We start from the raw sequence: 121,048 nt of genomic DNA, 5'->3' as shown, positions 1-121,048 counted from the left end.
AAGATTTAATGATTCAGGTTTTTTATTTTTTTGGGGGGAAGGTATAATTTTTGACAATATCTTTTTTGTCTTATTATTCATAGGTATTCTAACTACCTATTCGTGGACTAAATGGCCTCGTAGGGTAGTTAGGTCCCGTGTATGCAAGAGCTAAGTGGTTCGTGTTGTGTGATATTTATCTTTGTGTCTTACGTGGTGAAGTTTTTTGTCCTGAGAGAGAGAGAGAGAGAGAGAGAGAGAGAGAGAGTAACCCCTCGACCAACTACAATACCTAAACCAAAATGACCTTTAAATCCTCAACAAATTCTACCTAATCCACTACACACTCTTGTCTCAACTCTCCACTACCGTCACCTTTGGGCAGAAAATCCTTAGAAACTTTAATAACATTTTCAACATCTTGCTTCATACAACGACTACGAAAAAACGACATGAATGAGTCACTAAACAGTTCCCATACTGTCGTCTTGCGTTACTTTCTCATCAATGTTAATGCGCAACATATTTAACAAAAAAGATGTTAATATTAGAAGGAAATAATCAACAAAGGGATAATAACTCTCTATTTATGTTAATCGGTGCACTTTAGCTACCTGTAAACACCTTCGTCATTAGTGGCTGAGTTACCTGCCGCGCCGCTTCAGACACCTCCACTTTGTTCTCCCCGCTAGGGTGAATGTTAGTATTGCCTCGTGCTTGTTATATCTTATCTGAAATTACCTCCTGCTTATCAAACTACCTTGAAATAAAGTAGGTCGTTGTCCCATATTGGAGAGAAATTTGGACATGATTTTACTCCTTGTGCAATCAGGAGCCATTTGTGTCAGCAGTAAACACCTCATAACTAATAATTCCCTTAAAATACGTCCTCAGGGTTTACACTGACACAGCGAGACCTTTATTTAACGAACTATGGAGAAAAAAGGGTTGTAATCCATTATATCGAGATCCACTAGATACGAAACCTCGATATAACAGACTATATTAAAAAATAAAGTCCATTATATCAAGGTTTATTAGATAGAAACCCTGTACATAACGAACTCTACCCATTAGATTGATATCCGTTAAATGAAGGTTTTTAACTATAACTTAACCTTCAGTTCTCTTAAGTTAACACACTGGGTCTCACAACTCTCCAGTTATAATCACAACAAGGTGATCTTTACAACCCTACAACACCGAGACGTTCTGCACTACACATTAATATTTCACTTCACTCGACACAATAAACAACTGACAGACAGGAGGTAACAACAACACATCGTAAGGGAATAATATAATGAAACATCGATATAAACACTGTCTACCGCAACTTGTATCAATGAAACTTTTATCGTTAGTAGAAATATAAACGAAGACATTGAGAAACGACTGAGAAATGCATTTACGAACATCAATGGATAATCAATAGTCAGTACAGGAGAGAGAGAGAGAGAGAGAGAGAGAGAGAGAGAGAGAGAGAATGTACTCCTCTGATAGTACTCACAAAAAACTTCAGTACTGTGCGGTAATTTACTCGACCAGCGGCTGAATGACGACCCTCCCACTCTCTCTACCTCTCCCCCTCTCCTCCCCACCCTCACTTAGACATACTGTACAGGTAGGTTGAGAGATTATCGCCCCTCACGCACGATATACTACCATGAATAATGTATAAAGTAAAGTAATGCTAATTAGTGGTAATGTATAAGAACAGTAGTCAATAACAATTGAGCTTAAAACGCTATTTTGTCCATGTCGTCCACCAGGTAAACTGTGGATGTTTTTGCGTAATCTAACCTAACCTAACATAACCTAACCTAACCAAATCTAACCTAACCTAACCAAACCAAACTTCTCTTATTTCTGGCTAACGGAAGTGGTGTATGCAGTAACGAATATAGGATACATAATTCAGACGGACCATGGAGAACACGGCAAGCCACGGGAGGCCATAGGAGGCCACGGGAAGTCACAGGAGGCCACATGAAGACCACGAGAGGCCACAGGAGGACACGAGAAGCCACGGGAGGTCTCAGGAGGCCACACACACACAAACACTACATCAGCTTTATCAAATACTACAGGGGATACAACTTTATATTCTGTGTGTAACAAAAGGTACACCCATCACAAATTATTCACGTCTAAATGATGAGACAGCCAGACACAACAATGGTCACGATTGATAATTAATTCTATTACACCATTTCTCTCTACACCTGAACAGTACATAAAGAACTATGAAGGATTGGCAATGGTTCTAAGGCGAAATAGATCCCAGGGTGTTGTATGTAAGGAGGCGTGACGTGAAGGATGAAGGAGGCGTGACGTGAAGGATGAAGGAGGCGCTGTAGTAGGTGATAAGATAGTGGGTGTGTTTACAGTGGCGGGGTAGGGAGATGAGAGAGAGAGAGAGAGAGAGAGAGAGAGAGAGAGAGACCGGTATAGACCTATCATTAACTATATCGGGAACTAAATCAGTTAATAAAAAGCCCTATACAAATATTTACTCACCTGCTAATGAGGTTAACAGCGTCACCTGGGAGCTGTGGTCGGTAAGGTGTATGGGGGACTGGTAGGTGTGTCATTAACATGTTAGGTTAGGTTAGGTTAGGTTAGGTTAGGTTAGGTCAGGTTAGGTTAGGTTATTATTATTATACAAGTTCTATTTACACTGAACACGCATACTGAATCACTTGAGGTACGTGTACGAAACAAACTAAACCATATATATACGAATTATGTTACAGTGTACGAAACTATATAGAACAAGAATATATGTCTCATCTATTGTGCTTTACTGAGGGTTAATAAAGGTTTATACTCAATAGAAAACCAATCATAAGCCATTCATAAACCACAATAAACCACAATAAACCACGATAAACAACGATAAACCACGATAAACCACAAACAGTCTTAAGATATGTGTAATAATATGTACAGTAGCTAAAACAACTATGTGTGCAGGAGGGGATCGATATGCTCCCAAGTTTGACGTGTGACTAGTGACAGCCTTCATATACCAAAAATTCATCGTCCATGGTCTCATATTATTTCCCACAGAGTATGCAGATAGTTGTTTGAGCTACTACGTACAATACCTTCATTAGTCACGTGTTATCAAAGTCTTCTTTAAAAAATTAATATTGAAAACGATTGAAAAATGAAAATAATCTGAAATAATTGAAAACAAAAAGATTATCAAATGGATCGATGAATGAATGGATAACTTATCGGATGAGTGGATAGTTGAACGTAGTGACAGACGAACAAACGGACAGGTAAACGGAGGTGTTACTGAGGCTTGTATAATAACAGACAGGTACACAACACACCTTTACACCCCCCTCCCCCCCTTGGACTCACCTTCCTCACGGGCGTAGACGAAGGTGACGGTAGACCAGGCTTTTGTTATGATGACGTCATAGATCATCTGGGAGAGGCAGGTGCAGTCTTTTCCGACGATGGTGGAGGCTGAGGTAGAAGAGGAAGAGGTGGAGGAGAGGAAGACGAAGAGGAGAAGGAGGTAGAGGAAGAACCGATGGAAAGTCAGTGGCCTTCTCATCTTGGGTTCTGTAGTTAATTTTAGTGATTTTGTTTTATTTAGTTTTTTATGATTGTCCGTTGATTATTTTTTTTTCTCCGTGTGTCTTGTCGTTGAGGCAAATCAAAAGTTGTTAGAGTTACAGAAGTCGTGTTTATGACCACTACCACCCAACTGACTCTCCTCTATCACCTAACCTACTCTTCTCTCTCTGAATATTTCAATATTAGTGTCGCCAGGAAGATAAAAAAACGTTGGTTAGAAACTACTCTGTATTACATAGTCATACTAGAAAAGCCTTTACCACAGTATGTCTTAAGGTAAATAATTGATTGTTGACTCTTTCATTATAGGGACTCAACTTACGATACTTTCGGTAATAACAGATGATTTTATAAAGTGGAAAAGAGGGGAACCCGTATATATGGGTTAGGTGATTATCCCCATTGATGTAGATGCGTTGGTTCCTCAGGCAGTTAATGTGTTAGAGTGGAAACTTTTTACTTCTTCTGGATTAAGTTCAGAGTGGATACAATTTTATATTTATGGGACACAGACAGAAGACCATGACTTATTGTCTTCCTATTTGGTGATATGTTCGTGTTCAGTAACCACTTGTACCTCACTACAATCCTCTCTCGTATTCACTGACATTAAATATTACTCTCAGAATATCTGTGCTTAATGTGACAATTGCGTTGAGTTTTCTTACAGTCTTTCAGCAAATTATTTAAACGGTGAATATGATAATTTTTTTCTTAAATAACCTTAGATAATGACCCGGTCCTTATTGTTGTTGTTTATCTTTCAATAACCATCAAAGATCAGAGGCTAGATTAGAGTCCTTCAACCCTCAGTCCATCACATGACCCACCTTAGTACACAACGACCTCTATCCTGCCCATCACTAACCACACACAGGGATAATATAGACAGTCCTCCATCTGGTCATGAAGACTATTGTGGCGTGGCGTAGTTGTGGTAGTGGTGGTGGCGGGTCAGCGGAACACACGTGTAGCGGGATAAAGAAGAGAGAGAGCAGGTGGTAGTTGCCTCTGTGTTGGCCAGTGCCGGACTGATCGACTGCCTACCTCTTCACCCATACCGAAGCATTCAGAGATAACCATTGGACCACGCATCAGGTCTATTGTGGTGATATAAGTGTTAATCTTCCCCACTGATATTTGTTTTGATCTCTTCCTGACACCTGACATCCCGTGGCAGATATTGTCCCATCATCACCTAGTATCAGTGACCCCCCCCCCATAACTTCCAGGTAATTACGACACTTTTGTAATGACCTAGATCAGTTATCATCACCACCTGGTAATTGTAACGACCACCTGTGATTTCAATCAGCAGTCAGTGCCATCTGTTACCTGTGTGGCCTCCCTCAGCACTACATGTTACCTGTGTGGCCTCCCTCAGCACTACATGTTACCTGTGTGGCCTCCCTCAGCACTACATGTTACCTGTGTGGCCTCCCTCAGCACCACCTGAGCACCACAGATCATCAGTCTCTCTTATTAACTACATCTTTCAAAGGAGTGAAGGAAAACCACTGGTATTCATAGTTGTTTATTCTATATCAACTGAGATTAACCGCTGAAGGGGGGCGTCTTCACCCAGGCCCCAGAGCGTGACCAGAGGCGATATACAGTACTTAGAAATCCATAGATGAAGTAAATCATAAGTGAAAGAAGTATGGATATACATTTATAAGTGAAATAAGTATTGAAATTCATATATAAGTGTAAAAAAGTTTAGAAACACGTAATAAATGATAACAGTTTAGAAAAAAATCTATTAAATGATAAAAGTGTAGTGATACATTAATAAATTCTAAAAAAATATGAAGCAGCAGAAGTATAGAAACACCTCGAAAAAGCGTGGGAAGCGCAGGACGCACACGGAGTTCATAACAAACATTTGAGCATCGCAAAACAAATGTAAGAACGAAAATACAAGCAACTGATGATAATAAAAAAAGCCTCAAGCAAATGAGCATTGCACTTATAAAATACAGGAAATGTAGAGAAGAGGAATTAAAAACCTACGTAAAATAAATATAGACGTTTAAAACTGATGATAACTATAGTATAAGGAAAGTAAATGGCAACTACAGAACATAAAAATACAAAAGGAGATCTACGTATAGCCAGGCGGGCCAAGTCGTATCATTTTGTAAACACACTGGCGGGCTATATTCACTACAGGAGGAACAAACACCTGCACGAAAGTAACTGAAAATACATAAAAACACAGGATGAATGCAATAAAGATGAAAAAACTACAGAGAGTTGTCATAAACGTCTCAAATAACCAAAAAGAGTCTTATGTGTCGTCTTAAGACCTTCATGTATAGGTGAAGATGACTTGGTGAAGGTTTCAGGTACAAACTAAAGAAAGTCTTAAAATTCTGTTCTTCTCGATCTTTAGCAACTTTAAAAAGGTTGTAGGAGAGGAAGAAAGGCGAAGAGGGAGGAGGAAGAAGAGAGAGAAGGAAGAAGAGGGAGGGGGAAGAAGAGAGATGAGGAAGTAGAGGAAGGAGGAAGAGTCTTAGATGTAAAATAAAAACAAAACAATAGTGACAAGCTATAACAACTGCCTCAAACAACAGCAACTTTTGTAATACTGTCCTGTAAAAAAAAATAGTTTCAGGTACATTAAAAAAAGCAGAAATAATTTTGCGACTTTCCTTCAGCAGCAGAAAATGAAGTTCTAAACAATTTCTTAGGGATAAGCAGATTAAAAAAAGCCTCAATGATTGTCTAAAAGTCTCAAGATGTAAACATAGTCTCAGCGAACTGTCTCAGGAATAAGCAGAAATATCAGTGTCTCAGCATCTTGCTCTATGGGATAAGCACATAAAAAAATAACAAACAACTGTGGAAAATTTAACAAAAGCCACAGAACGAAAACATAAACAAAATAAACAAAAGCAACTGAGAAAAAAACCCGCTTCATTAATTAACAAGAACGATTAACAATAACAAAATACTATAGATGAATGAGAAACGTAAAAAAATAAGTTAAGAAAACAAGTGAATGAGAGAATAGGAATGATAAAAAAACAAATGAATAACGCGGCGGCCTCAGTCAGCGAGAAGGAAGAATAATCTCAACCGTTCATCATATCCATGAACTCTGAAATGAGAAGTTGATACAATGATTACTCTAGTCGAGGAGGAGGTGAGATGCATGATCAGACCTCTACCTCCACCTCCATAACCTCCACCATCAGTCGAGGAGGAGGTGAGATGCATGATCAGACCCCTACCTCCACCTCCACTACCTCCACCATCAGTCAAGGAGGAGGTGAGTCACGTGATTAGACCTCTACCTCCACCTCCACAACCTCCACCATCAATCGAGGAGGAGGTGAGATGCATGATCAGACCTCTACCTCCACCTCCACTACCTCCACCATCAGTCGAGGAGGAGGTGAGTCACGTGATTAGACCTCTACCTCCACCTCCACTACCTCCACCATCAGTCGAGGAGGAGGTGGGTCACGTGATTAGACCTCCACCTCCACCACCTTAACCTCCACAACCTTCAATACCTCCACTTCTCATAGATCCTTTCCATACCACGAACATATAATTCAAATATATTTCATTATCAACTACTATCCATATACTTCAATATATATCACATAAAACTAATGGAAAATAAAGATTACAGTTCATTTATATTTCATCACTCAAAATAAATCCATAGTCATTAATTCTTTTTATCATGTACAGAATTGAAATAAATTCTTTAAACTTACACCAATTTAGTTTACTGTTTTAGTTCTAGAAGTCAGATATTTTTTTGCGTGTAGTTTTTGTACAGCTGATGGTGTTTTGCCTGTTAGTTGTGTATCTTGGTGAGTGAGTGAGTGAGTGAGTGAGTGAGCGAGTGAGTGAGTGAGTGAGTGAGTGAGTGAGTGAGCGAGCGAGTGAGTGAGTGAGTGAGTGAGTTATTCCAATATATTTTTTGTCTCTGTTCATCTTCATTGTCTTTGGTCTTATTGGTCGTTATCCTCTTCCATATTTCTCCTTTCCCTTCTCTGTCCCACCCTTGTCCTCTTTCTGTCGCACCTGTCATAACGCTCTCCCCTCTATGTCGCACCTCTGTCCATTTCTTTACCACACGGACGGTACACAACACAGCCTTGGATAACACCTCCCTCCCGCACCTCTACCCCCTCTATATCGTACCTGTGCCTTCTCTGTCACCTTTCTGTCCGTCACACACCTGTCCCCTGTCCATCACACTACTGTCTCCTGTCCGTCATACTCCTGTCTCCTCTTCGTCACACTACTGTCCCCTGTTCGTCACACTACTGTCCCCTGTCCGTCACACTCCTGTCTCCTGTTCGTCACACTACTGTCCCCTGTCCGTCACACTACTGTCTCCTGTCCGTCACACTCCTGTCCTCTCACCATCAAAGTCGAGGGTGCCGGAGCCGTCTTCGTCCACCTCCTCAATGATGCTGTCAAGATCCTCCTCAGTCAACCTGTTGTCCAGCTCTCTCAGGATCTCCTTCAGGACATCGGTGGTGATGTAGCCGTTACCTGAAGGAGGAATAGGACACAGGCTCAGGTAAAGTGTAACGTAACCTTTATCAGAATGAAATGACTTGTTGATGAAATTTTGGTGAAGGTCTGTTGTGAATGATTTACTAGAGAGGACAAGACATTTCTTTTCAAGCCTTTAGTAAACTCACCGCCTTTGTCGTACACACGGAAGGCCTCTCTTAGCTCGGCCTTCAGCGCCTCCTCGTCCTCCTCAATCAGGAACTTAGCGGCCAACTCCACGAACTCCTCGAACTCCAACTCACCGGAACCTGGAGGAGGAGGAATGGCAGGTCGAGGATGAGGGCACAGTGGATGAGTTCAGGTATCGAGGGTAAGGTTTAGTGTCAGGGATCAGGTCACGAGGAGAAAGTACAAGGTTAATGTATATCGAGTAAAGGAAGCAATTGTTGAAGGTTGAGAATCGCCAGAGGGAGTCGAGGAGCAACACGGACGGTACACATCACAGCCATGGATGACATCGTACATGATGGAGACGACGATGAGGTGGGTCAGTGTTCCAGGGATGACGATGACCCAGTGACGTGTGTTTGAGGGAGGACACAAGCCAGGCGTGGATGTGGAGAGATGGGACAGGCAGGCAGATAGGTAGGCAGGCAGGCAGCACCAACAGGCAACAGGAGAGAAGGAGAGATATTTTCTGTTAGTGAGATACAGCGCCACCTCGCGGAGATGACTGGTCTTAGTGCATGTTGATCCTCTCGACCATCCCAGTTTTGCATCATTATGAAAATATGTTGTTAAGTCTGACGTTGCTAAGAATTCATGAGGGTCGACCGCGGAACTTCATATTATTATTTAAATAGGGAGACAAAGAAAAAAAACACCAAAATAGTTTATTCTACTGCGTTTCTGTCGCAAATTTATATTTTTTCGAGTATTTTGGACCTTTTGTTATCACACAAGAAATTAAACTTTGGCGGGAGACACTGATTCCATGTATGTTCTGCCAATCACCGTGAGTCTTGGTGTCATGCGACTATGCCCAGCTAATCAGCGTTACTCTCTCGTGTCACGTGATATTTCTGCTCCTCCTCCTCCTCCTGAGCTTGGCAAACCATTCATTGTGTATTTGAAAACGATCCGGCTGCCATTAACATTTTTATGGCTCTTGTTATTTTGCCAACCTGTGTGAAGTGCGGAAAGTGCGGTTGGAACTGTCGTTATCTTTGGTTTTGTGCGAAAAGACGAAAGGTTGCCAAGACAAAGAAATCACCTCACTGTGGCTTGTGTGTTTTTGTGTTTTAAGGGCACATATCTGGATAAAACACATCTATCAGTGCGAAAGAACTTGTGATTTTGTAGTGCAGTTATCAGGATATATCATTTGAAACTGTCGTAAATTGGAAAAACTTCTGTGTTGAGGTCTGTGAACACTGGTTGCATATCAAAGAACCCATAGGGGGCCTGGTGTTGTAGTTGAAATAGGCGAAAGTAAATTTGGAAAATCAAAATACAATCGTGGCCGTGAAGAGAGAAGAGTGTGGGTGTTAGAGGGCGTTGAAACTGTCTCCAAACAGAAAATTCATACTACCATTGCCTGGCCGTAGTGCTGATACTCCCACACCGCCAATTCAGCAGTTTGTAAAAGCGAGTACCATCATTCATGCTGACCTTTGGAGGGCGTACAGTACCCTTGGTGACATTGGTTACACCCACAGAACTGTCAACCATAGTGAAAGTTTAGTGGATCCTTCTACACGCACTCATACGCAAAATATAGAATTATTGTGGCAGTATATCAAGAGTTGGGTGCTTCGTGCCTGCAATAAGAAGGAACGTTTCCGACAATATTTCACTCGGTACATGGTCCAAGCCTGACACGACGTTCATGAGACAATACTCCACCACTTCCTCCTACCTTGACATCTGCTAAGGCAAATTTTTACGCACCGGGGTTCCAGGTTAGGCAGATCCTTCTGGTTTCTCGGGTTAGGTTTCATTACGGTTCGTTTCGTCAGTTTTTTTTTTTGTGTTTTTACCCCAGAATTTCCCTCTTTTTCGAGGCCTTGCCCACTTTATGCAACCAGTGTTGTTAGAAATGTGGGTTCATATATCAATGACAGCGCATTTGTGACGGAAATGAGGGTAAGATTCGCTTGAAGCACAACAAAATACTCTATAAAACCCTATTTTTGTTAGTAGTTTCCGTGGTCGACTTTTTCCGAATCTTTACCGTTATTTTAAAAACAAAGTCAAAGGCTAGATATTGTCTTTTCAGACAATAACTTATCCATCACAAACGTTACAGTCTCAGACTTCGAGATAAAGGAATCATCATTTTAAAGAAACAAGTGAACAAACATAGAAGTATTATACAGGAGGCGGAAGTGACTAGCTCCTAGAGATAGTGAGGCGTCTTGCCAACAGGGTGGTGAAGGGACATGCACCAGACAGCCCACCACGCATGTGAGGTGGTTGACATATTTGTATCAGATTATGTTTCTCAAATTCATTATCATTATCAGTATAACTGTGGTTTGATATAACATCATGATATAGACACAAATTTTGCAACTATTTTGACTAGTCGCCACTTACTGTCCTCGTCAGTCGCCACTTACCGTCCTCGTCAGTCTCGGCGATAACCTCCTGAAGGTTCTTCTCAGAGATCTTGACGCCCATCATCCTGAGGATAACGCCAACGGTCTCCGGGGTGATGAAGCCCTTGCTATCAGTGTCGAAGGAGTCGAAGGCCTTCTGGAGGGCTGTAAGACGAGTGTATAGCGTTAGTGTGTTGCAGTGTGTTGCTGTAATACATATATACATACCTGTAAGTGTTGCCACGAACAAGACAAACAGTGATGGGTGAAGTAAAACAATGTGAGGATGTAGATGAGACGCACAGATGAGAAGTGAGGAAAGTAGATGGTGAATAGGACAGAGAATAACATATGAGATGAGGTCATGAGGTGCATCACATTTTCTTCATCAGTTTAAGACGCTTCGAGGTGATGATCTTAGTGATGAATGAATCAAAATCTGGGAGGAGGAGGAGGAGGATGTAGCCCACCATGCTTAGTGCAAGAAGGAGGTTCACTGGTTCATTTACAAGAAGGAGGTTCACAACACCTCCAAATGGTTCATCCACAGCAAAAAAGGTTCACGAAACATATTTCTTTAGAAACTTTATATCTTGGAGGTTCATAATCTTCAGGTCAAACTCTAGGGGAAAAAATAACGAATGAGTTTGTTTATATATCCTACTCGGACAACAAACGTACGAATAGAAAACGATAACTGGTGTAAGGGGGAACTACTGTAGATGGGGGTGATGGCTAAGGTGTACACAGAGCAAGACAAGGATATTCAACTGTGATAGTGTGGGCTAATATGGCCTGGAGGACATAGTAGACCTTAGGGGATAAGGAACATAATATCTCAGTTGGTCACTCATGGCGATTTTGGGAAGGTTCAACAGAGAGAACCAATACTGTGAAAACTTGGTAGGGGGGACTCACGTAAGATACTGACCCACTTATATCATCATCTACAGTAAATGATGTCTTAGTTGGATCGCATTGTTGTGTGTGTGTGTGTGTGTGTGTGTGAGGACCTAGGCGGGGGAGGGACGTCGGGTACCAGGGCCAGGGCCACAACATGCACTACATAGCCGCCTTCAGGTGATACATACCCCCAATCTGTTCTTCATCCAGCATATCCTGTAAAGGTAGTTGTGGTGTGAATGGTGATACTCTGTATTACACACTACAACAGGGAGTAAGGAAGACGATACTACTACTACTACTACTACTACTACTACTACTACTACTTTTCTTTTTTTTTTTAAATTGGCCTCCAGCCTCCCCCAATAGCCACACCTTCGCCACCATTTAATTACCTTAATATTAAATATCCTAATGCATAAGTAGCTATCCTACCTGTGTTAAATTAGTTGAGCCGCAGATCTATGCGGCATTCAGTGACTGTAGCCTCATGGTCTACTACTACTACTACTACTACTACTACTACTACTACTACTACTGCTACTACTACTACTACTACTGCTACTACTACAAATAATAATAATAATAATAATAATAATGATAATAATAATAATAATAATAGGTTAATGTCAGACAAAATATAATACACAAGTATCATTAAACAGTTAAATAAAAATAAATATTAATAACAATCCAGAGTTATAAAATATATTAAGTTTGAAGTTAAAGATACAAAATATTATACCCTGAAATATACTGCATAATGACTGAGAGCAAATCGTATATACGTGTGAAAATATAATAAAATAATAAAATAAAGAAAAAATAAAACATAAATTAAATAAAGATAATAATAAGTCAACAATGTCCTCTAGTTGATTAATAAAGACCAGGTAAGTAATAAGAATGTGTTTGGGATCACCTGAAGATTAGACACCCTAACTTATTTTAACTGATGATTAAATACTCTAACACTACGTGAGCATTAGGTTAGGTTAGGTTAGGTGAGGTTAGGTGAGGTTAGGTTAGGTGAGGTTAGGTTAGGTGAGGTTAGGTGAGGTTAGGTTAGGTTAGGTGAGGTGAGGTGAGGTCAGGTGAGGTTAGGTTAGGTGAGGTTAGGTTAGGTGAGGTTAGGTTAGGTTAGGTTAGGTGAGGTTAATCTTCAGGTGATATAAGCTAGAGGGTAATTTTCATGTGATCCCAAATTAGTTAAGTGTGAAAATCGACGGCATTTTTATCTATATTAGTAATTAACTTTAACGTCAACACTCTGATAACCTTCCCTAGTGTGTCCTAATAAACACAAACATCACTACAGCCAATACCTTCATCACCACCACTGCAATCACCAGCAACACTACCACCAGTCCACCACCATCACCACCACTACACCCACCACAACACCATTACACAGGCTAGGGTTCTAAGATTCACGTGTTAAGTTCAGTGTGTCTCACTCTCTCTCTCTCTCTCTCTCTTTCTCTCTCTCTCTCTCTCTCTCTCTCTCTCTCTCTCACTTGTTGCTACATTGAGGAGGAAACTGTTACTACATGACAACTTCTTTCAACAACAACAATGAATGTAAGTTATGAATTATTTAAGTGAAAGAAGAAAGAGATGAATTATACCGATTATATTAGGGTATAGTTTAATTAACCCTTAAAAAAAATCTGTTATATACACAGTAATTAAGTTTTCGTGGTATATCTTTGTTATCTCGACGGTAAACTAACTACCTTTTGCCTTCATGTTATGTTGATCACTTAGTTTAGCAAGGAGCAGGAGGTGATGCTGTCAGGTGTTGTACTTACCATGTTGATGTGTGTTGAAGGGGTGGACGGCGGCAGGTCAGCTACAGACGAAGGTACAGAGGCGACTGGTGTTCGTTGAGCCAGTGGGACCTCCTATGCCCTCACAACCGCCTTTTATTTTTGCCTGACAGAGATCCCCAACATGACATACTCCCCCTCCTTACCTGCCCAGCCTTCCTCTCACACCCTCCCCCCCCTCCACATCTGTGCTAGTTACATTATTCTTATTCTTACCCCTCACCTCCTCCACCTCCATTCCCACATTCTCATTTTTTCCTCTTCTAACCCCCACGCATCCCTTCCTTACATTCTTCCACTACTCCCCCTCACCCCTAAGGACAATACTCTCACCTCCACCCTCCCCCATCTTCTCCATCACCCCTTCCTCCTCCCCCTCACCATCATCACTACCTCCCACCCCTGTACCTCCACTATACCCCTGTTGCTTTGTACTTACACACTCCCTCCTTCCCCCACTTACCCCCTTCCACCCTTTCCCATCCCCTCCCTTCACTCACCCCCCATCCCTCCATACCCCTCCCTTCCCTCACCCACCCAACCCTCCTCCCTTCCCTCCCCCTGCCCTCCCACGGTGTAACATAGTACTATATAGCCGCTTTCCACTGGGTGTCTATATTGGTCTGAGCAGAAGCACGTGGGGGTGAGGCCATCTGCCCAGAGCCTCTTGTGTCGCGGCTGACGCTCTTTCTCTGTCCAACCTGGTGATTCCAACATGACTTTTCTGCCATTGAAATACTTTTTGAATGATTTTTTTCCTTCAGTGCTTGTGAGAGAGAGAGAGAGAGAGAGAGAGAGAGAGAGAGAGAGAGAGAGGGAGTCATTTACTCACACCATCCGTAACACATAAACACAAGGTTCAGTGACGGTGGCTCCCTTAGTCAACCACACTGACAGCTGAGCAGGTGAGGCCTCCCGACCACTCCTTTATCTCTTAGGTTGAGACAGAGATATATACTGACAGAGAGAGATAGAGACGCCCTGTGAGACTGTTGTTGAGATTTACAGTCGCCAGTCTATGGAAAATGTATACTTGATGTTTTTAATATGTTGGGAGATAAGGGAAGATCACCTGAAGATTAGCCACCCCCCACCTCCACTGTTTATTTAACCTTGAGATTAACAAACCATAATGCTAATCTAAGGGAACCGAATATAACCTAACCTATCCTAACGTAACCTTGAATTGCCTAACGCGAACCTAACCTAACCAAACCTATCCTAACCTAACCTATCCTATCCTATCCTAGCCAAGCCTGACGGAACCAACTGTAATATAACCTAACCTAACCTAACCTAACCTAACCTAACCTAACCTAACCTAACCTAACCTAACCCAACCCCAACCTTCAACAAACTTGCCACCATTACATCGTGTCGCGGCAAGAAACAATAGCACAACACATTATAATTATTTCCTCCCTGACTCTCTTACTTACACTTTGTACATTAAGGTGTTTACATTACCACCTCTAGCTCACCCAGGTGTTCCACGTCTCATTAACCTGTCCATAAGGCACCATATAATACAAATTAATCTCTAGTATATAACCCGTATGTAGAAAGTATAGTATATACATTTGCAGAATACCTTTTTCTCTATGATGTAACCCGTACGTAACATACACTACAACGTATTCTCTACTACATGACCCGTACGTTAGAAGCATAATATATAACACGGGTAACTGTTTCACAAAGGACTATATGTAACTGATATCACTTAAAAGAAACTAGTAAGGTAATATGATAACCAAAGGGAGGTTACTTTATGATAGCAGCGGCACGATATCTTGAGAGGGTAGAATTAAGATGGTATTTAAACGCTAGAAATTTGTATTATTATTAATCATATTATTATTATTATTATTATTATTATTATTATTATTATTATTATTATTATTATTATTATTATTATTATTATTATTATTATTATTATTATTATTATTATTATTGTTGTTATTATTATTATTATTATTATTATTATTATTATCATTATTATTATTATTATTATTATTATTATTATTATTATTATTATTATTATTATTATTTTTATTATTATGCTTTAAGTTTATATATTTTTAAAAGACTTTGTGAAGAGGTCTTAGAAAGTAGTCTTGGAGGAGGTAGTAAGATCAAGCAGCCTCTTAGATAGATAGATAGATAGATAGATAGATAGATAGATAGATAGATAGATAGATATTCAGTCAATTAAATCGTCATACAGGTCAACATTATTTCATCACACACACACACACACACACACACACACACACACACACACACACACACACACACCACACACCACACACACCACACACACACACACACACACACACACACACACACACACACACACACACACACACACACACACACACACACACACACATACACACACACACACACACACACACACACACACACACACACACACACACACACACACACACACACACACACACACACCACACATACACACACACACACACACACACACACCACACACACACACACACACCACACACACACACACACGATGAGTAAGTAATTAGACCAGGTGAACGACGTAATAAACATGCTAATTATCTGTTTATGCTTAGATTCAGGTGTTCACTCGCCCACACAACCAAGCCAAACCAGACTAAGCCAAACGAAGCCATGAAGCCAGAACATCTCAGAATAAACTCGTCGACAGTTCTTGGTGTATCAGCGGAAATGCACTTAAAATTTTATTGACTTGGAAGCTGACAACACTCGCCTACCTGTATACAGTTAGTTGCGTCCACACTTTTTAGGTTTCTCATTTGACTAGAAAGAAAAAAAAAAGAAATAGTACGAATTGTTTGTTTAATACTTGGAGTTGTGTTCTGGAAGGTGTATCAAGTTTCTGGGGTGATGGTAAAGTTTATATATATATATATTTTTTTTTTCAATGTAATGTACTTTACACCACAAGATTCTCACAGGAGTAGTGTTAACGAAAGATCCTTCTGTCTGTCTGCATTCCTTCCTTCTTTACTTCCTTCTTTCTCTCCTTCCTTCCTTCCTTCCTTCCTCACATCAACAAAAATTTCAGTTCGTTTAAAGAAGTAACTTTATCCTTGCAATTAAATGGAAGAAAATGATAAATATACATTCAAAATCGTGAAATGTCTATGAATTTATATTCTATGTGATGTAGAGGTAATGTAGATGGTGTGTTGGGTAGAGAGAGGTGGCCTACATCGAGGGAGGGAAGCTATTTTAAGGTGAGAATAGGTAAGGCGAGTAGGTAAGAAGGGGGGGGATAGTGAAGGTAGAGAGGAGGGAGGAAAGAGGAAGGAAAGGTACAGGAGGGAGAGTAGGGAGGTAGAGGAGAGAGGGAGGATAGGGAGGGACGAAGGGAGGATAGAGGAGGGATGGAGGGAGGAAGGGAAGTAGGAGAGGAGGGCAGAGAAGGGAGCCCCGGTAGAGGAGGGGTATGATGGTAGGATGGCCCCCAGTCTAGTCGTATACCGGTACCCCCCCCCCCTCACTACCGGGGTTAACCTTAGTCTCTGCGGGGGCCTAGGGGCTAATTCAGGTACCGGAGGCCCCCTTGTCTCTCTCACAGGTAAAGAAACTCCCTCGCAACAAAGAAAAACTAACGAGGGTGGAGGGTGATGGGGAGGGGGGGTGGTGAGGGGGGGTCAGGGTGGGGGGGGGAGTTTTAGTAATGTTGATTCTGAGTAAAATTTAGTAAATATTTCTCGCTTGTTTTTATTTATTTATTTTATTTCTATTTTTTTTAAGGGGGTCTGTTTTTTCCTACCGGTCTCCTGGGGTCTAGCCATATTAGTCCCCTGCCTGAAATAGCCCCACGTGTACTGTATGCTAAAGGAAAAACCTAACCTAACTTAACTCAACTCCCCCAGCTAGCATCATTTTGTTGTTTAATCCTCAGGTAAAATAAACTGGGGGGTTAATCTTCAGGTAATCTCACTCTCATGATGATTTTTTTTATTTATATCAAAATATCAGATCAATTAAACCAAAGAGATAAAAGATAGAATAAAAATACCCAACTTTCTTATCTTGTTTATTAAATCGTCACAGGTGAATACAACAGGTGACATCAGGTGAGACATATAGGTCACGAAAGGTCACGAGGTCACGGTCTTTTCTACATGGAGTGACACTATGACCACAGCCTGATTTAATGAATATAAATCCGACTTCTGGCAGATTTTGGTTACAATAAATCCGTTAATAAAAATCCAACCACTGAGAGATTTTAATCAGTAAGTCAGATTTAAGACAGATTTAGTAACTCTACATTAGAGGATAAACGTGACATTTGATCATAAAGTCCAGTGAAGGTAAAATGAGGCTTAAGTTGTGATGATGTGGTGGTAATGGTGGTGATGGTGGTAGTGGAGGTGGTGGTGGTGATAATGGTGGTAGTAGTGGTTGGTAATTACGGTGATAGTGGTAGTGGAAGTGGTGGTGAAGGTGGTGAGGGTTGTGGTCGTGGTTAGGATGGTGGTTGTACTGGTGGTGGTGGTGATGGTGGTGATACAGGCTGAGTTTGTTGGTGAAAAATGGCAGATGAAATTCAACGTCGACAAATGTAAAGTACTCAGTATAGGAGATGTAAACAGGGAAACCAGATACCAGATGAACAACGATGCCATAGAGAAATCCGACTGCGAGAGAGATTTAGGAGTAATGATAAGAAGGAACCTTAAGCCAAGTAAACAATGTGTTTTTGCTCGTAACAAGGCTAATAAAGTACTTGGGTTCATACAAAGGAGTGTTAGTTACAAGACGAGGTCATCCTAAAACTGTATCTTGCTCTTGTGAGACCACACCTGGATTACGCAGTTCAGTTCTGGTCACCGTATTACAGAATGGATATAGAATCCTTGGAAAGAATTCAGAGGAGAATGACAAGACTAATCCCGGGCATTAGGAACCTTGAGTATAGAGACAGGTTAAAGCATCTGAATTTGCACTCCCTCGAGAGACGTAGAGCGAGGGGCGACCTGATAGAGGTGTATAAGTGGAAGTCAGGGCTAAACAAAGGGGACAAAACAAAGGTACTCAAACTATCCAACCAGGAGCGAACTCGTAACAATGGTTTTAAATTAGACAAATTTAGATTTAGGCGTGAAATAGGTAAACACTGGTTTAGAAACAGAGTAGTGGATGAATGGAACAAGTTACCAAATATCATCATTAACTCGAATACGCTGAATTGCTTCAAACATAGGTTGGATGCTTATATGAGCAATAGGGGTTGGGTGTAAACGGGACTGCCCAGTATGGGCCAATAGGCCCGCTGCAGTTTCCTCCATTCTTATGTTCTGATGTTCTTACGTGTCGACAATGAAAGGAGAGAAGATGAGAGAGAGAGAGAGAGAGATAACCTAACCTACCCACTCTCACTATCCAAACAAAACAGAAAACAAACAAAATAATAATATAAAAAAGCCACTTAAATACCTAACAAACACACGAATCAGAAATAACTTAACTCAGAATCACTAAATACCAATATTAACTTAACAAAAACCGCTGGATTAATGTACACGAAATATTAACAAAAGCGAGTGAGTGTAATTTTACTAATAGAGAGATTCACCAAAAAATAGTATTACCCTAAGTTAGCAAGAAGTGATTTATAGCACAACAGAGCAATAGTGAAGTTAGCGAGAAAAGATTTATAGCACAAAATAGCAACAACTGACTGTACTGTACTAGACAATTATCGTATAAAATATTATTAATTAACCAAGGAAAGAAAAGGTTTCAGCCACAATGGAAAACTGCTCAAAATAGCATTAATAAACTTAGCGATAAGCGATTTACAGCAATAAATAAATAAAATAAAAATAAGTAATAGTGAAGTTAGCAAGAAACGTTAGATCACACTAGAAAGTATTGGTTAATCTAACAAGTTTGCAATTGGCACAGGTAAACATAGGAGCAGCTGCGAGCGATAATGATGTCTAATGATCTACCCGGTGGAGTTAGAGAGAGAGCTACACAATTACTAAATATGATCAACTATGCCCCGATATCATAACAACGACAACAATTATACGCTTTTTTTTCATTAACCGTTTCGCTGCGTTTCACTCAATTGCCATTTTATTCTAGTATCACCAAACGATTCTTTTCGGCTCAGGGTAACCTCCCGCTGTGAAAGGGTTAATTAAGTACTAACTAAACATATCTCTAATAAACTGTAAAGTATTAAGTGTTAAGTGTGTGTGTGATGCCGTTCCTGTACATTCTGAGATGGAGGAGAATGAGTAGGAGAGTGAGGAACGTAAGTGACTCGGAGTGAAAGCCATGAATGAAAATATGCAAAAGTTAAGATAAACTAGCGAGTGAAAGTGTAAAAATAATGAGTGGAAGTTATGAAGAGGTGAGTAAGGGTGATCGAGAGAAGAATGTGAGTAAGTGAGTGAATTGGCCGTCTCTCTCTTTCTCTCTTTTAGCCGTTCATCATCTGCATAAATTCTGAAAAAAAAGAAAAAAATAATAATTTAGTGAATTTAATGACAACTTGAATATGATGACTAAACCCCTTGAGGACGATGACTTAAAACCCTGAGTAGACTGAGAACGATGTGGTAACCCTTTCAGTGCTGTGACGTACACAGTCACCTAGTTACGATGGTCTTACACTCAAAGGGTTAAATCATCGTGCTCAAGGGGTTAAGTCAACCGTACTCTCTCTCTCACTCACTCTTTCTCTTTCTTTCTCACACACTCTCTCTCAATATCTCACTCTCTCTCTCAGTCTCTCTCTCTCTCAGTCTCTCTCTCTCTCTCACCATCAAAGTCGAGGGTGCCGGAGCCGTCTTCGTCCACCTCCTCAATGATGCTGTCAAGATCCTCCTCAGTCAACCTGTTGTCCAACTCTCTCAGGATCTCCTTCAGGACATCGGTGGTGATGTAGCCGTTACCTGAAGGAGGAATAGGACACAGGCTCAGGTAAAGTGTAACGTAACCTTTATCAGAATGAAATGACGTGTTGATGAAATTTTGGTGAAGGTCTGTTGTGAATGATTTACTAGAGAGGACAAGACATTTCTTTTCAAGCCTTTAGTAAACTCACCGCCTTTGTCGTACACACGGAAGGCCTCTCTTAGCTCGGCCTTCAGCGCCTCCTCGTCCTCCTCAATCAGGAACTTAGCGGCCAACTCCACGAACTCCTCGAACTCCAACTCACCGGAACCTGGAGGAGGAGTGGCAGGGTTGAGTGTGACATAGTCAGGGTAAAAATATGACGAGGGAGGAGGCTTTGTTTGAAGTTTTAAATGATATTTCTAAAGACTTTCCCGTTGATTCACGTACAGCCGCGGGTCGTTAAATCACTACAGTATTATTTGCATATATCACGAGAATCATCTTCACTACGTCCTCCTCGACTTACCGTCCTCGTCAGTCTCAGAGATGACCTCCTGAAGGTTCTTCTCAGAGATCTTGACGCCCATCATCCTGAGGATAACGCCCACGGTCTCCGGGGTGATGAAGCCCTTGCTATCAGTGTCGAAGGAGTCGAAGGCCTTCTGGAGGGCTGTAGGGAAAATATGACGTCACTCCTGTACACTAAATCATGCGGAGATCATGTGTGTGTGTGTGTGTGTGGGTGTGTGTGTGTGTGTGTGTGTGTGGGTGTGTGTGTGTGTGTGTGTGTGTGTGTGTGTGTGTGTTCAAAGGATACTGTATATACAATGTGGAAAATACAACTATAAAATTATATAACAAATAAATAAAAAATATAAGACATTATAAGAAAACTCAATTTCCTCAGATCAAACAGAAGACGAGATGAAAGTACATAGAGGAAGAATTATATACAGGAATAAGTTATAATATACATTGATAAATTACAATATATAGTAAGGTAGGGATGCTTAGTGAGAGTTGAGGTGTATCAAAAAATATGTAATAACTAAGGGTGTTTGTTTAAAGATGCGTTGAATACTATAGGTATGTGTGTGTGTGTGTGTGTGTGTGTGTGTGTGTGTGTGTATGTGTGTGTGTAGGGGGTGGTATACATACCAGACAGCTGTTCTGCGTCTAGAGAATCCTGTAATGATAAGCGAAGAGATGTTATAAACGTTTTAGTAGTAATAAATGACAGACTGAAAGCAATAACACTCTGTAGAACACTAAAGAACACACTCTAGAATACTAAATATCACTCGAGAACAATAAATAAAGAAGCTGTCAGATATTAAGGCTAAGGTTCATCTAATTTAACTCAAAACTGATACAACTAAATAGAAAAAACAACTAAAAACAACAACATTAAATAAAGAAAATATAAATTAAAAAACTTGTTAAAAAAAATATTGGTCTATTAAGATGAACTAAAGTGACAAAAAATTTAAATAATAAGAAGTTGAATTATTAACTTATAGAAATGTAATATAAATAAATGGTATGTTACTACAAGAGTGGTGACTGTATAGAGACTGTTAGACTGTAGTAGTATGTGTGTGTGTGTGTGTGTGTGTGTGTGTGTGTGTGTGTGTGTGTGTGTGTGTGTGTGTGTGTGTGTGTGTGTGTGTGTGTGTGTGTGTGTGTGTGTGTGTGTGTGTGTGTGAATTAATATAACATCGCCAAGTCCTTCAAACAAAGGTAAACTTTCTAAAAAGGTTTAAACTTATTACAAGCCAAAGAGATAATTAGAATCTACTAATAATCTACCTGTGAAAAAGTTATAATCATATGGCCGCGTGTTACTCCTTGACACCTGGGAGTTGGCTACCTGTGAGGCACTTGGCAAGGACCTCCACTTCCGCCTCCCTTGACATAATACGAATCAGATGAGAGGTAAATTTGTTCACATACCTTTGGAATATTTGTCAATAACTTCCACGTATTTATTTTACTACTATTATTATTATTATTATTATTATTATTATTATTATTATTATTATTATTATTATTATTATTATTATTATTATTATTATTATTATTATTATTATTATTATTATTATTATTATTATTATTGTTGCTGTGTTTTATTGAATTATATCAGGTGTGCTAAATACAGTCGGGTGATCTGGTACCATTGAGCGCCTTAGTTTGGCTCTTGTATCTTGCGTCATTTGGCTAGACAATAACACAAGGTTGCCACACAAAGAGCTTCGCTGTTTCTGTCTCAGTTCAAGCTCTCGTAGTATGACTTCCTGTTCCGTGGGTCACAGAGGCCAGGCGAGTGGTTTGTTCTGTGAGGTGCTGCTGGCAAGGGGCCTGATGCTTAAGCCTGTACGCACTGGTTTGTACAAAGAAACACCCTGGTATATTGTTTTTGTTCGGTGGGAGGGGACTAATGGCGTCTTCATCTGTGTTTGTTTGATGTAGCGTCCACAACACCTCTATTGTTTTTTCTATACCACAAAAAACTACTTTACATAGATAATTTTAATTCCATTGACATTTAATTCCATTGACATTTTTTCACGATAACTTAAATGTTGATTAAGTTATGAGTCTTTATAGATCAATGTTCAGACTCTCGACATAGTGGAACAAGGGCTCTTCCTGTCCTCACCTCTCAGTTCTCACAGCGACAGTCTTTCGTGGAGCCTCACGTATGCCTTCTGCTTTTTAAAAATAGTTGTGTCCATTAAAGGCAGGTGGGGGGAAGTACTCACCTGAGGAAAACCCCACTTTTTCAGGTAGTGCTCACACGCCCTAACCCACAAAACCTAAGAGTAAAGCCTTCCTCAGTAGTCTATATTTACCCTCGTTAGACAGGTATTTGAATACTATCTCTGAGTGACTGTATCACTCACTCGCTCACTCACAGCTGGTGGTAACACAACCTCAGCACCTCACAGCTGGTGGTAACACAACCTCAGCACCTCACAGCTGGTGGTAACACAGCCTCAGCACTCACAGCTGGTGGTAACACAACCTCAGCACCTCACAGCTGGTGGTACACACCTCAGCACCTCACAGCTAACACAGCCTACCTCACAGCTGGTGGTAACACAATCCAGCACCTCACAGCTGGTGGTAACACAGCCTCAATACCTCACAGCTGGTGGTAACAGCCTCAGCACTCACAGCTGGTGGCACAACCTCACAGCTGGTGGTAACAACCTCAGCACCTCACAATACCTCACAGCTGGTGGTAACACAACCTCAGCACCTCACAGCTGGTGGTAACACAGCCTCACTACCTCACAGCTGGTGGTAACACAACCTCAGCACCTCACAGCTGGTGGTAACACAACCTCAGCACCTCACAGCTGGTGGTAACACAGCCTCAATACCTCACAGCTGGTGGTAACACAACCTCAATACCTCACAGCTGGTGGTAACACAACCTCAGCACCTCACAGCTGGTGGTAACACAGCATCTCACAGCTGGTGGTAACGCAGCATGTCACAGCTGGTGGTAACGCAGCATGTCACAGCTGGTGTATGATGATTTACTATAAAATAATCGTGATGTTATGGTCTGGGACGTGTTAAGATGTTTACTGTAGTGAACAATGATCATATTTTACTACGTATGTATAACAAACAGGTCCATGTACTGTATGATTGATGTACTGTAGTGAAAATATACATCAAGTGTACTAAAAGATGGGGTGTAGAATTCGACCATGGCAGTACACAGAGAGAGTCGAGGGAAGGTGAGGTGCAAAGGTATCCCACTTACCATTACTACAGGTGAGAGGTATGGTGTGTGAGGGCCGCTGCTGGGGAGGACTGGTGTGTACACTACTGAGATACAGACACCTTTGAGACACTCCTCTCTCTCCTCTCTGTCTTTTAAGCCAGCATAGCCTACCAGAAGGGGGAGATTCCTGACGAAGCTGGTTCACACCTCCTCATGCTGACATCTCCCCTCTCCCTCCCCTCTCTCCCTCCTACCCCCCTGTTCTCTTTTCCACTCTTCCCTCCAATCTACAAGGCCTCTACCTACAGTACGTTTCTAACTATCTATCCCTCCCTTCTTCCTTCCTTTTCTTCTTCCCTCCCTCTCTCCTCCTTCCCCCCCAACACCCCCTCACTACCGTCACATCTCCAACCACCCCCCACCTCCCACACCTCCCCCTGCCACCATCCCCATCCCCACCTCTCCTCTTCTCCCCCCAACACCCCCACATCACCACCCCCTCACTACCGTCACATCTCCAACCACCCCCACCTCCCCACACCTCCCTTCCCCCACCCCCGCCCCCACCTCTCACACCTGACGACCTTACAGTTCGTTGGCACTCTCGGGTTACTGATGATCATCTCAGGGAACAACACTACCTGGGTACTCAAGTTTCTTAATTCAGACTCATAAATAAGTAAGAGTACAGTTGCGGTTACAATTAAGAGTACATGTGTGGTTCCGTTCAGAGTACAATGAAATTACAAGTATTTTAGAGTTACAAATACAGTTCCAAGTACAGGAGAGTTACAAGTACAGGAGAGTTACAAATACGGCCTAGTTACAAGTACCGCATAGTTACAAGTACGGCATAGTTACAAGTACGGCCTAGTTACAAGTACCGCATAGGTACATGTACGGCCTAGTTACAAGTACGGCATAGTTACAAGTATGGCATAGTTACAAGTACAGCACAGTTACAAGTAAGGCATAGTTACAAGTAAGGCATAGTTACAAGTACGGCATAGTTACAAGTACGGCATAGTTACAAGTGCGGCACAGTTACAAGTACGGCACAGTTACAAGTACGGCATAGTTACAAGTACGGCATAGTTACAAGTACGGCACAGTTACAAGTACGGCATAGTTACAAGTACGGCATAGTTACAAGTACGGCAGCATAGTTACAAGTACGGCATAGTTACAAGTACGCACAGTTACAAGTGGCATAGTTACAAGTACGGCATAGTTACAAGTAAGGCATAGTTACAAGTACGGCATAGTTACAAGTACGGCACAGTTACAAGTACGGCATAGTTACAAGTAGTTACAAGTACGGCATAGTTACAAGTACGGCATAGTTACAAGTACGGCACAGTTACAAGTACGGCATAGTTACAAGTACGGCACAGTTACATGTACGGCATAGTTACAAGTACGGCACAGTTACAATTAAGGCATAGTTACAAGTAAGGCATAGTTACAAATACGGCATAGTTACAAGCACGGCACAGTTACAAGTACGGCATAGTTACAAATACGGCACAGTTACAAGTAAGGCATAGTTACAAGTACGGCATAGTTACAAGTACGGCACAGTTACAAGTACGGCATAGTTACAAGTACGGCACAGTTACAAGTAAGGCATAGTTACAAGTACGGCACAGTTACAAGTACGGCATAGTTACAAGTACGACACAGTTACAAGTACGGCATAGTTACAAGCAGAGCAGTTTTAAATACATATACAAGTTTAGATACAAGCAAAGATTCAGGTACAACTACAGGTAAGACATAGTTAAAGAGTCTTCACACTCTACCAGTACAATAGTCACTAAAGTATGAGACATAACATTGAATATATTGACCATTAAGGCTGACTCCAATATGTTTTCAGCCGCCACTCAGTGATGGACGATGGCGAAGAACATCTCCTTGAAATCGTAGTTAGAGACAAGGTGGGTAGGGCGTATCAAAGCCATAGAGGCGGTGCTGTAACAAGGATAGAGGCCCAGTTAGTTGGGTTATACTGTTTCTCATGCACTGTGGTATGGGTTGACAATATGATACAAGTACAACACGTAAGTTCCCAGAGCCCCTAAGAGCCTAGAGCTGACACTGCTACTTCACCTTCGTCTTGATGTCTGAAAATAAATCCGTCTTCTTGGGGTTTTTTTTTTCTGTCAGGTTTTGAAGACGGTGTCTAGGATGAGCTTTTTTCCCTGTGGCTCTGCGTAGAGACTCTAGCTCTGCGGGGCCCGGAACTAACCTTCGTTTTCTTTGGCGCGGTTGTTCTGTGGGGTAGAAAACGTAACTTTCTTTCGTTGGTTCACTCGATAGTTTGGGTGAAATTTTCTCTTGTATACCAAAGGCGTCTTTTCAGTAAACTAATCATCTCTGAGTTTGACGACCTAACAGCCTGGTCGTCACTCTGTGCCTGTACAAGCGACCGTTTCACTGCATGAGACAAGTGGTAGACACTGTTCCATAACAGATGTTTAGTCCACATTGCCCCTATACTAAATACATCACTCGCTACTGATGCCGTCCCCTTTGTTTACACTTCAGAGGCGTGAGTGTAACAGCTACTGAAAATTATCAACAACATTTATTGCACGAGTGGTCGACTAATACCAAAGTCAGTCAAGGTGACTTTGTGCTCGTCTCCCTTGACACATACGTTACTGTGTTTCAGGTCACAATGTGTTTCTAAAACCTATAGGAAAAACACCTTACACCTGCTACACTCTACAGATACGTTATTATGGTCTCTTCAGCAATCATTATTTCCTGGGCTATTTTTTCTATTAAAAATTAACTTTATTGTAATGTCTGGCATATTATCTTTAGTAACCCACAATTACTTTCGTTCCCCTCCACAAGCTACTTCAACTTGGCCTCGTCTCTCAACTGCTCAACCTAGTCTGTACTCACCCGACGGACGCCATCATTAAGTTCCTTCTCGACACGTCAATCACTCAGCTAGTGTAAGGATACTTTATATACATTACAATAAAAATTATAGTGTAAAACATTAAAAACTTTACCAAGGTTTTCTGTTTCTTCTCAGAGTCAGGTTTGGTGTACACTAGGTAGCAGAAGTTCATCCCGAGCTGACCTATTATATAAGACAGTTGATCTGGTAACACTGTGTGAGAAAGAGCTGATAGATATGCTTTAAATGGCTGGTACTTGAAGATTTATGATTGGAAATTGCTTAAGAATACATCTCACGTATATGACTTCAATAGTATTAATGTGCGTCTGTCTGTCTAAGCTTCATGTCTGACGCACCAAGAGTTCAGACGGATGATCCACTGTACATAATAATAATAATAATAATAAAAATAATAATAATAATAATAATAATTGACGGTTTATTGAAAAAAGTTCTGCAGCCCGAAGGCTGAAAATATACATTGGACATAAATGACTTATTACATACATTGGTGGTTTAACAAAAGCCTTCATTAGAGAAAGGTAAAGGAACATACAGTGAACATACAGATTAATGTAGGTGTTGAACAGCAAACTCGTAGTGTAGTAACTCCCTCCCAGATGGTGTTAGGAGGAACTCACGTGGTGTAGTAGTTCCCTCAGATGGTGTTATGAGGGACCTCACGTGGTGTAGTAATTACCTCACAGATGGTGTTATGAGGGGCCTCACGTGGTGTAGTAATTCCCTCACAGATGGTGTTATGAGGGACCTCACGTGGTGTAGTAATTACCTCACAGATGGTGTTATGAGGGACCTCACGTGTGTAATTACCTCACAGATGGTGTTATGAGGGGCCTCACGTGGTGTAGTAATTACCTCACAGATGGTGTTATGAGGGGCCTCACGTGGTAGTAATTCCCTCACAGATGGTGTTATGAGGGACCTGACGTGGTGTAGTAATTCCCTCACAGATGGTGTTATGAGGGGCCTGACGTGGTGTAGTAATTCCCTCACAGATGGTGTTATGAGGGGCCTGACGTGGTGTAGTAACTCCCTCACAGATGGTGTTATGAGGTGTTCCCTTACTGTGTGCTCTTTGTTGGTTTTCTCTGCTCCACCAACTACCATCTGTAGTTTTAATTTATTTGTTTTTGATTGTTTTTCTGTTGTGTATTTATAAACCTTTAGACCTCTGGACCTCCAGATTTCCATACATAGATAAAATACAGAAAGGAGAATAAAATTAACTTTTTTAGAATAATTTATTACATATAATGAACCAGCTTACATACACAGCTGTCCGTGAATAACAATGTAGTCTGCTGTTATGACCTGGCCACTGTGAACTTGGCTAGAACCAATTATGGCCAAGATTTACCCAGCAGCTTGGTGACACGTGGCCACTGTAAATCTGCCCTGATAACATGGCCATGAAATTAAAAGTCGATATTGGAATCTTGATCACGATAGCAAAATTACTTCTCACAAAAACTACCAAAAGATGAGAGAGATATTCCCCCAGAGGAGCCAGACCCAGAGCTATCGACCCAATCCTAGCAAACTCACTGACTCACTCACACACATGTCGATTGCAATACCCTCACTTCTTTCCGGTAAGAGGAAGGGAAGTGCAAATACGTTATTACAGTGATGTGAATGAGATGACATAAATGGTTATGATGTGAAGGAGAGACAGAGAGAGGCATAGAAAGTTGTTGATAAGAGCCGCGATAAGAAGATAAGTTGTTTCAATATTATAAGATAAATAAATTGAATAAATACGACAGATGCAGATGGAACTAAACAGAAAGCGAGCGACAGAGAGAAGCGATAGGTGATAAACATTTGAAGCAACAACAATAATACTTGAAATAAACTCACAAACCAGCCATTCTCAAGAAAAAGTGAACAAAAATATGTCCACCAAAAAATTAAGAAAAACAATAAAAGAATAAGAATATAAAAGAAACAAAATCTTATATACACTCTAACCTTTACAAAGACCAACAAAATAAATAAACAAACCTTACTTTCTACTGGAAAAAAAAAGCATTTTACAAAGCTCATTATCACAATTTTTTTTTTTTTTTACCAGGATGATCTCAGAGAGTTACATTTATTTTGACGTTCTCGAATATAATGACAACCATATGTATGTATAATTGTCTCTCATATAACTGGCGTGAATATCTATACATGTATACGTGTATATATAAGGTATATTATTTTTTTGAGGTTTTTATGAGATCAAACGAGTGTCTTATGCCTCGTGAGACTTCTTAATGCTTCCTACAAGAGACATATGGTATACAATAAGTAATTAATACATCAGACATATATCATACAACAAATTAAGATGTTATTCAGCTAAAATAATATTTATTCACTAGACAAGTGCAACAAACTATCGAATTATGCAGTAAAATATGTGACACAGTACAATAATATCCAAATAAATATGCAACAATGTTATCAATACAGCAGCAAAATAATATCGTATGCAACAACGTAATACACTATTCAACAGAGCACCAGATAATGTAATACACTAAAGATGTTAATAATGAAAGAGTGAACTTATCCCATAGGACCAAACTCTAAATCAATCACTAATATAATTAAGGAAGCAGAGCGTAAATAAAGCGAGCCGTGTGTGTGTGTGTGTGTGTGTGTGTGTGTGTGTGTGTGTGTTTCTAAGCGTACTAAAACTAGCGAGCTGGCTGGGTGTGTCTTAGTTAGTGTACGCTTCAAGAGCTACAGCGGGTTGATGGGGGCGACAGGTGTGGTCAGACTTCAACAATAAGGTAGAGTTAATTAATAGCGGCTACTCAGGTGTTGTGTGTGTGTGTGTGTGTGTGTGTGTGTGTGTGTGTGTGTGACCAGAAACAACTTATCTATACTTCAGAAAGACGAAGACACCAAAATATGCTCCTTTTATTTTCCCCGAGTAAGAGAAGAAGACCTAGGGCCCAGTGCGTCTCCTTCAGGTCTCCTTCAGATCTTCTTCAGGTTTTCCTCAGGTCTCCTTCAGGTTTCCTTCAGGTCTCCTTCAGGTTTCCTTCAGGTCTTCTTCAGGTTTCCTTCAGGTAGGCGTAACACTACTAAACCAAATTAACTCTCAACACAAACCTCAACCAATATACAGAAATAATGAGATAAATGAGAGAATATGGAACATGAGAGAGTGAAGGGGAGGGGGGTGAGGGCAGACTGTCAGCCATGGTAATTAAAGACTTCTTCACCTCACTTTAACCGTTCATCATCTTCATAAACTCTGAAAAAAAACAAAGAGTTCAAAATAAACCCACTTAGGAAAAGAGGAGAATGTTGACAAAAGAGAAGAATTGAAATTATTAAAATGTAGAGACAATACGAAGGCTAATTTGAGGTCGATAGTAAAAGTTGATGTTAACTTCTGTATCTCAATACCTCTCTCTCTTTATGTCTGTCTGTCTGTCTGTCTGTCTGTCTTTTTGCCTATCTCTCTCTCTCTCTCTCTCTATCTCACCGTTAAAGTCGATGGTGCCGGAGCCGTCCTCGTCCACCTCCTCAATGATACTATCTAGGTTATCCTCCGTCAGTTTGTTGTCGAGTTCGCGCAGGATCTCCTTCAGGGTGTGGACAGTGATGTAACCGTTACCTGAAGGCGGGGGAGGTATTTATTTGAAGCTGCTTAGGTTACATTTCCTGATGATATAAATTTATTATTTTTTTAAAATATAATCATAGACGTATAAAAACCATCAAGGATAAGAACAGGGAGGAATAAAACTCAATTGGAACCCATAAAACATTGGGTGAAGTCTAGGAGGATGTCCATGTTTAGTGTAAGGGAGTTTTTTGTAGGATTTTCATAGTTACCCATTAACAAAGGGTTGTTTTCTATGGTTATAGTGGACCCAGGGAGATGACACTCTATAGAGTCTATAGTATTCACAAATTTCTCCTCTAAATTATGGGATAGTGAAGTCTATGGACGTTTACTTAATCTAATAATATTATTCCTTATTTCTTTCTTATATTAGATACCAAATTAGTCATAGTTTTTTACAGGGGAGCCAAGCTAACTAATGACTCAACAGAAAATGAAAAGGTTGCTTCAGAAACAAACTAAATACATACCCTTTTGAAATTATATATTGAAAAAACTAATAAATGGACTTAATATGATTTTATTGTATTTTACTTTGATGTGTTTGTATAATATTTCGATGGATGTGTGTCTGTTTGCATCATACGTGTGTAATATATGTAGTAAATGTGGAATCTCTGTAGTAGTTGGAGAGACACTTACCGCCTCTGTCATAGATACGGAAAGCCTCCTTCAGCTCCTTCTTCAACGCCTCCTCGTCCTCCTCGCTCAGGAATTTAGCAGCCAGCGCAGCGAACTCCTCGAACTCAATCTCTCCGGAGCCTGAGGACGGGGTAGAGTGGCTTAAGTGTGAGTAACAGTGTGATGATTACGTTTCGAGAGTGAGGTAACAGATTCTCGTGTGTGTGTGTGTGTGATTTCGAAGGCGTTTATGTTAACTAAGTTACGTCTGCCCCTTGTTCAGGCTCCAGGTAGGGCCATAACTCAGTGGAGGTTTGGGAGACTGAGGAGGTCTAGTGCGAAAGGCTTCAGTTTTACGAGGAGGTTGAGTGACAGCGTTGTTGTGGCTGTCAGGTATGAAACTTGTGGAGGTGAGACAGAGAGCTAGACACTCTCCTTTGATGATGATGATGAGTAACGGGCAATGAGTAAACATAAGCTGGGCCGTCTGTGACAACATTAGACCCTATGATTAAGCTGAGTACAGTATAGTAGATGAAATGGTGAAGTTGGTAAATTTTTCAAAGATTCAGAGAGAAAAATTAGACGTTTGTGTTTTGTTTTTTGTTTTTTATAGTGAACAGAAATGGTTAGGTTACGTTTTGGGTTAGATTAGGTTAAGTGTGGAGATATTTTTATATATATTTAATTAGATACTTTTTTAAAACGGTTTTGTTATAGGATAAGACAATACATTTAGTGTAAATTTATGTCTTGAAATCTCGTCAAAAGTCTATTATAAACGTATTTACCTTCGTCATTATAGTAATGGTTTTAGGTGTTGACGAGAATAGAATACTTTCACATTATGAGGACCTCTGAAAGGGATCCTGATAAGGCGTCTTAAGTGTCCCTTCCCCTGCCTCTCTAGTAATGTCAACACGGCCTCGAGGTTCAAGTTTTACATGAGGTCTCGAGTTTTAAGTCGGAGTGTGTCGATCTGGGACTGAACCATCGAACTTTGGGGAACATAAACTTAAGTTCTGTTACTCTGAGGTTCAAGGTAAAGTCACTCTTCTCCGTCACGTTAAGTTTTATCTGATTTTAGGAACAGATCTAATCATCTCTGAGTCACTGTGAGTAATTGAACTTACTGTACATCTATTTTAAGGTCTAAATCTCTATTGATAATTGTGAATAAATTATTTGAACTTGAACGTGACTTACCGTCCTCGTCAGTCTCGGAGATGACCTCTTGTAAATGTCTATCGGAGATCTTGACGCCCATCATCCTGAGGATAACGCCCACGGTATCCGGTGTGATGAAGCCTTTATCATCAGTGTCGAAGGAGTTGAAGGCCTTCTGGAGGGCTGTAAGACGAGACTTGTGTTAGTGTGTCAAGACTACATAATAACAGACAAAAGATTCTTGATAGAGTAAATATAGAGATATCAAAAATTGTTCATTAATGGCACAAAAATTCCTCCAGAAGTTTGCCGAGATGTTTGACGAAGACGGTGATATCGCAAGGCAAACATCCCGACAACCAAAAACACACAGAGATTCTTAGCCTATCTCACCTCAACTGTGAACACACGTACAGTACATCCAGGCCCTCACAGGTCGACTCGTAAATACCTTTGACATAATGCAACTAGCTTAAGAGGGCAGGAGGAGGGGCACAAACTAACACACAAGAGACAACAAATCATCTTCGTTCACTATGGAGACACAGAATTCTTAACACCTTAAACATAAACATTTCCATCACTAAGTAAGGATGATGAGTTAACAATTGACTCAAGTGGCGAGGTATGTTAGAGGCATCATACTCCCATACTTCTTAACGTGGCATTTAGGGCATAACTATGGAGGTGGATGACGGTACTTGGGAGACATAGACAATATAAACAAGTACACTATGAGTTCGCGGGAATAACACAAGCTACGGACACTGAAAAGGAGGCACGATCATACTATGTCTTCAAGGGCTGGATGAACACGCTGGCTAGGTTATTGTTTATTTGAGTTTGGTATGATGTGTGTGTGTGTGTGTGTGTGTGTGTGTGTGTGTGTGTTAGTTGTATATGACTATGTTAGACGTGTGTGTGTGTGTGTGTGTGTGTGTGTGTGTGTGTGTGTGTGTGTTAGTTGTATATGACTATGTTAGACGTGTGTGTTGTGTGTGTGTGTGTAGAGGGCCTCTAGGTTGCCGGCCCCAGACATACCCTGAACTTGGTCTTCATCCAGTGTGTCCTGAAACAACATTTCGGGTGTTAGTCAAACGAAAGTAACTCTAAAACTTAATTGAGAGGAAAAAAAAAGTGACGTGTTAACTTCTTGAGAAAAATTAAAGACAATGAAAGAAACAGAGATAAATAATAATAATAATAATAATTTGGGATTAGTTGAACCAAAAATACTAATCTAACCCAAATATGTCTTAAAACAATTTGATAAGTATTGGTAAACAGTGACGTTAGAGTTATTATACAAAACAGTAAACCCAAACTGAAAATTATGAAGTTAGGGGAAATATAAGATGTATTAAAATGTGAGAATAAATGTTACTTCCTGTGAATCAATTACTGGCAAAATAACCCAACGTGGCACTGTTTAGTCCTTACAGTGCCACAGTGCCAGGATACCTTCCACCTGCACCTCCTCACCACACAAGGTTGAGTGCCAACCCACCTGTACCTCCCCACACACGCTTCAACGAACCCTCTAATTGGACAATTAACCTTCTTTAATGGACTACCTCGGTTTCCTGTGGATTATCCCGTCGACAGGTCTTGTATTTTTCAGGTATTGAACATGTTTGTGGTGACCTTCTTGTGTTGTTGACATTTGCATTTCCTTGTCTCCCCGTATGCTTTTCTCTCTCTTTTACTAAGTTGATCTTTTTAATATTGTTCTTATTTTTTATTCATGTTTATTACTTTGGCGTCACTTGGGTGAACCAGACCTGCCTCTTAGGAATTTAGTGTGACGGATCAGCGTGACGTACCAAGGTGACGTACCAGTGTGACGGATCAGCTTGACGTACCAAGGTGACGTACCAGTGTGACGGATCGTTTTGTTTTTTATCTAAAGACTGTACTCTTCTCGGTTCTGACAGCTGAGTGTAACAAGGACACCCGCCACAACGTGCTCGAGGTACGGATAATGTCGCTGGTTAAGTGTTTCCGAGAATGTAAAAGATGTGTTGCGGACTCTACCACAAGTGTATCCAGAGAGCAAAGAACACAAACGACTGCAACATTCCTCTTTACAATTTTCTCTTCTTATACCTTGGAGGTGCGTCACCAGGGGCGCTGCCAAATTTTTCAGGAAAGAGAATTTTGAAGTCGTCGTTCCCACTGATGATCAGGTCTTGAGGTCGACTGCCAGAGCACAACCTGGGAGGTCTCGTCGCAGATACAGCCGTCGATGGCTTTCACAGAAAGGAATGGACAGAGATTTAAGAAGTGTTCCTTATCAAAAATTTGTGTCAGGAATTACTCTCAGCGGTCAAACCTCTATCTGCCTTCCTTAACCACAACGTCAGCCACAATCCTCCCAAGCACTTATCGCCAAGAGGAACTGCAACGCAACACCCAGATGACAACTTCAACTCAAGCAGCAACTTTTTCAAGACAGCAGATCCCTCAAGAATCTTAAGATCTGGTGAGAATGCGGACAAGACCACACACATGCCGCAATTCTCATGACTAAAGATGTCTCGCATGTTTAAATTGCAGATGTGTGTGTGTATGACTAACGCCCCGAGCTGCACGACCTTGGAGACAGAGAGACTTGATAAAGGTAAAAAAAAATACGAAAGAATAACCTGCCAGATGGTGAGGCTAAGACAAGTACTGACAACATCACAAAAAAACAGACGAGGGAGAAGAGAAGACAGACGTGTAACAATCAACCCGGAGATAAATCAAACAAATGTACAACAATACAACACAACATAGCTCAAGTACCTCAGTTTGCGTCCTTCCACTTGAGGCCACAGCAGCGACAGCCAAGTGTGTAAGTCCCATTAAAGAGGACATCGTGAAGTAACTCACAACAACGGTGAAAATTTATTAGAAAGACAAATGGTGGCATCACACACGTCCTCACCTGGAAATACATTAGTCAAGTAGTTTTTAAGTTTGTTTTCATAGGTTAAGGCTATAGACATTAACTTCCTCGTCCTTCAGAAAATATCAACTTATCAGATAAACTTTTAGCATTGTGACTTTTGTTGGCAGTTCTCATTACAGGGTCTATAAACGCGCGGAAGATCCTAGGTACAATACCATGGCTAGCTGGGATACTGTCACCTCCACCAATGCAAATTCTTGATCAACCCGGGACAGTCAGCCAGCCGAGCAGAACAACCAAGGCAATGGGACAATGAATTCCCCGCATAACATAAGAAGTGCCAAGACGACACGACCCTTTGTGTTCTCCTGAAGGATTTAGAAGACTCTGCCACACCCACGTCCACACCGATAGTCTGAACATTACGGAGACGCCAAGGCAGGTTTACCCCCCTCCACCTTGTAGGAGACACTGAATGACCTTATAGATGATAACCTCAACATTCCTTACGAGAACATAAAATGATCAAAAAAATGAAAAAGTTATGAAAGAGAATCAAGAATCATGAGATGTGTCGTAAATAAATGAAAATATCACAGGTGTGGGTGTGTGAAAGGGGAAACATTAGTCCCTTACCAAGAAGATCATGATGAAGGAAGGTGTTCGTGAAACTCTCAAGAGGAAATGGAAGAAATCTGGACAAGTCTTGATTGAAATTTTCACGGAAGAAGGAAGAGAAAGAAGAAATTCAATCTTTATATGTATTTTTCTTATCTTTTTAACCACATGGTGACCAAAAGAATGAATTCCTTCTTTGTGCACTCGCCCCTTTGCACTCGGAATCAAGGTGAATATACCATCAGCTACCCTAGCCGCTGGTGAACATCCTCTCAAGGTCAGGGGCGGTGGGGGGGGGGGGTGGCAATAAACACTGTCTAAGTTTGTAAATCTTAGTAATGTTTGTTTGGCAAGTGTCAGTGTGTGTCAGTGTTACCCCATACGTTGCTTGAGGACAGTGTAACATACTCTCTCTCTCTCTCTCTCTCTCTTAAGTGTTATGACCACCTCTAACCACCCGTGCTGGAACACACCAATAACATATACTGCCTTGTAACTCCTCAAAAGAGACATTTCTAGTATTTACCGTCTTAAATAACCCTAATGGGTGTAATCTGGGGCTGTACCTAGATAATTAACACCACGCGGACAAATATGTAGAGTTAAAGACCATTTAGTTTAGTTACTGCTGGCTGAGTAATGTAGCCATTCAGAGAAAACTCTATAAGCTAATGGGGTACTCACCTAAAATTACAGTCGACAACTATTTAGTAGACTGATTCACCGGTCAACACAATTTTTCTGGCACAAGGTTTTTAAACGGATTTTAAGTAAATTTGGGGCGCAGAATCCAAATATGACTTTGGTTTTTGTCTATCACATCAGGTTTTTGAGATATACTATATTGCACTTTTGCTGGGAAACGTAAACTTTTGGATCAAAATTGACGGTTTAAACATGTATACATAAATTTTTTCAGCATTATAATTTGTATTTTTCTATAACCAAAAATTGTTAATATCAAATTGGAAAGGTAATGCACATATAATATTTAAATGTAACATTGAAGGGTGAAAAAAAACAATTAATGTACGGTAGAAATAGTGCAAGTATTAAGATCAAGTTACAGTTACATAAACTTCCTCTTTTTGGCCGATCTCTTATGTACAGCTTCTGGAATGTCTCTCATCAAACTCCAGCAGTAGTCCGCCATCATGTTCGAGTCCCATCGACCTTGGTAACGTTCTTCCATTACTTTAATGTCTTGATGAAAGCGCTCCCCTTGCTCCTCGCTCACTTCTCCCAGATTTTCTGGAAACTCGTCCAAGTGACTGTGTAAGTAGTGAACCTTGATACTCATTCTGCATCCAAGTGCTTGTAAACTCAAGAGCAGCTCTTCCACAATTTCTTGATAGTTGTCCGCTTTCTTGTTCCCTAAGAAGTTCCTCACCACATTAGAGAAAGCATTCCAAGTTCTTGCCTGTGCCTCAGTCATTGTTGCAAGGAAGTGTGGATCTCTGAGTAGTGTTCTTATTTGAGGTCCATCAAAAATCCCTGCCTTTTTCTTCTCGTCGCTAAGACTTGGAAAGGTTGAGCATATATATCTGAAACACTCTCCACTATGATCAAGAGCCTTGACGAATTGCTTCATGATACCAAGTTTTATGTGCAGAGGAGGAAGGACAATGTTTTTCCTGTCAACCAGAGGATCGTTAATGATATTCTTGTCACCAGGCGTCAAACTATGTCTTGGTGGCCAATTCTTTTTCACCCAATGGTCTGCTGTAGCCCTGCTGTCCCAGTAGCACAGAAAACAGGGGTATTTTGTGTACCCTCCTTGCTGGCCCAATAGAAAGTTTACCATTTTCAAGTCCACACAAATTAACCATTCATGAGCATGGTATTGTAACCTCTCTAGAACAGTCTTAATGTTTTCATACTCTTCTTTAATTTGTACAGAATGTCCGATTGGAATTGAACCATACTTGTTTCCGTTATGAAGAAGAACACATTTCAAGCTCCTTTTAGAACTGTCAATAAAAAGTCTCCAATCCTTACTATCATATGCTGGTAGTCCCATGGAGAGAAGAAGTCCTTCTACATCATTACAAAAAACAAGCTGGTCATATGAATGAAAGTACTTCCGCAGTTGCTCTTCTCTGTTGCGATAAAAGGAGACACTCGTGCCAGGTTTTAAGAGTCGTTTCTCTTGAAGCCTGGAAGCTAACAATTCAGCAGACTGTTTTGGCAAATTTAGATCTCTGACCAGATCATTCAATTCTGACTGAGTAAACAACGTTGGCTTTTCACAATCTTCACCAGATGGCTTGAAAAGATCAGTCTCTTCATCTTCATCAGTAGAAACAGGTGAATTCCGGTCTATATCCTCAATCTCTGGTAGCTCAGTAAATTCTGGCACGTTACGTGATGGAGCAAATCTGAGATCAGATTTGGATTCAGCACCTTAAAGTTAGTAAAAAACAGTTAAAAGGTTTCATGCCAGAAAAAAAAAAAATTTTGTAGACCGTAATTATGGTTGAGAAACACACGAACATATATAGTCTCTCTCTCTCTCTCGCTTTAATATACAGGGTGACACAAAAATTAACTATATATATATTCTTTATTAAAACTCTTGTATTTTGTCTTTTTCAGATACAAAACATCCCTGTGTCCTGATCTCTGTACTGCCTCGTCTAACATACACACGGGTGCTGAACTGTTTCCCTATAAGCGTCACTCCACCACAATATACCGTGAGTACACCCATTAAAATCCTCCTTATTTACATATTTGAGTTATTATAATTACTGATTGAGCGGGAAAGTCAGAACGACAACGGACATCAGGACACACACACACATACACACACACACATACACACACACACATACACACACACACATACACACACACACATACACACACACATACAGTAAGCTCACATGACACTCTTGCTAAGGGATTGAATTACCTCGGTCATAAAACACAGTCATATGATAAAGTTATATAGGCGAGTCAACATCACAACTGCACATAACGAGGGTATAAAACCTCTTGTCATATTATATACTGAACAAGAAAGACTAATACACCTTTAAGTAAACTGAGAGAGAGAGAGAGACAGATCCCCTTCTTAGAACCTTAGTGCGCTACTGAACGGTAAGAGTTGCCAAAACAGCTTCACCACAAAACAAGAATAACATTCAACAAAAAAGATGGAAACACTGAGAATAGTCCAAGTGCCTGATTGGTCACCGGTGCCAGCGTCTTGGCCAATCTGTGAACCGCAACAAGATTAAGAGCACCCGTGTACTACCTGCTACTTGTCACGGCCTTATTAGCGACGACTCAAGGTGTACTGAGGTCTTGATGTCTACTCTCTCCTTCTGTGTATGTATGTATGTATGTATGTATGTATGTATGTATGTATGTATGTATGTATGTATGTATGTATGTATGTATGTATATATGTATGTATGTATGTATGAATGTATGTATGTATGTATGTGTGTGTAAAAAACTCTCAGAATGTATTTTTTTTTCCTGCGTGATCTTTCAGCCGTAACATGAGGGTCAAGGTAACTAGACACACTGATAGAGATAAAGTGATTCAGCTTTAGACGCAGTTGGCCCACGGTCAAGGCCACAGTGACCCTGATTAACCACTAAGACAGCTTAAAACAACATCATCAACATCTGAGTGTCGTTCTATTTTAATCTATCTCTTATTTCATCCAAGAATATCAACAACGTATCTACTTGTCCTTATACTTTTTAGTGATCGTCTTTTGTTTTAGATTCCACAAGAGGGATCTAATTAACTTAAGATAGGATCAGATTCTTTGTTTATAGTTTTTTTAAGAGTATATGCATTCGATATGTTGATTTAGGTGTAATATTGGAACCTACAGATGACACCCAAGCTATCGTCTATGCCCAGTCTGTAATACTTCCTTCACTCCTCTACCTTGGGAAGGAGGTGGAGGATGCTCGTGGTAATGTATATATAAAACATCTTGCGTTCTTGTGTATCTCATCCTAAATTAGTTACAGATGTGTTCGTTAGCAACAGCATGTGGAAAGGTTGGCAGGCTGTGTGAGTGTGTGTGTGTGTGTGTTATTATTATTATTATTATTATTACTATTATTATTATTATTATTATTATTATTATCATTGTTAGTATTGTTTTTTATAGATGAAAACAATATAATATTTGTTTATAATAATTCAAATTCTGATTACTATACTATTATTAAGATCATCATTATGTCAACAATAGGTGTGCAGTGTCCCTGTAACCATCTTACCTCAAGGAATCCTCTCCCTCTCTCCCTCCTCTTCCCTCCCTGCCTCCTCTCCCTCTCTCCCTCCTCTTCCCACCTCGTCTCTCCCTGCCTCCTCTCCCTCTCTCCCTCCTCTCTCCCTCCTCGTCTCTCCCTGCCTCCCTCCTTCTCTCTTCCTCATCCTCGTTTCCTACCTACCCCAAGGAGCATCACCCCCCTAGTGCTCTTTCACTATTGGACAAAGAACCCACCTGCCCACTTACACCTGCCGACCCACACCTGCCGACCCACACCTGCTGACCCACACCTACTATACATCAGGTACATGAGACGTAGTTTCCCTCCAGAGTACGGCTAAGGTGACCCCCACACACCCACACACTAACTGAAGTTCACAATTTTACGTGGAATAAATCGCGCTTTGTTTTAAGGCGTCCCATATATGGTATATGTATGTACAGGAATTTATCTCTTGTTAATCTGTTGTATATTTGGTTAGTTGAGGAGTTATGGCTTATAAAGGAAAAAAAATAATTTGAAAAGATTAATTTGTGATTGAATTTTTGGGACGGGGGCGGGGCGGGGCGGGGTTGGGGCGGGGGCGGAGACGAGGGCTGGCAGTCAGGGAGTACAAGTAAACAGAAATAACTGAAGTGGATTAAGTCCCTCGCTGCTCGGTGTTGTGTGACCCTGGCAGAAGGATGCTGATCAACTCGAATTAGATCCAACAAGATCACCACTACTGATGCTGCCAGAGATACTCAAGTGAACAAAATAATATGAGCAGACTTCCAACAGCTACCCGGCAACTTGGAAACAAATATGTCCAGCAAGGAAGTGAAATCTTGTAAGAGGATACAGTTGTGTCTAGGGGATTATGTCCAGTATGTTTAAGATATTTCTACTGATACACTTGGCAACCATTGTGTCATATTAAGGCCATTAAATCATACACGTTTGATACGGAAATAATTATAAGATTGTCAACAGTTTCTGAAGATGCAGGAGCTGGTATGGAAGGGGTGTGGTCAGTACCTTCCTGCTGAAGGTCAGAGAGTCCTCGGACCTTCACTCACAATTCTCGTTTATTTTATCTCTGCAACACTAGAATCTCTGGCACCATCGTCAGGATTCACGCTCCCGTCAACACCTGCTCCTTCTGCCCCTCCCCTTCCTCTCCTCAAGTGTACCCGGGGGGGGGGGGGCCCTCCTGTGGATGATTCCCCGAGGCTCACCCTCGTGCTGGTACATTCCTCTCCGCTACCCTGTCCCGCTCCTGTCTAAAATAGCCTCATCTATTTAGGATGCTTTCTGCAGACAGGAGGTGAGGGAGTGCAGCTGTCCGGAATTGGAGAGGAATCATCATCTGACGTTGTTTTCAGAGTGGTTCAGCCGTAGTTTAAGCCTTCATTTGTACGAAATATTATACGTGGAATATCAATTGGTACTACCTCTTAACACGGTGCGCCAGATCCAACAAGTCCTTCGCTAATTCGTGTATCTGTTTCAGTTATCACAAGTGACAGTGAGTTATGGGGAAGTGTGAGTAGAGGGTGGGAGGTTGGCGATGGAGATGGAGGGTGGGTGCTGGTGTTGGAGGTGGAGAGCGGAAGTAAGGAAGAAGTGTTGGAGGTACAGGGTAGGAATTTGAAGGCTGGTGATGGAGGGTGGTGGGTACGTTGAGGGTAGGTAGAGGAAGGTGTTGGAGGTTGGAGGAAGGTGTTGGAGGTGGATGAGGAGGAAGAGGAGAGAAATACACTGAGGCATTATGGGTAAGACAGGAGACATATACTGACACCCACGAGAGCATAATATCTCCCTGGCAGACTGTGACGCGCGTTATTAACCGTGTTTACTGTCTCACTCCGGCAGTAAATATTATGGTCAGTAAGAATGAGAACTATTAAGTCACGGTGTAAGACGAGAAGCCCCCCCCCCTCCCCCCGCCAGTCATATGTCTCGGCTACCTGACGTGTGCTGCATGACCCGGGCTGCTGTGTCACCTTGTACGGCTCAGATAATGTATTTGTTGACATTACACGTATAATGAACTTAAGTTTTTAGGTAATGCTGTTGATTTAATATATTTTTTGAGCAGTTAGGGATGTGTATGTATAGTATAATATGTGCGTGTTTATGGTGTATATATATTTATATATTATTTATTTCTCTATTTATATGTCAAGCTTTTAATATCACAACCTCGCGAGTGTTAACATGAAAACCCCCCCAGCCACCTGAGTGACGGGTGGTGCTCACACATCAGCCCTCTGTCAGTCCTCCGTCAGCCCTCCGTTTACGTCAACAAAGAAAAACTCCTACTAACACATGTATAACCCTGGCTTCTTTCACCTCACTGCTAACATAGTGTGAGTAATGACCAAACTGTGAGACCACGACTGATTCACCCAAGACGACAACCTTCCCTTCCTTAGTAATCCTTCCCCAGGTGGTAACTCGAACACCTGATGACGATGACGCAGACTCAAGTAATATAGTCTTCAAGTAATATAGTATCCAAGTAATATAGTTTCTAGGTAACAGTCACCAGGTACGCAGTCTCCAGGTAACACCATCACAATACGACACCTGTTTTCAGTCAGTTAGTTTTTCACTGTGGCTTCTGTATCAGTGGTCAGCGTTCCCGCCCCCACACACACTTGTTGATGAGGGGGGGGCGGCGGAGGGAGGTGATGTAGCCAACGTAACAAGTGTAGTAGTAAACTGAGATAATAGTGTATGGAGAGGGTGTAGTGAAGATGAGGGAGTGTAGATGTTGGTAGTAGTAAAAGTAGAGGAACACTCACCATGGCTACAGAGTGTGAGGGAAGGAGTGGAGGGGAGCAGCCGGAGCGGGTGTGTACACTACTGAGACACACTCAGCTAGTGGATCGTCCGCTCGCACGCCCCACCCTTTTTATGCTCACTATTTCGGAGCACAAATTCCGGACGAGGCTGGCTCATTCCTTCAGATTTTGACTTACCCTTCCCCCCCTCCTCCTCCCCTCCGCCAGTGCCTCTTCCAGCACCTCCCCTCCTCACCTCCCTCCATCATCTCAGTGAGCTTATAGATCAACACCTACAATATTCCTACATCTTGTCCCTCTACGTGAGCAGCTGTAACAATAAGCTAACTCCTGGTATCTCTGGTGGGGGGAGCCGCTTGGTGCCTTCTTAAAGTTTACAGTATGTGTTGAAGAAGAGTGTCAGTTACTGCATGCTGAATCAAACTATAAGACACATTACCTACTGTACCTTAATGGTCCAATGGTCGATAATGGTCCCTGAAAAAGATCAATACAGATAAAAGACGACCATAGAAAATCTCAGGTAAAATTTTTCATTATTTTCAGTGGATTAATATTTTTATAAACTTAATTACTAATATGTAAGACAAAGATAAACCAAACCAAGTATAGAGACACACGTATGAGCAACGAGTTGGTGGTACACTGGCTGGAAGTGACCGTCTCAAACACTCAACTTTCCACACCACGTCTCCTGAAGTACACAGTTTGCATTCGCTCTACGGCTCGTCACGCTACCCTCCGTCACTCACATATTATAATTCAAACATATAAACCTTTGAAAACTTAGTCAGAATATTGATAATACTTTACACCTGATGCCCTCACTTAATTGACTCACCTGTATGATGGAGAAACCTAAGATGCCCTGTAATCCTGGGCAGGTATATGGTGCCAGAGATTTGTATTTACATTTCTAAAGGTATATTCATGACTTAATTCTTACATCCCCACAACAAGAAATGATGCCCATCTATTAATGTTCTTTTCAGCTATTTTCGAATCAGCGGACGAGGGGCACGACTATGATATGGTATATCTTGACTTTAGCAAAGTCTTCGACAGAGTACCCCACGAAAGACTAATAAGAAAAGTGGAGGCTCATGGCATTGGAGTAGATATTATAAAATGGACTAGGGCGTGGTTACAGGACAGGAAACAGCGAGTGAGCATTAACGGCAGTAAATCCGATTGGAGTAATGTCACTAGTGGAGTGCCCCAAGGCTCAGTACTTGGACCATTAATATATATATATATATATATATATATATATATATATATATATATATATATATATATATATATATATATATATATATATAAACGACATAGATATAGGCGTAGACAGCAACATAAGGAAATTTGCTGATGACACTAAAATAGGACGAGTAATTCTGACGAGGACTCCGTAAAGCTACAGGAAGATCTAAAAAAAATTTTCGAATGGTCTGAAAAATGGCAGATGAAATTCAATGTGGACAAATGTAAAGTACTTAGTCTAGGAGATGTAAACAGAGAAACCAAATACCAGATGAACAACGATGTTATAGAGAAATCCGACTGTGAGAAAGATTTAGGAGAAATGATAAGTAGGAATCTTAAACCAAGTAAACAATGTGTATTTGCTGGAAACGAGGCTAACAAAGTACTTGGGTTCATACAAAGGAGTGTTAGTTACAAGATTAGCGATGTCATCCTAAAACTATATCTTGCGCTTGTGAGACCTCACTTGGATTACGCAGTTCAATTCTGGTCACTGCATTACAGGATGGATATAGAAAGAATTCAGAGAAAAATGACAAGACTAATCCCGGGCATTAGGAACCTTGAGTACAGAGACAGGTTAAAGCATCTTACTTTGCACTCCCTCGAGAGACTTACTGTAGAGTGAGGGGAGATATGATAGAGGTGTACAAATGGAAGTCAGGGCTGAACAAAGAGGACATAACAAAGGTACTCAAACTATCCAACGAGGAGCGAACTCGTAACGATGGTTTTAAATCAGACAAATTTAGATTTGGGCGCGAAATAGGTAAACATTGGTTTGGAAATAGAGTAGTGGATGAGTGGAACAAGTTACCAAATATCATCATTAACTCGAATACGCTGGATATCTTCAAACATAGGTTGGATGCTTATATGAGCAATAGGGGTTGGGTGTAAATGGGACTGCCCAGTATGGGTCAATAGGCCCGCTGCAGTTTCCTCCATTCTTATGTTCTTATGTTTTTATGTATCGTCTTAAATACACAAAATTCACTTCACACACACAGGTGTTTGGTTCAGGTGAGGGAGTCGCTCACACCGCAGGTTGAAGCAGGTGTCTGATGATCCCGCGGCCTTCACTCCTGGCACAGATGAAACCATTAACGTTGGTGGGCACTTGATGGGCAGGGGCACTTGAGGAAGCATTTGACGGGACATTTGACGGGGCATTTAGTGGGGCATTTGACGGGACACTTGGTGAAGGTATTTGACGGGGCACTTGATGGGGTATTTCGACCTGGCACTTGATGGGGCATTTGACGGGGCACTTGATGGGGCAGGGACACTTGATGGGGCATTTGACGAGACATTGAGTGGGGCAGGGACAATTGGAGGGGCATTTAGTGGGGCAGGAACACTTGATGGGTCATTTGGTGGGGTAGGGACACTTGAAGGGGCATTTGGTGGGGCAGGAACACTTGATGGGGCATTTGGTGGGCCAGGGACACTTGATGGGGCATTTGGTGGGGCAGGAACACTTGATGGGTCATTTGGTGGGGTAGGGACACTTGATGGGGCATTTGGTGGGGCAGGGACACTTGATGGGGGCATTTGACGGGGCACTTTATGGGGCAGGGGCACTTGGCGGGGCATTTGGTGGGGCATGGACACTATATTCACATAATTTTCTTTTCACAAAATTAACACATAAACCATTTTTTCGACTTTTCTTAACGGATTAACAAAATAAATCTCGAATAAAAACAAAAACACAGAAACATAAAACTAGCAAGAAGACAGACAGACAGACAGACAGACTGAGTATTTAAATTACCAGGTGAATTAAATTTGTACTTTGTGTGTGTGTGTGTGTGTGTGTGTGTGTACCAGCTAAATCGACGATTATATGTCTTTGTGTAATGAAATATCTTTACCTATGTATGTATCTTTACCTGTTTATGTATCCCTACCTGGCCTGTATAACTTAAAACGGTGTAATAAACTAAAAAACAACAACCTAAGACAACTGATATCGTAAAACAAAGAGGAGGAAGTCTCACAAATTACTCATCAAAGTCATATCTGTGTTGCGTAACTAAATACAGCCACACTCGCTGCTGTATGAGATCTGTCACTTCCCTTGTCGTTCCAGCTTTCATAAACGATATCATAGTTAATTTTGTTTTAATTGTTATAAAAAATAGATGTTTTCATGTTGTATTTTAAGATATTAAAAAGAAAATAATTCTACACATATAGGGATCGTTAGATGTAGATTTAATGTTTAGATAAGGTTTAAATCACATTGTTTATATGACCCTGAAAAAATGGATCCAAGCAGATGGAATTATTATCGTGTATACCAGCACTATGAGATGAGTGGCAGAGCAATCACCTCACAAACGAGTTAGTCAAGGGTTCGATTCTCCAACTGAATAAGGGGATTGGATTCCCTCTTGTACAGTAGCTGTAAAATAGACCAATTGTCGGGTACACTTGACGAAGGTGGACCAAACCAAGATGTGAGGTAACCTGCTTACCTGTTGATTAGTAAGACCCGTGAGATCTACACCTGTTTGCCCACTCTGAACCCATGGTATCATTAGACTGATAGATTGATAGATGGATAGATAGAGAAGACAGATAGATTGATAGATGGATAGATAGAGAAGATAGATTATAGTGATAGGTAGTTAAATTTGATAGACATAGGTGAAAGTTGTACTTCACTCGACCGCCTTCTCTTCCCCAACTTATTAACTTACTCAATGGTATTTATTTACAGCTGGGTGAACTGGGAGTACCTGGGAACTAAACCACCGAACCTTGGAATATGGAACCGAGCAGATGTGTCCACTAGACCGCCGTCCTCCAGACATAGGTAAGTAAATATATATATATTGATCGATATAACTTGATCAATATAAAATACGTGTGTGTGTGTGTGTGTGTGTGTGTGTTTGTTTCTGTTTCTCGGAATAAAATCAAACACACATTTTTTGCAGTGAGTCAGGAGTAGTTACGTGTTATATTAGTACAGTGTGTTTACATAAAGCTCTTGTGCCAGCTGAAGCTTTTTATTTTTATTTTTCTAATGTCTTAAGTCTGAGGATGATGTCTTGGAGAAAGTACAATATTTTGTTCCTATTGTTTTAGGGGAAGACTTGAGATGGTGTCATACATAAAGAATTTTTATTTTTTTTGTTAATATTTTCATTTTAACAGTTCTTAGGATGACGTCATAAAGAAGGAATTTTCAATACATATATTTTTTAATTTTTTTTCAAGAATTTTAATATAACGTCACATATATAAAGGAAAGAAAAACACTATGTTCAGATTCTCTATTCTATATTTATGAATCAGCTCAGATGAACAGCTGTTTAGAGAGACGGTGGTGATGCTGGTAGTAGTAGTAGTAGTAGTAGTAGTAGAAGTGGTGGTAATGGTGGTAGTAGTCAACAGTAAGACTTTTATGAGGTGTTTACCGTCCACTGTTACGGCCAGGTATTCTTCCGTAATGATCCGGCTACAGGTAAACATTTATTTGTATTTTTTTATTATTAGTTTTATTATGTGTTTGGGCCACCGATTACCTGGTCAGATGACACAGCCCAGGTAAATTAATGAGCTTCAGGTGATAAAAAATATGAAGAACAGCAAACAGACTAGACGGAGGAAGAGGTAGAAGGAGGAGGAGAAGGAGTAGGAGGAGATGGAGAAGGAAGAGGAGGAAAGAATTACATATTATTCTGCCATGGAGATGAATGATTCTATCTTAAGACGAAAGAAGAGAAAGAAAAAAAATAAAAGATGAAAAACGAGAAATAGAAAAAAAATCTGTAAATATGTATAATGTTAACGTAAGGAGAAGATGAGAGAGAGAGGAGTTGTTGACACACTCCGGCCCCTCTAGCTGGGAGTGTGTGTGTGTGTGTGTGTGTGTGTGTGTGTGTGTGTGTGTGTCCTCCTTTACCCAGCCATCATTTCCATGAACTCTGCAAAATGGAAATGCGTAAATGAATAAAAAAGTTGAAATTTCATCAATAGAGAGAAAGAAGAAAGAAAGGAAGTGAATAAGTGAGAGACAAGACTAAATTAAAAAGAAAAAATAAGTAAAGAATAGAGAAATAAATAAAGATAAATAAGAAACTATTAGAGAATAAACAAAAATATAAGACAGTATAAGAAGGGATAAACATAATAAATAAACAAAATATAAACTATTTATGCTGGAAAATAATTAAAACACCGCGAAGAAGAAGAAGCAGAGTAACACACAATAAATAGAGTAAATATCAGTAGTCACCAATAATGTCTGGAGAAGGAGGAAGAAGAACCAAAACATAAAGTGATCAGGTGTATAAACTCACGTAAACAGTACATTGTGTATAAGAAATACTCCAATCATTTAGATCGAGAAAAATACTAATACTGACTAAATTATGTATATTTATGACATGTATGCATAAATACATACATATATACACATATTTATATACATAATACTGTATGTTAAACCAGACAGCAAATAGATTAAAGTTTTGATGTATATATTAAATTAAAATGAAAAAATTATTCTTATCAGTTATTGTTGTTAAGTTTAAGTTACGGTTCTATTTCCTTAACCCGGAAAGACATAGAGTTTTGACCATGTAAAGATCTTTGAACTTTGCTGTAAGATATGAATCAAACTTAGAGATTTAACTTGGCATTTCTTAATACAGTCGTAGTGTTAATGAAGAACTGAGTGGAGAGGTTTTGTTTTAAGAGCGATTTTGTCTTGGCAGCGAGGTGAGGTCCCGTGTAAGCGATAGTGATCGATGTAAGGCGATAGGTATTAAGCGATAGAAAGAGTAAGCGATGTAAGGCAATAAGTATTAAGCGATAGAAAGAGTAAGCGATGTAAGGCGATAGGTATTAAGCGATAGAAAGAGTAAGCGATGTAAGGCGATAGGTATTAAGCGATAGTAAGAGTAAGCGATGTAAGGCAATAGGTATTAAGCGATAGAAAGAGTAAGCGATGTAAGGCGATAGGTATTAAGCGATAGTAAGAGTAAGCGATCTAAACAAGTAAGCAGCTTAACTAAGAGTATGCGATATAACTAAGCTGAGATATAGTATAAGCGCTCATAAGATTAAGCATTATTACAACAGGTGCTAAGCGAGTTAAGAAGCGAGTTTTATCGAGCATGAGGGAGTAAGCGATCAACAAGCACTGTAGGAGTGTATAATATAAGCGAATGACAAAAGATCTAACGAGCAATAAGGGATTTATAAGCGATATTTTTTCCTTCATACACAGTTTAAGCGATTGACACGCGATTATCCACATGTCAAGGGAATAAGCGAATGACACACTTAGCTGTCACGTGTCCAGGGAATAAGCGAATGACATACTTAGCTATCACGTGTCAAGGGAATAAGCGAATGACATACTTAGCTATCACGTGTCCAGAGATTAAGCGAGTGACACACTTAGCTGTCACGTGTCCAGAGATTAAGCGAATGACATACTTAGCTGTCACGTGTCGTAAGAAAACGCAGAAATAAGCAAAACCAGAGGTACCGGGTCAAGTCCTTGGATGATAAGGTCAGGAGGTGTTTACATGAGAAAATAAATACTGTTTAATTATATTCGAAAGGTTAAATAGAAAGAAAAACAAAGAGATGATAAAAAACACGAATGAGAATGAAAAAAAAAGTTTGTGAATGTGAAGTGAGCGTGGGGGGGTCGACATTGCAGCCCCCTCCTTGTAGTCGTGAGTTAATGAAATTATCCCATGTTATTTTGTGATATATTGTTAATAAGGAAGATTGACGAGAAGGAATGAAGGAAGGAATTAAGGAAGGAAGGAAGGAAGGAAGGAAGGAAAGAGAGGGACACCCATCGTTTAACCGTTCATCATCTCCATAAATTCTGAAAAAAAAAATATATATTTATTCATCTCAAAATAAACGAGTCACTCCTCAAGAATTTATTGAATTAAAAAATGTATCGAAGAAAATGGAACTAAAAAATCAATGTTAATTCTCATAAAATTTATAATAAAGAAAACTAAATATTAATTGTAAAAAAAAGTATTAAATAGTTGTTGGTAAGTTATTATGGTTTAATGCTGTTATGTTGCGTTGTATTGCTAAGTTATTTTACAGTCAACGGGACCAATCATCTTACATTACGGAGGTCACGTGATGTAGCCTTAGCCAATCAGCACATAAGTTGTTCTTTATAATGAAATAACACTTGAGGAAGATAGTCGGATAACGCCATGGTAAGGAGAACAAATTATCGAAGAACAAGAACACTAAACACATTGAACGTGAACAAAATCCTCATGGGAATGAAGAATAAAGAAAAGTGATAATCTTAACACAAACTTAAATATATTCTTAAATCTCTTTGTATCTTTTTTTTTTACGGTTTTGCTTTCTAAAATTAAATATTCAAATGTATGTGAATCTTTCCACGTACAGATTAGGCCACACCGTATAACGAATAACGTCTATACGGATATATAACGAAAATATAACACTTGACCCACGAACTATAAGATTGGGAAATAAATTGACTGTCCAAATACTGTACCACTATATCGGGGTTCGTGTGGAATAATAAACATTGCTCGAAGGAAATTAAATGTTTATATAATGGTAGGGATGAAGAAACATTATGGTAGACTGCGTGAGTGAGGTGAGAATTTTGTTGTTGTAGTGTTGATGTTGACAGGAATTTGAATGTGTTGTTTTAGCTTTGAAAATCCGTACAGGTAAACCAAGAGGAAGGAAGCGTTGTTATATTGTATCACATGGAAACTTAAAACAATCCAGGTGTATCTTTATTAATTAACCTCAAGTATCATACGCAGCCTAATTATTAATCTAGTGATACGTGACATAATGTATCATGTGTGTTTAGGTTGATGCCAGGGTGTTTAAAAATGTCTTAATGGAACTTTATATTAAAGAATTCTCATGTCATTTTCAGATTAGTTTTTGTATGTAAAGTTTTCCAAATATAAGATTTTTTTTATTAATTCACTAAGTTATATTATCTAGACTCTCTCTCTCTCTCTCTCTCTCTCTCACCATCAAAGTCGAGGGTGCCGGAGCCGTCTTCGTCCACCTCCTCAATGATGCTGTCAAGATCCTCCTCAGTCAACCTGTTGTCCAGCTCTCTCAGGATCTCCTTCAGGACATCGGTGGTGATGTAGCCGTTACCTGAAGGAGGAAGACAGAATCTCAGCAGGTGTAAAGAACGAGGTGTTGGAACTACTCTAAGATATGCTGTGTTTATCCCAGGTAAGAAAAACAAACAGTTGCAAGTGAACATAATCATAGAAATTTTGAAAATAAAAGAAAACAGAAAATTACGCGTATATTTTGAGGGCAAACCATTATTTTTATCAAGATTGTTTTCACTTTGGGCTATTTTAGTGACACATCGATTATATTTATCTTAGAATACTTCGTGTGTGTTAAGACTTTGTAATGCTAAGACTAGAGCTCTGGGAGTGTGGGTAGAGAGGCGAGAGAGATGGCTGTGCAAAAGGTTGTTGGTCCGCTTGATGCAAGAAGTGTTTTTGTAATGCGTGGTTATTTTCTCACTTTACCCATGAGTGTTGGGTCTTAGTGCACGATGAAAGGAATGTTTATGTGGTCTACTGAGAGCTGGGTAATAGGGTGTTAGATCTCAGGGCACAGGGAAAATAATTGTTAACGAATGAATATTAAGACAAATCGTCTGTATCTTGATTAGGTCGTTGAAATATCACATCTATTCTCATTTTTATCTCTCTATCTATATATCTATTCCATTCGTCGTGTGTGTAAATGCCCTGATAAGAAACCACAATAAACGAGTGGAAAAAAAAACAGATTGGGTTGAGAATGGAAGAACGTAATCAGCGTCTCGTCTCACCTTCCTTGTCGTACACACGGAAGGCCTCTCTTAGCTCAGTCTTCAGCGCCTCCTCGTCCTCCTCAATCAGGAACTTAGCGGCCAACTCCACGAACTCCTCAAACTCCAACTCACCGGAGCCTGAAGGAGGAGGAAGAACTTGCTATAAAGTTGTGTCAGCAGGATATCACGAGTTTAAGAATGACTCACATTGGACATTGTTATTGTTGATGTCAGACACAACAAGATTGGTTTAGGTGAAGCAGCCGTATTGTCTCTAGGGTGTATTAAATAGTAAAAAGTTCTAGGTTCATTTAGCAGGCTGTCAGCCCATACTAACTGTCCTCGTCAGTTCTCGATTTATTGTCCTCGTCAGTCGCCACTTACCGTCCTCGTCAGTCTCGGCGATAACCTCCTGAAGGTTCTTCTCAGAGATCTTGACGCCCATCATCCTGAGGATAACGCCCACGGTCTCCGGGGTGATGAAGCCCTTGCTATCAGTGTCGAAGGAGTCGAAGGCCTTCTGGAGGGCTGTAAGACGAGGATGACATTAAGGTGTGAACATGTTTCCTCATACGGGGCGATGGAAGGTAATACACCTAAAAGACTTGTTAATAAAAAATGATAAAAAACGACCATATAATACAAAAACAATCTCTCAGAACACCTGTATAACCACTCAACAGGTGTTTCCCCATAAGAGGATCCGGAGAACGAAGTTGGTCTGTTGTTGGTTAAAAAAAATCACACTTGGATGTTAGTGAGACTAGGCGAGGAGAGAAAGACGCACTGAAAACAGGTGTTCACAGGTGCGGTCACACTCATCATCTGGGTAAACAGGTGTAGGAACTTAAACTATTTTCCTTCTCACTTTACATCAAGGTCAAGGTGGTTGTGGACAGTAGAATGACACATTATAGAAGGACTTGGGTGGTGTGCATTACAGTGGTTCAAGGTGCGAGGGTTGGTGGTCAATATGGATAACTAAAACAGAACCCACATACGATCTATTGGTTGTCCTGTTGAAGTATATAGTGTGTGTGTGTGTGTGTGTGTGTGTGTGTGTGTGTGTGGTGTGTGTGGTTGGGACGATGGCTGGCAGGACCTCATCATACATACCGCCAATCTGTTCTTCATCCAACGAGTCCTGCAATGGTAGTGTTCATGTTAGTCGCGTCACATAACATTGTTCCTCAGCTCAAACAAAACAACAACAACATAAACTAAAATAAAATAAAAAACATTGAGATATTACAACAATAAACATTAGCTAAGCAAAATAAAATAATAAAACTAAACTAAGTAAACATTAATCGTGGTGTTAATATATTCTATGGTGGATGTTCCTCTCTGAGACTCGAGTTGTTGTTCACTTGTAAACACTAAACACACTCTCCACCTCCCTGTGTGAGAAACTCTCTCTTACTGCCTCAACCATTGGCCCAAACATTTTATAAATGTTGGTTTGACGATAAAACTATAAAACATTCACTATATGTTTTGTTCTTAGATGACACGGCGGGTATTAATGACGGTGGCAGCTTCATCAAACATAGAGAAGCTTAATGACGGTGGCAGCTTCATCAAGCATACAGAAGCTTAATGACGGTGGCAGCTTCATCAAGCATACAGATGTTTAATGACGGTGGCAGCTTCATCAAGCATAGAGAAGCTTAATGACGGTGGCAGCTTCATCAAGCATACAGAAGCTTAATGACGGTGGCAGCTTCATCAAGCATACAGAAGCTTAATGACGGTGGCAGCTTCATCAAGCATACAGATGTTTAATGACGGTGGCAGCTTCATCAAGCATAGAGAAGCTTAATGACGGTGGCAGCTTCATCAAGCATACAGAAGCTTAATGACGGTGGCAGCTTCATCAAGCATAGCAGCGCAGCACGGGCAAGCTTCATCAAGCATAGAAAGCAATAGCGGTGGCAGCTTCATCAAGCATAGAAGCTTAATGACGGTGGCAGCTTCATCAAGCATACAGAAGCTTAATGACGGTGGCAGCTTCATCAAGCATACAGAAGCTTAATGACGGTGGCAGCTTCATCAAGCATAGAGAAGCTTAATGACGGTGGCAGCTTCATCAAGCATAGAGAAGCAGGATATGTAGAGAAGATGACGAGAAGAAGAGATGGAAGAAGAGGAGGTGATGGAGGTTGAGAGGTGATGACGTGGTGATGGAGGTTGAGAGGTGATGACGTGGTGATGGAGGTTGAGAGGTGATGACGTGGTGATGGAGGTTGAGAGGTGATGACGCGTGCGTGTGAGCAGCGCGTTTGCTTTAGCACCGATTGGTCTTATAAAAACAAATGAAATTCAACAGAAGATCAATAGAGGCATAGCTAACCTCACGGGTGGTCTCTCAGGGTGTGTGTGTGTGTGTTTCACGGGACCGATGAGGAACATGAACGAGCAATAACGAGAGACGAAACTGGCAAGTCTCTCTCTCTCTCTCTCTCTCTCTCTCTCTCTCTCTCTCTCTCTCTCTCTCTTCTATCTAACCCTAATTGTCACATTCGTTAAATTCCTTCAGTTTACCCTAAAAAAATAATAAATTCGAATTATAACCACTAAGTCTATTTGATAATCTTCCTCAACTTCCAGAGTCGTCGTGAATCAACCAATCAAAATCAAGAAAAAAAAAAGTACCGAGATGCCCCATTGGCTTAGAAACCAGGCGAGACAAGAGGTGCCAGAGATAAATCGTGAACAGGTTGTGGTCCTGGCAGCCAGTAGCGGTGTCCCAGATTCCCGACATTAGCGCCGCCACCGACCTTATCAGTTCCTCTTCCCTGGACCATCTTCACTGCCTAATATGACGACGACGCAGCAGGTACAGTACTACTTAACCTCCAGGTAATAAACGTAACTATAGTCACATTAACAACTACTCCAAAGGTGTGTATGTATGTATAAATGTATATGTGTATATCTAAGAATCTAACTAAAGAAACTACTTCAAAGAGTCACACACACACACGCACACATGGCCTCTACCCATTACAACCCCCACCCCCACCCCCCCCCCACCCCCGCGCAGGCCGCCCAGGGTGCAGTGGACTCCTCTGAAATAGCTGCGCCTCGTTTATTTAGGAAAGTCTCGGGAGGACATTGGCGATGGGCGTGAGGAGGAAGGTTTGAATCAGGCGATGTTTTGTTTTGTCTTCCCTCCTCCTCTTCTTCGTCTTCCTCCTCTTCCTTCTTCTGCCCCTGAGCCTCCTCCTCCTCCTCCTCCTCCTCCTCCTCCTCCTCCTCCTCTTCTTCTTCTTCCCCCTCCTCCTCCTTCTTTTTCCCTTTCCTCCCATTTTTCCCCTCCCTCTTCTTTCGTGACCTTCCTTCCCCTCTCATCAAGTTCCCTCTTATCCTCCCCTCTCATCCTCCAATTCCTCCTTGCTCTTCCTCCCCCTTCTCTTTCAATTTCCCTTACCTTAACCTCCACTTCAACGCCCTCTCTCTCCCCTCCTCTTCAGTAGTAACCCTTTCCAGTTCTCTCCCCCTTCTCCTCCCCCCTCCATCATCACCCCCATCACCTACACCTCCCTGTAGTGTTCCTCTCAAAAAAGACTCAGCCAAAATGGTGAACTTAGATTGTAATGTAATATTTCACCATTGATTTAAATTGTGTCATTAATAGTAGTAGTAGTAGTGGTTTTGATAGACTGCAACAACTGTTGCAGCAAGTACCAGAGAACGTGAAAAGAAAAGTAGCTATAGCGCAGGAGGTGGCGCCTCAAACTGGTTAACAATGTTACCGATAAGGGCAAAGGACTTCATCCTTAATAAACAAGAATTCACAGATGCCATTGCTCTAAGGTACGGTAGGCCAGTAGAAGGTTTGCCCTCCCAATGCGTGTGAGGCTCATCTTATGACATCGACCACGCCATGGTGTGCAAGAAAGGGGGCTTCGTATGCATGAGGCATGACGAAGTAAGGGACCTAACAGCAACTCCACTGAGGGAAATCTGCCACGACGTCATGGTGGAACCGCCCCTCCTTCCATTGGACGGTGAGAACCTCCGTCACAGGACTTCAAACACACCCAACGAAGCCCGTGTGGACGTCAATGGTCGAGGATTTTGGACGCGGGGACAGCGAGCCTTTTTTGACATAAAGATTTTTTATCCCATGGCCGCATGTCACTGCAACCTAGCTCTCGATGCTGCACACAGGAGGAACGAGAACGCCAAGATAAGGGAATACGGGGAGAGAATTCAGAACGTCGATCAGGGCAGCTTCACTCCTCTGGTGTTCACAACCTCTGGCGGGATGGGACCAAGTGCAAGATACTTCTACACCAGACTCGTGGAGGTTTTATCTGAACGGAAGCAGCAGCCCAGAAGTTATGTTACAGCCTGGTTGAGATGTCGACTGTCCTTCTCTTTGCTTAGGACCTGCATTGCATTGCCTCAGGGGAACGAGAGCATCGGCCCCAAAGCCGACAACAGTTGCAGATATCAACTTTGAGGCTACAGTCACTGAATGCCGCATAGATCTGCGGCTCAACTAACTCAACACAGCTAGGATAGCTACTTATGTATTAGGATATTTAATATTAAGGTAATAAAATGGTGGCGAAGGTATGGCTATTGGGGGAGGCTGGAGGCCACATTAAAAAAAAAGTAGTATTTGTTGTAGTATAGTAGTAGTAGTAGTAGTACATAATTAGACCATATAATATACTAACTCACTCTATCCTGAAGAATTATCTACCTCATCTTCCATTTATTTGTATGATCGACAGACAGACAGGTCCACAAAATTGACTATGATCAGTAGAATTACAGACTCAAGTATTAAGTACAACTAGGACACATGACTCACTGCCTGGGAACGCAACAGCATTACTGATGACGTTTACTTTAACTCTCTCTCTCTCTCTCTCTCTCTCTCTCCTTTTCTCTGTCTCTATCTCTGCGTCATAGATTTTTCGGATGTTTGGCGTACAAAAAAGTTGACTTCGAATTTGATCACAGAGATGAACTGTCTGTGTGTGTGTGTGTGTGTGTGTGTGTGTGTGCAGCTTTAGAATCCTCCTAGCTGGTATTAACACAGCTTCATGACAGACACTCATCACACTCTCTGGTGCTCCTAACACACTCATCACACTCTCTGGTGCTCCTAACACACTCATCGCACTTTTTCCTAAATCTAAAACACAAATCTTAGTATTTTTTTGTACTGATCCTAACCATTATTTTGTGCTATTTAAGTATTGTAACGTACCCATGACACTCACCGGTAGGTCTAACGCACTCTCAACACTCTACGGTGTCCCTAATGTACTCTCTTTACACCTTCCGTAAATACTAACGCACTCCCCAGCCTTCACGAGATAGTTTCACCATCATTATGTGTTATCCACCGCTTCAGGATGGCCAGAGTGTGCACCGCCTCACAGCTGGTATCACCTCAGTGATGCGATGACACTTCACCATTCCAACACCACGCTCAGGCACATACAGTAGTCTCGGTTCCCACTCGGATGAATACACATAGGGTGTAATGAACGGTGTAGCGTAGCAGATGGTGGTGTATGGAGAGGGTGTAGTGAAGATGAGGGAGTGTAGATGTTGGTAGTAGTAAAAGTAGAGGAACACTCACCATGGCTACAGAGTGTGAGGGAAGGAGTGGAGGGGAGCAGCCGGAGCGGGTGTGTACACTACTGAGAGACACTCAGCTAGTGGATCGTCCGCTCGCACGCCCCACCCTTTTTATGCTCACTATTTCGGAGCACAAATTCCGGACGAGGCTGGCTCATTCCTTCAGATTTTGACTTACCCTTCCCCCCCTCCTCCTCCCCTCCGCCAGTGCCTCTTCCTGCACCCTTCCTCTCTCTCCCTCCACCACCCCCCTCTCTCTCTCTTCCCTCGGCTCCTCACAGCCCACACCAACATAGACACAAAACATTATAGCCGTTTCCCGCACTCACACGTCCATCAGCGTCCTTGACCAGCACTATCTGGACCCCGAGTTGACGGCGCTGACCCACGCTAACTAATCCTATAGGAAGGTCCAGTGAGTTGAGGCACCAAGGACGAATTGGGGAGAGTCGTTCTTAATCCTGGGAGTAAAAGATCTTGAGGTTGATCAATTAGTGAGAGTCTTAACCCACTACTGTCTGATACACTCGTACCAGTCTTCAATCTTCCCTAAAATAACAGTAAACAAACGACTGTATGTCTCTGAGAGGAGTACAGGTGTGTGTCTTAGGTTAATTAAATTCACGTGAGGTACGGGAACTTACTGCACACCTTGGCATCAACACGACTGTGAAGTGACCGCCCGTCTATACCTGTGAAGGCGCCAGGTGTCACGACTTAATTGCTAATAATTTCCGAGTCACTGATAGAGTTATATTTATCTCTCCTACATCACCTTCGTTTGAGATCTTCCTCACTCACACAGAGAAACACACCTGTGACGTGAGACAAATCGGTGGATCGATCCCAGTGCCATGTGGGAGAGTGCCTGAGCCAAGGTAAAGTCAGTTCGGTCATAACTTTACTTCCTTCCACAGTAATAACCCCTTTATAATGATCCCCATTCCACTAAAGGCGGGTCAGGAGAATGATAACTTCCATTCACTAACAACTAACCCTCCCTGGTACATGATTCTCTTGTCTCATAACTTTACAACTTCTGCCAACAAGTTTTGATCATGAGCCTCTATAAGTTCTCCCAGACAACGAATAAGAGATAATACCAGTGTCTCATGGGTTGGATGTCTCACAGGCCGGATGTATCTCGCTGGCTGGCTGTATCTGTCTCGCGGGCCGGATGTGTCTGTTTCGCGGGCCGGATGTGTCTGTTTCGCGGGCCGGATGTGTCTCGCGGGCCGTAAGCTCCTCCCAACCACTGCCTAAAGGTAAACACAGATTGTATGTGCAACTTATGACACAATTCACCACCAGACACTCAGCAGACCCACGAACTCTTCCTCTCAATTAGTTTTGAACATTTTGGGTGTGAAATCAGACAGTTAAGGGCCAAGTATCTATCAAAAAACAACTACCAATCACGATAACAAAACAAAATAATAATAGAGAAGATAATGAAAGAAATAACGTGATTGATGAATAGATAAAAAAAAACTTTATTTCTCGATAATTGTCAGAATCTACCAAAATCTCTTTCACACTTCTAACAGGAGTACTCACACAAACCAATTACACCTTCCGAATAAACTTAGAACCTCGGTTAATGGGGTCAGACAGTTGTGGTAATGTCTAAACAACAGGTAAGAACACATATCTCACCTGTCCCGTCACCCTATTGAATGCCACAGCTGCCACCAATACTTCTCTCCACCTGGTCACGTCATCTGGCAGGGTTAGGTTAGATTAGGTTATTCTTAAAGTGAAATAAGGACTAATCATCAAGTTCCCCCTTTACATTTATAGGAGACAAAACATGACGTCATAACCCAGAATATTTACCTCAATAACATTCTGTTTACCTGTGTGTTTACCTGTGCCAAGAGAGAGTCACTGGTCGGCTCCTTGGATTTAGCAACAATGATTGGGTTGTTGACCGGTGTGTAGAGCTGTTTACTGGGGACGCATAGTTGAGAGAGAGAGAGAGAGAGAGAGAGAGAGAGAGAGAGAGAGAGAGAGAGAGGATGAATATTTGAAAAAGAGAGACAGAAGCAGAAAAACAGATAGACAGACGGACAGGTTAAGTTATAGTACTCAGATGATCAAGATAGTTTTTTATCAGTGGAATGCCATTGTACTCAGAAAGTTTAGTCAACGTACTCAAGGGATTAACATACATACATACATACATACATACATACATACATACATACATACATACATACATACATACATACATACATACATACACACATACATAAAGTTATTCGTGTACTTGAGTCACAGGAAGCGACTAATTACCAGGTACAAGAATTTACTGTCTTTTAAACGACTAGTGACGTCGCGTACTGAGAGACGAGAAACACTTAAAAATATAAGGAAAGTGCTTTTGAAATTTAGTGTTGGCAGTTAGTGCATTGTGTTTGGTTGTGTTGGCAGTTAGTGCATTGTGTTTGGTTGTGTTGGCAGTTAGTGCATTGTGTTTGGTTGTGTTGGCAGTTAGTGCATTGTGTTTGGTTGTGTTGGCAGTTAGTGCATTGTGTTTGGTTGTGTTAGTTAGTGTATTGTGTTTGGTTGTGTTGGCAGTTAGTGTATTGTGTTTGGTTGTGTTGGCAGTTAGTGCATTGTGTTTGGTTGTGTTGGCAGTTAGTGCATTGTGTTTGGTTGTGTTGGCAGTGGTAATCCCGGTTGTGAATGTTGTTTACGGTCTTCATAGTGAAATGAATATGAAATGGATGGAATTAGGTCGTTTATGTTGTTGTTGGGTTGGGTTGGGTTGGGTTGGGTTGGGTTGGGTTAGGTTAGGTTAGGTTAGGTTAGGTTAGGTTAGGTTAGGTTAGGTTAGGTTAGGTTAGGTTAGAGTGGTTAATCTTAAGATGAAATAAATTGTATTGGGGGACTAATCATCGGGTGACTCAATTAAAAATAACTGATGGCAGAGAATTAGGTCATTTAGATCAAGACAGATATACACACACACTAGACTTTATTTGCTGTGTTATATAAAACTAAAAATACCTTTGTTTGTTTGTGTATTTTGTCAGTAACGTTACACTAATCTTTGTGTTTTACGTTAACTTAATGGCCTGTTCCTCTTAGTTCAATGGCTGACTAGATTCTTCGCATTGCTTCACACACACACAGAGGAGGATAATGAAAACAGATATTTAATTCTTTTTTATCTTTATTGAAGGAGTTTGGAGATATGGTGAGATTTGTGGTATTAGTTAGTAATGATGATGTGTGTGTGTGGTGACTATAACATTCTTGGCTGTGTGGTTTAGTTTACGGTGAGTTTGTTGTAGTGACTGTGGCCAGTATACACCTGGCCGCAGCTAAACGAGCCTTCTGTAAACCTGACCGCCGCCAGAGCTGATACACTTACTCACTAGGAACTATAACCACTATTATATAATCCTTTACATAACATAAAACTTGCCTCTAATAAGAACAGTTTACAAAGTGATTATATATATTCTTAACAGGACATTGGTAGAGAAAATGAGGCGACACTTGACACAGATGAGAATGAGGATATTTAGTTATTATGTCGTGAAGGAAGAGACTCGACGCGAACAGTGGTGAGGAGGGAGAGAGAGCAGCCTGGAGCACCCCGCCCTTAGCTCGGGGTCAAAGAGGGAGGCTGCGGTGGGGAGATAACGCAGCATAGCGATACAACATGGCCGCCTACCCTGACATCATCTCCATGAACTCTGGAGGAGAATATCAGAAATCAGGTGACTGGAGTTTGGTGGTAAATACTTTATTAACTAGTGATAAACGGCTACAGGACAATAGCACAGAAGGTACAGTCGCCTGCACTTATACCTGGTACAGTGACTAGTGCGTTTTGTAAGATGTGGCAAGGCTGTGGAATGTTTATCTAGGAATACTTTTGGTATGTTCCTTCGGGCCATTCCGGGAGTTTTAATACAATGTAAACAAACACAGAGTTGCCACATCTCACAGAACGCGCCAGTTACTGTATCAGGTATACTGTAAGTGTAGGCGACTGTACATGTGAGGTGTGGATGATCACCTAGCCTCAGTAGTCTTCATGTTTGTATAGAATAAATTAGGTAAATATCCCGACAAATATCACCCTTAAGAATCACAGCTACAGACTATGGACACTCATAAGATATATAAATCCCCATGGTTATTACCAGGTTGTTAACAGCTGTCAAACACTCAGGCAATAATTACTTATCTGTACAACACATACTTTCTAACCTCTCATCCTTACAGCATTAATAATATAACATAAATTCTAAATCGGTTTGTCTTCTTTAGTGAGGATTGTCAAAAATAATCTTACATCCAAGTTTCATCAAGACACTGTTTGACCCACGACTTGTTAAGTTACCCAAAATGGACACAAGTCTAGTGTTGACAAAAAGGTAGACTGTAACAATAGTTCTTTAAGGAGAGATGACATATTTCTGTTAGTTATCCTTAGATAAATATATTGATGAAATAGTAATTTTCTCTGTACTCGTCAAATTCTGAAAGCTATCTCCCCCTCTTTCTCTCATTATACCTATATCTCCTGCTCTCAGTCTCTCAGTCTCTCATTCTCTCAATCTCTCACTCTCTCTCTCTCAGTCTCTCTCTCTCTCTCACCATCAAAGTCGAGGGTGCCGGAGCCGTCTTCGTCCACCTCCTCAATGATGTTGTCAAGATCTTCCTCAGTCAACCTGTTGTCCAGCTCTCTCAGGATCTCCTTCAGGACATCGGTGGTGATGTAGCCGTCACCTGAAGGAGGCGAGACATAGGTAACACAGGTAATGAGAGAGATCGTGTGTAGTAGTGATGAGACTGATGCATTTCTGCCTTTGTATGAAATTTTATGAACTACAGTGGACACTACTGGATGTCTTAACGCTGTTTATCAAGTTTGAAATTAGTATATCAATAGTCTTCTTGGTAGAAAATTGTCTGTAAACATCAATATTTTTATGATTAAACTGACTGACTGACTCTCTCTCTCTCTCTCTCTCTCTCTCTCTCTCTCTCTCTCTCTCTCTCTCTCTCTCTCTCTCTCTCTCCAGCACAGCACAGACTCAGGTACTACTCACCGCCCTTGTCATATATACGGAAGGCTTCTTTCAGCTCAGTCTTCAGCGCCTCCTCGTCCTCCTCAATCAGGAACTTAGCGGCCAACTCCACGAACTCCTCGAACTCCAATTCCCCGGAACCTGAAGGAGGAGGAACAGGTACGTCTTAACTCTGACGCAAATTGGTGTTCGTTAAATTGAGGTTTGGTATATAACGAACTTCGATATAGTGGTTTTACTTCTTTATACAGGCCTTTAGATGGAGGTTTAACTGTGTATACTATTAACATCGAGATAAATAATGTTCTCAGGTACCAGCGAGACTTACCGTCCTCGTCAGTCGCCACTTACCGTCCTCGTCAGTCTCGGCGATAACCTCCTGAAGGTTCTTCTCGGAGATCTTGACGCCCATCATCCTCAAGATGGTGGAGACGGTATCGGTGGTGATGGCGCCCTTACCATCAGTGTCGAAGGAGTCAAAGGCCTTCTGGAGGGCTGTAAGGGGAAGCCACGTCTGTCAGTTTGTGTTCGGTAAGTCACCCCAGAGACTGAGAGATAAGGCTGATAAGGTGAATCTGACTGCCAGTTGTGTGTGTGTTTTTAGGTGTGTGTGTGTGTGTGTGTGTGTGTGTGTGTGTGTGTGTGTGTGTGTGTGTGTGTGTGTGTGTGTGTGTATTTAGGTATATGTTTTTGTGTATAATAAGCCAAAAAATTAACATCATAACTTGACTTCTATATTACAATCCAGTAGAATTATCACAAATCCTTTTACTAAATAGATAATTATTATAACGTTGAACATAAGTGAAGAAAAACGCCAAACAACTTAGATTATCATGTTATGTAGTCAGAGTAACAACACCACTACCTCAGAGACTTAAGTAGTGACGATGATGCAGAGAACAACACATATGTCATCAAAGGGTTACAACTCTACACCTGTAATTATGGAGGTGACAATGGGTTTAATAACGACAGGTAAACCAACAAGTCTAATAGTTCTTCTAGGAGTTGTGAATGGGTTTAACAACTTGCACTAAGGGGGGTAAAGGGGAGGGGGATAGATAAAGAACTAAGGGGAGATACGCATGACCAACTTTAACTAATGGGTAAAGGGCGTGGGAGATACAAGATAACACCTTTTAGATCTAAGGGGAAACACGACAGGCTGGAACTAAGGGGGTATAGATATCAACCTGGAATTATCAACGACTTAACCTTCATATCAGGTTAAGGGGTGACGGGCAGAGATAAGGGGATTGGTTTATCATTCACAAAAAACTAAGGGAAGGTTCTCCTAAATTCTAGAACCCTAAAAGAAGGAGATATTAACTAAAGAGCTATATGAAGTTTTTACCTGGTGTTCAGAAGCAATAGTTGGTATGTTCTATAGGTGGGGGGGGGGATGTACTGAGACAGAGGGGGGGGAGGGAAAGGGACGGGGGTGATGTATTAAGATAGAGAGGGGGGTGGAGAGGGGAGAGGAGGAGAGGGGAAGAGAGATACATCCCCCACTAAGACTATAAATCGATAGTTGCTACTTAGGCTAAGAGGAGAGAGATATTTCCCTCCCTACAACTAAAGAGAGAGAAGTTTCCCTCCTTGGAACTAAAGAAAGGAGAGAGATAAAGAGAGAGAAGTTTCCCTCCTTGGAACTAGAGAGGCGAGGGAGTAGTAGGAGAGAGACAGAGAGAGAGACATCAAACGGCCGCCTCTCTCACTTGAGGGTTGTCTCGACACTGAGGGGTGGATCAGGCTACCCGCTCTATACATACCCTCAATCTGATCAGCCTCTAGTGAGTCCTGCAAGAACAGTGTGGGTGTTAATGAGGCGAACACCAGCGTTTCTGAGGCAAAGAATAATGTTAATGTGAAATAAAGAACCAATAATTATAACCGTGAAATGATAAGGTATCCAAGCATAGAGATATTAGAATTAAAATAAATAATAAGTAATGGCGAATTATTGTTGTTGTGAATGCATATTGAAATAAGATTTAGAATAACAAGTGTGGATGAAAACAAATATTGAAAGCAAAATTAAATACATGATAAATAAATAGAAACTAAAAAGCAGCTAAAATTATTATCAACAAACCAACACACATCAACTCAAAAGAGAAAATAAATAAATATATTTCCTGGGGACCATAACACAAGCATCAACAACAGTGTGTCTGAGTGTATGTCATGTTACCCTCGGGTTCAAATAGTCCATGTACAGGTATTGTAAGATGTGCCAGCACTGTGGAAAACTTATGTAGCATCCTTACCCATACGAGGTTTTTTTTTAAGGCCATTCCGGGAGTTTTAATACGATGTAAACAAACACAGTGGTGCCACATCTCACAAAACTCACCAGTCACTGTACCAGGTATAATTGGAAGTGACTGTATGTACTCGCCAAAACTCGTACACGCGATATATCCCCAATTATCCTCGTCAGTCATCATGGGTTAACTATCACTCCAGTAGTTATGATGTTAAGTGATATAATGTTAAATTGGTAAATATTAACGTAGGTATACCTTAATTTGTGTTTACCTGTGATATCTCAAGCCTCTACGTGTGTGTGTTGGTAATTGTGGTGAAATTAGTAGTGTGTTTGTGTTCTCTCCTTCACACTTTATTTAACAGTATCTAACATACACCATATACTACCCCCAACGCACTCATTAGACACTCCCCTCACCACACACTCCTCATCTCTCTCCCTCCAACACACTCACCAAACACACCTCCTCATCTCCCTCCCTCCAACACACTCACCAAACACACCTCCTCACCTCCCCCAACACACTCACCAAACACACCTCCTCACCTCCCCCAACACACTCACCAAACACACCTCCTCACCTCCCTCCAACACACTCACCAAACACACCTCCTCACCTCCCTCCAACACACTCACCAAACACACCTCCTCACCTCCCTCCCTCCAACACACTCACCAAACACACCTCCTCCTCCCTCCCTCCAACACACCTCACCAAACACACCCTCACCTCCCCTCCTCCAACACACTCACCAAACACACCTTCTCACCTCCCTCCAACACACTCACCAAACACACCTCCTCCACCTCCCTCCCTCAACACACTCACCAAACACACCTCCTCAACACACTCCCCCTCCTCCTCCCTCCAACACACTCACCAAACACACCTCCTCACCTCCCTCCCTCCAACACACTCACCAGAATCTCCCCCTCACCCCTCCCTCTCCTCCCTCACCAACACCTAAGGGTCCTGCCCAGCTAGAATGACTGACTCATCTCACCACAACAGGAGGAACAGGTAAATCAACACGTGTCCACAACCAGCTAGAAATTTAAGACAACTTATAATACTCACCTGGGCTAAATTACCTGAGTACACTTACCTCTTCTCCTCTCCTGCTTTTAACTACTCCTGTTCCTCCTCCTACTCCTCCTCTTCTTCCTCCTTCTTCTTTTCCTTTTCCTCCTCCTTCTCCTCCTTATTCTCTCTTTTCTTCAACTACGTATCCTCCTCCTCCTCCCCATTCTTCCTTCCTTCTCTTCTGTTGTTTTAAAACCACTATTACCTTTCTCTCTAACGTTATAACAACACTATATAACCCTAAAATATACAACTCACAATGTAACTTTATTGAGATACATTAACCCGTAACACGCTTAAAGTTGTAGAATAAATCGGTGATAAGAAGAAGGCAAGGAAAGGGGGGAGGGAGGGAGGGATTGAGGGAAATGGAGGGAGGGAAAGGGAGAGAGGGAGGGGAGGGGAGGTGTATGCCAGAGTAACAAGCGGCAGTACCAGTAGACACACACAGCCAGGCCGTCCTGACTAACCCGAAATAACTCTCACAGCTCCACCAAATACGCCGAAATATTCCTCCTCCTCACCCCCTCCCCCTACCCCCTTCTCCCTCTCCGCTTCCCCCTCCTTACCACTTCCCTCCCTACCACCCCCATTACTAAAACTGTTACAACTACCACTATTATAACTACTACCACTACCACCACCACCTGTATATAACAAGGTATTTATCAACGTCACCCTTCACCTCTCCGGCTTCTCTCATCTTTATTTTCTATTTTTGTCTACCTATTCTTACCTGTTGGTCTAGATTATTATTATTATTACTATTATTATTATTATTATTATTATTATTATTATTATTATTATTATTATTATTATTATTATATTATTATTATTATTATTATTATTATTATTATTATTATTATTTTTTATTATTATTATTATTATTATTATTATTATTATTATTATTATTACTATTATTATTATTATTATTATTATTATTATTATTATTATTATTATTATTATTACTATTATTATTATTATTATTATTATTATTATTATTATTATTATTATTATTATCACAATGTTGGCATACAAAAGCGAGAAGATAAAAGTAAAATAGAAAAACCACATTAATGATCCATATTACTTTAAGCATTTTCCAATTACTTTTTTATTCCGATTCTTGCTGATCTAAGACCAGGAAATAGAAAATAAATAAAAATACGAAGTGAAATGAAAAAAAGTGATATTCTTTCTCTGTGAATATTGTATGTGTAAAGGTCTTGAAACAGAGGAGGATGGCTGCCCTGGTGAACCCCACGCTGGAGTGTGTAACTATAGGTGATTGGAGGGTGTTTCAGGGAGGTGTTTTGGTTGCATGGAAAGTGATTGTAAGGGAGTGTTATTGTTTGGGAAGTGACTGTGAGGGAGTGTCATTGTCTGGGAAGTGACTGTGAGGGAGTGTCATTGTCTGGGAAGTGAGTAGTAGGCAGTGCCATAATCTACCCGATACAGTACACTTTAGGTAAGTAATAATATGACAGTATCACGAGCTGGAGAAGTGACTGTGAGATGTACACTGTGACACCTTCCCTCCCTCCCTCACCCACTCTCCCTCATACACTCCTCTTCCCCCTCTCCTTCTATCCAATCATCCATATCTCCCTCACACACTCCTCCTTCCCTCTTCTTTACTATGCAATCATACAACCCTCCTTCCCTACCCACCCCTCCCACCCACCCACCCACCCACCTCCCCTCCCTCCCACCCTTTCACGTTACCTCGCCACGTGTAAGATAATAATACCAGGGGTTAATACCTGCCAGCCGCCCTCTTTGCCAGGTATCATCCATCTTATCACCGCCCTAATGTACGCATGTGTGCCTGACGCGGACCTCCACTCACTACCATTGATAACAAAGCCTTACGTACATGTGTGTGTGTGTGTGTGTGTGTGTGTGTGTGTGTGTGTGTACGCCATATAGATCCTAGCAAGGCACCACTATAACCACCCCTACATACCCGTCTACCACCCCACTCACCCGTCTACCACCCCACTCACCCGTCTACCACCCCACTCACCCATCATTATAAAACACGACAGGGTTTATGGTTGGGGTAACTGCGGTATGTTGGCCTCACTTATTAACTCTGAGACCTCTACTCTTATGACCTGTCTGGTATGCTAGGGTGTCTGTGGTTCATGTGGTCGCCATCTCGTTAGTATGTGATAACCCCTGATATCCGCATACCTTATATCATACGTGAGAGAGTATATGGTCCCCTTTTTCTTTGTTTAATGATGGTAATTTGCCTCTTCAGGTGTCTAGGATCTCTTTGCCAGACTTCTTCCTCAACGCTAACTTCTGACTGTGAGTGAATAATACAAGGTTATAACATCAGGGGGACTCAACATAAAGGAGAATTACTCTTTAATAATCAGATACTCATAATCAAGTCCTCAAGTCCATTATATGAAGACAAGTTTTTTTCCTTTAAGTTCCACCGTCGTACATAATCTCGCTATGAATTTCTCTTGTTTGGTTTTTAATTTCCCAGCTGGCAGCAGTTAGATCCAGATAAACAGAACAACAACAACAACACCATCACCACCACCATCACCACCAACACCACCACCACACCACCAACACCACCACCACCACCACCACACCACCACCACCACACCACCACACCACCAACACAAACAATCACAAAACTCGACAAGGTAATCATTAAGTTCAACCACCATTAGCCCTGAGGCACCAGATACCATAACCACATCAAACAGGTGAGACGTCCACCTGAGTTGCTTCCACACACCTGAGAGTAACGTAACCCTGGTTCATGTACGTAGTAGCTAAAACAACTATCTGCATACTCTGTGGGAAACAATATGAGACCATGGACGATGAATTTTGGTATATGAGGGCCGTCACTAGTCACACGTCAAACTTGGGAGCATATCGATCCCCTCCTGCACACATAGTTGTTTTAGCTACGGTACATATTATTACACTTAACGAATTCCTCACTAATGAGAAAGTTATACGACATCGTGGGTGGCACTCATTATGGTAGATAGCGTGGGTGGCACTCATTATGGTAGATAGCGTGGGTGGCACTCATTATAGTAGATAGCGTGGGTGGTACTCATTATGGTAGATAGCGTGGGTGGTACTCATTATGGTAGATAACGTGGGTGGTACTCATTATGGTAGATAGCGTGGGTGGTACTCATTATGGTAGATAACGTGGGTGGCACTCATTATGGTAGATAGCGTGGGTGGCACTCATTATGGTAGATAGCGTGGGTGGCACTCATTATGGTAGATAGCGTGGGTGGCCACTCATTATGGTGGAATAGCGTGGGTGGCACTCATTATGGTAGATAGCGTGGGTGGCGCTCTCATTATGGTGGGCATCAGCGTGGGTGGCACTCATTAATGGTGACAGCGCGGGTGGCACTCATTAAGGTAGACAGCGTGGGCGGCACTCATTATGGTGAACAGCGGGTTGTGGCGCATTAAGGTAGACGGCGGGGTGGCACTCATTAAGGTAGACAGCGTGGGTGGCACTCATTATAGATAGCGTGGGTGGCACTCATTATGGTGAATAGCGTGGGTGGCACTCATTATGGTAGATAGCGTGGGTGGCACTCATTATAGTAGATAGCGTGGGTGGCACTCATTATGGTAGATAGCGTGGGTGGCACTCATTATAGTAGATAGCGTGGGTGGCACTCATTATGGTAGATAGCGTGGGTGGCACTCATTATGGTGAATAGCGTGGGTGGCACTCATTATAGTAGATAGCGTGGGTGGCACTCATTATGGTAGATAGCGTGGGTGGCACTCATTATGGTAGATAGCGTGGGTGGCACCATTATGGTGAATAGCGTGGGTGGCACTCATTATGGTAGATAGCGTGGGTGGCACTCATTATGAATAGCGTGGGTGGCACTCATTATAGTAGATAGCGTGGGTGGCACTCATTATGGTAGATAGCGTGGGTGGCACTCATTATGGTAGATAGCGTGGGTGGCACTCATTATGGTAGATAGCGTGGGTGGCACTCATTATAGTAGATAGCGTGGGTGGTACTCATTATGGTAGATAGCGTGGGTGGTACTCATTATGGTAGATAACGTGGGTGGTACTCATTATGGTAGATAGCGTGGGTGGTACTCATTATGGTAGATAACGTGGGTGGCACTCATTATGGTAGATAGCGTGGGTGGCACTCATTATGGTAGATAGCGTGGGTGGCACTCATTATGGTAGATAGCGTGGGTGGCAACTCATTATTATGGTGATGGCGTGGGTGGCACTCATTATGGTAGATAGCGTGGTGGCACTCATTATGGAGAGCGTGGGTGGCACTCATTATGGTGGAATAGCGTGGGTGGCACTCATTATGGTAGATAGCGTGGGTGGCGCTCTCATTATGGTGGGCATCAGCGTGGGTGGCACTCATTAATGGTGACAGCGCGGGTGGCACTCATTAAGGTAGACAGCGTGGGCGGCACTCATTATGGTGAACAGCGGGTTGTGGCGCATTAAGGTAGACGGCGGGGTGGCACTCATTAAGGTAGACAGCGTGGGTGGCACTGGAACATGGCGCCTAAGGGGAGACAGCGTGGGTGGCACTCATTAAGAGGGAGACATTCATTAAGGGAGACAGCGTGGGTGGCACTCTCCATAAACACATATCGTTGACGGCGGGAAACACACACTCGCGTTACCGTAATCACAACAAACACACACACACAAAACAATATTCGAATAGTAGTCGTAGTATTTGTTATGGTTGTAGTAGTAGTAGTAGTAGTAGTAGTAGTAGTAGTAGTAGTAGTAGTAGTAGTTGTAGTTGTTGTTGTAGTAGTAGTAGCAATAGTAGTAATAGTACATACCAGGTTTTAAGGAGAAGGGGGAAGGGTGTTATTATAGGAAACAGGTAAAATCAACTCACCATGTTGTTTAACTTGTGGTTGTCGGGGGGCGGGGAAGGCGAGAAGACAGACAGACAAGTGACAGTCAGGTAGTCAGGCAGGCAGGTAAGCCTGGTAGTGTGACGGGCGGACCTGACGCGAGTGTTAGACGACTGGAGCTCACACACCCAGTGGAACCTCCTCCCGCTCTCCACTACCTTTTATCCCTCACTATTTTTACATGATGCAAAATTCCTAACCTGACAACTTTTTTTTTCTTTCGTTCCTTCACCCACTCTCTCCCTCCCTCTCTCTCTCTCCCTTCCCCTCCCCCTCTCTCCCTCCCTCTCTCTCTCTCCCTCTCCCTCCTCCTCCTTCCCCCAACCACAACTTCACAAAACTCAGACATAATAGCATACAGTCGCTTTCCAAAGGTGTTATATTTGTACGTAGGAGATGGAGGGAGATACCTGCCTACCTGCTCAGTTTACCTTTTCGTGTATAATGAAGCTGAGGGAAGGTATTCTCTCTCTCTCTCTCTCTCTCTCTCTCTCTCTCTCTCTCTCTCTCTCTCTCTACAACTATCATTTTTTTGCATTTTAAGAATAATGTAGGAATACTGTTTCATATACTGTATATATACATACATACATTCATAGATACACATCCTTTCATCGTTCTATCCATCCATCTATCCGTCCCAATAGCCCCCCAACCTTCTAGCTCTTGGTTAGGTTAGGTTGAAGCCTGTCAGTACTAGGGACCATCTGAAAAAGGGCCCGACTCACCTATGTTATCTCATGTTGACAGTCGTGGCTAGAACAATACTTCAATATTTCGTCCAAAACTTCCCATTTAAAAACTAAAAATATTCCTGTGAATAAATATTTGTTCATTTTTGCCTGTGATTGATGCATTACCAAACCCCCCCCCAGAGAATAAAGATCAAAATCGAGTCAGAGAAATAGAATTCACTCCTCTTGTGAGTGTTGAAGAATTATCCTGCATCGTCTTGGATCCTCTTATTTAACATATAAAGAGGATCAGTGAAGAACGACTGTCACTTGTTCATATATAAACACCAAAGAACTGAAGTTATGTTTATTTTTTTATAAAGTGAATAAACATTGAATTTTATTGTTTAATGATTTTGTACCGTCGATGAATAACAATAATCAAGTATTTTATTCAGCTATTACTAAATCACAATGAATTTAGATGAATGAGTCAGGAATGAACATCACGTTGAACAGTTTTACGAGAGGAAGGAAGATGCACAGCGAGGGATGCATAATCTTTTATCTCTGTTGGCAAAGAATTCCTGACTCACCTGTAGGATTTACCTGTGGGGCGAAACTGAGTGTATGAGTGAGTGAGTGAGTGAGTAACAGAGATTAATAGTGCTTATTGCGGGACAGTAACGCTCACCACAATCACCACCATCACCATCCCTACCACCACAGTCACCACCAACACTACCACCATCCCCATCACAATGATCACCACTACCACCATCACCACCACCAACACAGTGTCTTGGCAACATGAGTGATGGTGGTAGTGGTGGTATTGGTGGTGATGCAATAATCAGCTTGCCTTCCTGACCAAAATATATCAGCCCCAAAAATTTTCAATAACCCGGATATTCGCAGCTGTTCTGTGGGTGTGTGTGTGTGTGTGTGTGTGTGTGTGTGTGTGTGTGTGTGTGTGTGTGTGTGTGTTTACTGTTGTTTTTGTGGTCTTGTGATCATTGTTATTTCAGCTGCAACCATTCCCGTGTTGTGAGGAGGCTGTGAGGCTCCCAGAACTAATATAATACACTGACATCTTATATTATTTTCCACCACTAATAGAAATCTTCCTTTTCTTTTCACACATCCTAATCAGATCATACCAACAATTTACATTATTTAATTTAGGATTGAATGGTTTTATAGATTTCCCTATTGTAGTAAATGAATGCAAATTAGGTCCTTCACTCGTTATCAAGATGGTGAATAGATTTACACATTGTCAAGGATCTCTGCGCGCGCATATCCTCAATAGGAGGTAACCCACCTTCCATAATTTAATGCTCAACACTCTGGGGTTCTGTGTTAGTGCGGGAGGAAACACTGGCCCACCACCTGTGTTCCTCCCTTACCTGGTCTACTGAACTTCATCAATATGAACCTTAATCCCTGACACCTGACTCCTGATCCTTGACCTCTGACCCATGATCACTGACCCTAAGTCTTCACCCTGATCCTTGACCTCTGACCCATGATCACTGACCCTAAGTCTTCACCCTGATCCTTGACCTCTGACACCTGATCCCTGATACCTGGCCCTGTTCACGAAGAGGACGATACAAGGAGGACGACAAGAGGAGTACGACACGGGGGGGGGGGGGGGTGAACAGGACGAACAGGACGACCCGAACAGGACGACCAAACAGGACGATACAAGGAGGACGACAAGAGGAGGACGACACGGCAAGGTAGACGAGAGAACGACGAACAGGACGACCCAAACAGGACGATACAAGGAGGACGACAATACGACACGAGGAGACGACAAGAGGAGTACGAGAGAAGACGAACAGGACGACCCAAACAGGACGAACCGAACAGGACGACCCAAACAGGACGATACAAGGAGGACGACAAAGGAGGTACGACCCGAACAGGACGACAAACAGGACGACCAAACAAGACGATACAAGGAGGACGACAAGAGGAGGACGACACGAGGCGACCCGAACAGGACGACCCAAACAGGACGACCCGAACAGGACGACCCAAACAGGATGGCCGAACAGGACGACCTAAACAGGACGATACAAGGAGGACGACAAGAGGAGGACGACACGAGGAGAACGACGAACAGGACGACCCGAACAGGACGACGAACGACGCAGGACGACCCAAACAGGACGACCCGAACAGGACGACCCAAACGGATGTGAACAGGACGACCCGAACAGGACGACCCAAACAGGATGACCCGAACAGGACGACCCAAACAGGACGACCCAAACAGGATGACGAACAGGACGACCCGAACAGGACGACCCAAACAGGACGACCCAAGCAGGGATGGCCCGAACAGGACGACCCAAACAGGACGACCCAAACAGGATGACCCGAACAGGACGACCCAAACAGGACGACACAAGGACGACACGAGAATATCGACGACGGTTTGAGGTGTCCGGAAAACAAAACCTGCAGGTGAGGTGGTGCTGGCCCCTGCAGGTGAGGTGGTGCTGGCCCTGCAGGTGAGGTGGTGTTGGCCCTGCAGGTGAGGTGGTGCTGGCCTGCAGGTGAGGGGGCCTGCAGGTGAGGTGGTGTTGGCCTGCAGGTGAGGTGGTGCTGGCCTGCAGGTGGGTGTGGCCCCTGCAGGTGAGGTGGTGCTGGCCTGCAGGTGAGGGTGCTGGCCTGCAGTGGGTGCTGGCCCCTGCAGGTGAGGGTGGTGCTGGCCCCTGCAGGTGAGGTGGTGCTGGCCTGCAGGTGAGGTGGTGCTGGCCCCTGCAGGTGAGGTGGTGCTGGCCCCTGCAGGTGAGGTGGTGCGCTGGCCTGCAGGTGGGGGTGGTGCTGGCCCCTGCAGGTGGGGTGGTGCTGGCCCCTGCAGGTGAGGTGGTGCTGGCCCTGCAGGTGAGGTGGTGCTGGCCCCTGCAGGTGAGGTGGTGCTGGCCCGCGGTGGTGGTCTGGCCCAGGTGAGGTGGTGCTGGCCCCTGCAGGTGAGGTGGTGCTGGCCCCTGCAGGTGAGGTGGTGCTGGCCTGCAGGTGAGGGTGGTGCTGGCCCTGCAGGTGGTGGTGCTGGCCTGCAGGTGAGGTGGTGCTGGCCTGCAGGTGAGGGTGGTGCTGGCCTGCAGGTGAGGTGGTGCTGGCCCTGCAGGTGAGGTGGTGCTGGCCCCTGCAGGTGAGGTGGTGCTGGCCCCTGCAGGTGGAGGTGAAGCCCCGTCACTATATACTACAATAAAAAGAGATGTTGGCAGGAGGCGGCGAGGAACACTGATACGACACCAAGACGCCGCCGCCCAGACTCCCAACACACCTGAGGATTAAACAGCAGTAAAGGGAAACATTATACGAACACACTGGGTAAAGTTAGTCGTGTGTGTGTCGTCCATCAGCCCGGAGCAGTGTTCCTCTTAGACAACCTCCTCCTCCACCAGGTGCTGTGATACATTTACCTGTTCTACCTGATTAAAAGTCTCTCTCTCTCTCTCTCTCTCTCTCTCTCTCTCTCTCTCTCTCTCTCTCTCTCTCTCTCTCTCTCTCTCTCTCTCTCTCTCTCTCTCTCTCTCAGTGTATGCGAGTTGCATTGCCATTTTTCACTTGTGATTTTCCATTACAGCAGCAAGGAATACCGAGAGGTGAAGAACATGTAGTGGAATATAACGATGATACTCTACAACACTAGTACTGCATGTTCACTACAACACTAGTACTACATGTTCTCTACAACACTAGTACTACATGTTCACTACAACACTAGTACTACATGTTCACTACAACACTAGTACTACATGTTCTCTACAACACTAGTACTACATGTTCACTACAACACTAGTACTGCATGTTCACTACAACACTAGTACTACATGTTCTCTACAACACTAGTACTACATGTTCACTACAACACTAGTACTACATGTTCACTACAACACTAGTACTACTTGTTCTCTACAACACTAGTACTACATGTTCACTACAACACTAGTACTGCATGTTCACTACAACACTAGTACTACATGTTCTCTACAACACTAGTACTACATGTTCACTACAACACTAGTACTACATGTTCACTACAACACTAGTAGTACATATGCATTACAACACTAGTACTACATATTCACTACAACACTAGTACTACATATTCATTACAACACTAGTACTACATATTCATTACAACACTAGTACTACATGTTCACTACAACAATAGTACTACATATTCATTACAACACTAGTACTACATATTCACTACAACACTAGTACTATATGTTCACTACAACACTAGTACTACATATTCATTACAACACTAGTACTACATGTTCACTACAACACTAGTACTGCATGTTCACTACACCACTAGTACTACATGTTCTCTACAACACTAGTACTACATGTTCTCTACAACACTAGTACTATTCACTACAGCACTAGAACTGCATGTTCACTACAACACTAGTACTACTTATTCACTACAGCACTAGTACTACATATTCACTACAACACTAGTACTACATGTTCACTACAACACTAGTACTACATGTTCACTACAACACTAGTACTGCATGTTCACTACAACACTAGTACTACATGTTCTCTACAACACTAGTACTACATGTTCACTGCAACACTAGTACTGCATGTTCACTACAACACTAGTACTACATGTTCTCTACAACAACTAGTACTACATGTTCATTACAACACTAGTACTGCATGTTCACTACAACACTAGTACTACATGTTCTCTACAACACTAGTACTACATGTTCACTACAACACTAGTACTGCATGTTCACTACAACTAGTACTACAAGTTCTCTACAACACTAGTACTACATGTTCACTACAACACTAGTACTGCATGTTCACTACAACACTAGTACTACATGTTCTCTACAACACTAGTACTACATGTTCACTACAACACTAGTACTACATGTTCACTACAACACTAGTACTACATGTTCTCTACAACACTAGTACTACATGTTCACTACAACACTAGTACTGCATGTTCACTACAACACTAGTACTACATTTTCTCTACAACACTAGTACTACATGTTCACTACAACACTAGTACTACATGTTCACTACAACACTAGTAGTACATATGCATTACAACACTAGTACTACATATTCACTACAACACTAGTACTACATATTCATTACAACACTAGTACTACATATTCATTACAACACTAGTACTACATGTTCACTACAACACTAGTACTACATATTCATTACAACACTAGTACTACATATTCATTACAACACTAGTACTACATTTTCACTACAACACTAGCACTACATGTTCTCTACAACACAAGTACTACATGTACAGGGTATGTTGTCGAAGGGAAGAATCAACCTGACTTTAATAAGCTGTATGTATACTTTGATCCATATATTGATGCTGCTTTTAAAGTAATACATATTTCACTGTCAGCGCTAAAACAATGGTCAACGTACGTAGTTTGATTTTGATTTTCTGCGTGCAAGTGGTGGTTTATTGGGGGTTTGTTGTATTTCAGTAACATCTACAAATGGAAAAAATGTAATTGGAGCATGACCTAAAGGTGTGTTACGGTCTCGTACCGATGGCGTGATAAACAGGGGTATTCAGCGGCTTCCTGGTGAGGTTCATGAGGGGCCCTGAGTCCGAGCCCTTCCTGCTGCTTGTCACTCCACCTTGATGCAGTTGCCCATCGTAGGCCGTTACATGTTCGTAAAATGTCTGCTTGAGGGAGGTAAACCAATTACGGCACTAAAGAATAAGCCGTGAGAGGTAATTCTCTATCACGTCTCAGTTAATGGATCTATTTCCAGTTTTTCTAGGGATCCTCGTTCTCTTGGGGATTCGAAATTATACAACTTAAAATATCGCCATAGATCACCCAAGAGAGTCTGAACACATTCTGCCTGAGGGCAGGCGTTTTTCAAGAACTTCTTTGCGAGGGGCAGGCCTTCTGAAGACATTCTTCCCGAGGTTGGGCCTTCTGAACATTCTTCCTAGGGCAGGCCTTCTGAAGACATTCTTCCGGGTTAGGCCTTCCTGAACACATTCTTCCTAGGGGACGGGCAGCACAGAAAGACATTCTTCCCGAGGTTAGGCCTTCTAGACACATTCTTCCCTAGGGCGAGCCTGAAGACATTCTTCCCGAGGTTAGGCCTTCTGAACACATTCTTCCCTAGGGCAGGCCTTCTGAAGACATTCTTCCCGAGGTTAGGCCTTCTGAACACATTCTTCCCTAGGGCAGGCCTTCTGAAGACATTCTTCCCGACGTTAGGCAGTCTGAACACATTCTTCCCTAGGGCAGGCCTTCTGAAGACATTCTTCCCAAGGTTAGGCAGTCTGAAGACATTCTTCCCTAGGGCAGGCCTTCTGAAGACATTCTTCCCGAGGTTAGGCAGTCTGAACACATTCTTCCCTAGGGCAGGCCTTCTGAAGACATTCTTCCCGAGGTTAGGCAGTCTGAAGACATTCTGCCCTAGGGCAGGCCTTCTGAAGACATTCTTTCCGAGGTTAGGCAGTTTGAAGACATTCTTCCCTAGGGCAGGCCTTCTGAAGACATTCTTCCCGAGGGTAGGGCTTCTGAAGACATTCTTCCCGAGGGTAGGCAGTCTGAAGATATTCTGTCCGAGAAAGAACGCATAACTTTTATCGGGACTCGTCTACAACCTCTGAGAGTGGAAGTGTTTAGCCCATAAATCTGGACCCCATTAACCTGGGGATAGTTTATAGAAAAGAACCCAACTGATAAAAAACTTTTGAAGGCGCTTCGCCTTGTTGCAGCATTTGTGTCGTAATCCCACACCCGTCAAATAACATTTAATAAGGACTGGGAGAAACATCTCCTTATAACTAAAAATAAATATGGTCAAACATTTGTTTATATCACCGATAAATTAGATAAAATAAAAACCGCGGACGAGGTCTGTCTGGACGAAGATCAATGGACACCTGAGAGGGAAAACCAGAACGCCTTTGAACTCTACAAGCTCATAAAAAATGGGTTGAGAAAAATGAAAAATATCCCCCATGGGCTGTAGAAGGCGTTGAGTCAGGCCAACTTCGGCGCCCACCCTCCAAAGGCCCGGGAACTTCGCAAAATACTGGACTGGGAGTACAAAATACTTAAAACCAAAATGTAATTCAAGAAACCAAACTTCATGAAATGGAAGAAAACAACTTGACATGGGTCGTGTTGTAGTAAAGAAAAAACGGAACAATAGAAGGGGAGAGGGGAGGTAATGGTAGATGAGAAAGACACGAAGGATAAAAGAAAAGAAAAGACAAAAGAAAGAGAAAGTAATGATTGATTCGAGAAAATATAAAGATTGTAGAGAAAAGGTTATGAAAATGAAGCTCAAGGGGAAGAAGGGTAATGGCGTTAAGTGTGTATTATTATTATTATTATTATTATTATTATTATTATTATTATTATATCATATATTTTTTATAAATGTATTTAGTATTATTATTTTTATTACATGTTCGCCCCCCAGGCCCCGATGTGGGTGGGTGACCTGTGCCTGGGTGGGGTAAGTCCCCCTGCTCACCCACACAGCCAACATTTTTTTGACTGTATTATACGTTCATTTGTTTCTTGTGTTTACCTGTGTGTCTGTATTGTTTATGTTGTTTGTGGTTTATGTCTCATTTGTTTACTGCTCAGAGAAAGCCTCATCTTTATCTTGTTTGTACAGCATTGTTTGTTGTTTATGAAAGGAGATATTGATGGTTAGTTTGCATGTTTGTTTACATTACGCGACCATGTTGGATTTATGATGGGATTTGAGTGTATCGTTTGACACTTATCAGATTATAGTGCTGCAATCATCATCATCATCATCATCATCATCATCATCATCATCATCATCATCATCATCATCATCATTTGTTTCTGTAACTGGAATCAAACACTTATGGATTGTACTCGATGCTCTTTTGTTTGTATCGGATCCTATACCTAAAGAGTATTCGATTATCCAGCGAAGAAACAAAATCATGTCATTTATTGTTCAAGTCGACGTTTATTTACGATTTCACTTCCCAGTCTTGTTGTAGAGGATTGATTACTGCTTCTATGTGTAGCTAAGTCACATCATCTGTTTCTGTTAGTTTGTGTTCTATTATTATTGGTATTACAAGACATAGCTTTACTGTTTGTAATGTACTGGAACCTAACCTAACCTAACTTAACCTAATCTCGTCTAGACTAGCACCAATCTAACCAAACCCAACCTAACCCCAACCAAACCTAACCTAACCTAACTTAACCTAACCTCGTCTAGACTAGCACCAATCTAACCAAACCCAACCTAACCCCAACCAAACCTAACCTAACCACAGGCTAAAACCAAAAACCGTAGATATTATATGACTTTTTATTTGTCAGTCTTAAACAATAAATCAGGACCATTATTTATATTTATTAAAACAAAATTAAAACATCTTGGAATTATTAAAAAAAAATGATATTGACCCCAAAAAATATAAAGAAACACACAAACGGTAATTATTCATAAACAAACAAACTCTATAGTATGAATGGAACTGAAATGAAGAAATAAACAATAAATAAAACAAATAGCTTTAGTATTGTTATTATTTTATTATTATTGTTGTTATAATAATAATAGTTATAAATAGTCTTCCCAACTCAGTGCAAGAGAGACACAAAAGCACAAACAAGTAGGCAAGTAACTTTTATTTTGACTTTTTTTTTATATATATAAGTAGATATTTGTTGATCCAGAAAGTATTTGAGGACAATAAAAAATAGATAGGGATAAAAGTCAGGGTTTTCCTCCTCTTGTTGTTGTTGTTAGATGGATTTTTTTTGTCTTTGTTTGTTTGTTTATCCCTCGGAGGACACACCTGACCCTGTCCCTCTCCTCTTCTTCCTGGCCTGGCGACGTTCTTCCTGGCCTGGCGACGTTCTTGTTCTTCAATGACGTAATTCTTGACGTAAATTCCGGCTCTTAACGATGGTCTTACCCCATGACGTCATAAATGCTGGACACACACTACAGGTTACACTCCTCCTATTGAATGTTCCGTACGGTGACGTCACATTCAATACGGACGATTCATTGGTTGATGTAATGTGTGACGACACTGGCTGTGTTGCTTTGATGAAGATGATTGGTTCATTTTTGACGTCTTTTAGTTTAGCTACGATGATTGGCTCCAGATATGTGTTGACGTCACTGACCAAAACACACTTGGTAGTAGGGGGAGAGGAGTTGGGGGGAGGGGGGGATTGATGATATCACGAGAGAGTTCACCATGATGTCAGTCTAAGGATGAAGGGGGTGGGGGTGTTTAGGGGGAGTAGACAAATGTAAAAAAAACCCGAGAAGTTAAGCCAGTGAGCTTGTTTTCATTTTTTTTATGAGGAGGTGGAGGAGGTGGAGGAGGTGGAGGCTGATATTATCCGGTCATCATCTCCATGAATTCTGAAAAAATTAAAACAGGAGCCTGGATTGAGGAGGAGGAGGTTGTTAGTGTGTATGTGGGAGTGGACGACGAAGACACCTCGGAGGAATAGCAGCAGTAGTAGTAGTAGTAGTAGTAGTAGAATATGTGTACGTGAGGCGACAGGTAAGTACAGGTGAGTCAATAATTAATTAAAAGTGAACCAGGTGCGAGTAGTGGGTGAGTGAGTGTTGTGAGGTGCTGTTGTTGTTGTTGTTGTTAGGAGATAGGAAGACTAAGAAGAATAAGGAGGAGGAGGAGGAGGAGGAAGAGGTAGTGGAGAAGGAAAGAGTTAGCCAGCCATCATTCCCATGAATTCTGAAAGGAAGACGAGACAGTAGTATAGTACGGAGGTAAAGACACAACTCAGATAACAGATAAAATAGATAGATAGCGATAATAACACTCGCACAAGCAAACAAACAAACATACGAAGATGTTAGGTTAAACATCTTACTAACATAGACTGAAAGATATCTCAGTCAGCTACTACACAGACTGACAGGCTATGTTAGGTATGACAGGTTAAGACATACATCTTGACGTCTGTAAAGAAACAATTATCTTAGGCAGAAATCTCACAGACACACGAGACTGAGAGACAATAAAATGAGAATCAACAGATGACGTTACCCCTCAGTGAGAGACATAATACAAAAATCCCACAAGAATACGAGCGAGTGAGAGAGATGTAGGCGGTGAGGGCTGTAAAGAGACACATTATGGAAGAAATTCTCACGACCACGAATAAGTGAGAGACAAAGAAGAAGAAGACGAGAACTGCAAAGAAACACATAAGTGAGATAGACGACGATAACTGAAAAGACACATAGAGAATAATTTACACAAACACACACACACACACACACACAAGGACAGTATAACAAGCTAGACTAGGCAGCTGCTAGTTCACACGGGTAAAACAAGATCAATTATCTCCTAAGGGTTTGTATATCTACGCGTCTATCACTCTGCATTACTTCACCAGTGCTCGCTGTGTTGGGAGGGGTGAAGACCAGGGCTAGCAGGGCCTCAGGTTGACGAAGAGAATACACAAACATAACATGCTTGATTTGGGGGAATTAAAAGCTAGAGGAATTTTTGCTAGCGGTAAAGATCTATGACGAAGGAAATTTGTCTCAAGTATGAGTAATTCAAGGACGAGGTGCATGGAGTGGCAAGGAGGTAGATGGGGGGTGGAGTGCCAATAAGTGGAGGAGGTTTAGTGCTAATAGGTGGATGATCAGTGCCACTATAGATAAAAGCCATTAGGTAGATAAGGAGACATTAGAAGGGATTTTAAACTGTTTATCAAAAGAGTTAGAAGGAGACAGAAGGTGACCAGCTATCCTGCCATCATGGCCATGAACTCTGAAACAAAGAAACAAAGAGAAACAGAAGATCAGAGAAAAGAAGAACAAGAACCAAGTCTGCGTATTATAACAGGAGTTTGACTGAACACACAACACACTAAAGCCCTCATCTCTTATAACCAGTATGAGGCGAGTCAATGAGGGAAAAGAATAATAATCTAATGAGAATTTTGTTTCTCTTAAGTTACAACATCAATATCTGATAACACATAACAAGAGAGAAGAACAAAAGAGGTTATAAAGAACATGCTAAGTGTTTATCATCTGTTCATTGTCAGTCATTACTGTTATTGTAAGTACGTCATTCATTGTTGAGCAGTGTTCATTATACATTATACAGTGGCTCAGTTTACCATCTAAATATTCCTAATTTAAGGCACCAACTCCACCAGAGTCTCTCTATTACTTAACATTCATACTTTAGAAACGAAACTTATACTTATGTTGATGTTTTAAGTAAATTTGATAAACTAAACTTGAGTCACGGAAGTTTATCCCATGTGTGTTGCTGTATGACGACCACTGAGACCCCTTGAATGACGTACACCCAACAAACAGCTCTGAGTGATGACTTTAAATTCAACTTTCAGTGGAATCAGGTTCTTGTTGAAGTGATGAGTCGGGTTGTTGTAGTATTTTGCACCCAGAACAAAAAATTGTTTCAGAAAGACAAAAGTTTATCCAATTTGTTTATACAGGAGAGTGAATAGTAAATAAAAGTAATAAAATTAAATAACAACATAGAATTCTACTTTTATTTATTATTTCTGATAAGTTTCGGGACTTTTTTAGTTAACTAATTTTATATTATTGCAAGGATAAGCTTTAAGACATATTATACCTGAATAATGTCTTTAATGTTTATAGATAAATAAATAACTTAAAACATGTACAATTATTATCCCAGGCAGGTGATAGCAGTTCTGAAATAGATAAGAATGATGTTACTTGAAAGCCATCTTACTCTCTCTCTCTCTCTCTCTCTCTCACGTATAATTTCCTTTCAGCCATTAAATTTGGCCTCACCTCCAAGTAACAAACCATGATATAACTTTTCACTCAGTCGAACATCATAATTATCTCTTGATCAATATAGTCAAGATGTCTTGACTGTTCGAAGCTCAAAAAACTCGAATCTTCTCAGTGTTTGTGAAGCTTCGAATATTCCACCAACTCTTGTTTCTCTCTGTTCGAAACACTAAACAAATGAAGCTTTGATGTCTAAATAATTAACACAAGTATTCTCTCTTTAAAACCTTTGTTTTTCTTTCTCTCTCTTTTTCTTTCTATCTGTCTCTCTCTCTCTCTCTCTCTCTCTCTCTCTCTCTCTCTCTCTCTCTCTCTCTCTCTCTCTCTCTCGAAGCTCCTGTCTATCTCTAAACGCTGTCTCACCGTCAAAGTCGAGGGTGCCGGAGCCGTCCTCGTCAACCTCATCAATGATACCGTCCAAGTCTTCCTCTGTCAGTTTGTTGTCCAGCTCGCGGAGAATCTCCTTCAAGGTCTGCGTCGTGATGTAGCCGTCGCCTGTGGGAGGAGAGGGTCTTGCTGAGTACCACTTTCACACACAACACAAATAGCTTATGGACTTTACCACTTCATACTAACTCAGGTCTTCTCTATAGTGAAACCTCGATATAACGGACTTTCCTCTCTATATTCTCCGTTAAATAGAGGTTTCATTATATATACATACAGTAGTGAACAGTAACGATCCTTTACATGAAATTATTGAATTTTACATTATAACAACAATGAATTACCTGTATCCACTAATTAATCACCCAATTACCTCTAATCACCTGTTAACAATAAATCATCATTAACTTCAATTACTCGCTAACTACACCTAAATGGTAATAGCTTCTTAATAATCACTAATAGACACGTAAGTCATCTGGGTGTCTGATAGCCATGTCAATTTAGCCATAAATCAGTGAGGCAAGACATTAGGTGTTTCTCATTAGCCATTACCTGTGACGTTAATTGTTTCTCTGCTTGAGTTAATGACCTCTGATAATGGCCTCGAAAGAACTATGGAATTAAGACTACCGTGAGCAGCATCGTAGCCTGAGTAATAATATTGATTGAGCAGTATTGTGGCCTGAACAGTATTGTGTTCTGAGCAGTATTGTTGCCTGAGCAGTATCGTGGCCTGAGCAGTATTGTGGCCTGAGCAGTATTGTTGCCTGAGCAGTATTGTTGCCTGAGCAGTATTGTTGCCTGAGCAGTATTGTGGCCTGATCAGTATTGTTGCCTGAGCAGTATTGTGGCCTGAGCAGTATTGTGGCCTGAGCAGTATCGTGGCCTCACCTTGTTTGTCGTATATACGGAACGCTTCCTTTAGCTCTGTTTTGAGGGATTCTTCGTCCTCTTCTATAAGGAACTTAGCCGCTAAGGCACAGAACTCCTCAAACTCTAGCTCACCGGAATCTGTCAAGAGATCAAGAGTGAGTAAAGAAGAACAGACACATAGACAGATAGATAGGAAAGACAGACAGACAGACACATAGACAGATAGATAGGAAAGACAGACAGACATATATGAATAACTTAATATCATCATGATTCTAGCCACATACACACAATGTAAACATTAGATTATTTACAAGAACCGAATTTGCCTCTATTTTTTCTTCACTCTCTCTCCCTTCATTCCTCCACTAACACAACCGCCTCTCCTAACATCCTCCTTCTCCTCAGTTGCTATCACTACCACTTCCTCCTCCTCCTCCCCACCTCTTCCCCACTTCTCCCCCTCTCCTCCACCTCTTCCCCACTTCTCCCCCTCCCCCTCCCCTCTCCTCCACCTCTTCCCCCTTCTCCCCTCTCCTCCACCTCTTCCCCTTCTCCCCTCCTCCACCTTCTCCCCTCTCCTCCACCTCTTCCCCCTTCTCCCCCTCCACCTCTTCCCCACTTCTCCCCCTCTCTCCACCTCTTCCCCTTCTCCCCCCTCTCCTCCACCTCTTCCCCACTTCTCCCCCTCTCCTCCACCTCTTCCCCCCTTCTCCCCTCCTCCTCTCTCCCCACCTCTCTCCCCTCTTCCCACTTCTCCCCTCTCCTCCACCTCTTCCCCTTCTCCCCCTCTCCTCCACCTCCCCCTTCTCCCCTCTCCTCCACCTCTTCCCCCTTCTCCCCCTCTCCTCCACCTCTTCCCCCCCTTCTTCCCCTTCACTTACCGTCCTCGTCAACCTCGGAGATGACCTCCTGAAGGTTCTTCTCGGAGATCTTGACGCCCATCATCCTCAAGATGGTGGAGACGGTGTCGGTGGAGATGGCGCCCTTCTTATCAGTGTCGAAGGCATCGAAAGCCTTACGGAGACCTGCAGGAGAAGAAGAGGAGAGGACACGAGGTTATAGACGGCTCGGACATTGGGTCACTGACGGGATCATTCGCACCGTTATGTAGAGGTGTTTGACAGACGCCTTACCTGTTCCTTGATTGACTAATTACTTCACATGTGAAGCTGACTGTGACATAGTGACTTGGTGGTTTACGTAATATTGTTATGACGCCCTAGATGAGCTGTACCTCTTTGATAACACACGTTCTTGATTGGTTTAGACAGGTGTAATGACTTGTTTTGTTTTCGACAGGTTTTCGACAGGTAATGACTTGATTTGTTTTAGACAGGTGTAATGACTTGATTGGTTTAGACAGGCGTAATGACTTGATTTTCTTAGACTGGTGTAATGACTGAAGGGGTTAAACAAGATCTTTCGGTACTTAGACTCAGGACAAAACAGACGTTAACCTTACAGCATATTGGTACCTGAGTTAACTAGAGATGGTAGACGTGAGTGATCTTCAGGTATATTCAGGTAATTGAGATGACCTGAAGGTTACAGATGTGATTAAAATTATTTTATTATTTGTGATAACTAGATGAGATAAACATGATCTTTAACTCCTTAAACTAAACAAAACTTGATGATATCATTGAAAAATACCTTAATTATCAGTTACCTGTGAGATGTATTTAAATGTGACTCTTACATGAACATTTTTCTGCTTGTATCATAGGAATATAAATAGAGAACTGTGTACAGGTGATTCTTCTTAATTAGCTTCTGAGTTTATACCTGGAGAAGGAGTCAACGAGGTGGCCGGCAGGTGTTGTATGTCAGGTGTTTCTATATTTTGATGTTTTAATTATCTGAGGACAAATGTGCAAGAGAGATGTGTTCTTTTTTTGGTTAAGGGGAGAAAAAGTTGGTTGATTGATTTTTTTAAAGGTAGATGAAAGGGTTGAATTTTTTTTTGTCTTCTTGTTTTTGTTATTGTTCTTTGTGTTCTTGTTCTTTTTGTTCTTCTTTTTACATCCTCCTTCTTCTTCGTTGTTGGGAGTTAGCTTTGTCTTAATGAGTCTTACTACTAAAGGTGATGCTCTTGAGGATGATTCTACACTAATATTTTACATTGTGATTCAACAGTGTGGGTTTTTTTAACAAGTGATTCTAAGGTGTGGCTATTGGGGGAGACTGGAGGCCACGTAGTAGCAGTAGAAAAGTAGTAGTAGTAGTAGTAGAAAAGTATTATTATTAGTAGTAGTATAAGTAGTAGTGAGGAGTTTCTGTGCCAGACTCGTGGAGGTGTTATCTGAACAGAAGCAGCAGCCCAGAAGCTATGCTACAGCCTGGTTGAGATGTCGACTGTCCTTCTCTCTGCTTAGGTCTGCATTGCATTGCCTCAAGAGAACGAGAGCATCGGCCCCAAAGCCAACAACAGTCGCAGATTTTGACTATGAGGCAACAGTCACTGATTGCCGCATAGATCTGCGACTCAACTAACTCAACACAGCCAGGGTAGCTTCTTATGTATTAAGATAGTTGATTTTATGGTAATAAAGTGGCTGCGAAGGTGTGTCTATTGGGGAAGGCTGGGGGCCACGTTTGAAAAAAAAGTTAGTAGTAGTAGTAGTAGTAGATGGAACCATCAAGTACATTGTTGTCAAAAATAGGTTGGAATACACACACATACACACACACACACGGTCGTCTTATAATACCTGTGATTCAATAATTGTCACATAAATAATTCACAATATTGCTAAGGTAAACTATGCACCGTTGCAGAGAGTCTCATTTTGTTTATAAAGAGAAAAAGGGACAACTTGCAACGGATCATAGAAAACGTTCACTCATTACCTATAAAAAAAATCCTTGAGGGTAAACTATAAAAAAAAAGTTCAACTGGTCAAAACTTCTTGCAACGAAAATGCTTCTGCAAGACATCATAGCAACAATTATTTCACACCTTATCAGTACACTGAAAGAAACTAGTTCACCATCACGTGTCATAGTTCCTTGCGAGATAATAGTTAGAAAATGACTAGAAAAGAGAGATATCAGGCGATTCTAGAGAGGGCAAAGGAGCCTAACGTATAGTGGCCTCAGTACCACACACACACACACACACACACACACACACACACACACACACACACACACACACACACACACACACACACACACATACATACACACACACACACACACACACACATTACATGGCACAGCAAAATACAAAACAAGATTGAAGACATTTTAAGACTTAGGTAAATTAATGTAAACACCTTTTTCAAAACACAACAGAAGGTATAATTTTTTTTAACTTATAACACATTGTCATCCACACCATAACAACTCACACTCTAGTTATTTTACAACAAGAAGATAACATATATACACAAACCATTGCAGCAAGATTAGAGCTCTGGTAATCTAATTAGAAAACCCATGAAATCTGACAAGTAAATAAAACACCCCAGAAGAATAATTAAAATTCTAAAACACATATTAAGGTAAACTCTATGACACGTGATAGAGCTCTCCATGAATCCACAGAGCTACGGGCGTGGGGGTAAATGCTCTATGGGCGGCCGTTGTTAGAGAGAGGTGAGCGTTTGTGTGTGTCAGGCTGAAGCAGACGGGGGGGGGGGAGAGGAGGAGGAAGGCTTGAGACAGGAGGAGGCGCCGAAGCAGGAGCAGCAGGAGTGATGGTCAGGGGTTGGGCTTGAACGTACTTACCTTCGACCTGGACTTTGTCGAGCCCTCCCTGTAACAGAAGAAGAAGGCTAAGCGTGCAGTCAGAGAGATAAATAGAGAGGTAGAGAGATAAACACGGAGATAAGTAGGGTGGGAGAGAGATAAACACGGAGATAAATAGGGAGAGTGAGAGATAAACACGGAGATAAATAGGGAGAGTGAGAGATAAACACGGAGATAAATAGGGAGAGTGAGAGATAAACACGGAGATAAATAGGGAGATTGAGAGATAAATAGAGAGATAAACCGAGATAACTAGAGAGAAAAAGAGATTCAAATAAAAAGAAAAAAACTAAAAAAAATAAATAAATAACATTGGCATTGATAAACATATACCAGGCAGACGATATAATTTTCTCTCTCATATAACACAGAACATAGACCAATATATCTCGTAACCTTACACATGTCAAAATAAATAAATAAATAAGTACAGCGGCGTCAGTTGGTGGCAGGAACAGAGAGACACACAGAGAGAGATAAATACACGTAGAGAGATAATAGAAACCCAACGTGGTAACCAGGTAAACTCAGGTGTACCGTCCAGGTAAACTCAGGTGTACCGTCTCTCCATGCAGTGTGTAAGAGTCTCCAAATTAATTATGTATCTTCTCGATTAATTTTTAAGATTATACGTCAGTGAAATCGTAGTATATAATTGACTAGTATTCTGATTATAGGGGAAGAATACATATCTATAATTATTTAATTTACAGATAGGCATAACAGTATATAATTTATTCTTAAACTCAAAACTGTAAAATGTCTTCTGTTTACTTCTGTTTATCCCATATTAAAGAAAACGGGATACTGTCTCGGGGGGGGGGGGATTACAAACAAACATTCAGACACTCGTTCAGAGACTCTTAAAAACAGTGGAGAAAATAAACACACGAGTTCCATAACATCAGGAAAATTGTTGGTTAAGTTGCACAGAGATTTACTGAGCAGCCAAAACGTCAGGCATTTAGTAGTGAATTACAACGACTACTACTACTCCCTGCACGTGTTTGTCGTCACTTCTTACCGTTGATCTGGTCTTTGTCGAGTGAATCCTGTAGGAAAGCATAAGAAGTGGATTAGGACAAGGCTCCTCGTACTGATCACTACAGCAGATGTTGTTTTAGAGAACTTTAGAACATTAGTTATGTATAAATGTATGTGACTATCTGTGGTGTAATGGTCAGATTGCTCGCCTCGCAATCGAGCGGAACCGGGTTCGATCCCCGGACAAGGTGAAACTATAGGGAAGTTTCTTTACGGCATTTGTCTCTGTCTACCCAGCAGTAATTGGATGTTAATCGATTTGCGGATCGTGTTCTGGGGTATTGGTTAGCCAGTGGAGTGTTCCGGCCTTCTCAGAGTGTTCCTTGACACTGGGTTATGCAGCTCGTTGACTCAGGGTGTGGCTGTTGTGTTGGCCCTTGGGCCGGCCATCCTCATTACACGAGGGGTAATATATACGTGAACGACCTAACTACCAGTGGTCGTTAACGAGGTATAATTACTAAACTTGCCATTCATTGTTGTTAAGACGGGAATAAGTTGTCAAGTCAGTCAGTGTGTTGATATCCCCGTGTGAGGAGGGTCAGTCATCCTGCTGTAGTATGTTGTGACGAGTGTGTGCACCGGCCCGACCTATATACGTGAATTCATATATCCCATGTTATTATAAACTTGATATAGCGCCATAAGAAACAAACATTATATATCAAACATGTGGATAATATATAAACAACGCCAGACTAACATTCACAGGTTCACGTCAGATGTAAAGCTATTTAGTGAGAACGAGTGAACCAGCGCGACTCTCGGGGTACAGGAAGCAATGACACGTCTCGGATAGTCTACCAGGTATGATGTTTGGTTGTATTTGATTTATTTAGGAGTAGTTTAGGAGGAGAGTGAGGAGGAAGAGTGTGAGGAAGAGTGTGAGGAAGAGGAGGAGGGTGAGGAGGAGACAGAACTGGCCTAGCACACCCAGGGGACACACACAACCTCGCCAACCACAACACGAGTGAGATTTCTGACCCGGGTGGTGTGTTTACTGTCCTGGTGCCTCCCTGGGCAGAGAGAGAGAGAGAGAGAGAGAGAGAGGGTAGTGACACAGATAAACAAACAACACTGAAGAGAAAATAAAAAACGAAAGAAAGATAGATAAAACTAGTACACGCACACACATGCACACACACACACACACGCACACACACGCACACACACACACGCACACACACACACACACACACACGCGCACACACACACACACACACACACACACTTGTAATAATAACAAAGAACTAAATCATTTTAATATTTAAGAGAGTGTACCTTCACCTCGCTGTCTCCTACATTGTCTTGCAACAACCTCACACCCCCACACACCACTACACCTGCACATCATCTTCACACCTCCCCACCCCACCACCACACTCTCTACCCCCCTTACTCTATTACCTCTCCTACTTCACACACTTCTCACCCCACACCCCCCACTCCCACACCTCTACCTCATTAATTTCACCACACAGCCCCTGCCCACACACCCCCACCTCATTAATAGCCCCCACCTCATTACATTGTTCTCACCTCACACAATTTTCATTCTACACCTCCCACCCCCCCACACGCACCACACAACCCACAACTCGACGTTACTCTCGCAGTAAAGTTAACCTTGTCTTGGTCCTCACTCACACAAATTCTCACGGTTAATTTGTCCTATAACCGGCTGTAAGGGAGCGTCTCTGGTGAAAGGTTAGAGTCTTGACGTAATTCCACAACCATTTGGGAAGGTATTCGTTTATGCTTTAGTTTAAACGAGTCAGTATGTGTTTTTGTATCACCGTTTACGAGAGAAATTTACGATCTTTTCAGAATATCGTCGTGGCTTAACTTTGTGTCGTAAGGAAATAGTTACGCGACTTTGCTTTAAGACGTTTGTTGATAATGAGAAGATTATTACCTGTTCGACTTTTAATTAATTACAGGTAAATGTCCCATAGTTTAATAGTGACTACAGGTACATGCAAATCTTTAATAAGTAATTGTTATCGTTTGTATATTGTGCAGTTAGACAGTGTATGGTCTGGGATTCCATAGTTATTGAAGCATATAGATCCATTATTAACTACACCTGTACTACCTGTATGGCTGTTAAGGAGTTTTAACGTAACGACCTTGTCTTTGTGGATAGGAGGAAGGAGAAGGGGGAGGAAGGGGAGGGTTGAGAGGAGGAGGAACAGGGGGGAGGAGGTAGGGGTGAGGAGGAAGAAGGGGAGGGCTAGTGGGAGGAGGAAGGGGAGGCTGTGGGGAGGAGGAAGAAGGGAGGCTGGGGAGGAGGAAGAAGGGAGGGAGGTTGGGTGGGGAGGAGGAAGAAGGAGGTTGGGTGGAGGAGAAGAAGGAGGGGTTGGTGGGGAGGAGGAAGAAGGGAGGGGTTGGGGAGGAGGAAGAAGGGAGGGGTGGGGTGGAGGAGGAAGAAGGAGGTGGGTGGGGAGGAGGAAGAGGAGGTGAGGGCTTAATTAACTGGCAGTATGACATGACAGCCAGGTGTTGTATGTCATAATCACCCCAGGTGGAAGGAAGACGGAGAGACAGACAGACGCTCATGGTGGTGTGGCGGCGGCGGCGAGACGGGGGGAGGTGGGGGGGTGGGGGGGGTACAGCAACACATAGAGAGACAGGAAAAGACTCGGGAATATTAATGAGAGAGAGAGAGAGAGAGAGAGAGAGAGAGAGAGAGAGAGAACAATGATATGAAGTCGAAATGTTGGTTGTATCCATGGGTTATTTAGCACTCTCTCTCTCTCTCTCTCTCTCTCTCGTTTATATCCCTTTTGGAGAAGTTAGAGAAATCTCATCGTTCTAACAGGATTTTGGGCTATTTCTAGAGCTCGTAAATATGGCCAATAAACTTATGGACCTAACTATCTATATCTTGCTATCTTCTGTAAAGGATATCACTCTTTAGTTGACAATACAGATACTAAAGAAAGATCTCAGTACCGTGTGTCGTTTTTCCTTGACTTGTTGCCACACTTGGGTAGAGATGATTAAGTTTTATAAATGTTTTAGTTCAGAGAGGACCGAGTGAGGTGGAGGAGTGATTTAAGAGGTGTTGATATTCTTGTACGTGCTGCTGGCCACCAAAGAGGAGAGAGAGAGAGAGAGAGAGAGAGAGAGAGAGAGAGAGAGAGAGATGTGAAGTGTGTGATGTTAAGTATCTTCGTCTCATACAGAAGGTGATGTTGTTGTCTTTGAAGATTTCATACGTCTGGTAGCGCAACAAGCAGCTATTTTTTTTTTCCATGTTCCGTTTAATATTTTTATACCTTGTGTCAGAAATAATATACCCACAACCTTTATTTCCGTCCTATTGAAAGTAATTCGAACTACAGTTAATATTTAAAGGCCAGGTATCACCGAATCGCGTCGAAATAGTAAAGAAATCTTGGTGTTGGACATCGACTCTCCTCCGACCCAGAAATAGCGCAAGGCGGTGAGAAGTTACGTAAACTTTTTACAACTTCAGGATCCATTTCTCACCCAGAACGTTTATATGTCTGTCCTTCTCGTTTTTACAGAATTATAAATGTTCTTTCGTCCTTTATATACCAGATAATAATATTTACCAGGAGTGTACTATAGATTAACTGAATGAGAACTACAACCAGCAAATTCATTATGTTTTTCGCGCCAAATTCGTCACTGTATAAACCTGGGTTGGAGGCTCGCGGGGAGTGACTCACACTAGCCAGACGATTAAGGTGATTCACGTGGTTTGTTTACAAGGGTCACGTTTACATCTGCAAGGTAACACACGTTGGATCCTGTTTACACCGTCTCTCAGCTCAAGCGTGTAGACAGGAGTGATAAGCCTTGGGCACCTCGTTCTATCTGTACAAAAGGATAGATTGACAGGTTGCTGAGTGACTCAAGACGAACACCGCGGTAAAGAAATTGGATTTGGTTTCGCACAAAAAATGGCTCGTTATCTTAAACAAGAAGAACTCTCTGTTGTAAACGGAGAGAGATTCAAATGTAGACTGACTTACTGAACTATTAAAACAAGACATAGAGGTGTCTGTTGTTGATATATTTAACTCTCTAGTGGCTACCTGAGTGAGCTGTGTGCAAGACCTTCCTTACTGACTGACTAACTGAGATGTGGTGGCGACGGTGGTGGTGGTGGTAGTGGTGATGATGGTAGTGGTGGTGGTGGTGGTGGTGATGGTAGTGGTGATGATGGTAGTGGTGATGATGGTAGTGGTGGTGGTGGTGGTGATGATGGTAGTGGTGATGATGGTAGTGGTGATGATGGTACCGGTGGTGGTCGTACTAGTTAATAAGGTTCACTTATACATACATAGAGAGATAGATATTATGCATACATACATTAGATATCACGTGCATGTATATCTTAATGTAAATCGATATATTATGTGTAGAAAGACTTACATAAACACACACACACACACACATGTATATAGTCCTTGACACAATAAAAGTGGTGGCGCACACACACACACACACACACACACACACACACACACACACGCCAGTCTGAAGAAACAGCTATAAAACGCTATAATTAAGACTCGTCTCTCTAGCTGCCGGGATACTAATATTCTCTTCCTTATCGACATGTACAGTGTAGTGTTAATGGTGTGGTCATACATCTTTACTAATACACTACAGCAGGATGAACACCTTTCCTAAGTACCTCTACAGCCCCTACAAGTACCTCTACATCACCGGTATTTCCCTCTTAATCTTGTACCTGGGGTGATTTTTAGAGTATGTTTCTCTGTCTCTTGGGATCCAATTAAGGATTTTAGTTGTCCATTTCTAAAGGTGTTGGTTTCAAATGTCCCGGTCACTCAACATCTCAGTGCTGGAGGTCTTGTGTTGGTGTGTCTTACTGTGAGTTAACTTCTCAGGCATTTGTTTCCTATTGTACCTCGTTTTGAGTCTAGTTTTACATCTTTTTTGTCTTTTCTCTAATAGTTTGAAGATTTTGTGTCATATTTTAAAATTATTTGCCATTTTCGACATACACACAGCTCACTCGCCCCTAGTCAAATACTTTATATTATTACCAAGAAAATTATTTATGCTGGTATAATTACACGCGATTAACAGCTCAAAACAGTAGTGTGGAGACCTGGGGGAAGGGAGAGAGGGGAGGGAGAGGTAAAAGAGAGGGAAGGGGAGGGGGGCCATGGGAAAGATAGAGTGGGAGGGCAGAGAGAGGGGAGGAGAGGAGGGCATGGGCGGTAAGGCAGGGAGAGGGGAGAGGATAGAGTTTGGACAGGGGGAGGGGAGGTTGGGGGAAGGGGGTTTGAGCAGGGAGGGGAGGTTAGAGACCCGCCGTGGCAGCCGCTGGCACCCAAGGCAGTACAAGATAAAAATGTGTTCCCTGTGACGTAACAATGAAGGTTTTCCCCGCCGCCACTGACGACACTTTCTCTCAAACTCTCCCTCACATACAGTACTTCCTGGGAGAGCTGAGGACAGAGGGTGAGAGAAGAGGGAGAGGGAAAGGAGAATGGTTTTTATCTCAGGATGAACTGGGAGGAGAGAAAGAGAGAGAGAGAGATAAGAGGCAGGGAGGTGGGAGAGGAAGGAAAGGAGGATTTAGGTGGGAGTAATCTGCTTATGATCTTGAGTAACTGTTGTTGATTTGTGTGAATATGTTGATCTCTCTCTCTCCAGAATTATAAGAAAACCAAATATCTGTTCTCGCCTTGTACCCAATGTTCACTGACCCCGTTCAGCTGACTGGAACTGTTAATCTGACTGACCCGTTCACTCTGAGTGGTTATAATCTCCCTGAGTGGTTCTCATCACCCTGATTGGTCCCCATTTAGCTGAATGACCTCGTTCAACTAGATCAGACCCAACACAAACTCGGCAGCCCGGGACAGGTGGGGCGGGGCAGAGACACGTGCTCATGTACCTCGACAGGCTGAGTCCCCCTCCCACCTCCTCCCCTTTCCCTCTCCCTCACCCCCTCCCCTTCCCTCACCCCCTCCCCTCCCGCATCCTCCCCTCCCCCAATCCTCTCCCCAGGGCTAAAGCTAGGAAGGTGAACGTGTGGACCAGATCGCAACGGGCTGGACAGTGGGTGTATGTCTCTGTGTGTGTGTCGTGGAGCACAGCTAAGGGTCTCTCATGTTACCTGTGTGAGCTCATTTGGTAAAGGCAACGGTAAAGTACAATGAATATTTCTCTTGTCTTCTATATAGCTATCATATGTCTGCCTGCCTATTTTGTTATCTATGTGCTCTCTGTCTATCAATATTTTATCTTTCATCTATCTATCTATCCACCTAGGAGTCGCCCCTCGGTAAGTCTGCCTGAATACGGAGAGGCAGAAGTTGACCCAGAATGATGACTGCTTAAATGGATCCCAGTCTTTAATAAGCCCCATCCTCCTAACCTGGCCCGATAATAACAGGCTATAGTTCTGAGTAGCACTTGATCCACCCCAGCTTATTTTACCTAAAGATTAACCACCCTAATGCTGAACTAACCTAACCTAACCTAACCTAACCTAACTTAACTTAACTTAACGTCATCCCTTCAATCTTTCAAGCTCACGAATTAAAACAGTACAATGATCAAAACTTCAATGAAAAATACTTAAAAGAATCTTCCTTAGCAAATAACTTTTCAATAAGACACTAAAAATACCGATTAAATTTATAGAAAAGATTAATAAAATGCTCTATGTTGCTTAAATCCCAGAATTAGAGGATATACGAATGTCTTGGGGCCAAATAGCGTAATATATAAGTCACCCCTCGAGGCCATCTACATTTTCTTCGTCTCGACTTGATAAACGCAGTGTGTTGGGGTACGTAACAGAGAAGCATTCGAGTATGATAATAATAAGAAGAATGAGAATAATGTCTTGATTCACATATTTTATGTCATTTTTTTCAGTTCCTGTGTCGTAGTGTTGACCTAATTTTATGACTATTATCTTTATAGTTAAGTTATGCCAGTATTTATAATTATGTTGTTGTGCTGAGGAACGGTAGGAGATGCCAAGAAAAACACAAAACTACTTAAAAACGAATTTACACAATGACATTTCTCTGTAAACACTAGAAAGTGACTCATTATTGAAAACGGGAAGTTGCTAAACCAGAGAAAACGAGAAGACGCTTTAAAATAAAATGGGATACTGTCTCGCCATAGAAACTGTTAATGGGCTACACTGTTGAAACTAGGTGGAGATGTGGGTCAAACAGAAACGGGGAAGAATTAAAGAAAACAAGACTTATATGTATTGAGGAAAGCGGTTATGGTAGTGTTGACAGAGACAGCTGCACCAACGCTTAGGGTTTTTTCTTTCCCACGACTTGTTGATTATGTTTGACATTCTCTGACTTTAAATTTACTTCAAGGTTTATTTTACAAATTTACTGACTCCTGGCATCTCTATCTCTCTCTCGCTCTATCTCTCCCCTGGTGGCCAGATTCAAAATTAATAATACATTTTGTCGTGTCAGTCATATTATATTAATGCTGTTTTCATGAATCATCAATATTTTGATCATTTTCTTTAGAAATTTTGAGGTAAATATATCTTGTTCCGGCTCAGACGTCCTGTGTGAATGGGTCTCCTTGATTGAATGTGACTTGGAAGTACTTGAGACTGGTAGCAGAGAGTAAGGTCTGTATTGGCCGGAATCAGCATTATCAAACGTGTTAATCTTGCCATGTTCCAAGATGATGTAGCCACCTATGACATCCCCTGAAGAGCCACGCCATCATCACCCTCAACACCTCTCCTCTCCTACACTACTTCCCCACTACACTCAACTCACCACTACCCGCAACATTCACACAACTTCCTCACCCACACCCATTACCACTAACATTCTGCATCACTCCATTCCTCTTTCACATTACCTTCCTACCTCTCCTCTCCTACACTCCCACTCTTGTTACCTCTCACGACCTTCCGACGACCTCTGCAACATGTGTGGAGACCTTAATTACTTCCTCTCTACGCCCTTTCTTCATGGTCTTCCTCTTTCCCTTCCGTCAGGTAATAATCAAAGCGGGTGACAACAATTATCTTTCTTCCATCCTACTCATTCTGGGATCCACTTGGCGCCGTCACCACATACTATAAACCCTTCGTTTTTTCTCCTAATCTCGAAGTCATTTAGCAGTGTTCCGCCCCTCCATATATCTTCCTGACGATCTGCTTAATGTTCGCGTGAAAACTTGCAGGTCACACTTGAAGGTCGAGTGGTAGGAAACATTGCCAAATTCATTAATAATATTGTAGCTTGGATGTATTCTTGAGGTACCCCTATGAAGACCTTGCCAGACCACATAAAAATCGAGGGGGCTGTTAGTTCTGAAGTTCATATTTCTTGGAGTGAAAAGTGAGGCGGTATATTGTATCTTATGTGTGAGTGTAAGTGAGAAGAATAAGATCATGTTTGTATTCTTTAGTCTCCCCTTCATCCATGTCGATACAGAAAACGTGACATTTTTTTTTTTTTACTTTTTGGTGACGTTCAATTTATGTTTTTGTTTTTCTTTATACAGAGTTCCACGTGAATTTATTTTTTGTATGGTTTTTTGTCTTGCCTTTGTATAGTAATAAAATTGTTCTCCTTTAACTAATGAAAGAAACTATGTATAAGAGGCAGTTATAGATTTTAATTTTAACAGATTATAGTGGCGATAATCCTCACGACGAGTTGCACCATTTATAATCGATTATCATCTTCTTTTTTCACCACGTCTCAATTATTATTATCGTTTATCATTATATTATCCTCACTAGAACTCCCGCCATTAAGATGTCTTACGATCATTCACAGGACATCAACAAGACGATCAGGAAGTATAAACACGACAGTCATCTCACACATAAGCACTCGTAGGAAGATCGAACACTCTGTTAACACCACAAACAAGGCTGCCGGAACCTCTTAGAAGGGTGTTGAAGCCTATGTCTGCGATCCTGAAAAATTTGAATCTGTCGGGAATTTTATTTATACGAGGAAAACTTAAACTTTTTCTAGTGGATACAAAGTCGATGAAACAGTCAGTGAGTGTGTCAGTGATCAGTTCTCAGAGGTCATTGCCTCGAGGGACAGGTGACATAACCCTAGGTGTCCTTTATCACGCCCACACCCCGCCCACGCCCACACCTCACACGCCCACACACACACACACATCTGCACTCAATAAACTGTCATCTTGCCTTTGAAGTAGCTCGTTAATATAGGTTTTTGTGGCAGTTTTTCCGCCCCCTGAGGTGGTTGGTGACGTCACTCCCACCTGGCGTTAGTCTGGTTAACATCTGGGTGACCTAACACGAGCTGGGTCACACCACCTGGGTCACACCACCTGGGTCACACCACTGGGTCACACCACCTGGGTCACACCACTGGGTCACACCACTGGGTCACACTACTGTTGGCTTTATTATTAATGTTTAGCACATCTCTTCAGTCCTCGGTGTTGGGAGTAATCTGGGGTAAAATTTACTCTCAATCGTCTATTTCTTTATTCTTAATATTTTTTATATGTTTACGTGACATGTAGACTTGTTAATTATGTATTTACGTGTGTGTGTGTGTGTGTGTGTGTGTGTGTGTGTGTGTGTGTGTGTGGTCACGTACACTGAAACCTACATACTGTATAATGAACAACAATAATTCATTAAAATAATTAGTCCTCTCTCTCCCGCTCTCCTCCTCCTCCCCACCTTCCTCCTTCCCCTTCCCTCGATAGAAAGTAACTACAATTTGCTACACAAAGCTGTAGACATTCTCAGTTGTTGTGGTAGAGAATCTGGTGAAGGTGGTGGTGGTGGTGGTGGAGATTTTACTGTGGCTTGTGGTGGTTGTGGTGGTGGTGCAGGAGGCGCTGGTGGCCAAGGAATGTTACACCATTTTTAAAAGGTTCACCAAAGTCCCTGACAGAACAGTTTCTCTCTCTCTCTCTTCTGTCAAATGCTACTACTTGTTGTGCACGAGAAGTAATGTTTATATAAATTTATAAGCATTATATACATTCTCTTTACGTCTAAATTCTGTATATAATTTTTTTTGGTATAACTTTGTATGCATGGTGTGTGTGTGTGTGTGTGTGTGTGTGTGTGTGTGTGTGTGTGTGTGTGTGTGTGTGTGTGTGTGTGTGTGTGTGTGTGTGTGTGTGTGTGTGTTTTATTCTTATCCTCATGTATATATATTATGTGGCCTCCTCACACAATTATAAAGCACGTGTTCTGTGACCTAGTGTCTGTTTGTCGGTCACGCTCCAGCCACAAGAGTGAGACAGACGACAAGAGAAAAACCCCACAATATTAACTGTGTCCTACTGCTTATTGTACACACACACACACACACACACACACACACACACACACACACACACACACACACACACACACACACACACACACACACACACACACACACACACACACTACTAACTCAACTCTCACAATTCAAATATTCTAAGTTTCTTATTATTTTTCAATGCTTGTTTTCCTTGACTGTAGCATAAAGTTACACTAAATTTGGAGACGGGGTGAGGGAGGAGGAGGATGTGTGGGCTGGGGGAGTCTTGGAGGGCTACTGCTGTTACCAGAGTCCTCCACACTACTGGCAACCAACTGTACCCACACCCCGACCTGCCACAACCAACCACAACCCTTTACCCAGCCTACAACATCCCCATCCCTCCCCAACCTACAACAACTGATCATACTGATAACCCTCGACAAACCTATCCTAACCTAGCTTATCCAAACAAAACGTAACCTTTTCCTAACTAGTTATGTCCGTGCAAAATAGCCAATGTGAAAAAAAAAATCAACTATAAAAATTATTTATATAATGTTTTCAACCCATACTCATACACATTGACTCTAAACTATTAAAAATAATATAAATCATTAAAGTCTACGCCATCACTTTCCCTTGTAAGGACTGGACAGAATTTATCTCTTCTAAATTTACCTCGACAAATAAACAACTGAGTTACTGCCTAAAAAAACATCTCCGTTTTCTGTTACCTTAAACGTTCTCTATGGTAACTCAATCGTTCTTTCTGGGACGTGATTTTCTTTTTGTATTGTGACTTCTGGCTCCACTACATTCTTTTATTTATCTCTTAAACACTCTGTCTCTTACCCCCACTCCCATCCTCAAGAAGAAGCAGTAGACAGATGGTAAGAATACGCAGAATACGAAGAAAAATAAGAGGGTGGAAAGTGGGAAGGGTGCATTTCATCTATTCCTAGTAGTTAAGGTGTAAGAATTTCAAGGAATGATTGCCGTAAAAATTATATAATTTATGAGCTATAAAGTGTTTAGTTCCTGGTTGCGTCTCCTCTCCCCTTCACGGTAGATTACAGATGTGATAAGACATGAGACGACAAGTAGAATATATTTGGGTGATTTAATATGGTAGGGACTGCTGGAGGAGTACTCTCTCTCTCTCTCTCTCTCTCTCTCTCTCTCTCGCAGCAGGAGGAAAAGGAGTTGGCCCAAGTGTGTCCTCTAAACAGAATTTTAAAAATAGTCACGAGAGTTGTGTAAACTGTTGACCATGAGTGATGTGTGTGAGAGAGAGAGGGAGGGAGAGAGAGAGAGGGAGGGAGAGAGAGAGAGAGAGAGAGAGAGAGAGTTGGTGTATGATGGAAACAAATTATTTTTTTTCACTCTCTCTCTCACTCTCTCACTCGGGGAAGGAGTCAGGTGGGAGTTAACCTAACACTCTTGGTTTATCGTCGCCACATATACACATCTGACTCACCTCCCTCTCCCAAATGCACAGAACGGAAGTGTATATTGAGATCCCTGATTCACGACTCCAAGTTTAGCTTTGATCGTGAGTGTGTTTGTGATTTGGCTGTATGTGTGTGTGTGTGTTTGTAGCTTGACCGTATGTGCGTTTGTGGCTTGACCGTATGTGCGTTTGTGGGTAAAATATAGTTAAAATGAGATCTGTGAAAGTAGCAGCCCTGTTCTACCCTGCCAGCCCCTTCCCTCACAACAGCCCCACCCTGCCAGCCCCCTCCCTCACAACAGCTCCACCCAGTAGCCCCTCCTCCCCCAGCAGCTCCACCGTAGCCTTCCTCACAACAGCCCCACCCCTGCCAGCCCCTCCTCTGGCAGCTCCACCAGCCAGCCCCTCCTCTGTGGCCCCACACTGCCAGCCTCCACTCTGCCAGCCCCACCTGCCAGCCCTCCTCTGGCCCCACCTGCCAGCCCCTCCTCCTGTGGCCCACACTGGCCCCTCCTCACAGCCCCACCCTGCAGCCCCTCCCTCTGTGTACCTGTGTTTTATCTCCTCCTGTATTTACCTGTGAAAAACCTCCCTCCTGTTGCCTTGGCCCCTCCCTCCCCCAGCTCCCACCCCAGTGGCCTCCCTCCTACAACAGCCCCCTGCAGCCCCTCCCCTCCCACAGCAATAACATGATACAATATACAAACAAATGACGTCACATGCTAGCCAGCCACCTGGCCTTGCCCCCCATACAGTAGTTCACCTCCCAATAAACTAGCCCCCTCCAGCAATGTAATCTCATCTCTCTCCTCTCCCCCACTCCACACTCTCCTCTCCCTCACTCCACACACTCTCCTCTCCCTCACTCTCGCCCTCCTCCACCTCTCTCTCCCTCCTCCCCTCTCCCTCGCCCTCCTCCACACTACCACGCCTCCCCTCCCACACCTAACCTCCTTTCCTTTCTTGCTAAATCCTTACTCCACACTCTCTCTCATACTGTCTCTCAATCACCAGGCAGGTGCTTCCGGGGTGGTTGAGAGAGAGAGAGAGAGAGAGCCATTACAGAAATAGAGCAAGCGTTTGTTTATCCAAGATAGGTATGTCCGAGAGAGAGAGAGAGATGAACTCATGGTCTGTTATCAGAGGAAATGGGTAGGAGAGACATTAACCTCTTTCAAGAGGTGTTGGCTATGGGTAGTGCGGTGCCTGACTGATGAATTATGCCGCCTGTCTCTGTATGTCTGTATCTTTTCTTGTCTGTCTATCTGTATGCGTGTTTGTCTCTGTCTACCTATGCATTAAATGTTTATGTGCTTTACCTGTCTGTCTGTTTGTACGTGTGTGTGTCTGTCTGTCACCTGTCTGTATGTGTGTACAGGGGAATGGAATTTAGGCGTGTGTACATGTGGAGTGTGCCGAGTTTGCTCCTGGAGTCTTTCATGGGCGTTTAACGGGTGCATATGCATCTGGCGTGCGCTGGGCGTGTGTCTGCCGTGCGCTGGGGTGTGGGCGTGTGTCTGGCGTGCATGAGGTGTGGGCGATGTGTCTGCAAATGCGCTGGGCGTGTGTCTGCCGTGCGCTAGGTGTGGGCGTGTGTGTCTGCCGTGCGCTAGGTGTGGGCGTGTGTCTGGCGCATATGGGGGAAGTTTATGGTAGAGGGCAGGTTTGAGGGCATCCTGGGCCGTGAATTCTCGCAGCAGTGAGTATTTCAAGAACCCAGCTGGGCCACCTTCGCTATGATGTGGCCTCTCTTGGCTTCCCTCTCTCTCTCTCTCTCGCAGCCCTAACTGTGGACCTACCAGGTAAAAAGCAATGGGTCCCCCTCCTCTTTTTCCTCCATTTTCTAGTAGGTCCTTCATATCCTGCCTCGCATCTCATGTTCTCGGTATTCTTCAAAAGATTCGCTTTAATGGTGTTTATATTCTCTCTTCTTGAGACTGAGAGAATTAAGAGGGTTTCATAGTTGAGATCCTCCACAGAGACCCCGTAACCCAATTGCTTAGATGTTAGGGTAGATCAAGGGCTTCCATTTTGTTTCGTCACAAGTACGTCACACAGGGTTGAGGTAATCAAGAGGGTGTTATTGGTGATGATGTATGAGGGCGTGATCACGTCACACCGTTCAAACAGGTGATTGGTGGAATCGGTGAGGAACTTATGACATTATATCCGAGCAAAACCACACCTGGGTGGCCTGTTGATGAAGTGGGAGGAATTAATGACATCAAAGGCTGCATCACCTAACACTGGGTGGGCTTAGTGAGCGGAATTTTGTTTATATCACATCTATGGTAGTTAAATGGTCCCCCCAAAACTGCTGGAAGAGTTTTAAAATAGCTAAGGCACAGAAGCCTTGTAGGTGTATATTCATGGTTGAAACATGACCATCATCGAAAGTTAGATGAGTAGTAGAAGATCTTATCAAGCGAAATACGAGATGTTATGATCGAAGGAATTAACACCTCAGGAACTAACTAAAAGAAGTGTCATTATAAGCAGGCATCTCTCTCTCTCTTTCTCTCTCTCTCTCTCTCTCTCCTCTCTCTCTCTCTCTCTCTCTCTCTCTCTCTCTCTCTCTCTCTCTCTCTCTCTCTCTCAGTCCACTACAAAACATCACCATCATCATGATCTATGGCTGCTGTGTCAGAGTTTCCTCACAACGGAGACGAAAAAAAAAAAAAACCACCTCCTCCTGTAGCGCCCTGAGTGTTGGCGAAGCATCATCATGAAGGACGCCTACCAATATTTATGTTGGCGTGTCCCTGCCGCTCCCAGACGACGAGGGCCTAGGGGCGGCACCCTTAGAGAACAGTGCCAACTCCTCCCACCCTCCTCTCTCCCCCCCCTCTTGTTTTCTCGCAGCATCACAACGACAGACACACACACAGGAGCCAAACGTTACGGTAAGCGAGCCACCAATAGTGTTTTGTTGGGTCTTTGTTGCCAGCGAGTGACTGACTTATCTACTGAACACATCATATCTCTTCCTCTCAGCTGTCATCATCTTCACACCTGTCTGACACACCTCATACACCTATCTAACACACCTGTATATCACACCTGCTTAACACACCTGTCCCTCATACCTGCCTCACATCTGTCGCTCACACCTGTCTAACACACTTATCTCTCATACATCTGTCTCCCACACTTGTCCCTCATACCTATCTCTCACACCTGTCTCTCACACCTGTCTCTCACACCTGTCTCTCTCACACCTGTCTCTCTCACCTGTCTCTCTCACACCTCATAATTAAGAGCAGGAGGTAATAAATTTCTGACGGATAAAAAGAAACATCTTGAGGATATCACCTGAAGATTAACCCCCCAGCTTATGTCACCTGGAGAATTTGGATAGGATAGGATAGGATAGGATAAGATAATATTAAGGAAATCCGATAAGATGTAAGGAAAAAGTAAGTGTTTTCATAATGTAAATTGAAAGTGTCACTCCGAATTACTGAGGCATTTAAAAAACAAATCAGTCTTCCTGTCCCCTCACTGTCTCTCCCCTCTCACCTCCCCCCTCCCCTCACTCTCCCTCTCCTCTCATCCTTTCCATTCTCCACCACCACCATGGCAACAGCTGAGAGGGTGAAACATCCAACCCGCAAATCACAACCACCTGTACGCTACTCTCTCTCTCTCTCTCTCTCTCTCTCTCCCTCTCTCTCTCTCTCTCTCTTCCACACACACACATTGCACAGCCTACAGTGTGTGTGTGTGCGTGTGTATGTGTTAAAGTGGGTCTGTGTGTGTGGAGGTAAGGGAACAAAGGCATAAATTATGGTTATATTTGGCTCGTTATGATGAGGTACGATAACTTGTCCTGGGGTGCGATAAATTGTTCGAGGTGTGATGACTCTTGATAAGATACGATAACTTGCACCGGCGTACGATACACAAGAGGTTTAGATGAACCAACTTTCACGACTTTGTTATATCCTAGTATTAAGTGAGATCTACAATTCATGTTTCAGTATAATAGTTTACAGTTTAATTAATTCATAAAGATACTCCATAACACAAAAGCGAAGAGGAAACCATATTTGTAAGTTTAATACGAATAACAAACTTCAGTACGATAACTTGACGCTGAGGTACGATTAAAGCTTAGCCAGACTCTTAATGGAGACCAATTCATTTGCTCTAACAGGGTACAATTTCACTCCCAATTTAAGACCCTCTGGACCCTTGAGTGTGTTGTAAGTAGCAGCAGAATCTCGCTCTTAAAGTGTGTTGAGAATATACACACGTCCTCTCACCCCAACATCGTCAGGAGGAAGAAAAACACACATTTTAGTGACGAGAAATAAAATTGTGAGGAAAGAGTTGAGTGAAGGTGGCTAACACCTCTTTGGGGCCTTCTGAGGTACGGTGTGAGGTCGTCTGGGGTGGTAGAGGTCAGGCCACACTAGGTAGAGATGGTGGTGTGCTGGCGAGGTAAGAGAGAGAGAGAGAGAGAGAGAGAGAGAGAGAGAGAGAGAGAGACTAATCCACCCCCCTCCTTCCAGGTACAAGACCACAGAGGCTCAGATAGAGATGTGGAGAGAAGCTGCCCTTCTGTTCACGAGTGTGGTGTAATCTTGCCTGGTATCACCTCACACTGTTACAGGGTGTGTGGGCAGGCAGGTGAGTGTGTGTGTGGGCAGGCAGTGTGTGTGTGTGGGCCGGGCAGAGGTGAGGTGGTGTGTGTGTGGGCAGGCAGGTGGCGGTGTGTGTGGGCAGGCAGGTGGTGGTGTGTGGGCGGGCAGGTGGTGGTGTGTGGGCGGGCAGGTGGTGGTGTGTGTGGGCAGGAGAAGGGACATCTCTCCATGCTTCTCAACATCAAACTACCTTGTATATAATAGAATTTCTTTCCAGTGTCCCTGTTGTCTTATTTTTGCAAGTTAAGGAATCTGTGTGTCGACCTCCTTCTCTTCCCTCCCTCCACACACCTCACACACACCTCACCCACCTCTACACCTCACCCCACCCCTCACACACACCTCTTTTACCTCACACACCATACACCCTCACACCCTCACACCACACACCCTCACACACCCTGGGATACTGTAGAGACATTGGAGATGACTCGTGTTACTTGGGGACATCACCTGAACACTTATTCGATTTCATAAACAACTCACACATCTGGTAAACACACTCACCTGGAGGCTGTACGTAATATGGATGATTATAACACCTGGCAGATGTCATGAACACCTAATAGGTTTTATAAACGAGTGAGCGCGTCTCGTAAACAGATGTTGTAGGCACCTGGGAGATGACTAGAATCGTCGGGAGATCTTGTGTTTACCTGAGATATTTACAGTATATAGACGTCTTACACATCTCAGAAATACCTGTAGATTATGCAGGTGACAGCATCATTAAGGATGTGCCATGTATTTCATAATGCTCGTGCCAGATATTATTACAAGACAAGTCATGTTGCAATGAGCTTATTCTGCATGACAAGAACAAATGTGCCTCCCCCACTCTCCCTCCTCCTCCTCCGCCCCCCCCCACACCACCTTGACTGACACTCCCTACCTGGTAACACTTATGTGATATGTGGCTGTTTGTTATGTGTCACATCCAAGAAACCTTGTCATGACCCTCGTGTGAGATAATGTCATTATTTGAGTAGTGTGTTGACGGCCCCAGGAGTCGTCACCGTGTCAATAGCTGTGATAATATTAGCTTAGATGTGACTGAGGAATATTATAGCCCGCTCGTGCCAGCTGTCGTGTAAGCACTGATCATTTTCTTACAAGGTTGCGCATTTATACACTCGCTTGTTCTAACAGTAAAGTTTTTATACATACCCGTAATGTATATCTAGAAAAGTGTATACGGATGAGTATACATGATTACTATAGTACATACAAGGTTCCTCAAGCGATGATGTAGTCACTTTTATACAAGTATTTTATACAAGTTTTTAAACAAGTATTTAAGAATTTATTTTTTTGTCTCGGTAATATGCAGTACTTAGACTCAAACGTTAGTACAGCCAGAGTGAGTGACGTCCCTTACACGCGCTCCGTGAGTGAATGACAACAGTACAGCAGTAAACTTCAACAAGTATATAACTTTATAATACGTTTCGTAAAAGGAATACCTAAATAAAGATAAACAAATAGATATATAAAGTGATATAAATAAAAGCTGTTAGAAAATACCTCCAATACGTCGGATAACGTCTAAAATTTACTAAATATTATGGAAAATGAGACTATCAAAGAAAATGGTCCTTATCATGAAGGTTTATAGCTGGGGTAACTCTTCATAAACAAGATGCCATCAGTATTATTTCTATTCTCGGCTGAAGAAACTATAAGACCTAACGCCAGCTTAACAAGGAACTATAAGACTTAATATATAGAAATCACAAATATATTTTAAGACCAGAAACGTAGCTGTTTACTTCCTCTTACACAGAAACGTCATAAATAAACAACTGATTCCAAGTTTTAGGAGAAGAACCAGATTTGTTTATGATGATGACGATGATGATGACGATGATGATGATAATGATGATGATGATGATGATGATGTCTTAGTACCATGTTTAAGGCCACAAGTATATTTAAAACCAGCCAGGGAGCAACAGTATGCCACAGCTCTACAGCCAGCAAAGCATTATAAACTCTGAACTATACTGTATGTTAGCTGGGCGACGGCGGAGGGCAGGTGGGGAAGGGGGGACCATTTTTAAACATGATTCAATATTCGTTCCGCCTCCCTGATGGCGCTGTGTGATGGTGGGTGGGGCGGGCGGTACGGAGAGTTGGAAGGAAGGAAGGAAGGAAGGAAGGAAGGAAGGAAGGCGGGTGGGTGGGATATTTATATTTTCTTTTGTGGGAGGTTTGTAATGGTCGTTGGTGGGTGGATGGATGGATGATAGTTTGGTAGAAAATGGTTTTATTAACGGAAGAGCATCTCCTCTCTCTCTCTCTCTCTCTCTCTCTCTCTCTCTCTCTCTCATCCATTTCCAGCGACCAAGGTAGCATCTTGCCCTGGGTGACGTGGTGGAGGTTTATTGAGAGATAATGATGTGAAAAAAGTGAGGAAAGTAGAGAGGGGGAGAGCTCGAGAGAAGGAGAAACAGAGAGAGAGAGAGAGAGAGAGAGAGAGAGAGAGGAGATGAAACAGAGATGAGAAAGAAAAGATGAAGGAGCGAGAGAAGTAAAGAAAGAGGAAGAGAGAGTAGGGCAAACACAGAGAATTTCAGAAAGATTGAGAAACAAAATAAGAGAAAGGAAGAGTTTTTTTTGTGTGTTTAGGTGTAAGAGAGAGAGAGAGAGAGAGAGAGAGAGAGAGAGAGTTGATAATAAGTGATAATTTCTACAAGAATTTTAATAGTGCATTATAAAAGTGACTTTATAATCAGCTGTTTTGTGGCGCAACACTCACCCCACACACACTCTCTCCCTCGCCTAGATAAACACGCCACCCCCACACCCACACACCTCCTCACGCCCACGCCCACACACACACTTCCTGGTCTTACACATAATTGTCTTGAAACTTTGATCTCAGTGACCCAAATTTTTGCCAGTTGGGTTGACACAAGAGGTACCCCAAGACCTTTTGATGGGGGGGTGGGCGGAAGGGGCTGCCTGTCCCACTACCCACACCAGCGCTCGCACCACCCACTTGCCCCACCACGCGTACCGCCCACACCATCGCGCGCACCACCCACCTGCTCCACCAACACCTATACCACCCACTCATGATAATACACCCTCTACTACCATATACCCACACCACCCACACCATCCACACTACCCATATCCACCCCTCCTCCTTCCCCCCTCCCCCACTCTCTGAACAAAGAATCCAAATCCAATCATTGTTATTCAGATATTTGGGATTGGAACTCCTTACTTTTGGTGTCCAATCCTTCTCACTTATTGGTAATCCTTTTTGATTTTTGCATATTTACGATTTCTGACAAACTCTTATATTCTCCCTCTCATTCTACCTCATTTTCCGCCTTCCTCTCCTCCTTATTCACACTCTCCTTCCTCTCCTCCTCACCTTCCCAATCGTCTTCTCTCTCTCCTCTCTATCCCGTTCACTCTCCCTCCCTCCTTCGATCTCTCCTTTCCCCCCCTTTCTACCTCTCCTCCTCCCTCTCTCTACCTCTCCTAACTTCCCTGGCAACACACTAAAAAAATAAATAAATAAATAATTTCCCTCTAGTTTAAGATTTAAATTTTCATATCGTCAATAATTTATCATCAACTCTTATCAGCTGAGTGTTTATAAATGGAGTGGTTTCTGTTCTCTGTATGTGTGTGTGTCGTCCATTCTTCGTTATCTTTCATCTTTTGTTTTGATTATTTATTTTAATTTGTTGTTATTTTGTTTTATTCTTATTGAGGCTCTCTCTCTCTCTCTCTCTCTCTCTCTCTCTCTCTCTCTCTCTCTCTCTCTCTCTCTCTCTCTCTCTCTCTCTCTCATACCTCTATTTTGGTGTTGCTATTTTTTGCTGGGGATCAAGCGAGCTAGGGCGTCCTCCTACCCTACCCTCCTCCTTCCTCTTTCTCTTCCTCGTCTTCCTCTTTCCCCTTCCATCTTCTTCTTATTTCTTCCCTCTTTCATATTCTTCGTGTTTCTCCCTTCCTCTTCTTCTTTCCTTTCCCTCCTCCTATTTCTCATTCTCTTCCATCCTATACCCCCTCACCCCCCTTTCTCCCTCCGTCTTTCTCCCACCCTTCTGTTCCTCTTCTCTTTCCACCTTTTTTTCCTGTTTCAACTTTCATTCCTCCTTCTCTTCCATCTCTCTCTCTCTCTCTTGCAGCTGGTGGTGGTGGAGGGAACAGCTGTGTCAGAATCTCCCGTCACTCGGGAGATTAAATTCCGGTTTCAGGAAGAGAAAAAAATAAATTAACTCCGGGTTATGAAATTCAGTAGACAACAGGACTCCTCTTGAATATTTTGCTCTAAAGGAAAGACGAAAGAACAGCAGCAGCAATGATAATAACGACTACTACTACTACTACTACAAGAGAGAACTATCCTTGGGTAGTCAATAGTTACTAAAAGTCACGCGCCATTAATGTCATCGCACGTAAGAGAGCTGCTAAGGACACGTCTGTTGAGGACTTGATCCCGTGTGACATATAGGACTCTCATGAGAAGCCCTGGATAGATTCCTCATTTTCTTACGAGTTCTATTAAGGAGGTCATTCCCACCTACCCCTCCTCCTCAAGACAGCTGGCACTTCTCCCTCTACCTGCTCGCCCCCCCACACCTTCCACCCACCCCAACCACGCCTTGTTGTCACGCCCACATGACTACGCCTACTAGTACCTCTCCTTCACCTTCCTCATCATCAATTACTCTCTCTCTCTCGGCAGGTGGGTAGTGTCACACACCCATAGTCAAGTGGGTTGTGGTTCTACTTCCCTCCACCTTCCCGCCCCCCTCACTGCCAGTGCCCACCACCCCATAACACCCACCATCACCACCCCCTAACACCACTAGTACCCCGCCACTCCTCCTTGGCACCTCTGTCATCATCAGCAGCAGGACTTGGCTGGCAGGAGGAGAAGTCGTCTCTCTCTCACAACAGCTGAGTATATAACCTAACCTAACCCTGAGATAGTCTCATCCCACACAACAGTAGATAGTTCGTCCTCTGCCTCACTGAACAAGACTCATCCTTTGTTTTCTTTATCTTCTATTTCCCCTTTTCATTCGTTCTCTTCCTGAGCTATTTTGTGTTATGTTTGGATAAGCCACAGTTTGTTCTTCAGCCATGTTATTTTTGTTCTTGTATAACAATTACCTTCGTGGGTTTTATTGTTTGTTGTTGTGTGTTCATTGTATCATTGTGTGTTCTGTTTCTGCTATGTGACAATAATTACTCAAAGTTTGTTCTATTTGTTACGTTGATTCTCTTAAGACTGTAAGCCTCTCTCTCTCTCTCTCTTTATTTCCAGCATGACACCGAGTAAGGCACAGTGCTAGTGTTATGGCACCGGTGTAGGGGACAGTGACCTCGTATTGTGTCACTGTGTAGTAATATGGCCGCCACTACCTTGCCATAAACAGATGTATTGTATCGGTAATTCTCCCCCACACACTCATACTGTCACTATATGTAACTTGCCGACGAAATCTATGGCCATTCAGGCATTTACGCTTTTAATGTATGAGTCGACAAGGCGCTGTAAACGCTTTTTGCGCTACGCCTTGCACAGGATGCAAGGGAGTGTTCAATAAACTAGCTACCTCGCGGGGCAAATCATAAATTATATCACCGTGTTAGGGTACTGCCGGGGGACTTTTTAGGCTGCCAGTGCCTTTGAGTTATGGTATGATCAGGTGAGAGAGAGAGAGAGAGAGAGAGAGAGAGAGAGTGCGCCAGTGTACCACAATACAGCACCAGCGCCAACATAAACACAGACCACACCTTGGACCATACCTCCTACGCCATTAACCTCCAGCCACTACTCCGGCCTCATTTAAAGTGTGAGGCCATCCTACACCTCCAATCCCTTCGTCTCGTTCATCACTCTAGTTCACTCGTTACGCTACTCCCGCCTCGTTACTTCCCCTAAAGAAATATTAAATAACTAACTACACATAAGAAACAAAGACTAATAATAATTCACTTCACTTTCCTTCATTAACCTCTAAACTTCCTGCATGTGTAAAGGTTATATTCATCTCCGTCTCTCTTAACTTCCTGTGATCACTTCCTCCATAACCTAACCCACGAAGTTCTGTGTTGAGTTAATAAGTCAAGGTTACGCAAAGCAAACTCCCTCACTACTACACAGGAAAGAACTCTCCTGTAATGGGCCCCTGTCTCATCAACAGAACATATTATATAAATGGGTCAATACATCTGATATTATATTCAGATTCACCCTCCTGTAACTTTCCACTGTCTATGAGTATGACATGAGTTGGACACGTGAGCGGGCAACTCTCCCAGGAGGGAGTGACCCTAGTCAGCATTTCTGTAAGCCCGCACAGCGAGGCCCTCACTCTTCAGTCGCTCACAACTTATATCGTAAGGACGTGACCAAACGTTTATAATACATAAACGCCGTCCCTTTCTCATTCACTCCTATACAGTGGAACTTACGGTCGATCTACACTCAGGAATTATATATACAACCCTTTTATAATAAAACAAGAACTACCGTTTGGGTTTCGTTACTTAAACCCAAATAATAAATATATGTGAACGGCCTAATTAATTACACAAGCAGCCGATTCACTCCCACACAGAGAGTATTCTTGGCTGGCATAGTACACAACCAAGATACTGTACACACGGGTTTACAAGATGAGTCATAATAACAACTCGTAACTAACAGGTAAATTGGGAAGACTTTAACAAACTTACCGTATACAGGCACCTTTGAAAGACCTATGTATACATGTATCTAATTCATTTAGCAGACCAAAGTATAAAGACCTATCCTAGAAGACCCTCATATGTATAATAACAACCCGTCAGGAGTATTCATAGCAAGTGGTTCCCAGTGACACCTACCCACTAACATACACTGAGAGATTATCCAAGATCAGCCGCCATACACACAATCTCTCTCTAAGACCCCCTACACACTTCTCTCTAAGACTCCCTACACACTTCTCTCTAAGACCCCCTACACACTTCTCTATAAGACCCCCTACACACTTCTCTCTAAGACCCCCTCCCCCCCCCTACCCCATATGCACAAAGTCTCAGTGAAAACCTATGTACAGTCCGCTCTTCAGAGAAACATAGACCATTAATTAAACCCCCGAGAAAGACTCAGTTTTTTGGGTTAAGTCTTCCCCGGGTAGAGAGTCGAAGTCACTCATGGTAAGCTGGCAGTACTCACAACAATGCTCTCATTCATGGTGGTGGCAGAGGTAGGTAGGTTCCTTAAGTAGTCGAACGAGTAGTGGAGGAGGAGAACGAAGAAGGGATCACCAGCCTCGAGGGGCTCCGGAAGACGTCTGCGCTACACAGGGCAGCTGGGGTAGCCACTCCAATCTTCCTTCTGACAGCCCACGTCACTACTGAAATAATCACTTGGTTCTCCCCCTTTTAAAAGCAGCTGCAACCTCGCCCTGCACCCGCCCGGGAACACCATATGCGATCCTTTAGGGGTCACAAGGGGTGGAAAAAGTATCGTACGCCGCCTCGCTCTCCTGCCGCTGTTGCTGCCACTCTCACACGGAACACATCAACTATTTAGCAGCTGTTGGCTAATATAAAAGACAAGTAGTCATTTCGAGCTTTCATCCATCGGTAAAGTTGGATACAGCGAGTTAAAAATATTAAAAAGAGATTTGCTGGTATTATCGTGCGCCGGCAGGCTGAGGGCCGCACGTCATAGTCCAGACGGAACCCTTTCCCTAACCCCGAGCCTCTGATTGGTCAAGTACTGTAAACTAGCCTGGATTAATTGGCTAGGGGAGGCGGGGCTCGCTTATAGTCCTCCTCTTCCCCCTCTTCTCCTCTTCTCCCTCCAACACTAGCATTATTAATTTATCTACGCTTTCTTGGTACTATTTTTAAGATCCCTGGCGGGCATATTAGTCGAGGCAGATGGCGTATGATGAGCCTCTGTCTTGTGTCTGATACTGGCTTATAGAGGGAAGCAGAGGGTGAAAGTCGGCGCAACGGAGCATAAAAATGAAGCTGAGATGATGTTCCTTACACACACACACACACACCACGGAAAAATGACAACTTTATCAAAACCAACTCACTTCCGCTTTGCTTTTCCTTAGAATCTCAGTTTAAATGTGTGTGTGTTGGGGAAGGACGTGTGTGTTGTGTGTGTGTGTGTTGGTGAAGAGGACGTGTGTGTTGGTGAAGGGGGACGTGTGTGTGTTGGTGAAGGGGGACGTGTGTGTGTTGAGTGAAGGGGACGTGTGTGTGTTGGTGAAGGGGACGTGTGTGTGTGTTGGGGAAGGGGGACGTGTGTGTGTAGGTGAGACGGGTGTTTTAAAGGTTAGGTTAGGTTAGGTTAGGTTTGTGTATGGGGCATTATGATGGTCACAATGGTGGGTCATGGTAGTTATGGTGGTGTGATATAATAGCTTTGGTGGCGAGTTATGGTAGTTATAGTGGCGATTTATGGTAGTTACAGTGGCGAGTTATGGTAGTTATGGTGGTGTGATATAATAGCTTTGGTGGCGAGTTATGGTAGTTATAGTGGCGAGTTATGGTAGTTATAGTGGCGAGTTATGGTAGTTATAGTGGCGAGGTATGGTAGTTATAGTGGCGAGGTATGGTAGTTACAGTGGCGAGTTATGGTAGTTATGGTGGCGAATTTTAATAGTCATGGTAGTGAGTTATGGTGGCGTGATATGGTAGTTATGGTGTTATCTATGGTGGGTCATGGTGCCGAATATGGTAATCATACCATAATCCACTTGAGCAGAGATTATATTAGTTTTATTATTATATTTTGGTCCATAATTTAGAAGTTTGGATCCTGTTATTCATCTCAGTTATGTTTGGACTGACTGACTGACTGACTGACTGCCAGACTGACTGATTGAATGAATGTATAAACGAATGGACATCTGACTGACTGACCGACTGAAGGACTGAATATATGAACGAATGGATAATTAACTAACTGACTAACTGAATAAATCAATGAATTAATGACTGACTGACTGACTGACTGATAGAAATTTTTCCACCTTTACCCTTGCTCCGCCCTCTCATACGGTGCTGCCAGACGTAGGATTATCTCCCTCTAGTAGTTTTTAATCACTACTTCTTATCCACCATCATATATATCACAACAAAGAATAAATTACAACCCCCCCAAAAATAAACTAGATCTCATTTGCATACGAGATTATTGATTATATTATGAGAATCAATTGAAAGTAATATTTATTCAGTGTCTAACGCCTATTGGTTGAGCTGGACGTGTGATGGTGAGGTTAACTTTTTGTTTACATGAAGCGTCAACATTTGATCAAATTGGGAAGCCAAATGAGACCCCTTTAACTTACCTGTGAAATGCTGTTGAGTTAAAGTTACCTGTGTGTTTATCTTCATACCTGTCCAGTTTTAGTGAGAGTTCTTTTGTGTTTACGAGAGAGAGAGAGAGAGAGAGAGAGAGAGAGAGAGAGAGAGTAATGTCCACCTTGTCTTCAACTATCAATTACAAAAATACAAATGGAAGGCTTGTAGGGATAATTTACATTCTATATTTAGGACACTGGTAGCAGGACAGTAGTAGCAGTAGTAGTAGTAGTAATAGTAGTAGTAACATTTCTTAAGTCGAGTTCACTATTGGACCACCAGCTGCGTCACCCAACACCACACTCTTTCGTCAGTAGGCAGGAGTCGCGTCAAGACCTCACCTGGGAGCTTCATCATGGTGCTGCACTTAAATTATCGCCAGGTATCATTAAGAAAGCATATTCCAAAGACTGTTTTAACGCAGTCATAAGCCAACACATATACGGACTTGTTAAAAGACAAAACCACACGTAGAGTGGAATTTGTAATCGATATTGTAGGCATTAGTAATTCATCGTCAAACTTAAATTGCTCGACCTTTTTCCCGTAACTTAACCTAAAGACAAACTAAATGGCATCAAAATTGTACTAAGACTCTACCATAACTACCATGGCTAGTTTAATGAGCAGTATAGTTTAGGAAGATAATATTTACATACAGAATGACCTTAAGTCCTTTATGAACACGTTCTCAAATCCCCTACAGTCTTTACTATTGTTTACTGGTCGTCTAGAAGGCCAGGTCTTGTCCTTGTAGATGTGATTACCAGGGGCGTTGTGGAGTCACCACCCGCAGCCAAGATAAATGTTCAAACACCCAACCTCGTCAGGATTATTAGTTTTGTTTGTGCTAAAAGAGAACTCTCTCTCTCTCTCTCTCTCTCTCTCTCTCTCCCTTTCTCCCCTCACACCTTACGAACCCCTCCTTCCCTCACGCCTCACGAACCCCTTCCTAACCTCACACCTCATAAATCTCTCCTTCCCTCACACTTTATCATCTTCTCTAATGACTTGACATAACATGAAACTGAGGAGAACCACCAGCACGAGAGAGAGAGTTTATACCTGTTCTCAAACCTTTCCTTTTGTTATCCTCTGTCAAAATAAGCTGATGTTACCCGGTCTTCTGCTACCTCCTCTCACCTGCTTAACGAGAGTGAGAGGGTTTGTGTTAATACTCTCACTTGGTGATTATTATTATTATTATTGTTATTGTTTATTGCGTGTGTGTGTGTGCGTGTGTGTGTGTGCGTGCAGAGAAAGAGCTATCCCTCTTCGTGTTAGCAAAGACAACAAATTAGACTTTCATTAACTAATTAATCACTGTCAAAGAGACAATGTATGCTGCATGGGAGTATAAACTCTAGAAAACGCTATACTCACATCTAGCCAGCTTTGACTCTCATTTCTTTTCCCCTTTTATAAGCGTTTTAACGCCAACTGTAAACCTGAAGTAGCTTAAATATACATTATTATATTATATAACATATGATCTATCTCAAAACGTCTACTAAAATACTTTGTAAGCTTTAAAATGTAATATAATTCGTAAATATACAAATGGTTATAGCAATGTAAGAGTCCACTCCCATGAAAACAATTCTCGTTTGTTTTGCTCTACTCATTTTGGGGCGTATAATGGGCTACACAAATATGGCTGATGAGAAACGGTCATATAAACAAAATATAGTTATAATAGACTCTCCTGGTTGAAAACTTTGTATAAATGACATATTAACACTCATCTATAATGTCCATATCACCCAACCCCCCAAAACGCTCCCAGAATGCATTACGTCTCATGTTTGTTTACATTCGTGACGTCACAGTGACATATGACAATTTCCCCCCTCTTACGAGTTTTAAATTCTTATGCAAATACCTAATTTATGATAACTATATGAAATTGAACTTAATTATACGATAAACATGTGATATTAACTTAATTCTATATTATATTTTCTTTTATATGAACTTAAAAATACTAAATACTAAATACAGGTTATACATTGTACTTTAATTCCATTTTAAATAGATCCTGAACTTCCTGAAATTAAATATGTATGATACAATATGTTTAGCTTTCTAATATAAGCTATGAATTGAGGTAAAACTTATAATTATGAGTAAGAGGCATCTGATTACAGCTTTCACAATCCCTAAGTTAGAATATAGCTTTTGTTGTTACCTTGAGCTCTGAATATAGCTTTTGTAAACTTTCTCATAATATGGCCTCTGTAAACTCTCTCATAAATTAGAATATAGTCTTTTTAAAATACCCAGAATATAGCTCCAATATGTCATATATTAGAATATAACCTTCATAGACTATAGCCGTTGTAAACTTCCTATAATATAGTCTATGTGTTTCTTATGGTAGAATATAACTTTTTGTAGCCTAAGAGCTAAAATATAGCCCTTGTGATCATTGTATTATAATATATCCTTTGAGACACTTTGGTTTGGCTATAGTGTTAATAACCTCTCTTAGAATATAGCCTTTCTTAACTGACTTGCTAACTGATTGACTAACTGACTCACTTGACTAACCATATGACCAACTGACTGTCTGACTAACTAACTAAATAACTAACTGACTCACCAATCGACTAACCCACTGACTGATCCACTAATTGACTAACATACTGAGGTGAGTTGTTCATCTATGTTCCCTCCACCGCGTCTCTGGCCCGCTCTCATCCCAGGTACCTCGCTGCACCCCCACCACCACACGCGTCACTAGCACCTGACTAGCAGTGTCTCTTAACTAATATCTTCAAGTAAGGACTAAGAAAAGGGTCTTAATTCTCTTATGGTCTTGGGTCTTAATTCTCTTATGGTCTTTATTTCAAGTTTATTCCACATCCAAGTTATCAAAAACTCGTAAGATGAATATTTTCTCGCACTTGAATAAATTGACTTACAGTGAAAAAAAAACACGAAAATAATTGATATACTTAAATAACATTCGAATTATAATGAAATTCTACTTTACTTGGAAATATCGCATTTAATATCGTTCAGAAGAGAAAAGATAGGAGAGAGAGAGAGAGAGAGAGAGAGAGAGAGAGAGAGAGAGAGAGAGAGAGAGAGAGATGAAAGGGAAAAAGAGAGAGAAGGAGTGAGGTAAACCAAGGAAGAGAGAGAGAGAGAGAGACCAACACTCATATTCCTCAACATCATAATGAGGTCGGGCAGCTGAAGCCACACATCACTGTACTATGCCAAGTTGTCTGTCTGAGTGTTGGGTGTGTCGCATCCAGACTAACTTTCTTCCCTCTCTCCCTCCCACTCCCTCCCTCTCCATCCCCCTTCTCTCTCTCCCTTCTCCATACCCTCTCCCTCTCTCTCTCTATCCCATCCCCTCCTATTACCCCTCCCCCACCCTCCTTCTCTCCCTCCCTCCCTCCTTCCCTCCTCTTTCTCTCCCCCACCCTCCTTCTCTCTCCTCCCTCCCTCCTTCCCTCCCTCTTTCTCCCCCCCACCTCCTTCTCTCCTCCCCACCCTTCCTCCTCCTCCCTCCCTCCCTCCCTCCCCTATATTCAACTATATTCTCGTCTCTATAGTTAGTTTCTTAACTCATTCTCTACTCTTTTGTATTTCCTCTCATAAAACAGTACTGTTATATAGTTGTTGCGTTGTGTTGTGTTGTGTTGTGTTGTGTTTTATATATACACGTGTTTGTATATTGCTAGTATGATTTATTCCCTAATTGGTCTATTATGTATGATCTTGTGTTTTAATGCTTGTATGAATGAGTGTGTTTTCTAATCTGATGTATGAATGACTGTATATGCTAACGTGTGTATGTGGGGGGGGGTGGGGAAGGGTGTGTGGGGAGGAAGGGTGTGTGGGGAGGAAGGGTGTGTGTTGGGGAAGGGTGTGTGTTGGGGAAGGGTGTGTGTTGGGGAAGGGTGTGTGTTGGGGAAGGGTGTGTGTTGGGGAAGGGTGTGTGGGGAGGAAGGGTGTGTGTGTGTGTGTCCTGGCTTCAAGTAAGAGAACAAATCACATTGTCCACATTAACCTGGGATTATTTTCCTCTAACTGTCAAAACAGATAATTTCTTCCTGTGTTTTTTTGGTATAAGTTCATTCACACATTGATCTTCATTCACTTGATCTTATATGTGTATAATGTATAATATGTATAATAATCTAACAGGTGGTTTATCTTCCCCAGGTGTGAATCCTTGGTCGTAAAGTTACCCCACTGGAGGCGTCGAGGGATGGTAACATTACATCACACGTGTATAATCAACAGGTGAGTGTAACAATTATCACAGGTGTACAGTAACCTATAATTGAGAAGGATAGGACTTAAAGTACGTCACATTACAGGTACAGGTTAGATTAGGTCTTGATCTGTGTGTGTGTGAGAGAGAGAGAGAGAGAGAGAGAGAGAGAGAGGTAAAACAATTAACATAGAGAGACAATACATATATACCTGTAGTTATATACTGTACCTGACTCGTTCCCCCCCCCCACACACACCTGACTCGTTCCCCCCCCCACACACACACCTGACTCACCCCTATCCTTCAGTCCCCACAAGATTTAGTACACCGCCCCGAAATAGCAGTAGCAAGAAGCAACAGTATATACACACACACACACACACACCAGACGCCCGCCCAGAACAAGGGGAGGGAAGAGGAAGCTAAGGAGTGGGCGTGAAGGGGTGTGGGTGTGTGGGTGTGTGGGTACTAGTGATGGCTGCTATTATGTGGGAGCGTGGGCGCGAAAGTGTGGGTGTAGTGATTTCCTGATGGTAGTGGTGCGTAGTAGATGGTGGGTGGTGTGGTGGTTGTGGGTGGGTGGTTGGGTGGTTGGGGTTGGCTGCCGTGTATACAAACTTCTCCCTTTTATGAACGTTTGTAAACTTGCCAACTGGTCTACTACAATGCTGGTGTTTCCTCGATGTTGTGTGTGTGTGTGTGTGTGTGTGTGTTTGTGTGTGTGTGTGTGTGTGTGTGTGTGTGTATGTGTTTGTGTGTACATGTGTTTTGCTGCCATCCTCCTCCCACCACCACTGCCATCTTCTCACCACCACCTTCTCCACCACCACCACCACCTTCTCCACCACCTACACACCTTCTCCACCACCACCACCACCTTCTCCACCACCACCACCACCTTCTCCACCACCTTCTCCACCACCACCACCACTACCACCACCTCCTCTAACAGAACAACTGTCAACATCACCATCGTGTTTGGATGACCTGAAGACATCGGTGTGTGGAGGCTGTGGTAATGAGCACCTCCCTTTAATCACAGGTGGGCGTAATCAGATGACACACTGTCTTCTGGTATAATAAGTGGCAAGTTTTAATAAGAGTTGAGGCGAACCTATGTACCTAACCTAACCCAACCTAACTTAACCTAACCTAACCTAACCTAACCTAACCTAACCTAACCTAACCTATGTACCTAACCTAGCCCAACCTAACTTAATCTAACCTTATACCATTTCTCCACACACACAAATCACCTCTTAATATTACTTTTACTTCATTTCACTCAAGGACTCCCCCCCCCCCCCCCCCCCCCGTCAGGTGTGTTTCAGAGTGTAGAAGTGCTGGGAGGTGAGGTGGGGGGGGGAGGGCTTCCAAGTGACAGTCATTGAGGTTGAATTTTTGTATCTGTCGAAGTGTTTATTGTCACGTAGAGCTGACAGAATCACTCGAGTAACTCTACCTTGACCTGGACCAGCATGAGTTACGTTGTCGAAGGTCTAT

The 121,048-nt window shown here is 42.2% G+C and overlaps 6 protein-coding genes and 1 long non-coding RNA gene across 9 annotated transcripts; all 7 read right to left on the bottom strand.

The window, feature by feature from the left end:
- Nucleotides 1-5,097: 5,097 nt before the first annotated feature.
- Nucleotides 5,098-13,479, bottom strand: LOC121855063 (troponin C-like). The gene is made up of 6 exons (XM_042349889.1): nt 13,376-13,479; nt 11,753-11,780; nt 10,683-10,826; nt 8,250-8,369; nt 7,966-8,097; nt 5,098-6,679 (listed from the first exon to the last, which is right to left on the bottom strand). Exons 1-6 carry the CDS (start codon nt 13,376-13,378, stop codon nt 6,654-6,656), a joined length of 453 nt encoding a protein of 150 aa, XP_042205823.1. The 5' UTR covers nt 13,379-13,479; the 3' UTR covers nt 5,098-6,653.
- Nucleotides 13,480-18,751: 5,272 nt separating this feature from the next.
- Nucleotides 18,752-24,139, bottom strand: LOC121855061 (troponin C). Its single transcript, XM_042349888.1, has 6 exons — nt 24,054-24,139; nt 21,434-21,461; nt 20,802-20,945; nt 20,484-20,603; nt 20,200-20,331; nt 18,752-19,882 (listed from the first exon to the last, which is right to left on the bottom strand). The coding sequence occupies exons 1-6, from the start codon at nt 24,054-24,056 to the stop codon at nt 19,857-19,859; spliced, it is 453 nt and encodes a 150-aa protein (XP_042205822.1). The 5' UTR covers nt 24,057-24,139; the 3' UTR covers nt 18,752-19,856.
- Nucleotides 24,140-28,611: 4,472 nt separating this feature from the next.
- On the bottom strand, nt 28,612-47,093 carry LOC121855062. The gene is made up of 2 exons (XR_006086705.1): nt 47,058-47,093; nt 28,612-29,627 (listed from the first exon to the last, which is right to left on the bottom strand). It is a non-coding gene; the product is annotated as an uncharacterized LOC121855062 (long non-coding RNA).
- On the bottom strand, nt 29,767-43,003 carry LOC121855060 (troponin C). The gene is made up of 6 exons (XM_042349887.1): nt 42,920-43,003; nt 33,416-33,443; nt 32,414-32,557; nt 31,229-31,348; nt 30,443-30,574; nt 29,767-30,208 (listed from the first exon to the last, which is right to left on the bottom strand). The coding sequence occupies exons 1-6, from the start codon at nt 42,920-42,922 to the stop codon at nt 30,183-30,185; spliced, it is 453 nt and encodes a 150-aa protein (XP_042205821.1). The 5' UTR covers nt 42,923-43,003; the 3' UTR covers nt 29,767-30,182.
- A 366-nt stretch (nt 47,094-47,459) lies between the features above and the next one.
- Nucleotides 47,460-57,741, bottom strand: LOC121855059 (troponin C). 2 transcript variants are annotated; one of them, XM_042349886.1, is made up of 6 exons: nt 57,637-57,741; nt 53,145-53,172; nt 52,413-52,556; nt 52,047-52,166; nt 51,215-51,346; nt 47,460-48,123 (listed from the first exon to the last, which is right to left on the bottom strand). In XM_042349886.1, exons 1-6 carry the CDS (start codon nt 57,637-57,639, stop codon nt 48,098-48,100), a joined length of 453 nt encoding a protein of 150 aa, XP_042205820.1. In that variant the 5' UTR covers nt 57,640-57,741; the 3' UTR covers nt 47,460-48,097. The 2 variants fall into 2 exon arrangements, with proteins under 2 accessions (XP_042205820.1, XP_042205819.1); XM_042349885.1 differs by having other exon boundaries at nt 47,460-50,045; nt 57,637-57,740.
- Nucleotides 57,742-60,795: 3,054 nt separating this feature from the next.
- LOC121855058 (troponin C, isotype gamma-like) lies at nt 60,796-71,128 on the bottom strand. Its single transcript, XM_042349884.1, has 6 exons — nt 70,958-71,128; nt 64,462-64,489; nt 63,038-63,181; nt 62,708-62,827; nt 62,253-62,384; nt 60,796-61,342 (listed from the first exon to the last, which is right to left on the bottom strand). The coding sequence occupies exons 1-6, from the start codon at nt 70,958-70,960 to the stop codon at nt 61,317-61,319; spliced, it is 453 nt and encodes a 150-aa protein (XP_042205818.1). The 5' UTR covers nt 70,961-71,128; the 3' UTR covers nt 60,796-61,316.
- A 9,108-nt stretch (nt 71,129-80,236) lies between these two features.
- LOC121855050 (troponin C, isotype gamma-like) lies at nt 80,237-113,361 on the bottom strand. 2 transcript variants are annotated; one of them, XM_042349874.1, is made up of 6 exons: nt 113,156-113,359; nt 88,523-88,550; nt 85,672-85,815; nt 84,806-84,925; nt 83,888-84,019; nt 80,237-81,440 (listed from the first exon to the last, which is right to left on the bottom strand). In XM_042349874.1, exons 1-6 carry the CDS (start codon nt 113,171-113,173, stop codon nt 81,415-81,417), a joined length of 468 nt encoding a protein of 155 aa, XP_042205808.1. In that variant the 5' UTR covers nt 113,174-113,359; the 3' UTR covers nt 80,237-81,414. The 2 variants fall into 2 exon arrangements, with proteins under 2 accessions (XP_042205808.1, XP_042205809.1); XM_042349875.1 differs by lacking the exon at nt 80,237-81,440 and adding an exon at nt 81,447-82,493 and having other exon boundaries at nt 113,156-113,361.
- Nucleotides 113,362-121,048: the final 7,687 nt, after the last annotated feature.

This window comes from Homarus americanus, unplaced genomic scaffold (assembly GCF_018991925.1).
Source record: "Homarus americanus isolate GMGI-L3 unplaced genomic scaffold, GMGI_Hamer_2.0 scaffold1909, whole genome shotgun sequence".
Classification (NCBI taxonomy): domain Eukaryota; kingdom Metazoa; phylum Arthropoda; class Malacostraca; order Decapoda; family Nephropidae; genus Homarus; species Homarus americanus.
This window is presented reverse-complemented; position numbering and strand designations above follow the sequence as displayed.

Bases quoted from the DNA above. Each gene is read 5' to 3' on its own strand.
- LOC121855061 (XM_042349888.1), bottom strand. The intron at 20,332-20,483 runs GTGAGTTTACTA...TTCCTCCTTCAG, and splicing joins CCGTGTGTACGACAAAGGCG to GTAACGGCTACATCACCACC. The intron at 19,883-20,199 runs GTGAGAGAGAGA...CTTTTTTTTCAG, and splicing joins CGGCACCCTCGACTTTGATG to AATTTATGCAGATGATGAAC.
- LOC121855058 (XM_042349884.1), bottom strand. The intron at 63,182-64,461 runs GTATGTATAGAG...TTCCCCTTACAG, and splicing joins AGAGGCTGATCAGATTGAGG to CCCTCCAGAAGGCCTTTGAC. The intron at 61,343-62,252 runs GTGAGAGAGAGA...ATTCTCCTCCAG, and splicing joins CGGCACCCTCGACTTTGATG to AGTTCATGGAGATGATGTCA.
- LOC121855059 (XM_042349886.1), bottom strand. The intron at 52,557-53,144 runs GTATGTATGATG...CTCGTCTTACAG, and splicing joins GGATGAAGAACAGATTGGCG to CCCTCCAGAAGGCCTTCGAC. The intron at 48,124-51,214 runs GTGAGAGAGAGA...TCCATTTTGCAG, and splicing joins CGGCACCCTCGACTTTGATG to AGTTCATGGAAATGATGGCT.
- LOC121855050 (XM_042349875.1), bottom strand. The intron at 85,816-88,522 runs GTAAGTACGTTC...CTTCTCCTGCAG, and splicing joins CGACAAAGTCCAGGTCGAAG to GTCTCCGTAAGGCTTTCGAT. The intron at 84,020-84,805 runs GTGAGGCCACGA...CTCCTCCCACAG, and splicing joins CCGTATATACGACAAACAAG to GCGACGGCTACATCACGACG.
- LOC121855063 (XM_042349889.1), bottom strand. The intron at 8,098-8,249 runs GTGAGTTTACTA...TTCCTCCTTCAG, and splicing joins CCGTGTGTACGACAAAGGCG to GTAACGGCTACATCACCACC. The intron at 6,680-7,965 runs GTGAGAGGACAG...TTCTCATTTCAG, and splicing joins CGGCACCCTCGACTTTGATG to AGTTCATGGATATGATGAAC.
- LOC121855060 (XM_042349887.1), bottom strand. The intron at 32,558-33,415 runs GTATGTCTGGGG...CTCGTCTTACAG, and splicing joins GGATGAAGACCAAGTTCAGG to CCCTCCAGAAGGCCTTCAAC. The intron at 30,575-31,228 runs GTAAGTGTCTCT...CCCCGCCTTCAG, and splicing joins CCGTATCTATGACAGAGGCG to GTAACGGTTACATCACTGTC.